This window comes from Meriones unguiculatus, chromosome 2, assembly GCF_030254825.1.
Source record: "Meriones unguiculatus strain TT.TT164.6M chromosome 2, Bangor_MerUng_6.1, whole genome shotgun sequence".
Lineage (NCBI taxonomy): Eukaryota > Metazoa > Chordata > Mammalia > Rodentia > Muridae > Meriones > Meriones unguiculatus.
In genome coordinates this window covers 96,692,163-96,835,830 of record NC_083350.1, presented here as the reverse complement: position 1 = coordinate 96,835,830, position 143,668 = coordinate 96,692,163, and the positions used below count along the sequence as shown (strand labels likewise).

The 143,668-nt window shown below is 41.9% G+C and overlaps 3 protein-coding genes and 1 pseudogene across 4 annotated transcripts; 2 read left to right on the top strand and 2 right to left on the bottom strand.

Moving 5' to 3' along the window:
* Positions 1 to 27,944: 27,944 nt before the first annotated feature.
* Positions 27,945 to 115,102, top strand: Utp20 (UTP20 small subunit processome component). 2 transcript variants are annotated; one of them, XM_021640076.2, is made up of 62 exons: positions 27,945 to 28,152; positions 29,347 to 29,427; positions 33,187 to 33,253; positions 33,381 to 33,513; positions 33,971 to 34,159; positions 36,064 to 36,145; positions 36,772 to 36,909; positions 37,403 to 37,558; positions 38,119 to 38,265; positions 38,715 to 38,849; positions 39,727 to 39,804; positions 41,463 to 41,641; positions 44,752 to 44,907; positions 45,017 to 45,105; positions 46,713 to 46,818; positions 48,405 to 48,555; positions 49,450 to 49,512; positions 51,036 to 51,194; positions 54,547 to 54,623; positions 57,078 to 57,157; positions 57,358 to 57,601; positions 62,395 to 62,580; positions 65,205 to 65,295; positions 66,064 to 66,149; positions 66,672 to 66,797; positions 69,484 to 69,650; positions 71,231 to 71,439; positions 74,543 to 74,686; positions 75,339 to 75,418; positions 82,819 to 83,042; positions 83,455 to 83,599; positions 84,628 to 84,715; positions 85,571 to 85,714; positions 86,213 to 86,263; positions 86,347 to 86,499; positions 88,060 to 88,215; positions 88,497 to 88,637; positions 89,022 to 89,159; positions 90,894 to 91,033; positions 91,252 to 91,334; positions 93,041 to 93,330; positions 94,953 to 95,092; positions 95,306 to 95,462; positions 97,006 to 97,104; positions 97,781 to 97,948; positions 99,954 to 100,120; positions 101,052 to 101,193; positions 102,008 to 102,124; positions 104,187 to 104,357; positions 104,502 to 104,633; positions 105,342 to 105,452; positions 106,608 to 106,687; positions 107,045 to 107,114; positions 107,215 to 107,397; positions 108,100 to 108,231; positions 108,618 to 108,750; positions 109,940 to 110,127; positions 110,736 to 110,807; positions 111,934 to 112,215; positions 112,927 to 113,053; positions 114,312 to 114,457; positions 114,667 to 115,102. In XM_021640076.2, the coding sequence occupies exons 1-62, from the start codon at positions 28,108 to 28,110 to the stop codon at positions 114,820 to 114,822; spliced, it is 8,370 nt and encodes a 2,789-aa protein (XP_021495751.2). In that variant the 5' UTR covers positions 27,945 to 28,107; the 3' UTR covers positions 114,823 to 115,102. The 2 variants fall into 2 exon arrangements, with proteins under 2 accessions (XP_021495751.2, XP_021495750.2); XM_021640075.2 differs by having other exon boundaries at positions 83,443 to 83,599.
* Positions 78,330 to 80,142, bottom strand: LOC110550295 (zinc finger protein 431-like; annotated as a pseudogene).
* A 2,664-nt stretch (positions 115,103 to 117,766) lies between the features above and the next one.
* Arl1 (ADP ribosylation factor like GTPase 1) lies at positions 117,767 to 136,300 on the bottom strand. The gene is made up of 6 exons (XM_021640079.2): positions 135,892 to 136,300; positions 133,310 to 133,447; positions 131,107 to 131,188; positions 129,634 to 129,745; positions 120,588 to 120,766; positions 117,767 to 118,898 (listed from the first exon to the last, which is right to left on the bottom strand). Exons 1-6 carry the CDS (start codon positions 135,893 to 135,895, stop codon positions 118,868 to 118,870), a joined length of 546 nt encoding a protein of 181 aa, XP_021495754.1. The 5' UTR covers positions 135,896 to 136,300; the 3' UTR covers positions 117,767 to 118,867.
* Positions 136,301 to 136,305: 5 nt separating this feature from the next.
* Positions 136,306 to 137,315, top strand: LOC110550291 (small ribosomal subunit protein eS12-like). Its single transcript, XM_060377878.1, has one exon. It carries the CDS (start codon positions 136,777 to 136,779, stop codon positions 137,173 to 137,175), a length of 399 nt encoding a protein of 132 aa, XP_060233861.1. The 5' UTR covers positions 136,306 to 136,776; the 3' UTR covers positions 137,176 to 137,315.
* Positions 137,316 to 143,668: the final 6,353 nt, after the last annotated feature.

The following is a 143,668-nucleotide window of genomic DNA, read 5'->3' as shown; positions in this document are numbered from 1 at the left end:
TGGACTCATTGCTCTAACTAAACAAAAACGTAAAAGTGAAAAATGCCAGGTTAGTGCCAACCTTCCTCTCTCTGCTCTCTCACTCAGTGAGAGAGCAGCCTTGCACTCCCGTGCTGTCATGTGGAAAAATCTGTCATGATGAACCATGCCCTCTCAAACTGTAAACCAGATAAGTCTTCCTGCTCTTAATTTGCTCTCTGCTAGGCCTTGCATCACAGCAAACAGAAGAGGAGTAACTGATGCAAATACTGTTAATAAAGACCTGTGTGATCTTTAGCCAACAAGGCTGGTATTACAGTAGGCCACACCCAGGTCTCATAGCCACATGGCCCTACAAAATCGAGATGTAAACAGATATATGCTCCAAGCGTACATGCATGAGTGCTTCTCACTGAGACAAAGGGTTCTGCCTCAGGCTGAAGCAGGTAGAGAGCTCTGTGTGCAAGCCCTGACTTGGGGTGCTGCTCAAGATTAGAGGAGTAGAGGAGGCTTCGTGAACCCCAGCTCCGAAGCTAAACTGAAGTATTAGTATGTAATTACTAATACTTTACATACTCCGAAGCATCTGAGTATTTCAGGACTGGAAAGGACCTGTGTAATCTGGAGGCTGAAGGTTGGGAAGAGAGTCAGACCTACAGTTCATCTCTAAGACCAACAGTTATGCAAATGAGAACTTGAGCATAGGAAAAGGAGAGAGATGACTCGGGGGTTTCCAAAGGAACCAGGTCAATTCCCAACACCCACATGATGGCGGGGAACCACCTATAATTCTAGTTTCATGTGATCTGATGCCCTCCTCTGGCCTCTTGGACGCTGCATGAACATGGTGCACAGACATACATGCAGGCAAAACATAAACACACATAAAATTTAAAAATAATTCAAAATTAAAAAAAAGAAAACTTGAGCTTATCCCCCTGGGACACTGGCCTCTATTTACTGTGATGACATGTCTAGAGGCTCTTGCTGAGAATTCTAGCTGAGTAAAGAGGACTTTATTTTCTGACTTTGGAGTTTCACCACAGCAGTCCTAACTCTGAGCTCCAAGGCTCCCTGTTTACTTCCGTACCTTGTTCCTCAGGAAGTAGGCAAAATGTTCCTGTCCTGCTGCTTCAAGGGATGGCAGAGGCAATCATTTGGCCACTTGGCTATGCATTTCAGAAGCGCATGCTATGGGCACTGGCCTGGCGGAGGGGTCATGGAACTTGGCTTGCTCCCTGAAGTGAGGCAGATGCTGCATTTCAAGTCTAAGGCCTGGACTTAATTCATTTTACCTCTGCCAAGTGGGTGTTTTTCTTCATACTGCTCCAGATTAGGGGAGGAGTGATTCTTTCCTGCCTTCTTCTGTGGTTAGATTGTTGTTTGGTCTGTGTTTTTATTATTCATTTCTTGTTTTGTTTTCTGCTATTGTGCTGTTGTGTTGTGTTGTATCATGTTGTGCTTTTTACAGTTGGGATGATTAGTTGGCCAGTTGATTAGTTTGGTGTTTCTGAGACAAGGTCTCATGAGCTATAACCCAAACTAGCCTTGAACTCCCAATTCATTTGTCTTATTCTCCTGAGTGGTGAAGTTACAAATTTGTGTTATTACACCCAGATTCTTTCTTGACTTCTTCAAAGTGTCTTAGTATTAGACTAAGACCAGATGCCATAGTCTGACAAAGATATTTCAGTTTAAGAATACTCAAATATGCACCTGGGGAAGATGGATTCTGGAGGGTGTTAGAATAGTGCAGAAGAGAGTTACACGGTGGGTTCACAAATCACCCCACATGACTGGTTCCACGTGGGACGTTTATTAGGGGAAGGGGAAGGGGTTGCAGAGACTGTCTCTGGACGAGGCAGGGGAGAAGAGAGAGAGAGAAGGAGCTTTGTTTCTCTTAAAAGGTGACCCAGAGCATGTGCAGGTAGTTTCCGGTGGTCAGTGGGTGGTCTTCTAGGTGGCCTTACAGATGCCAGATAACCAGTTCATCAGGTCCCTTGGGGCTGGCTATAGAGATGCCTGCTTACAGATCCCAACATTCCTCCCTTTTCGTTTTATTAAAAAGTGAGGAGCTAAAAAAAAAAAAAAAAAAAAGTGAGGAGCTAGGAAGGGGTGATGGTGGGGGAGGGCATAGAGGCAACTTTTGCTCTTCAAACTACTTCCTGCTGATTAGGACGTTGTCATTCTTGGGGTACAGATGGTCCCCACCATCAGAGTCATTTTCATCTGGTTCTTGTGGGCAGAGGTTGATAATCCTGTAGGAGTAACTGATTAATGGTTTGGTTAGAGAATTTTTGCATTTGTTGTTGGAGGAATGTAGAGAGGAAGTCAATTAAGCAGGGTGCAAAAAGCAAAAGCAGGAAGATGAGCAGGAGGGGTGTGACAGAGGGCAGAGTCCATTTCCATATGGGGCTCTCAAAGGCCTCCCTAGAGGCCTCAAGCTGTTCCCTTCGTTTTTTTGTAGATTTGTCTGGAGTTGTTGGATTTTGTCCTTTCCTATACCCGACAGGTTGACATAAAAACAGCATTCCTCCTGGAGGAAGAGGCAAAGGCCACCTTCTTTAGTTGTGAGAAGATCCAGTCCGCGTCGGTTTTGAAGTACTACTGCTGCCAGCGAGTCCATCTGTCCTTGAGGGTTAGTATTGTCTGAGCCACTTGCTGAAGGTCCTGGATAACCCGGGAAGAAAGCTGATAATACAAAGTTAGTGAGGTGGCTAGTCTTGCTGTTCCAGTCCCTAGAGCTGCCATGATTCCTGCAACAGCCAGGAGGAGCAGGATTTGAATTGCCCTCTTATCCTGCTGCGCAGCGTTTGAGTCCACGACTGGGATTGGTAGGGGCTCCTTTTCATTTATCACCCCCAGCTCAGGGAAGAGGAGCACCAGCGTGCAGACTCCTGACCAACAAGCAGGCAGACGATGGTAGACCTGAGTGCCACAAAAAATCGAGGTATTATTAGCAGTAGGGCATTGGGATTGAGATGAGGTATCAAGGATTATAGTTTTATTACAGGCTAAGGAATTTAGCATTCCTACAGAGTGTGTCCTGGACGCCTTGAAACAGCTTGCCACGCCAAAGAGGGTGATATGAAAAAGGTAGGGGGTTGTGGCAACATCAGAGTCAGGGCAGTCAGTAAATGGTGACATGAGCTTACTTGACATAGTCACTGTAGAAGCTGTCAGCGATACTTCTGAGTTGGTCCCAGGTGGTACACACAGCCAGCAAGCTTTAAAATGGCCTGGTTGGAGCTTATAGGCTGAGGTCAGGGTCTGAGGTAGGAGATGAAATGACAGGTATTATGATTATTGTATTATTTAGGAGAGGGGATGTTAGAGAGTTAATGACCTTGGAGGACCTTCTCTACTTCTCCCATCCCCAGGGATTGGGTAATTGGGACATATTTTCTCTCAATATGGATAGCAGTTATCAGTAAATCGGGTGTGTAACGGCGGTAGAATTTTCCAACCACACCTGCTTCCCATCTGGGATCCCATGGGTCTTGGATGTATAAGTAGAGAGTCTTTTTGTACAGGTAAAGGAGCTTCTTCTGTGCTGGTGCATGGATTTGGCAAGACCAGAATGGGCAGCCTCCATATCTGTCCGGCCATTTTTTGCAATGATCCTTTGTTTGATCAAAGAGGAAGCAAACAAAAATTCTATCAAATAAAAGAGGAGGGATAGATGTGGGGGTGATGGCTATTTCAACTGGCCCCTGACAGCCTCCCATAGAACAATTTCCCGACCCTATTTGGAGAAACTGTTTATTATCAACGATGGTTTCTTGAACCTCAAATCTCCATATGTAGGGATCATGTTGGGCAGAAATAGGCAAGAGGAAGACGAAGAAAGATACACATCCAATCCAGTAGGGTTGAACACAGCTCCTGTAGTGAGGACTCATTTCTCTGGAACTGGAGACAAGCTGGTTGATCTTGGTGTCTTCTGGAATTTTAGGGAGCCAGGTTCTGTTGGAGTTGATATGTAGGAGAGAGCATTACTTTGAGGAGAAGGGGTAAAAGGCTTAAGGTGGGATAGATGAATCCAGTGAGGGAAGCCCTCAAGCTTAGCAGCTGTGGGGGTCACAAGAATCACCTTGAAGGGCCCTGCCATTTAGGAGAAAGAGTTAAGGAACTTTGGTTTGGAAGGGAGAGAAGGACCTGGTCCCCAATGTTAATAGGAGATGGACAGGGGTTATTATATGGCCGTGGTAAACAGTAAAGACCCATAGAAGAGAATGGAGGTGACAGAGTAAGGGAGTAAGTAGGTGGTCAGGGAGAGGTGAGGATTTCGCTGAAAGACCAGGAGTTAGAACCCGCCTCCCATACATGAGATCAAAAGATGAAATAGATAGAGGTTTTTTGGGGAGAGCTCGTAGCCTGAAAAGGGCCAGGGGTAGGCTGCAGGTGAGCCCTGACAAAGTTAGACAAGGCTTGACTGTTAGGATGAAAGAGCTGGTATAGATAGGACAGAATCTGACGAGTGTCAGGAGAGGGCAGGGGAGATGTGGGTTGAAGTGTAAGGATGTTCTATGGTGAGTGGGACGAGCCTGGGCCTTTAAGGGCTGCAGCCTTAGCTGCCTTGTCAGCCTGGTTATTTTCTTTGGAAACTATGGAATTGTCCATCCGTGGGATTGGCAGTGAACTATTCCGATGGCTGTGGGAAGGTGGGAGGCTTCTAGCATGACCATAATTTGGCCTGCATTGGTTATAGATCCTCGCTTTGCTATAAGTAACCCATGCTCTCTCCAGATGGCAGCATGGGAGAGAAGAAAGGCGTATTTAGAGTCTGTGTAGATATCAAGGGATTGTCCGTGGGCCAATTGGAAGGTGTGGGTAAGAGCTATTAGTTCGGCCTGTTGATTAGTGGTATGGGCAGTGAGGGCTTGTGCCTCAACCACCTCAGTATCAGATACTATAGCATAGCCCGCTTTTTTAGCTCCCTCGTGTACAAAGGAGCTGCCATCTGTATACCAGGTATAGACGGCCTGAGGTAATGTGCCGTCTATATGTGTGAGGGGTGGGGCAATAGTTCCTCTAAAGTTTCAGTGCAAGAGTGAGATGGGGAATAGTCAGAGTTAGGTTGAGGAAGAAGGCTTGAAATATTAAGAGGTGGGCATGGTTGGAAAGTGAGGGTAGAGTCTTCTATTAGCGCCACCTGGAGGGAAAGGACCCTGGAAGGAGGTAAAGTTTGTATGCCTTTATATGTTAAAAGGTGAGACAGATTGTGAGAAGAGAAGACAGTAATAGGTGACCCAAAAGTTAGGTTTTTTGACTCTCGAATAAGGAGCTCCGCAGCCACTAGGGCACAAATGCAGGGGGCCCATCCCTGGATTGTCAGGTCTAAGTTTTTCATAGGTATGCTACAGGTGCAAAGGAGGGTCCCAATTGGTGACCCAGGGCTCCAAGGGCATATCCATCTTTTTCTATTACATAGAGGGAGAAGGGACAGATGAGGTCTGGAAGATGTAGGGCGGGGCCTCAAGAAGAGCCTGTTGGAGCCTCCAAAAGGGCTTAGAAACAGGCTTAAGAAGGGGTCATGCAAAGGGCCTAAGGCTGCCTCATATAAGGGGTGGGCAAGAAGGGAAAAGGAGGGGACCCAGGAGCATAAGAAACCAGCCATTCCCAGAAATGACAAAACTTCGTCTTTATTAGAGGGAACTGCCAGAGACCATATTAGGTCTTTTCTATCTAGAGTGATGCCCTTGTGGGTTGGCGTTATTGTTAGTCCCAGGTAAGTGACCTCAGAGGTGGATAATTGGACCCTGGAGGGTGAGACCCAGTAGCCCCTTCTGGATAGGAAATTTAGAAGAGCAGAAGTGTTAGTTTGGCTAACTTGTAGGGATGGACTGCAGAGGAGAAAGTCATTACATACTGTATAAGTTTAGACTTAGGGAGAGATAAGGAGAGTAGATCAGAGGCTAGGGCCTGGCCAAAAAGGTGTGGGCTGTCCTGGAATCCCTGGGGTAGAACAGTCTAGGTAAGCCAAGTAGAAACAAGGGTGTCAGGGTCAGTCCAGGTAAAGGCAAAGATATTTTGTGATTGGGTGTCTAAAGAAATAGAGAAAAATGCATCCTTGAGATCCAGAACTGAGAAATGGGAAGCGTCTGAGGGGATAGTGGAGAGGAGGGTATAGGGATCAGGGATCGGCTACAACAGGGTGAAGGGGGACAACTGCAGAGTTGAGAAGCTGGAGGTCTTGAACCAGGTGATAGGCTCCATTGGGCTTTTTAACCGCACGTATAGGGGTGTTAAAAGAAGAGGAAGTGGGACGAAGGAGTGTTTTTCTTAGAAGGTCAGCGATAATAGGCTCAAGTCCCCTAAGGCTCTTGAGAGGAAGTGGATATTGAGCCTGAACAATATACCAGGTGGGGTCCTGTAGGTGAATGACTACTGGGGAATTGTGTCTCACCACAGAGGGGTTTTGGACATCTCAGAATTGGGGGTCCACTTGAGAACCTGGTAAAGGAAGCGATGTGTCACAACTGGTAGGTAGGGTAGCTAGGAGGAGGAGAGAGGATGCTGGCAAGCTTGGGGTCAGGCGAATGGGTGGAGTAAAGGAGATAGAGGCTCCCACTTTGGCTAAAATGTCCATTCCCATTAAGGGAACTGGACAGGCTGGCATTACTAAAAAGGAATGAGTCAAGGGAACACCCCTGAAAATACAATTAAGTGGTGGAGTCCAGCAAGGCTGGCAAGGTTGTCCCCTTACCCTGACAATAGAGGAACTACAAGGAGAGGTTGGTCCTCAGTACTCCGTTAGGACTGAGTAAGTGGCTCCAGTGTCCACAAGAAAGGAGAAGGCCCGCCCTGATACCATGATGATTACCCATGGCTCCCTGTTAGTGATGGCAGTGGTTGGGTCGAGGGAACCTGGGCACTTTCAGTCGTCTGTAGCCAGGCCTAGGATATTGGCCAAAGGGTGATCTGGGAGAGATGCCCCCATATCATGGGAGAAACGGTGGCAGTCAACACCCCAATGTCCCTCTTGGTGGCATTTTGGACATGGCCCCAGTGGCTTGTGGGGGGTTAGGACAAGCCCGGACCCAGTGATCCTTTTTACCATATTTGAGGCAGGGACCCGGTGGTCCTCATGTAGGACAAACTCCAGCCCAATGACCTTTTAGACCACATTTGAGACAGGGACCCGGTGGTCCTCGTGCCTTAGAAGGCAAGGGAGCCTGGGTAGTGGCTGAGGCTGGTCGGATGGCCTTGGCCAACATTTGGTATTTTTGCTTGCGGGCTTTTTCATCTCTCCTGTGGTACACCTTAAAGGCCAGTGAGAGGTCCCTTCTCCAAGGATTTAAGCTTAGCCCTGATGTCAGGGTAACTTTGGGAGAAAAAAAAATAGATCATTAGGAGTTGTCTGCCCTCTGTACTCATTAGTGTGTTGTAAAAAGGCACTTGTAAGGTGCTGTAGGAACTGAGATGGGTTTTCCTTTCTGTCCTGAAAGATGTCCTGGAGCTTTTCATAATTAACTGGCTTAAGGGCTGCCTTGTGGAGACCAGCCAGGAGGCAGGTTGTGAACTGATCTCTGGCTAAAATGCCTTCCAGAGTATTATAATCCCATTTTGGATCCTGTTTGGGTACCACCTCAGCCCCAACTGTGTTGTGAAGCATTTGTTTGGTGAACCTCATCTGCATGTATTCTAGCCTGTTCCCAAATTTGCCTGCATTCCTCAGGTAATAGGTTATTAGTAAGAATCATATATATATATATATATATATATATCATGGAAGGTGAGACTATAAGATTGAGTGAGATATTGAAATATGAAAGTAGAAGAATTAGAGGTATAGGGTCCTAATCTCTTTTCTACTTGAGAAAGTTCAGTTAATGAGAAAGGAACATGCACCCTAATTAAGCCGTCTACACCAGCCACCTCCCACAAGGGAAGAATTGAGGCTGGCTTCTGCTGAGTAGAGGAAGCAGGCCTTGCTATAGAGTGAGAATGGGTAGCAGGGGGGCTAATAGTTGTTGGTGGAGTGAAAGTAGGTGCCAGAGTAAGACAATGGGGACAGCCTATTGCTGGGGAGGAGGGTGAGGATTTTGGAGAATATGAAGGGGAAGAGGAGGGGTAGAAGAGGAGGGGGAAGATGCCAGAGGTTGTGAGGATTTTGAAAAGCTGAAGAGGGAGAAGCTGGGGGTTCAGATCTGTGAGGTGGAGGTTCATCTGCAGGGTCAAAGGTAGAGAACTCCTGAGGTTGAAACTTTATAGCTAGAAGAAGTTGGGTAGGAGGACAGGAAGAGCAGAGTGAAGGTTTAGAGCAGAGAAGAGAGAAAGCTTGAACATAGGGTACTTCCTTCCATTTACCGGATCACTGACAGTGATTATGAAGATCCCATAAAAGATTATGATTTAATGTGCTGTTAATTGGCCGATTTGAACTCTTATCTAAAGAATGTGTAGACCAAGTCTTATTACAGAAGTGTATGGACTTAGAGTCCTTTAACTCAGGCTCCTGTGTAATGTTTTAAAATTCTCCAAAAGACATCCCAGTGGGGACGCTGGAGGAATGGATGTCTGGGCATTCCCCATTGGGAGGCAGAGAAGTCAGTGACCTTCCAGAGGAGTCCCAAAAGCAAAGTGTGACTCAGACAAGAGGTCCTACCTGATCCAATAGCTCATCAGCTTTTGGACAGAGACCAGGCCACAGTTGCTCAAGGGCACAGTCCACCCAGTGCTAGGATTTTCCTGTGTGAGCAAGAGGGGTGGGAGAAGGGGCTGTGCACATGTGGGAAGCTCTCCCAAGGGAAAGTGAAGCCCTAAATGGAGGTCCAGCAAAGAGGGTCAACCATAGCCAGTGAAGACCATGATTGGAGATTCCTCTGTCTTAAAGGGTATTGAGAAGTTGCCAGACTCTCAATGGTCAATCTCCCCTTACCCAGAGAAACGTTTATGCTGACCAATGGGGAGAACTCACCAATTTAGCCAGTGTTGGATGCCGAGGGGTGATCTGGTTGCCGGAAAGTGGGGGTCACACACGGATTTGGAACAAGATAGGTCTCCAGCAGCCCCGGTGGGGTGCCGCAACCACCATGTGGTGTGGCCGCTGGAGGTATCTATTCCCAGCCAATGCACCAATGTTAGAATCATGCAGAAGAGAGTTACACAGCGAGTTCACAAATCATGCCATGTGACCGGTTCCACATAGGAGGTTTATTAGGGGAAGGGGTCACAGAGACCATCTCTGGAAGAGGCAGGAGAGAAAGAGAGAGAGAGGAGGAGGAGCCTTGAGTTCTCTTATAAGGCAACCCAGAGCATGTGCAGGTAGTTTCCGGTAGTCAGCGGGTGGTCTTCTACGTGGCTTCACAGATGCCAGATAACCAGTTCATCAGGTCCCTTGGGGCTGGCCGTAGAGATGCCTGCTTATGGATCCCAACAGAAGGTCTTTGTCAATCATCACTTTTTCATCCTCTTCCACTAAAATCTACCAATTTTCAGTGGTATAAGCTTTGTCTAATATTATATAAACAAAGGAGAAAGAGATCTTTCGGACATATAACATGTACATATAGATATATACGATTCAACAACATGAAGAGCTTTCTATGTTTGAGGCAATGTGCTAGTCCCTGTGATGAACACAAACTTAAATAAAACCCTGGCTTTGGAATTGGTCTAACTTTAGGTTACACATAACTTTAGGTTACACATAACTTTAGGCAACACATAAACATTTTGGCATAACGTTAGCTCTAGGAAGCTCTCAGCCTCTGATAGGTTGTTCCTCTTCCACATTCTCATCCTTAGTGCAAAGTGAAAGAGCCCTACCATTTCTTTTTGTGTGAGTTGAACACAATCTTTGGTCCTTCAAGAAATGAACGCCATTTAGTATGAAGAAGATTGAAACATAGAAGAGTCAGAATTTCTCAAGTAAATAATTTGTAGCCTCATTACCTTAACTTTAAACTAGCTGGAAGAAATGCAGACTGGCAAAGAGTAATCCCAAGTGGGTCAACAAGGCAAGTTGCAGGAACTACATGCTCCCATACAAGGTCCTGTACTCATGTCCCATTCATTAGCACTGTGAGCATCTCTGAACATTGCAGGCTTGAAACGCACATGAGTTCAGAAAAAACTGGCATAAAAGAATCCTTACACTTCCCTTATTTATTCTTGCTAAGTGATAAAGCTCTTTGCATGTAAACCACAAAGCATGGTCTCCCTCTAGATAAAAATAACTCATAGCCCTAGTCATGACAGTTCCTGAAAAAGTTCTTCTTCTAAGGAAAGGCTACACTGGCAATTTCTAGTTTCTCAAAGCCTACACACTGGGTGACACATTTATATACTAGAGGTATTCTCTGCTGTTGAATAAAAAAGGAACTAAAAGAGTCACTCATTAAATCACCATGTCTTACTGAGATTAGATTCAGATGGAACTGCAACAGTGAACCTACATAGTTCCTATTATGTACTAGCATGTACTAAGAACTTAAAATATTATTTAAAAAATATTCCAGGTGTAGGTAGTGCATACTGTTAACCCTAGCACCTGACTATCATGGCAGGATTTCCCTAAAGATGCAATAGTGGCGTTCATATCTTGGTGGTAACCAATATTTGTCTAATTTGACTTAAGGCCTGCTCAACAGTATGAAAATCGTGCGTGGTACTGGAAACAGAGCCAACTACTCAGGGCTAGTGTGGTCAATAGTCTTAGAGGAAAACCTACTATGGCCACTTCATTAAATCAGTGTAATCTCTAACTGCATTCTAAATATTCATTTTCATACCAACAGAGAAGTGTAGCTCTCATCTCTTATCAAAAACGCTTCTCTTTTCATGGGACAACATTACAGAAAGCCACAACTGTCAAAGTACAGGGAACAACTGATTGTAGAGGGTCCGGCCCCTACTGGTATGTGCACAACATAATTCCCATACCTGAGGTTCAGAGATTATGGATGAAGGGTTGACAAGATTGTAAGAACCAACACCTGTTGCCAGATTGTATCTCCTAGAAACAACAGGAGGACTGCACCCATGAAACCTCAATAAAATAGTTGCCTAAACAAGACCTGAACAATGCCAATTACCAACAGACACAGAAGGAGGAAATATCATTGGGTCTTATCCCTAGATGAAGAATAAACAATTAATGGGTGCTGAGAAAGGTTGAATTAGTCTTCCCCCAGAATGAGTGTGCTAACTGGTTTTCCAGCACCAAGTAGTCAGCTCTAAAATAAAAATTAAGTAAAAAAGAAACAGAGGAAACATGGAAAGATAAAAGGGGGAAATTACATAACTATATTTAACTTTTAAATTGCAAAAAAATGATTTAATTGTATACTTTATAAAGTAGATACAGTTATTTCATGAGAAAATACTCCCTCCCATTGGACAGGTGAGAAAATAAAGACTTGGGCAACTCAACTGATAGGAATAACACTACCAAACTATCATCTGATATAGCTTAATCAAGCCCAGCCAGTCTTGCTAAAGGTTCAGCATTGCTAACCTTCAAGTAACACCGCTTCTCAAGAATGGTGGGAAAATCCTCACTTAAAAGTGTCCCCTTTCCAAAAACAGATACATAAACATGTGCATTGCCACATGTGTTTTTTGGCAAATATATACCTTCATCCTGTAAACTCAGTACCGTTAGAAACAGTGAACTCTTTCCTATCTAGTTAAGGCCACAGAACTAAAAGCAATAGACAGACCATTTTATTTGGATTTGGATGTAACTTCCCAGCAGAAAGTGAGTAGTGATGGATTACAAGTACACACCATTATATTAGCAACTGTTTATATAGAAATCTGTGAAAACAGTATAGCAATGACTCATAAGCAAAGACCTCCATTCCAACAAAGAATTTTCTTTGATCCTATGTCGGGAACTTGATACTACTTAAAGGATTATGTGATCCAATACCCTCTGGGGGTGTTTTCTTGTTTGTTTGTTTTGGGTTTTTTGGGTCCTGTTTACCCATTCTTATAATGCACAACAAAGAATAAATACAAAAAAAAATCACCTAGATATGTATTTGAGAAAAATGTGGATTGCTGGAGTCTCCTGCATAGGTGATGAATCAGAATTTCAAGGAGACTGAGAATCTGCACTGTAGGCATCTCCTTCTGTGATGGCTAATAACTGATTGCCAGTTTGATAGGATCCCCAATCACCAGAAAAGACAAGGCCTCTGGACATGAGTGTGAGGGATCATCTCAGTTAGGCTAACAGAGGAGAGAGGATCCACATTAAATGTGGGTAACATCATCCATGTTCTTAGGATCCTGAACCACACACAAAGAAGTCTATCTAGCATTCACCTATCTCTCCACTTCCTGACTACAGATACAAGGATATCAGCAGTCTGAGCATGCCATCCTCAATAGGATGGACTGTACCTTGGAGCTGTGAGCCAAAATAGCTGTCAAGTAGTTTATCGCAGCAATGAGAAAAGTAACTAATATGCCTTTCCTGACTCTCCACTTTTAAGTCATACTCACACTAAATTACCCATGATAGCAAGTCCCACTATACCCACAAAGCCCTTAACCTACTAGAGGTATCATCTCTCTCATTTGATTACCTGAGACATTTATTTCTAAGTCCTATGAAAGCCTGTTCTGACTGTTCTGTTGTGACTTTTTTGTAATTATTAATTACAATTTATTCATTTTGTGTCCCCCTGTAGCTCCCTCCTTCTCCCCCATCCCACTCTCCTTCCCCCTTCTTCACCCATGCCCCTCTCTCAGTCCACTGATAGGGGAAGTCTTCCTCCCCTTCCTTCTGATCCTAGTAGATCATGTCTCATCAGGAATGGCTGCATTGTCTTCCTCAGTGTCCTGGTAAGGCTGCTCCCCTCTCAGGGGAAGATGATCAAAGAGCAGGCCAATCAGTTCCTATTCCTATTCCTATGGAACCCACATGGACACTGAACTGCCATGGGCTACATCTGTGTAGGGGTTTTAGGTTATCTCCATGAATGGTCCTTGGTTGGAATTTCAGTCTCAGAAAAGATCTTGTGCTCAGATTTTTTGGTTCTGTTGTTCTCCTTGTAGAACTCCTGTCCTCTCCAGGTCTTACTATTTCTTACCTTTTTCATAAGATTCCCTGCACTCTACCCAAAGGTTGGCCATAAGTCTCAGCATCTGCTTTGATACCCTTCAGGGTAGAGCCTTTCAGAGGTGACCCTAACCAAACAAGTCAAAGACTTGTATGAAAAAAATTTCCAGTCTCTGAAGAAAGAATTAAAAGAAGATATCAGAAGATGGAAAGATCTCCCATGCTCATGGCTTGGCAGGATTAACATAGTAAAAATGGCCATCTTACCAAAAGCAACCTACAGATTCAATGCAATTCCTTCCAAATTACCATCACAATTCTTTACAGACCTTGAAAGAAAAATTCTCAATCTCATATGGAATGACAAGAAACCCAGAATTGCTAAAGCAATCCTCTACAATAAAAGATCTTCTGAAGGTATCTCCATTGCTGATCTCAAGCTGTACCATAGAGCAACAAAACTGTTCTGTTGTGACTTTAGGGAAGTGAAATATATACCTGAACTCTGAGCTTTATCCTGTTAGTCTCAGTTATGGTGTTTGCATAAGGTTTTAATTCCACATAAACCGATTTACAATTCAACCGGTTCACAAGTTCCAAGTTAATGTATGAAGGACATCTAACAAATGATCACTGGAAAAAATAAATGACCAACTCACTCTCAACATCTTACTGGTGTTGTTTTCCTTGTCTCGGCATTGTTCTTAATCTCTTCTCTTGACTCTTATCCAACTCTTTGTCTCTTGAGGGAAGTATTTGTTATTATGACTTTGGCCAAAAGAAGTTAACAGTTATCCCCAATTCCATGAAAAAAAAATCAGTTTAATGTCAATCATCATGACATCAGTAATGTTCGACACAGTTCTATCCTACTTTAGTGAAGATAATGGTTTCTGGGGCTGAGGGGATGGTTAAATATGTGCTGTGCAAGCATGAGGATCTGAGTTTGATCTCCAACAACTATGTAAGACAGTTGGCACAATTGTATAAGCCTGTAATCTCAGCACTGGGAAAATGGGAACAGGAGGATCCTAGAGCTTGATGGACAGCCAGTCTAGCTAGATGAGTCAGCTCTAGGTTCTGGGTTCTAGGAACACAGTCTAGCTTTGGATTCATTGAGAGCTCCTATCTCAAAAAGACGTGGAGAATGATTGAGGAAGATACTCAGCCTTGAGCTCTGGTCTCCATGTTCATACATGTAGAAACACATTTCTATCATAAATATTGACTTCATACTTCTAACAGCTAGTACTTCTATCAGCCAGTACATCTTTGCTGAGTAACAATCGTTCAGACATCTAAAGGGCACTCAACATGCTAAGATAGAACCTCACCCACAGCTTCCTCCTTTATTCCTATCTCAGCTGTGGGCTTCACTTGGTAGTCCGGGTGATAAAACTATAATCATGTACAGATACCATACACTTCATTTGGCTTGGCATTGTCATTGATTTCAAGTCCTTCCCCATTTTCTTCATATGCATTTTTTTAACTTTAGTTGAGTTTCTGACTATCTCTGTCCTTACTTATACTGTCTAACTCCAGACTAAGCTCTGTAAACCAAAATTCCTATAGGTATCAGGTATTATAGCTGGAGAAAATAGGCCCAGTGTGCATATTATAGTATGGTGTAAACTGTAAACACTTGTTTTCCCTAAAGCACTCAGAAATCTTTGAGCAAGATGCAATGTTGGAAAGTTAGGCTATTGGAAAGTTATATTATTCAGGAGTATAAAGATTGAAGCAGACTTAGACTAGTTAAGTGTTAGAAGTTTATGTAGTAAATGCTGAATGGATTGTCTGTATAACTGTTACAGGTTGACTGTATCGTATAAAACAGATATGCTCAGGTCCTCAGCCCTAGTTAACTGTGGGTGTGACTCCATTCATGGTTGGGTATGACTTAACCCCTAATGCAATCATGTGAAAAGGTCAGGCTTTTAGGGGAACCTTGGGCTTTGAAAGTTCTGCTGTCAAGGGTGGGAGTAAAGCATTATAAACAGGATGAAAGGGACTGCCTAGTCCCTGGAGTACTGCTTCTCCTTTTGTGACATTATGATATCATAAGAAAATGACATCTAAGCAACCAGGCATCACTTTTTCTGGTGCCACAATCTTTGATTTCCAGCCTCTAGAACATGAGAAATAAACTTCAGTTATTTATAAGCCACCTAGTGTGTGGTGCTTAGCTATAGCAGCAGAAAGCTTGTACTTAGAGTCCTTGCAAAAGTAACCACACCAAAATCAGGTCATACTGCTTAGGGAGGACGTTAATACAAAGCCTGGTGTCCTTGTTTAAAAAAAAAAAAATGGGGGTGTGTGGAAAATTTGGACAGAGAAACACAAGGGAGATAAACACAGAGGAAAATCCCAGGTTAAAAAAAAAAAAAGCTGGTGATGCCTAGCACCACAGGACACTAAAAGCTCCTCCTCTGTCATATCGTGTGAGAGCTCAAGCCAGGGGGTCGAGGTTCTAGCAATAAGCACTTCCGCCTAATTTGGGGAAGAGCGAGATTTAACTTACAAATGTGAAAGGTCCCAGTTGAGCTCAGAAGTTCTGAGATATTTGCAAAAATTAATATTTAATACCCAGTACCCTAAACGAGGAACATGTTATGTTTGGCAACAGTTCCTAATTTGTTTGTGAGACTATGGTTGAGATTCAGTTCAAAGAAAATGACGCCATCTAATTCTTTCAACTATTTAAGGCAAAGATACGGGGTCTAATTCTCTCTGGCTTGTCGCTGTCCTTAAACTAGAAGCTGCATTTCTTTGTTTTGTTCAGTCGGTTGTGGGTTGAGGTCTTTCTTTCCCAAGTTCATATGTTGCAGCCCCGACTACCTGGACCTCAGAATATGATGCGTTTTGCAGTCTGGACACTCAAAGCTGCCATCAAGTTAACCGAGGCCATGCAGGCAGGTCCTGACAGATGAGGTAACCTAGAAGCACCAGAAACGCATGGACTTTGGGGAAAGGATTGAACAAGGACACAAAGAGAACGTGCAGCTGTCAAGTCAATGAGGAAAACCTCAGAAGAAAGCAGACATACCGACACTCTGGTCTTAAAGGCCTCCAGGACCATAAGGAAATACATTCCTGTTGCTTAATATGCCTAGTCTGTAACGATTTATGAGGTCATTCTAGGTGATAAATGCCATCTATAAGTTTAAAACCGTTCTTGTTTGTGTGTTTGGGCAGTACTAGGGGTTGGACCTGGGGCCTCACACAGGCAAGGTCAGCAAAAACTTCTGCATTTTAAGAGAGAGATTAATAAAAGAGAGGACAGCTTTCTGCACAAGAATCTGTGCTCATTAACTTCAGCATCAAGAGCAGAATTGGGTTTTTAGTTAAAGCTCTAAGTTGCAAAAGTTAAATAAGGGGTACATTATTTCAATGGGGTTTTCTTGTACATTTATTTTAAATTTGCTCTGCAACTAATGACATTTCTTAGATAATTCCTTAACTCAAAAAAATGTCATATTTAAAATGGGCACAGAGATGTGTGCCTTTAATCCCAGCACTTAGAAGGCAGAATCAGGCAGATCTCTATGAATCAAGGCTAGACTGGCCTACATAGTGAGTTTCTGGACAACAAGGGCTATTTAGAGAAACCCTGTCCCAAAATAACAACAACAATGTCATTTTATAAAAAGATAGCTGAGGGGTTGGGGAGATGGCTAAGTGAGGAAGGCAGTTGCCATACAAGCCAGGGGACTGCAGTTTTGATCCCCAGGACGCAAATAAGAGCCAGAAGAGTATAGTATCCTATCTTTGAGTGTGCGTGTGTACCACATGAACACACACACACACTGTATACACATTGTACATACACAAACAAAACAACACAAAAATTTTAAACATTGAGGAAATATTTAAATGAAAATTGGATGGGCTGGATGGGGAGCTCAGTCAACAAAGTACGCCTCGCAAGCAGGAGAACTTGAGTTCAATGCCCAGGACCCCATAAAAATGCCAGGCAAGTGTATGCTTGTCATCCCAGCCCTAGAGCAGCAGACAGAAGAGGACCTCTGAAATATGCTAGACAGTCAGTCTAGCCTAACTCACGACAGCTAGGCTAATGACAGACCTTGCCTCAAAGGAAGTAGATAGCATCTAAGGAATGACATCTGAGTTTGTCCTCAGGCTAACACACAGACCTGTACACATGTATACACAAACATATATACACAAATATTCATTCAAAATGAGAGTAGGGCATGTCTCATCATGTGTGAGACTAATGAATTTTCAAAGCCTTACCTATGTCACTCTATGGCCCATGGTTATTTCTTCCCACTGTCATGAGGGACAAAGGCAGGGCAGGGGCCTTTCTAAATCCAGCCTCTGGTTGGATTCTTTATAAGGGTCACCTCACCTAATTCTACCAGCAACTCTATGAAGGAGTTGTGAATTAAAGAGCAATCATTGTCAAACAATCCCTTTAGAGTATCTTTAACAGGGAAAAGAGAGCCACCTTTCTTCCCTGTGTAACTAGGTATATACCCGAGTAAGGGCCAATGTACAAACAAGAAATGTTTGAGGGTCTTTGTATTTCACCTTTGAATTTGATTAAAAATTTCAGCTTTTAGGGGTCTGGAGAGTAGGCTCAGCAGTTGAGAGCACTTGTTAGGCTTGACGATGACCCAGGTTTGATTCCCAGCACCCATGTGATGGCTCACAGCTGCCTGTAACTCCAATCCCAGGGAATTGACACTGTCTTCTGGCCTCTGCAGATGCTAGGCATAGAGGTGGCATATATACACACTTGTAGGCAAAGCACTCATATGCATAAAACAATAAAATTAACCAATCTATAAAATAAATAATAAATAGAAATTCACACTTTGAGTCAGATGTGTTGGACAATGCGCTTTTATCCCAGCATTCAGGAGACAGAGACAGATGGAGTTCTGTAAGTGTGAGATCTTTATATTGAATTCCAGCATAGCCAGAGCTACATGGTGAGATCTTGTCTCAAAAACAAAATAAAACAAAAACTTTAGGCTTTGTCTCTATACACTATTTAACTTATAAACAAATGTCTTAGTTTGCTTTTCTGTTGCTATGATAAATGTCATGACCAAATTCAATCTGGGAAAGAATGGATTTATTTGGCTTACATGTCCATCGCTGAGGGAAGCCAGGGCATGAACTCAAGCATGGTGTCCACGGAGGAATGCTTCTTCTAGGCTTATCCTCCTTGGCTTGCATAGCTTGCTTTCCTATGCAACCCAGGATCACCTTCCCAGAAACCTTTCACATTAGTCATTAGTCCAGAAACTGCCCGAGAAGCCAGCTTTTAAGCTCTGCCCTCTGGAAGGCAGAAGCAGATGGGTCTCCGCAATTCAAGGCTAATTTGGTCTACATATCAAGTTCCAGGCCAGCCAAGACTACATGGTGAAACCCTGCCTCAAAAAAATGAAAGAGAGAGAGAGAGAGAGAGAGAGAGAGAGAGAGAGAGAAACAGAGAGAGAGAGACAGAGAAGAAAACTTCCCTACAGACTTACCTGCAGGCCAATCTGATCAGGACAATTCCTCACTCTAGATCCCTCTCTTCCCAGATTGTACCTAGAGTGTGTCAAGTTGACAAAAACTAACACAATAAAGTTTTCTTCTCCATTTACGTCTTTAAGTGAATTGACATACAGAAAGACCATCCCTGTTTAGGTTTCCTTCACATTTCTCTTGAGGGATAAGTTTAGGGTCACCAATAATAAATTTACGTACCTTAATGATTTGTCTCAGTTAGTAAGAAGTTAGAAGTTGGACAGGAAGATAAAATATGCCTGTCACATTCACCATAGCACCTGTACATTTAAAATATATTTATTTGATGATGAGAAGTGAAACATTTACTTGATGATAATGAGAATATGAGTGTCCTATAAACATGGTTCACTCCTTTAGCCAGTTCCACCTAAAAAGCTGAGGAAGAGTCCTTACAGCTGCATTGTGCTAGCATCTATGAACTGGAATGGAAAAACGGGGAAAATTTGCCCATGTTAGGGCTCCAATCCTCTATCAGGAAGATTTGAATAGAAGGTTCTGTTATTATTTCAGTGAGAAAGACATTAAGGACAAAAGACATAGCCACATAAATCAAAAGACACTCTCTCCCTCCTTAGTTCTCTATCACATTCCTCACTGAGAAATACACAGCCACGACCACCACATCCTCCATTCTCATCCAGGGGTGACATTCCATCATAACCCTATTATGATTAGCTGCTTAAGTTCCTGAAGAGTCGGTCCATTTGTTTATTTGTTGTTTGTATCAAGATGTAGGAGGCAGGTGGACGACTTCTGCCTCCCCTTCCTTCTTTCTCTAGAGTAGGAGTTAGGATCCATACAATCTCTAGCAACAATTCTCTCTTTTGCCTTTTTTTAAATTAATTAATTAATTAATTTTACATATATGTGTGTGCTATCTGTAGATCACTTGCACGTCAGAAGAGGGCAGCAGATTCCAGTGTATATGGTTGTGAGCCACCATGTGGTTGCTGGGAATTGAACTCAGAGCCCCTGGAAGAGAACACAGTGCTCTTAACCACTGAGCCATCTCTCAGCCCCCAACTCTTTTGCCTTTTTAAGTACAAAGGAACATGTTTTTCTTCTATTTTTATAAAGCCTGAAAGAAAACAAACATAGCCAGGTGTGGTGGCACACACCTGTAAACCCAGCACTGTCTCAGAGGCAGGCAGATCTCTGTGAGGTCAAGGCTAGCAGCCAGCCTGGTCTACAAAGCTACAAAGTGAGTCCAGGACAGTCAAGGCTACACAGTTTCCTTGTCTTTAAAAACTAAAAGAAAAAAGAAAACAAACATAGTTGCTTTAAGAAGAATTGGGGACATTATTGTTTCTGTCCCTTCCAGAAGCTATGTGTCCTCTCTCTATGAAGGGACACCAAAATTTAGGTGTAACTCCCTTAATGAAAATAGACAATTGCCATAGTTCACTAATAATAGAACTGATTCCTAAGATAAGGAATAATCAGTCTTGTCACAAAGAGGCTTTTTTTGAGACTTTCTGTCTTAGTCAGTGTTCTATTGCTGTGAAGAGACAACATGACCAAGGCATGTTGTGTGTGTGTGTGTGTGTGTGTGTGTGTGTGTGTGTGCATATATACATATTAAAGCATTAGGGCTGGCTTACAATTCAGAGGTTCAGTCCAATCATTATGGCAAGAAGAACTGCAGCATGCAGATAGACATGGTTCTGGAGGGGGCGGTGAGAGGGAGACTGAATCTGAGATCATCGTAACCTCTCTTGTATTCCATGCCTCAAAGAGTAAGTACACTTACATACTTACTGGACTCCAGATGCATTGTCTTTTCCTCAGCTCCTCGTGTGGCTCTCCATAGTGCAGAGTATTAGCTTCATGTCGCACACGTGGATGTGGAAATACGAAACTCAAGAAGATTATGGTCTAAACCATGTGTCCAAAGCAGAGGCAGAATGAAACCAGGTTCACCTGACTCCAGTGGCACCACCTCTGCCACTGACTAGACGGCCTCCAGCACATGGAAGGAAGCCAGCTGAGCAGCCCTGGCTTTATTTATCATCACTACCCTTGACACCCCAGTAATGGCTGCATCTAAGTGCATCTAAATCATGTTCCTTTCTTATGGCTCAGGGAAGGAGTGCCTTGTCAGGCACACAGACACCCCACTAGGCTCTTTTACTCCTTCTGAGTTAAGGCAAAAATACTCAGTTCTTAGAAACTACCAATGCCGTAGGCTGGCTTGTTGCTGGCATTTTAAGAATAAACATGGGCACTCTGGCTGCCTGTGGTAAAGGCTCTGTGTGAGAGACTGGGAAGTCCTTTCCGAATACAATACTCAGGAGAAGAGTCTCTGCCTCATATCTGGCTGACAATTGCCTATTATTGTAATAATAACCTGCAGAACATCATAGCTTTGCCTCAATTACCCTTTGTTTTCTTGTCCTTTTGCATGTTTAGCTAAGTGTTAATAAGACTTTGATTCACCATTATATCAAGGAGCTTCAGATGGTTTATTTGCAATGTCTCCTAGCAGTCACATTACTTCTGGGAAAAACACAATTGCCAGACATTGTTTTCCCATCAGGGAGATACACAATGAGGACTTATATACTGCACCTTACAAAGTAGGTTTGGCTGAGTGACAAATGGTAAGGATTGGCAAGGAGTCAACGTTACAAGAGAAGAAACCTGAGCGAATATGGATATGCTGTGACTTTGGGAGTGGAGCACAGATTTGTGAGAGATGTGGTAACAGAAGGGACGTGCCTCTGCTAACAACAGGAGCTATTTATGAAGTACTCCCAGCCAGCCAGCTGCTGGACGTGGGCTACAAATACAGCACATGCAAAGTCCTTCTTTGGGAGATAAGCACAGGTAAGTTGGTCATAGGGGGAGAGCTCTCTGAACTTTATGGGCCAGTATGAGCACTCCAGAGTATGGTTATCAATGTTGTTAATGACTCCCAGCAAGACCAGGGAACTTTTCACACAGCAAAAATTCTAATCAGGCTTCTGAAATCTTTCAAGAAGCTTCCTAAGTCCCCAAAATAGACAAACTCCTGACGATCACAAGGATAGATCCTCTTGAAAGAGCAGCATGAACTCCTTGGGGGTGGTTCTATTGGTTTCCAGATAACAGGCTGGACCCTATTGGGACCTTCATAGCTTAGGGGTGAGGAATCCTGCCACCACACCCAGCTTAGAAATATATTTTTATGTAGTCTGCTGTAATTAACATATGCACAGATAAAGAAGTAGCAGATTACCAAGTAAATAATGGATGTCTTTTACATTTAAATAATTTATCATGACTTTGGGGGCTCATTCCTTGGTTCTTTAAACCACTTTCATTTTTGGGCATGCTTTTTCCTTTCCTAATAATGTGTATTTCCAGTCTATACCAAAGTTAAAAGGCATGACTTTGTCTCCATCTCTCCCCTAGGTGGCTGCCAGAATTTTCACATAACTGGTAATATGTTTCTGTTTCTCTCTCCTCCCCTTCTGCTCCCCATATCTGTTTGATATAGGATCCCACTACGTAGACCAAGATGGCCTTGAACTCACAGAGGTCTGTCTGTCTTTGTCCCCTCAGTGTTGGGACTAAAGGCATTCACCACCACGCCCTACTCTTTTTCTTTAAAATGCTAATAAAATTGTCCTTGAACTGAGAAAAAAGAAGAAAGTTTATCCAGCACTGGGGCTATGGCTCTGTGGATAAATCACTTGCTTTGACCATATGAGCACTGGAATTTGGATCCCAGGAATAGGTGTAGAAGCTAGGTGGGCAAAGACAGAGGATCCGAGAGCAAGCTGTTTAACTAGACCAGAGAACATGTCTCAAGCCAGGCATGGTAGTGCACACCTTTAATCCCAGCCCTCTGGAGGCAGAGACAGATGGATCTCAGAGTTTGAGGTCAACTGATCTACAGAGTGTTGTATGTTGCTGTTAAAATTTACTATTAATTATCTTTTAGTAATGCTTCTGTTAATCCTAAACAACTGTATATCCAAATTACCACACAGACACTGGGATTTATTTAATTAACCTAGAACACAATGCTGGGCAATAGTTGTTTCAACCTAAACCTCCAAGCCTTCATAGTTTCCTAACATTTAGATTTCCCACATTATACTTGCTTTTAGTGCTATATTAGGTCCAGTCCATCTCTCCACGTCGTTCCAAGGTCTCTGCTCCTGCCTCTATTCTCCCAGCTCTCGTCTGCCCTTCTCTCCTCCTCCTCTGCCTCCCCCCTTCCTCTCCTCTGGCTCTTCCCTCTCTTGCTGCTTCCTTTCTATTGCTCAATGTTGTGGCTAGTTGCTTAATTTTGGCATGTTTACACAGAGTTGAGACAGGTGATGCTTAGAATAAGTATCACAATGCAATGTCCGGATTGAAACCAGAGAGTGGGGAGAGAAATCAGCATTTGGATGAACAAGGGTAAAGTGTATACATTTCAAAAGAACATTATACCAACAACAGAGCAAGTTCCAGGACAGCCAGGGCTACACAGAGAAACCCTAGTCTCTCTCTCTCTCTCTCTCTCTCTCTCTCTCTCTCTCTCTCTCTCTCTCTCTGTGTGTGTGTGTGTGTGTGTGTGTATGTGTGTGTGTGTGTGTGTGTGTGTGTGTGTGTGTGTGTGTGTTAGATGGGGAAGGAAGGGAGAGAAGGGGAGAGAGAGCCAGCCTTAATGACTGGTGGTCGAGGAAGCCACTGGATGACAATCTCTGGCCTGTGAATGAATATGCACACATATTTATATGCACCTCTACCTGCAGACACATGATAAAATTATTTTAAGATGACTATGATGGTGTCTATTTGTAAGTGCAGTACAAAGGATGTGGAGGCAGGAAGATTGTGGGTTTGAGGCTATCTTGGACCACATGTGCAGACCCTGTAAGGAAAAAAGAAAAGAAAGATGGACAAAGAAGAATCAGCAGGTAGGTATAGTTTGCGTTGAGCAGTGAGGATAGTCAAGGGTCAGAGTCCTAACATATTGTTTTTTCTGAGTTATGTGAAGCAATGTGATCTCCTGAAAAGATGCTGCTGTGTGTGTAGGTCGCTGGGCTGTGAGGGAGCAGGTTGAGCACCTAAGGAAGCTGTTTAATTCAAGTGCTCATAGAACTGATGGAAAGGCAGATTTAGGTCATCTCCACAAGTTTTCAGTTCCATTGCTTAAGAGCAGAGAGCCCTCCACTTTTGGATTTTAGTTAATTCCAGGTGTAGACAAGTAGACAAACAAGAATAGCCACCATATTGTACAAGTCTTCCTGTAATCTTAGCACTCGGGGCAGAGTAGGGGATCCACAGAGCAAGTTAGCTACTAGACTACCTGGATCAGTGAGCTACAGTTTCACCTGAGAGACATTGCTGCAACATGTAAGGTGGAAAGTGATCAAGAAGACATCCTACATCAATCTCTGGCTTCTATTCTTCCATGTACACATATGCTTGTACATCACATACATGTATACATGCAAAAATATAGCTGCCAATATAGCTGACATCTTTCCCTGGTGAGTGATGACCACCAGTGATGAGTACTATTGGGGGTTGTTCTGGTACTATGTATTCAAATGCTAAATACTGCCCCCCAAGATCTGGTTACCACCCATACTGGTGCATTCACACATACACTGATCTTTGTTGTGTAAACCTTGCTCCCCAATCAAGTTTATTGGTTAATAAAAATAGCTAGAAACCTGTAATTGAGCAGAAGAAAAATAGACAGAACTTAGGTTTCCTGGCTTGGGGTCAGATGCGGACCATGAGGCAGGGAGAGAGGAAGCTAGAGAGAAGAAAATCACCACATGGCAGTATGGATCATGAACATGTGGACATGAGGGTTGGACTGATGGAACAGAAGCAGCCCAGGCAGACACAATGTCAAGAAATTTGGGGTGTGTAGCTGGGAAATAGCAAAAAAGCTTCGAGGGTTGATATCTGGCCAGCTCTACTGCTTTAAAGTTTATTAGAAATCTAAAGGGTCTCTGTGTCTTTTATTTGGAAACTAAATGGTTTGAAGTGGAGTAGAAAACCCAAGTAGTTATTAAAAGGCAACCCCATAATTTTTTCTATAGAGTAGGGTAAAAATTAAGCAATCTAACATCCATGGTCCCAAAAGCCATGAAGTTTCTACCTTACTTGCTGAGAACATTTAATATAGAAATAATGCCTATGGTTATCAGAGCAATTAATTAATTGGGAAGAATTGATCTAGGTTGCAAGTGATAAAATTCAGAATTATACTTGAACATATTAGCTTACATTATTGAAAAGTTCATGGGCAAATGCAGAAAGAGCTAGATGTAAAAAAAAAATTGTCATCTGGATCTTGATATCTTTCTCTTTGGGCACTACATTCATCTGTAATCATTCACTCATTCTCTTGCTGGTTGTCCCTGTGAGCAACCTCAAGTTAATAACTAATTGTATTGGTCAGGAAGTAGAAAGAGCCTTGTGTCCAGATAATTCAAATAATAAGTTCTTGAACAACTTTCACTTAACTAATTGGGAACACACACACATAAACACACACACACATAGACACACAGACATACACACATACACAACAGACAAGGACACACATACATACATAGGAACACAGACACACAGATTATACACATACACACACACAAACACACACACACACACACACACACACACACACACGTACACACACACTCTGAAGTGATCACATTTTACTTTTTCTTCCTGGACAGCCAGGGCTACACAGAGAAACTCTGTCTCTAAAACAAAAACAAAAAGAAAATTGAGAACAGAGATTGTATAACCCAATACAGGCAAACTAGGGGAAAATCACACTGTATTCTTAATGAATTCAAGCTAAACTGTGAAATGATGACTGCTCAACATTGTTTCTTCCACCCCACCCAGATAAGTGGTTTAACGACCAAAATTTAATTACATCTCTCTGCCACATTACGAGGATAATAAGACCAAGTGGCTATAGACATCAAAGGAAGGGCTTGCAAAAATCCCCAGGAGGAAGAGGGTCTCTGGACTTGATCCCAAAGACTCTTGATTTCTGCCCATAAATTGTGTGAATCACAACACTTCTTTTCAAATTCTCTTGATTGGAGAGGTAGCAGAGTGCATGGATTAAGAGCACAGATTCCAAACACTTTCTGAAAACACTGGGTACTAGCTCCAACTGCTTTTGGGAGTTAGCCAGTCTTTGCCAAGTTGCCTGGTCTCCACGTCTCTTAGCTTTCCCATGGGTAAAAGAAGAGAGTACTTTTCCTGCCGTGTAGGAAGAGTAAATGAATCAACAACTTGGAACACTGCCTAGGGCATAGTAAGAACAAGGACTATACAGTGCCAACTGTTTATCATTTGGAAAGATGAGCATGGTGACAGGGCCTTTGAAGGCAGAGTAAGAAACTTTGGCATTGGCAAGCCAAAGCTCATGACCTTTACAGAATTGTTTATTTTCTCTGGGACCATTTCATTCATTCTGTACAATTTGATGCTTACTTCACAGGGCTGTCGTAAAGACCAGTGGAGGTAATGGATGCTGAATTCTTTAGAAGCTCAAAGTTTTTATAAGTCAAACTAATATTACTAGTAAGACTTTGGATTATTTTATTTGTATATAATTAGAGCAGTTTTACACCTTACACTATAACACAAAGAATCATGAGGAAAGAAGCCAGGACAGTGGTGGTGCACATCTTTAATCCTAGCACTCAGGAGGCAGAGGCGAGCAGATCTCTATGAGTTCAAGAGATCTCTAGGAGCTCAGCCTGGTCTACAGAACAAGTTCTAGGACAATCAAGGCTACACAAAAAACTCTGCCACAGAAAGAAGGAAACAAACAAACAAACAAACAAAGAAGAAAATCATGAGAAAAGAAAATCTACTTCCTCATGAAATGATGATGGATTGGCGAACCAAACCCAGTTCAAAAGTCGTGATTATTATTTCATGATTTGAGATGCCCACTATGGATTAATATTGACTACAATGGGAAGGGGACTAAATGGGGCAAGCACACCTGGATTAGAGTTCTCAGTTCTACTGTTAATTTCCTGTATCATCTTGAATGAGTCAGTTTCTTAATTTGCGCTCCCATGGTCTGTAAAATGATAATAGCATGTCCATAGCCTTCAGATTTTCTCTTCACTCACTGTATTCTATTCACAAGGGGCTTCTGGCTACTCTTAAACCAGGCTGGAACCCAGTCCTATCAAAGGACTTTGAACTTCAATATTCCTCCATCTATTTTTTTGTACAAATAGCTCCATGGCTCATTCTCTTCCTTTTTGTTAGGTTTCTGCTTGAATGTTATACATGCAACGTTTATGCAGATGCTTATAAACCCTGTGACTATGTATCTTGTGGTAGACACGCTTCTGAGCATAAAAAAAGAGGTGGTCACTGAGGTTAAATACCCATTGAATCTCTGCAAAGTCCTCTTAGACAGTTTGTTTACAAATATAGTATTTGATTAATAGAAACATCCAAAAGTGTACCTCATGCTTCACAATGTTTTCCTCTCTCTAATTTCCTCTAACCAAAAGCCCAGATCAGCTTGCACATACCCCAAGCCTACGGCAACACGTTCAACAGTCTGCTTAGAGCTTGTCTTGACTCCCTAAGATATGAATAGTTTAAACTAAATATTTCTTGTTCAACCCCCTCAGTAGACTCTCAGGAAATATTTGATCAAACAAATGTTAAAGGGAGAAAAGTTATTCAATATTTTTAAAAATGTACACGTGTATATTACAAACACACACAGACACACACACACACACAGGAGCTGTAGGATCTAGCTCAGTGGGAGAGATGGTTTTTTTTGTATGCAAGAAGCCCCAGATTTGATTCCCCTGTACAAAACTAACTAAAATCTGGACTTCAGATTTTGAGTGTGCATTATCACTTACAAACTGCACAACTTTGGTTTCCTTGTATGCCAACGGGGCTTAAAAACAAATACACTTCACATTTAGTGTTTAAAACCAGCTCGACTGTCAATTACAGGTGGGAATAACTTTTGACAACGTAGGGTATGTAGCAAGGAACAGTTGTTAGTTGATAAGGACTGTTATGCTTTATTTTGTAAAAAAACATTTTTTCCTTCTTATTAAAATTTTTCATACAATATATTTTGATCACGTTTTTCCCTCCTCCAACTCCTTCCAGATCTTCCCCCACCCACTCAATTGTATGTTCGTCTCTCTTTAAAAAAAAGAACCACAAAAATGAAAATAAGACCCAACAGGCAAGTGACCTATAAGACAAAAAAAAAAAAAAAAATCCCAAACAAAACAAAAGTCCATGAAAATGCCACTGAATACGTTTGTGTTGGGCAACTTTTCAAGAGGCGAAACCTGCGTATCCATAAACTGCACGACTAGCAACAGGAAGAGCACGCATGCTCGGTCCGCCTCTTCCGCCCACGTGATCGACACATCCCGGTTTTGCCAACATGGCGGCGTCCAGAGGCACGAGCTGCACGTGAAAAAGATCAGGCAACCGAGCACTGGAAAAATACCGTGTGTGAGCCGCTCTCTCCTCCGTCCTGTCTGCGGATCCCCTCCTGCCTTCCTGAGGCCTTCGCGGGCCGCTGCCCCGCCGCAGCCATGAAGACAAAACCGCTTTCTCACAAGACTGAGAACACTTACCGGGTGAGTGCGGGAGTTTGGGACCGGGATCTTTGGGCCCTCCTGTCTCTGCCTGACTAGCTGATTGCTTAACTCCTGGGCCTGCAGAGTCAGGGCAAAGCCGGGATCGCTCGTCCCGGGCTCGGGCGAAAGTGGGAGACTATGCTTGTATAGTAAGCATGAGTTCCTGGAGAAGTTGGGAAGCCTGAACTGCAGTGTCCGTCTTTTAGCGGCGAAATCTGGCCTGTCTGTGGAATTCCCTTCAGTCTAGGGTCAAATTTAGTGCCCTGGGAGATTGTCTGCAATCGAGTCTCCCCTTCTAACTTAAAGTCGGAACTGAGGGGCGTGGGACGGGCCGTCAAGTGGCGAATGACTTCTGCTAGCTATTGTAATGCTTTCGAATGTCTTTCCAAGTCCTGTTGTGACCGTGTTTGACTGTTTTAAAACACACTTGTTGCTGCAACTTAGCAAGATCTTTTGGTCTGGTATGAATTCTGAAAGACACAGCAGGTTTGCTTGTCAGCGTTCGCCTAGGTTCCTCATTCTGCATGGAAATTGTATTTGAAAGACCATAGTGTAAGAGGCAGACCAGTTGGTAAAGTGCTTGGTAGCGTGCAGAAAGCTCTAGGTCCCTGTCTCATCAACTCCATATACTACCCAATTATCCATCCCATAAATTTCTACCCCCAACTCAACCATCATATAACTACCTTCGATCCCTAGCACACCTACATTAAAAAACAAACAGGCAAAACAAGCAGGTGTGGTGACTAGTACCTGATACCCCAGAACTGGGGATGTACAGGCGAGATGATACGAAGTTAAATTTAAAGGTCATCCTTATCTTCATAGCCAGTTCCAGGCCAACCTGGATACATATGTTTAAGGAAAAAAAAAATATGAAGTAAATTATGAAAAAATATAGTAGTTATTATATTCAAGTAGTAACAGTGCATTTGTTTAGAGTTCTTAAGTTTACATTTAGTGTTTCATAGCTGCTTTTATTAAAGTGTTACATATTTTACGATCAATAGAAACCACATGTTTGAAATGACAAGGTAGGGTTGCAGTTATTGTGGTGACATAGAACCCTTACAGAAGCCCTAAGCATTCCACATTCAGAATTTGATGTGATTATGATATAGTGTACTCCAGCTAATATCAAAATATGATAAGTATTAAATGCCAATGTGTCTTAAATAATGTGTTTCTTTGCAGTTTCTTACATTTGCTGAAAGACTGGGGAATGTGAACATTGATATTATTCACCGTATTGATAGAACTGCAAGCTATGATGAGGTAAGAGGATGTGATATTAGCAACCCTCAGATAGTTTTTAATTTGTCCTGCTAATGTAAGTAATTTGTTTTTTAAGCCATGTTTAATGTAGATGCAGTGATTTAGACTCATGTTCTCTAATAAAGAAACCACACATAGCAAATACATTTTAAGTTCACTTTAAATTGAATTTAATTCACTGAAGTCCTCAATAGCTATATGCTAGTTGGTATCATACTAGAGTAAGAACATACTAGATGGGACATGGCCATCCTTGCCACAAGTTCAGTTGGGTGGTGCTGTGTTAAACAGTTGGCTTGATTCTCAGGTGGCTTTGTGACTGGAAACTTTTCTCATGTACATTGCAAGCAGGTCTACAGACACTCTATTTATTTATTTATTTATTTATTCAAGCTCTGATTTTAATGAAATCACTTTCTTGGGAGTTAGTTTCTTCCCCTTTAAAAGGAAAGATACTAGATCGAATGATTCCTAAACTGTCATTCTTCTATGAGGTAGTATTTTCCTTTTTGCTACACCCACCCTTATGCTTCTGCTAGCCTTTTATGGTCTTATTAATGTAGATACCCTGAACTTGGGGTTTCAAGCTCAGCTTTTCATCTGTTACTGATCAGATTCTATGCCAAGTCTTTGCATGCATTGTCTCCTATTCCTTTAGTATGTTAAATGACATCATCTAGCTCAGCATAAAATGTTTGAGAACGCACAGTAAATAGAGCCTTTCGAGAGTATCAGAAAGAACGTCAAAAGATGATCTGTATAAGATGGTACCTAAATTATGTTTTGCTGTTTGTGTAGGTTTTGGTGTGGCAAAAGGACAAGAATGGCTCTTGAGTCTGAGGGAAAAGTCTACACAGAGCAGCAGAGCTAGGAAATACATTTCACATTTAAGACACTACAAAACTGTTGAGTCTTACAGCTGTGCTTAGGGCTCCTATGTGTGTGGTTCCTGGCACAGGAGAGGAGTGTAGCTGGAGAAAGTGTAAAGATCATAAAGAGTTTCATATGCCCAATTAAGTTTGGATTTTTATCCTGAAGCTATAAGACTTGTTTCAGATTTCTAACCAGAGAAGTAAATGACAGGATCAGGCTTAAGATTTTTGGTCTATTTGTCTTTAACATGAAGGATTTAAACCAGCTATGAGAATCTGATAGCTATCTAAATGGGAAACAGTTACTGTAGTGGCAACCAAAACAGAAGTAAAGGTTCAGGGATATTAAGTTCAGGGATAGAAATTGTGACCTCCTGGATAGGAAGAGAAGAGAGGAAGGGAATGGGGTTAAGGTTTTTGGTCACAATAGCAGGATGATTAAAGATACCACTCAGCAATATAGATTTGTGAAAGGTTGTGTATGGTGGCACATACTTTTGATTCCAGGGGATGCTGAGGCAGGAAGCTGGCAAATTCTAGGCCAGCCTGGAGTATATAGCAAGACCCTGCTACTTACACGAATACTCTCTTACCAGAGATATGAAAAGCATTAAATACTAATGAAAGAGAGAGAACAATTCTTACAGGAAAATAACTAGTTGTACTTGGAACTTGTTGAATGTGATGTGTAGTATCTATGACTATGCCAATTATGGTGTCCATAGAATATTTGATTTCTCTCAATCTTAACTACTACAACACCAGGGGAGACATTAAAAGACATTTGACTAGCAAGGTGTGTTGCTCATGCCTTTAATCCCAGCACTTGGGAAGCAGAGGCAAGTGGATCTCTGAGTTGGAGGATAGGTAAACCAGAGGTAGAATTGCAGGCTTGGGTTCAGTAGTGCTGTTAGTGTAAGCTACAGGAGAGGTCAAAAGAAAGTACCAAGCAATGAAAAGTTGAGAGTGCACAAAAAACAAAGGTATACAATGAATGTATTGACATCTAATTTTTCTTATAAAATTTTTTACTAACAGTTGGGGCTTATTGGTCTCCATTCTTCTTATCCTAGGTTTCTATTATGGTGATAATGACCACGATCAAAAGCAACTTGGGGAGGAGTTTATTACAGCTCACTGTTCATAGTTCATCAAGTAGGGAACTCAGGCCAGGGACTCAAACAGGGCAGGAACCTGGAGGCAGGAGCTGAAGCAGAGGCTATGGAGGGATGCTGCTTACTGGCTTGCTCACATGGTCTTGCTCAACTTATTTTCTTATAGGAGGACCACCTGACTAGGAGTGTCATGGTCCTCAGTGGGCTGGGCCCTCTCACATCAGTCAAGAAAACTCCCTTTAGGCTTTCCTCTAAGGGCTATCTAGTGGCAGCATTGTCTCAATTAAGGTTCCCTTTTCCAAAATGACTAGCATATGTCAAGTTGACATAAAACTAACCAGGACACTCTTCATACCTCTCGTTCTCAACACAGCTAGGCTGGCCTTCCTTTCATGATTTAAAAGTAAGAGTCTTTCTAAGACAGTGAAAGTAGACCCTCATAAAGCCATTGTATGTCACTGTTCATAGTAGGGCTTACTAAATTTTGTCTACTTTTAACTTCCTTTACTCAGCAGCTCAGGTAGTAATTTTTAAAATCAAACATCTCAGTACAATACAGTCAAAAGATACTCTAATTTGAGCCAGGCGTGGCAGGCGTGGTGGTGTACACCTTTAATCCCAGCACTTAGGAGGCAGAGGTTGATGGATCTCTGAGTTCCAGGACAGTCAGGGCAACATAGCGAAACCCAGTTTTGAAACAATGAAAACAACAAAGATGCCCTAATTTAATACGTGCTGAAGAAAAGCAGTAGGAAAATGTTCTTTATTTTCTGTAATTAAACCATTTTGCTTCACTTTTCCAAAGTGCAGGATTATAATATATACTTTACTAAGCTACTATGTATAACTATTTGTAGAATTTTGTTTAAATTTTTGCTTTTAATGAAAAAATTGGATACTTTATATATATTTTATACTTTTATCACACTGGAATGTGCCATCAACATCCTACTTGATGACAACAAAATGGCTTTTGTTTGTTTGTTTGCTTTGTTGCTGGGAGTTAACTCAGGGCCTCATGCATGCTAGAAATGCTGTCGACTACAAAGCTTTATCCTCATCCCTGATTAAAAAAATTGTGGTGGGGGTTGTTGAAACATGGTTTCTTTGTGAAGTTTTGGCTGTCCTGAAACAAACTTTGTAGACCAGACTGGCCTCAAACTCAGAGATCCACCTGCCTCTGCCTGCCAAATGCTGGGATTTAAGGCATATGCCACTTCCACATCATAATATAATTTTTAATAGCTGTATAGTACACTTTAATATGTATAAGACCATAAGTTACTACAACTCTGGCCTTACTGTTAGATTTTGGGGTTCCCTCTCAGAGTAATAAAGCTGGGTGAACACGTTTCTGTGTGTAAATTTTGTAAGTAATGGCTTAAAGGTAAGCCTGCTGGGTGTTAAGGCTTGCTTACTTCTATGTCTAGGTAAAGTACAAGTTCTCCTCCCTATAGAGTTGTAGCAGTCCATATGTCTAAAAGCACAATGGAAGAACTAAAGAGTCCGCACATTTTCTGTGTGGGCAGTTTTCCCTGTGATGACATGGGCCTTAGACACTTATTTGCTACAACCAAAGCAGCAAGTGTTGTCTTTATGATTTGCCTGTTGCTGGTAAACTTCCTGTGGCTTGAGGACATTGTTTATCGCCTCTTCTCAAAACCACAAAAGCTCTTGCTCATTGTCCTGCATACTAACATGCAGCATGTGCTCTGCGGCTTGGTCAGCTGTTCTGGAGTTGCCTCACTAACTGGCTGCCTTGATCTTGGCAGGAGGTTGAGACCTACTTCTTCGAGGCCCTGCTGAAGTGGAGAGAACTGAACCTTACAGAGCATTTCGGTATTTTCATTTGTACTTTATTTTCCCTTAATTTGCACTTTTTGTGCTCCCCACAACCAGTGATGTAATGGCAAAACAGAACATAATCCTTTTTTACTTTCTTTCTTTTTTTCTTTTGTTAATCCAGGGAAATTTTACAAAGAAGTCATTGACAAATGCCAGTCTTTTAACCAGTTGGTCTATCACCAAAATGAAATAGTTCAGAGCTTGAAGACTCACCTGCAGATCAGGAACAGTTTTGCCTACCAACCTCTTTTGGAGTAAGTCACATCTCAAATGAAGGCTTGATGGTGTTTGTCTGAGTTTTAAGAAAAGCCGTGTTTCATCACTGGCCTTAAGTTATGTCACACTCGCTCTATACTCTTACAAGAGCCGTGTACTTCTCTGAAACTTGGGATGGGTGGCCCCAAGTTCTGCCACAACACTTTCTGATTCACTTTCTTTGCTCATCTGTTAAGGATTGGGGACTTTTCTATCTCTTAGGATTTGAGCTGTTAGTTGCAGCGCACTCTGTAATGCCTGTATTCAGGAGGTGAAAGCAGGTGGATCTTGTCCAGCCTGGGCTACAGAGCAAGACATGATCTTGTCTCAAAAACTAAAATAGTAACAACAGAGACTTGACTCACAAGTACTTTGGTTTAATTTATGCAATGATCATAGGTTATCTTTGTCTTTGAACAGCCTTTTTTAAAAACTGGTTGTTTATTTTTAATCCAGTTTAGTAGTACAGTTGGCACGAGATCTGCAGACTGATTTCTATCCCCACTTTGAAGACTTCTTCCTGACAATCACGGCCATCCTGGAGACGCAGGACACAGACCTGTTAGAATGGGCTTTCACCTCGCTGTCTTATCTCTACAAGTACCTGTGGAGACTAATGGTGAAGGACATGGCCAAGATATACAGGTGACCCTTTTCTTCTGCAATATGTTTTGATTTGCCTTCTTCCTTTGCCCTGAATTCTCCCTGAGTGCAGAATACCTTTCCAGTACACTGCCTAATCATATCCATATACAAAGTTGATTTACCAGTCATGGTGATCTACATTTCAGTCTGAAAATCTGAGGTGTACATCTGAAATTTGTATATACCTACTTCCTTTCTTCACCAACTCTTAAAATTATACCGATCCAAACTTGACTTGATTTCATCATATTAGCCCATGATAACTTTGAATTCTGTAACTTTGCAGTAGTCTTATTTTTGTTGTTTTTTTTTTTTATTAGATCATGCAGGCTTTCTTATTGTTCCTTGTAATATAATCCTGTCTTTTATAAACCCATGAACTGTGTAAAAACACTGTTTACAATGGTGTTTCTCCAGGAACACACACATACTGAGAGAGAGAGAGAGAGAGATGCTCAGGAAAAAAGATAGCATTTTTTAAAGATACACAGGGATTGGAACACTGTTTAAAATGGTATTTCTCCAGGAACACACACACTGTGTGTGCATGTGTGTGTGGGTACATATATACGCTCAGGAAAAGAAGATAGCATTTTTTAAAAATACATAGGGATGTGGAAGGAGAATTAATTAGTGGCTTTTTGTTTCAAGAAAAGAAAAAATTCTTACCTGTTTAAGTTAGATTAAGTGGAACTTTCCATCTGGCTTTTTAATTGTTTCTACTGGATCAAAGTCAGTCCTGTACACCCTGATAGAAGGTTTGGGTATGGAGCTGAACAGTGATGACCAGCATTCTTCCTCTCAGCTTTTTCAAGACATCTATAACCTAGTTATCCAGGATTCCAGATCCTCTACTGTCATTCTTACAGTCAGTGAACTTACAGTGACTGCTGTCTGCTTCTAAGTCACGTGAGCTACTCAGATAAAACAGATAGAAGTCTTTGTTTTGTGTTTATATTAGGATGGAAAAAAGGACAGGTCATAAAGGGTCTTGGATCACTGGAGAGTCTTCGGCTCCATTGCAGGGACTCCTAAAATATCTTCTCGGTCCACACTTTGCCATTTCTCTTTAATGCTTGCCTCTTTCATGCTGTGATGCCTGAAACTTACATTCCTTGGCTAACTGTGTAACTATAGCATTAGCCATTTTTTTCTTCCTTTATCTTGTATGTTGCTACTAGACTAATCTTACTGAAATACGATGTTAAGCCAGTGTTTATTTGTACCTGCTGTTAGTAATGAGCTGTCAGACACTGGAAACAGCAAAAATGAGATGGCTGTATTCTATGCTTCTCCGTCATTGGGCATACTAACCGAGGTTATATAATTAGTTACAGCTGTGTGGTACATGACAATGAAAAGGTTGTTTAGCCTTTTTCTCAGCTCACTATTTAAATAATGGAGGCAATAACAGTACCCAGCTCTTAGAGCTGTGCTGGTTAAGTGAAGTAATGCATAGGAAGTACTTGCCGAAATGCAAACTAGTGCCCAGATTCCTCTGCTTGGGGTTCAGAGCTACATACATATTAATCTGGGTACCTTTATCCATCGCTTCACACCCTCTCTAGCCATATCACTCTTTCTTGCCTCCTTATTATCTCCTGAGTGTGATCATTTCTTTCTACTCACCCCAGCTTTGCTCTTCTAGTGTGCTTTCCAGTTCACTCCTGAATTGTCCTGCCTTTCAGAATTCACTGGGGGCTTCACTGTTACATGAAGTTTTCTTTGAAGGCCAACACCACTTAGCCTGCGTTGTTGTCTCTGGCCTCAGCCTTCTGTTTGACATTTGGGTGTCTCTGTAATAATTCGTGCACCTAGCACTGATGACCACATTGCTAACATGTAGTTCATCTGTACCCAGCTAATGCTGTTAAGTGAACTGCCATCTGTTTCTCCTTTTACAGCATGTACAGTACCCTCTTGGCTCATAAAAAACTACACATAAGAAATTTTGCTGCTGAAAGTTTTACTTTCTTAATGAGAAAGGTTAGTGTGATATTTTATGTGCTTATTGGTAGTAAATTGCTGAGAATATGATGACTAAAACAGATTTTTTAAATGTGATTATGAAGTAATTTTTAAGACTACATAAACAAAAGCTTGTTATTATGTCAACTAAGATTTAGTCTTTGCTTGCTAATTTGGGTCATTCTGTTATTTAGGTTTTTACAGCTTTCTGTGTACATAATGTAAGGTGCCCCTAGATTTAAGTCACTGAAGGGACTTCTGTAATGATTTTTGGCAGGAGAACAATACCACAGTACCATTATGTTTGTCTAAAATTTTCCTAGTGAATTTTAGGTTTTGGTAATAAAATAAAACCCGGGTATTTAGTTTCTCTTATACCCATAAAATACAAATATGTGATTTACTTTAAAAGGCAGAATGTTGCCCTAAGCTTTTTTCTTAGCACATGCCTTCCTGTCATACCAACTAATGTATCACCTCAGGATAGTTACAAGGGCAAGGGCACTCTAGTAGCTTGAAGCCGTTACACAGCTGCTCCTTTCAAAAGTTTCTGGGGTCCATTTATAAATATATAAAATAGGAAGTATGCTTTTTCATTTAGATATACTTGTATTATAAATGCAATTTTCCATTTCTCATTTTAGGTCTCTGATAAAAATGCACTTTTCAATTTAATGTTTCTTGATCTTAAAGAACATCCAGAAAAAGTGGAAGGAGTTGGACAGTTGCTCTTTGAAATGTGTAAAGGAGTCAGAAATATGTTTCATTCCTGCACAGGCCAGGTAAAGAGTGGGAGAAATAGTTGGAATCTGTGTAGAAGGATTAAACGGAAGAGTGTAAAGTAAATGCTATGGAAGGGCAGCCTGGAATACATAGAAAGTACAAACAGAGGAGTGCAAGGTTTACTACTTTGCTTCTCCATGTAGACTGTAGGTACTTTTACTTTAAAAAATTGCTTTGGTCTTCTTAATCCTGAGCACTTGGAAGCCATGACAATTGGTTGATGGTCACTGGTAGATGGGGAGAGTCTGGTCTATGATAAATTCCCCATCCTGAGGCTAGGCAATGCGATTGTTACCCACTTGTAATCCCAGCACCCCAAAGGCTGAGAAAGATGGATTGTAAATATAAATGCAGCCTGGGCTACAGAGTTTACAGTCAGAGCTGCTGAATCCTTGATTATTCCACGCTAAATATTTAATAAAATTAGATCATAATACTTTAAAAAAATGTTATTCAAAAACATTTAAATTGCTGCCTTCTGCATTTCCACAGGCACTGAAGCTTCTTCTGCAAAAGCTAGGACCAGTTACTGAAACAGAAACTCAACTACCATGGATTTTAGTTGGGGAAACCCTAAAAAGCATGGCCAAATCCACTGTGGTGTATATCTATAAGGAACATTTTGCTGTATTTTTTGACTGTTTGCAAGTAAGTTCTGATTTTTAACAATGGATATGTAACAGATCAGCCTGCGTACTCTGTGTTGGGAATTGTATTTCCTCATCATTTCTTTTGTGGCTCTCCCTATACATTGATTATGTCAATATTCTTCCTCACCCTGTAGTATAGTGGGTTTTTTGTTTGTTTGTTTGTTTGTTTGTTTGTTTGTTGTTTGATGTGATATCTTGCAATGCATTGGAGCATAGTGGCTGAGAGAGCTACCAGATTTCCTGTTTGCTTCTTGGCTCTACCACTTACTGCTGTGTGACTCAGGAGTTATTTAGGGCATCGTATGATCAAATGGAGCTGGTGTTACCTGTGCCAAGGATATTGTGAAGGTGTTGAGTAAATACTTGCAAAGAATGCACAACTGAGTGCTCTGTGAATACTAGCTGTCACTGCCTAGTGATGCACGAGATGTGCGTCTTTCTTCTTTATAAAGCAGAAGAGTGCGAGAGGGTGAGCTGTCACAGGCTACCCCATTATTGAATGAGCAGATGGTTTTGGTGCTTTGTAGTTATTTTCTCCATTAAATTCTTGATTTGAAGGAATCACTGCTGGAGCTGCACAACAAAGTGACAGAAACAAACTGCTGTGAAAACTCTGAACAAATGAGGCGGTTGCTGGAAACATACCTGATCCTTGTGAAACATGGAAGTGGGTCAAAAATAACAAACCCTGCTGACACTTGTAGGGTGAGTTTCCAAATCTCATGTGCTTAATAGTTTGTTAAACTTTACTTAGGGAAGAGAGAAGGCTATGCAAAGACCATATTCTTGGAGTAGTTGTTAAAAGTTTCTTAACAGAGCCAGGTGCAGTGTTGCACGCCTGTGATCCCAGCACTCTGGGAGGCAGAGCAGGCAGATCTCTGTGAATTTGAGGCCAGCCTGGTCTACAAAATGAGTCCAGGACAGCCAAAGCTACACAGAGAGACTCTGTCTTGGGGGGTGGGGGTTCTTAACAGTTTGCCAGTAGAGCGCCGGGGGGATGGGGGGCGCCTGGAGAAGGTAGCCCCTGAGGTGTAGCTCCGTGTTGCATACTCGCCTAGCATGTGCAAATGACTGAGGATCCCCAGGACTGGAGTGTGGGGGCAGGTGGAGATTTGTAGGTTGCTATGTATGCCTTGTTTTTTCTTTTATTACAGGTATTGTCTCAAGCATTGCAGACAGCCCATCTTTCCGCATCTTGTCGGAAGACCCTTTTGGATGTAGTTTCTTCTTTGCTTCTGGCTGAAAATGTTTCCTTGCCAGAGACCCTCATCAAAGAAACCATAGAAAAAGTAATTGGCTTCAGCAGGTGTTACTTGTGTAGTTAATATGTGTTGAGTATTGAGTATACCTGCTGAGTGCATAGATGAAGCCTGGCAAAGGCTCTGCCCTCGAGGGGTTGATCTTGTTAGGATGATGGTAGCTGTGTGCACTCATGGAAACACGCCAGAAGAGGCACAGTAGCAGCTAAATCTTAGAGCAAACATCAGGGGCCTACAGGCCCCTGATGTTTGCAGGGGGTGTGCTACATATGCGAGGGTAGGTATGATGCCTGCCCTCAGAGTGGGGCTAAAGGAGCCCGGGAATAAGTGTGGTGAGCTTGGAGATGTCTGTTGAACCATAGTTGTTAATTCTACTGAGGAAACAGAAAGCTTTTCGATGGACATACATTTGGAGTAGTCTTTAAAAGTTTCTTAGCAGTTTGCCAATGGAGAAAAAAACACCTGGAGAAGGAACATTAATGACCAACTTGTAGTCTGGGCACAAGGGCACTTAAAGTGTGACGCTGTAAAGAACTCTTGGCTTTGAAAAGATGGGCTTTGTCCTGCAAGTAGGGAAAGCCCTGGAAGAATTCTAGTCAGGATCATCATCTGCTCTTTGCATTTTAGTGGGTTTGCAAAGTAGGTTGAAGTAGGACTGAAAATTGGAAACTGGGTTCATACAGAACCTGCTTTTCATGTTGTGACTAGCTGGCCACGAACCAAGCAGCGTTCAGGGCCTGTATTCTCTGAGATCCCTGCTCTGCACCTCAGTTCCTTCAGAGCAGATTAGGCCCTTGAGTACAATACTGATAGGTATGTGGTGTGCCTCTCCTCCTCACTGTCTTACACTGGGGGTGGGAAGACCTGCTGTGTACATTCTCAAATGCTTCTCATCTGTGCCTCACAGATATTTGAAAGCAAATTTGAGAGACGTTTGATTGTGGATTTTTCTGAAGTCATGTTTGCTATGAAACAGTTTGAGCAGGTAAGCAAGACTAATTTTAGAGTATCTTTTAAATGCTGTCATGATATAATTAAACCTGAAATTCATTGTTGGTGCATTTTGAGAGGATTAGAATCAGAGCTTGCTGTTTTAGTTAATATAATTTTAAAGAAATTATAACCAATCATAGGTTATATGTGAAACTATATGCTGAATCATTTAAAATGCTGTCTGTCACGGTTGGACCATAATCCCAGCACTTGGGAGGTGGAGGTGGGACGATGAACTCAGGATGGACCTGACAGGGTGCTTCAGGCTGGGTGGGATTCCTCAGAGCCTGTTTCCACAGCAGGAAATCCTGAAGGTGTGATGTACTTGTACTGTCAGTGCTTCAGAGGCTGAGGCAAGTGGGTTACTGTGAGTTCAAGGCCAAACTGGATTATGACGGGCCAAGCTGGCCAGGGCTGGAGTGAGACTCTGTCTTAACAAATGATAGACAGAAGCCAGTGTGTTTTTAACAGTAATTGAATTATCTAGAAAACCACTTGGTGAAATTGGAAAGTCAGCTCACAGAACTTGGATGTGAATGAAAAGCATAGAGAATAGTTTCATCCTCAGCTCCATGGCAAGTCTTACAGTAGCCTGTGCTGCTTGAGACCCCATGTCAGCTACACACACACAATGAATGGATGAATGAATGATTAAATCTGGCTTACGTGGTGCTGTATACCTGTAATCCCAACATTTGGGAAAGAGAGACAGAAGGATCAGGAGTCCAAGCTTAGTGAAGACTGCCTGAGACCTTTTATCAAACAAACAAACTACAAAAGCTCTGTGTGTGTGTGTAAGTGTTTCTCTGTCTCTGTGTGTGTATGTGTGTGTTGGTTTATACCAGTTAGACAAGCCTAAAAGACAAATTCTTTTTTTCCCCATGTTACCAGCAACAGTCATAACAAATGGTCTCTAGCTTATTTTCCCTGATATTTGCTCTGAACTCACCTGAATGTACTCTTTCCCTGATAAGCTAGCTTTGGTCTCTTCAATAAACTTCCTCCTCTGGTGCATTAATTTATGAGTTCCCTTATCCCCTCGCCTTCCCAGGATAGTTCTATCTTAGGTTTTGATCTAATTAATATTTACCACTTACGTTATATAAGCAAGAAGAGTTAAGGTTACTCGTCCTTTTTGTATGCCTTTCTATCTTAGAATTAGCAGTTGCCTCACTTCACACAAGTTGCACACTTGTCTGTGAATTTTCCTCCTGATAGAGTTCTGAATGCCCCGGCGTCACACTGGGCAACTCTCTTGCTTTCTTCTCTTCCTCCTAGAGTGCTTCCTGTCAGGGCTGTGTCATCCGACTGGACAGATGCTCCCCTAGGGTGGCTGGTCCTTGTTTCTCTTATTTCCTGGGTCTTGCACTCCTCTCTTGTTCCTACCTTACTCTGTTATCTCAGGGGCGTAGTTCCCACGGGTTCATCGGGAGGGACATGGCAGGAAAATACTCATTCCCTCCTTGCACTGCATTGATAGTAGACCAGACGTCAAATTCTAGGTTGTAGGTCAAGAGTGTTGCGACATTGTCTTCATGGAGAATTTTAGTGCTGATCCTTTGCTAGGAACTCTGTCCAAGTGTTGTCATCTCTTTTCTGGGTGTTCTGGAATCTGCTTCTGTTAACAAGTGTGATTTTTTTTTTTCCTAGCTGTTTCTACCGAGCTTTCTCTTGTACGTTGAGAATTGCTTCTTGATGGGTGACTCTGTGGTCATCAATGAAGCACTGGCCATTTTAGCCAAGCTCATTCTGAACAAAGCTGCTCCGCCCACTGCTGGCTCCATGGCCATTGAAAAATACCCTCTGGTTTTCTCACAGCAGACAGTGGGGTAAGTTCTGAATCCACCCCTGTTGTGATGATAAGATTATTCATTCCTAATTGAATGCGCAAGCATACTACTCAAAATGAAGATCTGTATATATACACATACTAGAAAGATGTCCATGATGAAGTGTTGTGGAGAAGATTCAAGTTGTGGCTGTGCACGTAGTGTGTAGTAGGATTCCAGTTTACAAAGTAAAACAAAAGCTGTGGATAAGCATGGAAAATTTGGATGGAGGCATAAACTTATTTGTTTATCCCAGAGAGTGATAAAGGAAAGAGATGATTATTAATATTTTAACCTTTTTTAGACTCGTGTGTAATATCAAGAAATAGTATAGAGAGGTTCTGTGTGTACATTTCCCACTGGTAAAACCTTGCATAATCTTGCTGCCATATTAGAACTAGAATCAACTTATCAGCCCCACGGAGAGTCCCTCAGTTTGATGTGCATTCACCTGACCGCTGTCCTTATGTAGACACCTGAGGATCTGCAGGTCAGCACTCAGCAGAGCTCTATCACCACCTGAGGCACACACGTTTATCCTTGTACTTTTTGTCCTCCAGTTTTTAAACATTCAAAACAATTGCATCATTTCTCTTCCCCCTCCTGCCTCTCTCATTCCCTCTCCCCGGCTTTCTTCAGAATTCCCTCCTACACCTTCCAGTATCTACACTCACTTGCATTCCTAGCCTCTTGTACCCACCAGTTTGCCCTCCCGTTTTATATCTAAGGATGTTATTTAAGCACTTTGCACAGTGTACCTTGTGCAGTTCCTTTAAGATTCACCCAAGTTGCTATATCAGTGAACTCACTCCTCTTTGTTTCTAAGGAGGATTTCCTGCTAAGAACATAACACTGATTTAATCATTCACATGTGGAAGCACCTTTAGGTTATTTCTGCTTCTTGATGATTACACATTAAGCTATCATGAACATTCATATTTTCAACTCTGTAAAAACCCTAACATGGAATTTTTGGGGCTTATGAGGAGTGTGAAAAATTACTACTCACTTCTTGTAAATAGGCATTATAGTGACTTGTGAAGGCATGATTTTGGAGAACTGAATACCATTTGTTATTTTGTGACAGAAACAAAAGTTCTGTCAAACACTGCAAAGTGATTTTTGATGTTTTTTTAAGACAGGATCTCACTGTGCCTTCCTCCCTCCCTCCCTCGTTCCTTCCCTCCCTCCTTTCTTCCCTTCCTTCCTTCCTTTTTCCCTCCCTCTCTCTCTCCCTCCCTCCCTCCCTCCCTTCCTCCCTCCCTTCCTTCCTTCCTTCTTTCCTTCCATTTTTCCTTCCTTCTGTGTCATATGATGTCTGAACCCATTATGCATTAGTTGTGTCAAATTTGAGATTTAGGTCAACTGGCTTTTGACTTGCTTTGGCAACGTTTGTTGAAAAGCTGTTCTCTGTGGAGCTGCCCTTGTACTTCTGTCAGAGATCACTTGGGCATGTTTGCTGGTCTACTGTTGTGTCTTTTAGTTTGTTTCATTTCTTCTGTTGTATTAAAAGTGTTTGCCTGGGTGGATGAAGGTGGATTCATGGCATGTCTGTGAGGTCAGACGATCGCTTGTGTGGTAGCTTCTTTCCTTTTACTACGTGGGCTCTGGGACTCAAGCTCCGGTCATTGGGTTTGTCAGCAAGTGCCTTTGCCTTGCTGAGCCAGCCCACTCACCCCATTTCTTTGTTTTCATACTTTATTTTGCATTTGCTGGAGTTGTTGCACCTATTTCCACTCTTATGGATTGCTTTGGGACACTAGGGTAAGCTTTGGGGTTCCCTGAGTGTATGCTAAGGTCTCAGTTTTGACCTTGGCTGCAGTCTCTTGATTGAGGTGTACTGTCCCACAGTGACACGGCATTTGCTTTGAACTAGGTGAGCTGGAGATTCTGGGGCGGGGAGGCTTGCCTCCCCAGTTCCTGCTTACATCTCTACACTGAAAGTAGTTTCTCTGTGAAATATCCGAACAAAGTCCTCTTTTCTTTAACTCAGCCCTGGCTCTTGAGGAATGCATAATGAGTCACTTCTGGAGAATCATTTCCTTCTGTCTTGACTTCACAACCCAGAGCCAGTCTCAGGCAGACACGTTCTTGCAAATGGCCAGAACTCCAGGTTCTGTGCCATGGAGTGAAGCTGCTTTGTTCTTGGCTTCTCCAAGTGATTGGTGAGGTTGCCTGTTACACCTCTCCATTCTGGAATCCTGAGAAAAGTACACAGTAAAAGAAGTAAATTTAGATCTTTTAGGTAGTGCTTCAGCTTCCAAGTCTCTGTCTCTGAGAAAATATCCTTAAGCCACCTGCCACAGAGATAGGATTTGTGTGAATGGCCACCTTTGTCTTAACTCTTCTGGTGGAAAATGTTGAGTAATAGTTTGAATTGAGTATAGAGACATGTATTTATGCACGGATACTTGCACACTCGACTAGAATCCAAGCAAGGAGGTGGCAAGAGGAATGTTGCAGTTTCAGGACAACCTGAGCAATGTTGTGATTTTGATAGTGAGACTCTGTCTCAAACACCTCACGGTTTCAGTAGCATCCCAGCTGTCAGTCTCACAGGAAGTAGGAAGAGATAATTGGTGTGAAACTGCTCATTTAAAGCCCCATTCACTGCTGTAGGCATTGGGGTATAACTATAAGTAGAGCTGCCTTTCCACCCCGCAGAAGATAATGTTTGTTGTGTAAAGAGGGCCCTCGTGAGGCAGTAAGGACATGAAGGCAAGAGGCAGGAAGATTGCCACAAGTTCAAGGCTAGCCTGGTTTATATAATCAGCTCCAGGCTGGCCAGGACTCATGGCAATACCCTGTCTCAAGTAAATACGAAAGGAGGAATAGAGGAAGTGAGTTTGTTCCAATTATGAAGAGATATGTCTAGGAGCACAGCATGCATAGTAGTGCCTAGAAGTAGGAAGGGCTTGGCTCAGGTCACAAGTCAGTCAGAATAGAGCAGGAAGTCAGGCACATGGAGTTGAAGAGACTGTCATGGCAAGTCAGTAAATGACGTTTGTTTATTCACATCATCTATCACCCCTAGTTCCCTCCTCCTTTCGAAAGGCATCCTTCCTGACTTATGCTGGTGTTAAATACCTGTTCATTGTTTTTACCTTCAGATCCTATCTAAAACAGAGGAACACTGACTCTAAAAGAAGAAAGGAACAGTTTCCAGTCTTAAACCATCTCTTATCCATAATTCAGTTACCCCCAAATAAAGACACTACTTACCTTTCACAGTCTTGGGCAGCCCTTGTGGTGTTACCTCATATTAGGTAAGAAAATGAACTTTATAGTCTTATAGATTTTTAACATTTTTTCATCCTCTGAGTAAACCATTAAATAGAAATTTGAAGAATTCTCTTCTCTGCATGTTTTGAATAGACCTCTTGAGAAAGAGAAGGCAATAACACTCGTGTCGTGCTGCATAGAGTCACTCTTCATGACTGTTGACAGAGGGAGCTTCGGAAAAGGTCAGTGGCAGTTAGCACTTGTTCTTTTCTTGGTGTTTTCTGCACACCCAAAGTAAATGTCAACGCTGTGATGCCAGAGACTAGTGCTAACACTGCATTCTGCTATGGTTCCTATATGAAGAATGTGTGTGGCTGCTGCTTGTCTCACTTGTACCCCATAATTTAGTGACCGGGTCCAAGTTGCCTGAACACAAGGAACATCAAGTATTAAGGAGATGTTAAATCATGGAATGTTGGAGTCCTTGCTATCTCCTGTGCCGTCCCTATCCCTTAGGGACACCTGTGCCAGGCCTCTTCATCTACTCATCCAGAACAAAATCTGAGATCCTTGTTATGTGTGTTCCCTCTGCCTGAGAACCTTTCTAAGTCTATTATTCAGGGCACTCTTTTCCTTCAAACACCACTCAGGCTGCTTGCTGTGGTTGCTGTGATAAAACGCCAGGCCCAAAACTTAGGAAGAAAGAGTCTTAGTGTATAATTCCAGGAAAGTACATAGTGGTGAGGGAGGCATGGCAGCCGGCAGCCAGAGAGGGAAGCCAACAGCAAGGCTCCGTATCCTAAAAGTTCCAGAACTTCCTTAGAGCAGCACCACCAGCTAGGGCTCAACTACAGGCGTCTCGGGCGCTCATTTCATCTCATGCAGACCATAGGTGCCTCACTGGGAGGGCCTTCCCACCCCTACAGGTGGGAGTAGGTTGCCCTGCTGCAAGGCCCAGTTCCTGCTCTCTGTCTCCCTGAGAACCTCACAGCTGGAAAGTTATTTTGTTCTTTCTCAGCACTGTTTCAGGCAAACACATGTGTGCTATTCACCCACATAAACAGTGTGCTATAGAACACAGAATGTATTAGATATTAAGCATACACATCAGAGTAAAGTAAGTTGTCTACAGCTCAAATACATGTATCTAGTGGCTATTGTATTAGAATGTGGCTGTTTGAGCACAAAGACTTTTGTCATTGCAGAACATTGTCTTGGATAATACCGCTCTGGAGAGGAAATTGGTGAAGGGATCTAATTTTGGCTTTTTTTAAATTTGTGTGTGTGTGTGTGTGTGTGTGTGTGTGTGTGTGTGTCAGATCTACTACTATGGAAATGTGTGTGTGTATGTGTGTCATATCTACTACTATGGAAATTTCTAGTCTGGGCGATGCTGGAGGGTGGATCATATCCCTTAAAATCCCTGGAAATTCTTGGGACAAAAAATTACTTCAGTTTTCAGGTTCCTCAGATTTTGAAATATGTATATGTATTTCACTGGTTAGGTGCCTTAATGTGAAAATCCCAGCTCTAACTTTGTGACCCTAAAGCTAAGTGCACACCACAACAGCGCTTACACATTTCAGGTTTAGAGTAGACCTCAGCTTCCTGTCTCAGTCAGTGGCATTAATTTCATTCTCTGCTTCTGAGCATGTGTTCACCCTAAGAAAGATATAGTGTCTGACTTAGACTTTTCTCTGTTGCTTTTAGTTGCATTGATACCTTTGATATAGTACTAGAAAGCACAGATTCACTTTAAATGAGCTTCCCGCAAATAATGGGTATTGGTAAATGAGGTGTTTTACAGTTGAAAAAGAAATAATGTGCTTTTCTGTGTTTCTGCCCTTAGGAACTTTATTTCTTCTTTGTCAGGCTGTAAATACTCTGCTAAGTCTGGAAGAGTCCTCTGAACTTCTTCATCTGGTTCCTGTAGAACGGGTGAAGAATTTAGTGCGGTAAGTAAACCGTGTCTCTTTGTCTTCACAGTGAACAAAGTAGAAACGCTCCTGTTTTTGTCAGTTCTTGATGTAACAGAAATCTTTCTAGTCTACTTTATACCCAGATACAGTCACAAGGGGAAATTAAATGTTTTAAGTATTTAGGTACCTTTGCAAAGAAATAGTTCATAATATGCCTAGGTTTTAAGGTTATAAAGTTAAAATGGCAGCTTTTTTTTTTTTTTTTTTTTTTTTTGAGGCAGGATCTCTACATAGCCCTGAAACTCACTCTAGATTATGCTGGCCTGCCTTTGCCTCCCAAGTACTAAGATTAAAGTTTATGTATCACCCATGCCCTGCCCAGCTGGTTCTAATATATATACATATGTACGTATATAAGTATGTGTGTTTATTTTTGTGGTGCTAAGGATGGAACCAATACGTGTACTAGGCATCTGCCGCAGTGTCAGCCTTTCTTTACCTCACACCTCTGTTGGCTTCCCCACCTCTTCCTGGTCCTGCTTCACCATGTGTGACCTGTGTTTCCGAGAGCCTCCCCTGTTGTCCTTTTGCTGGGTGGTAAAATGATCCTGTTTGGTTTTTCTGGCCCGTACATTTATTTTGACCAGCCTCTGAGTCCGGAAGTTGCGCTGGTTAATTGTTGAAAGGCCTGTTCTGGTTTCTAGTAGGTTGCGGCCACAGCTGTGGCTAAGCAGTGTACAGCACATTAGGCCCCCCAGCAGACAGTTTCTTCCCTGAATGCTGGTATTGTTGGGAAGCAGTCCTCCTGCGGAACCCCCTCCCTGGGAACAAAGTCCCCCTGCTAACTCCTGGCATGTCTCCGTGTTCATGCAGTCCCAGCTGTGCTGCTCTCTAATGTTCCTGTAGGGGATCATGTATCAGAGAGGGCCTTGGCTCCCCGCTTTACTGGGAATTCTTCCCTTCAGGCACCCTTAAGTCTACTTTCTACTTTCTTCCAGTTCTGCACTCTGTGACCACCCTGTATCAAACACTATCCACTTTACCTACTGGTCTCTGCCAGCTTCTCTTGCCTGTGTCTGTAGCCTCCTTCTGAAGGCTTCTCTCCTCAGCATTAATCACTACACTGCTGAATAGCTTTAGTGGATGGTGGCTGCCTTTTCCTAGATTGTGAATTTCAGGAACAGAAGAACTTGGTCTTTGGTTTACTTTCTATCCAGTATCTAGAAAACCTACTGTCACACGCGAGGCTCTCAGTCCATATCTGTGAATGCAGTTGGCATATAGAGGGTCGTAGCTTGGGCTGCACTTCGGCGCACCAGCTCAGGGCCTGGCATGCAGCCATCACTTCACAAATTTTGCATGTGCTCTTTTTATGCAGCTGCCGTTCACAGCTATGGATTAGGGTGGCAGCATTGAATATTCTAGTCTCACCTCTGCCTTGAGCTAGCAGGCAGTGGCTAAGCACAGTACTCACTTGGTAGGCCTCGTCTTCAGCTATAACGTGATGTTGGAAATTTCTATAAAATTTATGCGGCTGCATTTTATATTTCCCTCAGTAGCAGACATTTCTTGGTAACTTAGCAGTATGATGCAGTTTGAGTCTCGTAAATATCTTGTTGCAGAACATTTCCTGCAGAGCCATCTGTGTTGCTGTTGGCTGATCTCTATTACCAGAGGCTAGCATTATGTGGATGCAAAGGGCCACTTTCTGAGGAGGCCCTAATGGAATTATTTCCCAAGTTACAAGCAAACATTTCAACTGGTGTCTCCAAGGTAATACTGTGTTACATGTTAGCCTTGTGATCACCTATTTCCTCATCAGAGGGCACTGCTGTGGGTCACTACCAAACTGGCCACATACTGATCACAGCAAGACTGGGTAGGGTGATCAGTAAAATTACAAGTCTTTGGTTCTACCTCCAAGGACTCCAATTCAGTAAGACTAGGGTAGAAAAAGCTAGCAAAATAAAATAATTTGTCTTTACTTATGTACTCATAGGTGGTGGTTGTTTGTTGCATCTCCATCATAGCATAGTGCACATTTTATGGATGAGAAAATTGTGCTTATACTACGAGGTGAACAGCCTGTTTATGTCTTACAGCTTACGAGAAGAATATGTTCTTGGGATATATTGCTGCTGTCAGAAAGTTTTCAAACTTAGAAAAAAGAAAACTTAAACTAGGCAGAATGGTGCACACCTTTAATCCCAGCACTTGGAGGCACATCTCCATAAGTTTAACTACAGCCCACATAGTGAGTTGCAGGACAGCTAGGGCTGCATAGTAAGACCCTGTCTTGAAAAGAAAGTAAGGAAGGAAGGAGAAAAAGACGGAAGGAAAAATTTAGATGGTTCACCTACTCATTCAAGTGTGTGGAAATACCCATGTATGGAGCTACTGATTGTAGCTGAATGGTGTGTGAGCTCAGTCATGTCCTTGCACTTACTTTATAGCTAGAACAGTGAGGTAGGGTGTACTGAGCAGCCTTAGCCACTCAGTCTCATCCTATTTTTAATTTATTTACCATTTGAATTAAGTGTTGTCATTGTTGGATACTAATCAAATAGTGTTTCGTGAATGTTGTTAGATGTGGGTTTCATCAATTGCACATCAGTTTCTTCCTTCGCTTAACTTTACAATTTGAAATCTGCCCTGTATTCTCTCTAGATTCGGCTTTTGACAGTCAGGATCCTAAATCATTTTGACGTCCAGCTTCCAGTTTTAATGGAGGTATTGTAATTATTGGAGTGGATAGTTTAAAAAAAGAAAACATAGTTCATATATCTAAAAAGTTTTTTAAAGTGCTGTTTTTGCAGAAAACTAGGTAAGTGTGTATGATAAAAACTGGTATTGTTTGAGTTCATATTCTTGCCACTCACTAGCTCAAATCCTTTGGGTTCAAATCCTGTGGGTAGAAGACATGGTAAAGCCCATGTTACCATGACAGTTTTCCTTATTGATGCATCTGGTTTATCTCTTTCCTTTTGAAGTTTAAATACACCCCACAGTTTAAAAGAGTACTGATCCTCTATTGATGGGAGGTGAAGTGGTGTTTTAGTTACCATTTTCCAGTAGCTTACTTGGCACTGCAGTGAGCTCCCTTAGATGATATTTGCATGTATAGTGCTGTTTCCATGATGTAAATACTAGAGGTAGAATTGCACAGTGAGAATACACACACAAACACAAACACACTTTATGTATGTGTGTACTTTTTTCTTTGTTTTAGTAGATGCGGTTACTCTTTTGGAATCTTTTGACAATTTCCTTTTTACACTGTTTGCTGTGTTATGCGTATGTATTTGTGTGTACATGTGTGTGCACACACATTTAGTATGCATAAATGAAGAGGCCAGAGGTCGACATTCGGTGTCTTCTGGTCTCTACCTTATTTTTTAATTTAAAATATAATTACATCACTTACCCCTCCAACCTCTCCCATGCCCTACCTTTACTTCCTTTTGTTATATTTAAATGTGAATAGGGGTTGGGGATTTAGCTCAGTGGTAGAGAGCTTGCCTAGCAAGCGCAAGGCCCTGGGTTTGGTCCTCAGCTCTGGAAAAAAAAAAAAAGACAAAATAAATGTGAATAAATATATAAGTATGACTTGCTAAGTCCATTTACTGTGCCTTGTATGTATATGTGTTTAGAGCTAATCATTATTTAATTTTTTTTAATTGTTGTATTTTATTTTATGTGCATGGATGTTTTGCCTGCATGTATATCTGTGCACTGTGTACATGCCTGGTGCTCAAGGAGGCCGGAAGAAGGCATCGGATCTCCTGGACCTATAATTAAAGATGGATTATGAGCCACCATGTGGGTGCTGGGAATTGAACCTGGGTCTTCTGGAAGAGCAGCCAGTGTTCTTAACTGCTGTGCAGAGCAATCTCTCCAGCCCTGATCATTATTTTGAGACAAGGTTTCCCTCCGAACCAGCTAGATTGGCTGACCCTTGAGCTCCAGGGACCCACCTGTCTCTAACATATTCTAGTTTGGACTTTTTGTGTATTTTTTTTTTAACTTTTAAGCTGAGAATATGGTGCACACATTTATTTAATCCTAGCACTTGGAAGACAAGAAGCAGGCAGACCTCTGTAAGTTTGAGGTTATGATGGCTCACAGAGTGAGTTCCATAGTGAGCCGAGTCTTCATAGTAAGACCCTTTCTCAAAACCAGAGTCCTTCAGTCGTGCCTCACGTCCCTTTTGGGATCAAGGTTCTGACCTGCCTTGGTTTTGTCTGGCTGTTCAGGATGATGGGCTCTCGGAGCGGCAGTCAGCCTTCGCTGTATTACGCCAGGCAGAACTCGTGCCAGCAACTGTGAGTGATTACAGAGAGAAGCTTCTCCACCTGAGGAAGCTGAGGCATGATGTGGTGCAGAGTGCAGTCCCTCAGGGACCACTGCAGGAGGTAACAGTGTGGTCTTTCTCTCTCTTTCTTTCATACCGCGTAGTTATCAACAATAAAATGAAATGAAAATGTTCTCATCACAAAGGAAGGCAAACCTTGCCTTTCCTCCGTGCTGTGAGTTAAGTCTCTCTTCAGCCTTCTAAGTAACATTGAGTCCTTTTGAGTCTGTGAAAGTGTGACACGGTGACTGCCCCTCTGTTTTATTTTGTCTAGAAGGGAGGCCTTGGCCGTGGCAGCAGCTTGTTTCTCTTGTTCTCTACAGAGTTATGGCACCTGAGCATTTTAAAATGTAACACTTCACTTTCAGCAGGTGTTGGGCTTCATCAGCCTTGCCAGAGAGAGAGGCAGGGAGGAAGGAGGCGAGGGATGGAGGAAGGGAGAGGGAGAGGGAAGGAAACCAGTTTTGTTGACAGAACAGTTCTACAGTGTGGGTGCCAACCTTTAAAAGAAGCTGTACAGGCTGGAGTATGACTGGTGGATATGGGGCAGGTTGCAGAAGTGTGTCACATGAGAAGCAGAGCTGACTGCTGGCCCCTGATATCCCAACAGCAGTTAAGTAGACTCATATAATTACATCACTTACCCCTCCAACCTCTCCCATGCCCTACCTTCACTTCCTTTTGTTATATTTAAATGTGAATAAATATATAACCCAGGGAAAGGGTTGGCACCACCAGATCCTTGTTTGTGAATTAGGAAAACAATAGTTTGTAGTCCACTGTTGCTATAGTACTTCCAGTATGTAAATCTAAAATCCGAGTACAAAATATGCTACTGTCTAAGCATGTTATGGTAGTTCTGATGGTTAACAGTAATGTTTCATCAAGCATTATGTTGGCCAGCAGTGACTGGGTGCTGGTGATAAACATCACAGCAAAAGCCTAGCCTCTGCCTTCAGTGAGACAGTGTCAAAGGCAAGGACTAGGGAACCTTCCATCTGCAGTGACGCGTGTCCTCTGGTACTTGCTCAGGAATCCAGAACTTCTAGGATTTCTAGAAGGGTAAGCTTGGTTTGGCTGCATCTTGAAGGAGGCAATAATGTCCCATTCCAGAGGCTCTTGGAAAGGAAGCAGGGTTTAAGAGCACACAGGTTATTGAGGGAAACTGGAGATGGTTATGGTCCCCAGGCCCCAGAGAATGCTGATACATGCTCCGCCTGTGATGTCACACATATGCTCTCCCTTCTCCCCAGCCACCGGGCCATCTGACGGATGACCAAGCTGCTCCTTGACTGTCTGTAGATTACAATGCTTGTCTCTTCCCTCTGGAAGGAACTCCCTAGAGAATGCATTCTTTGGGGAATTTGGGTCTTTTATTCATCATCTGAGCCTAGTGCACTGTTCCACAGAGTAGGTTTTCCGTGAATGTGTATTTATAAGAGTTTTCTGATGATCCCTACTGGGGACATAATCTTATAATTTCTTTTTGTTTTGGTTTGTTTTTTGAGACAGGTTATAATTTTTTATTAGTTTTTTAAATATAAGCAATTCTGTATATATTACAACAATATGACTGAAAACATGGGAAAGTTTTGTTTTGTTTTTATTCTCATCACCATCCAAAAAAGGCAAATGCCTGTTAAACCCATTGAAAGTAAACTAAGAAAACATGATTCTTCCATATCAAGATCATTTCATGTTATAATGGTCTCTGTGGCCACTGCTTCTCAAAAACTGGTTGTGGTGTCTAGGTTTTAGGATCCAGAGAATGGTCATGAAACAGGTAGCTGTCGGAACAACCACATTGCACAGCCTATAAAATACACAAAGAAAATTGTAAAAATAAAATCATTACCAATGTTTATCCTCATTTCTATCCTTGCCATTTCAAAAAAGAACAAGTCACCTGCTGCTCTCTGGAAATCTCTTCTTTGAGAAAGAACATTTTAAAGGCCAAGCATTGTTTCTCATTGGATTTAGGCATGTGCAGAAGCATAGGGAATGGGAAGCAGAGTTTGATACTTTACAGAGAAGAAAACCGAGGCACAGTCAGCCTCAGTTTTGCTCAAGATCATGTAGCTCCTAGCCGGAGGAACTAGGACTCAGCCAAGGTATTCTGGATCACTGTTGATGCTCTCCACTGCTGTGCACAAACGGCCTCATTCAATGACAGCTTAAGTAGTTCCATTCAGAACCATAAAAGCAAACTCCCATTAATTAACAGTATATTCACAAACCCAGTCAGCTAGAAAAGAACAACTTTGTACTTAGTAATTCACAAAATACCTTTCCATTCATAATCTTTCCCATCATAATCTCATTCAGTTCTTACAGCAAAGTGTGGACATTAGTCCCTTTTTACAAATGAAAAAGCCAGACGCATTGACTCGGGGAGGACATCATGTCAGAATTAAAGGCAGTGTTCTTTGCTACATTTATTCATGGCTGCAGGATATTGCCTTTGTCTGTGGGAAATCAATCATGGACTCGTTAGGTGCAAAGCCAAGGAAGGCATTTCTCTTTCATTTGGTTTTGTTCTTCGTTGTTTTAAATGTTAGTATCCTCTAATATTTCATCTGTAGCGAGGATCATAGTTGGAACCTGTTCCAGCACCCAACCCCCCTCAAAAAAGTCTGCCACTCTCTGTTATGTCTACCTGGAAAATCACGTTGGTAACAATGAATGTCATCTAAAGTTGACTGAGAAAGCCCTAAGCCCCCTGAACTAGAGTCTCTGAAAGTGCAGTTTCAAAAAATCAGACATCAGCCTTTAATCCCAGCGTTTGGGAGGCAGAGGCAGGCAGGTGTCTGAATTCAAGACAAGTCTGATCTCCAGAGTGAGTTCCAGGACACACAGGACTATAAAAAGAGACACACACCCCAAGAGAAAGGAAGGGAGGGAGGGAGGGAGGGAGAGAGAGAGAGAGAGAGAGAGAGAGAGAGAAAGAAAGAAAGAAAGAAAGAAAGAAAGAAAGAAAGAAAGAAAGAAAGAAAAAGAACCTAGGCATTAGCAGGTACAGGAGGCTTTAGCCACCATTCCTGCAGGTTAGGGTTTTGGTTTTGTTTTTTTTTTTTTTTTTTTTGTTATTGTTTTTGTTCTTCAGTGTCTATACTTTACTAATGCTTGGTGCTTCAGGTCATGATAGTGTTTGTTAGGATGGACTTAGACTTCGTGAGTGAACATCTGGGATGAGCCTGAATCAGCTGTGTTCTAATGAATATGAGTAAGAGTTGGAGCTGGGGAAGTATTATAACACACCGAGTTCTGGCTTAATTCTGAGAACCTTTGCTTGTAAGTGCGAGCTTCTTCCCAAACCTCAACTTTCACCAAGGGCTATGTGCATTTGAGACCTTCTCTTCTGCCCTTCTACTTCAGCCTGCCATACTTACTCAACCAATGTCTTGGACTTGCAGGTGCCACTCCGTTATCTGTTAGGCATGCTGTATGTCAACTTCAGTGCCCTCTGGGACCCTGTTATTGAGCTCATAAGGTAAGCATGAAAAAGTGGATGTAGCTAGTCACTTTAACTAATGTAGAATGATGGGCCCAGGACCAGGGCTGTGTCCCATGTAGGTATGGTTTAACTGCATGAGTATCTGAGTATTTGTGAAAGAACGTGAAGAAAAATAGGCTTTCTTTCCAATGTTTGTTTTTCAGTAGTCTAGGTATACAAATACTTCTGTGCATTTAAATGGCTGGAGGGTTTTCTTTTTACCTTATGATGGTGTTTGTATAATGAAAAGATAAAATAATTATATACTTTTATTTTTGCATATTAAGTCACTGAGCCATACTTTAAAAATAAGGACTTTTCAGAATCTGAGCTGTCTAGCACGCACACACACACACACACACACACGCGCGCAAATTCCTTTAACTCTAACAAGTAATTTTAGTAGTCAGAAAAATAGCATATGCTGTGGCTGAGATTTAGAAATCTGTCCTTTTACAGATGTATGTCCTTGATGCTTTACTCTGGTTTGTGTCAGACCAGAAAATATGTCATGTGTCATGTATTTTCTGGTGTTATTAGTTCTTACTTGACAGAAGCAGAATAAATAAATTCCTTTCCAATTTTGAACCAATTTGTCTGCTTTTTACTTCCTTTTAGAGCCATCAAACACATGTAGTGAAAATAAATGGCTTTTGACTTCAGTCTGGTATTTTGTTTTGTGTTGTTTTGATTTTTGGGGTCTTCAGAAGATAGGAAGTGACATATGTGTAATCAGTGGTCCATTATCAGAAATGTTGGCTCCTAAATCACTGAATGCTTTTAATGTCTCTCCATAGTGGCTAGGCTATTTTACTCTTGGGGTCTCTATTCCATGTATAATATAGACCATCTGTAGTTGTCATATCTAGTAAAGTTTATGTATATTAGAACGTTAATGGGAAGCCAGGTGTGATGCTGCACACTTGTAATCTCAGGATTCAGGAGATTAAGGCAGGGAAGATTACATATGTGAAGTTAGTTTGGGCTACATAGTTATATGTCTCATGAAAGATGAGGACGAAGGAGAAGGCAATTAGGAGAAAGATTAGGACAGGAGGAGAAAAGAAAGGAAAATTAATGACTAATAGTAGAGCAAACTTAAGACTGTTGTTGTAGGGGCTTCAAACTGAAAACAAACAACAGACAAAAATAACCCTATATGATTCATTTCATTAAGTTCTGAAAAGTCTTTGAAACAGATTCTAACTGTATAGTCGTGGCTGGCCTGGAGCAGGCTAGCCTCAAACTAACATGGATCCTCTTGCCTCTGCCTCCCAAGTGATGGGAGGTATGCCACACATCCAGCTGAAAAGTGTATCTCAAATATGTTAGTGGATGTTATTTGAATTAAGGTGCAAGGAAATAAGTATTTTTAAGTGACTTTGAATGCTATGGTTGTTTTCTGTCCAGTAACTTCCTTTTCTTAATGGGCCGTACCTCACATACTGTCTTACTTAGCTTTGTCAACTTGACCAAGCACTGAATCACCTGAAGAGAGAGTCATTGACTAATTTTCTTTATTGGGTTTGTCTGAGGACTTGTCTTGATTGATCATTAATGTGAGAGGTCCCAGCCTACTGTGGGAAGCATAGTCCCTAGGTAGGTGAACTTGAGCTGGATTTAAGCCAGGGGTTAAGGCAGCAAGTGCTCCTCCATGCTTCCTGCGTCTAGGTTCCTCCTTGGGTTCCTGCCCTGACTCCCATCAGTGAATTGTGACCAGGAAGTGTAAGTTAAGTAAACATTTTCCTCCCTAAGTTGCTGTGGTGTCACACCAACAGACAAGAAAAAGTAGGGGATATAACTTGCTCCATCTTCGTTATTGTGTCTTTAACATAAGTCTGCCCAACTGGATATGGTAATTCATGCCTGTATCCCAGCACTCAGTGGTAGGGCCAGTGGAGGTGAGTTTGGGGCTTCGTAATGGGTTCTAGGCCAGCTTAGGCGTCATAGCCAGCTTAGGCGTCATAGAAAGGCTGACTCAGCCTCATCAACAACAAAACTAAATAGTTTTACATGTATCTGCTTATAATTTATAAATAAAATTCTGTAGTCTTTTATGACTATAAAAAACGTTCCATGGGCTCGCAGAGTGGTTCAGCAGGTAAAAGTTCTTGCTACACAAGGTCAATGACCTGAGTTCAATCCTTGGATCCCACAGTAGAAGGAGAAAACCCAATTCCCCAAATTATCTGACTCCTCTAGCCTCTACACACACTGGCACATGTATGCCCACACTCATTCCTATGTATATCATGCACACAATGGTGTAATGATAAAATAGTTTGTGCAGTGTAGGCCGTGTGTAAACAACAGAAAAGTGTGAAGTGTGCTTTAACCTCGTGTTGAAGGCTAATTGAATTAACATTGAGTTAATTCTCATTCATTTTTCTAGTGGGATATCTCACTAAAGACAATACTATGTCATGTGAATTTTTGATTGTTTTCTCTTAGTTCTCATGCCTATGGAATGGAAAACAAGCAATTCTGGAATGTCTGCTATGAACATCTAGAAAAAGCAGCTACACATGCTGGTATGAGCAGGAGTCTCGGGTTGGGGCCGCCAGTGTTTATTTAATTGCTTAAGTTTTATTGTGTTTTATGCATGAACCTGGGACTCTCTGATAAAGCTCTGAGATGGGTTGCTGCCTTCTTTGTGTTACTAGAAAACAAATTTCCTCCCTTAAGGAAAAGGCATTAGGGTGACTTTTTTTTTTTTTTTTTTCTCTTGCAGAGAAAGAACTGCAGAAGGATGTGAGAGATGAGGAGCAGGCCACTGGAGATGAAGGCTGGGAGCAAACCCAGGAAGGAGATGTTGGTGCTCTTTACCAGCAGCAGTTAGCACTGAAAACCGACTGTCGGGAACGACTAGACCATACCAACTTCCGATTCTTGCTTTGGCGAGCTCTAGCCAAATTTCCGGAGAGAGTGGAGCCAAGGTCCAGGGAACTCTCCCCACTTTTCTTGAGATTTATCAAGTAAGTACCTAGGACTATGCCCCTGGCACTGTGTGAGAGTAGGGGGATCAGCCTCCCCTACTGCTGAGTGAGGACTTTGCATTTCTGTTATGTTTCAAATCACTGTCATGTCTACAAGGCACTTCATCCCACAGGTAAACATTAAACTAGTTTTGCTCACCATTTAGTTTTATATGAATCAACATACAAATGGTGCTAATAAAAATAGGTCAGGTTACCACAGAAGAGGGGTCATGTTGAGTTTGATCAGTATACAAAGGCCTTATTATTTCTTGCCCTGTTCATTGTTTTAATACTTGTCTGGAAGTGAAAGGTTTTTCTTTTTCTTTTTTTTGTCCAGTGACATAACCATGTCTACTGTTTTAGCGTCTTGATGCTGAGGGTTGTGCTCTTGAAGAAGAATAAGAGCTTTCTGAGGCCTTGTTTTGTTTTGAGTGTGTGAGTATGAGAGTCGTGATAGCTTTGAAATTCAAACAAGGATGTGTTGTGCCGAGTAGAACTGAACAATAAGTGTATGTTCTGGTGTGCTTCATTACCTGGGAAGAAGGTACAGGGTTAGGTTGAGCAAGACATAGGCCACAGCATGTTTAGCGTGCTCAGAGGACAGTAGGGAGGTTCAGGTGACCGCTGTAGCATGGTCAAGGAAAAAGTGGCTGGAAATAAGAGCAGGACGTCAGCACTGTAGGCTTGTGATAGGAGTTTGCCTCTGCTGTTGGAGAACAGGGGTGCTGATACAGAAGCAGGTGCTGTTTGAGAATGGAATTGAGAATACCAGTGGTGAGGGGAGAGAGGTCAGTCAGAGGAGATCACAGGTGTGAGCAAGGTTAGCAGGTTGCCTGCCCAAAGTTGTAGTGCTAAAGATGGATCTTTAAAAAGAATTCCAATTTTGGAGAAAAAAAATCTGAACAGATTCTAACCAGCTCAGCTTGTATGATTTGGAGGAACAGAAAGGAATGAAAATGAAAAACAGAAAGGAATGAAAAATCTGTCTCTCTCTCTCTCTCTCTCTCTCTCTCTCTCTCTCTCTCTCTCTCTCAATTTAGCCTGAGCAGCTAGGAAAGGCAGGTCACTGCCTATTGGGGTAAGGGAACACACAAGCTGCTGGTTTGTTTATTTGAATTTGTGTTAGGTTTCTTTGCTTAATCTGGATAGAAGTCTGGTCAAATGAGCTCTAGGGAAAGTGCAGAAGGAAAATGGAATCTTGAGTTCCTGTAGTAAGATGTAGACTATTGTAGGATATTTGATCCCATTGTGAACCCTGAGATTATGAACTGTAAAAACCTGTTTCTAGTTCTGGAGTGGCTCAGCCCTAGCACACACCTTTAATCCAAGAGCTAAATAAAGTCAACCCTCGGTCAAGAGGTGGAGCAAAAAACCAGCTGGCAGGGATTAAACAGAAAGGAGGGACATTGAGAGAAGATGTTAAGACATTTTGGACAAGAAGAAAGAGCTTTAAGCTTTTTGCGTTTGAGCTTTTGGCCTTTTCCTCCTTGGGCTGTCAGCTGAGGTAGCAAGCTTTTGGCTTTGGGCTTTTGGGTTTGTTTTTTTTTTGTGTGTGTTTTTTGTTTTTTGGTTTTTTTTTTTTTTTTTTTGGCTTTTTCCTTCTGGATATGAGCTGAGTAGGAAGGTCAGCTGGGTGCTTTCTCTGCCTTTCTGAGCTGGCAGGTTTTCACTCCATCATGTGGATCCTGAATTTTCACTAGTAAAATTGAAGAATTTGGGATTTTCTTTCCTTTTAACAACAGGATTGAGGGGGACTGTAGGCAGAGAGGGCACTTCTGTTGATGGTTTTGTTATTCAGAATTGAAACAGCATATACATAAATACTGTTGTTACAAAAGATCAAGGAAGGCAGAGAAGCTAGGTGTCATGGTGCACATCTTTAATCACAGCACCCGGAGGCAAAAGTAAGTGGATTTCTGTGAGTTGGAGGCCAGCCTGGTCTACATAGCAGATTCCGGGTCAATCAAGCTTCCTTAATGAGAGCCTTTTTTAAACAAACAAACAAATGAAAGAGTGCAGGGAGGAGGAGAAATAGGTGCTAGGAAAGGTTAAAGCAGACAAGACATGCACCAAGTCAGTGGTGGAAAAATATAAGGTCTGTCTTAGTTAGGGTTTCTATTGCTGCAACAAAACACTGTGACCAAAAAGTGAGTTGGGGAGAAAAGGGTTTGTTTGGCATATACTTCTATATTGCTGTTCATTGTAATCGGTCAGGACAGCGACTCAAACAGGGCAAGATCCTGTAGGCAGGGCCTGGTGCAGAGCCCTGGAGGATGCTGCTTACAGTTGTTGGCTCCAGTAAAATAAAAAATAACCCAAACAGTCTTCCTTTAAAATAAGAAAATCAGGTCACAGTCAAATCAAATCAAAGTAAAATCAAATTCCAACTGTCCAGTGTCTGGGATCCACTTACGATCTTATGGGATCCTTCAAAGGACTTAGGTCACTCCTCCAGCTCTCATCTCTATAGCACACACAGCTTGTCTTCTGGGCTCCAGCTGGCTCCCCTCCACTGCTGCTGTCCTTGGTAGTTGTCTCCTGGTGCGGCATGTCTGTACTACCAGGGTCTTCTGTTGCTGGCCTTCACTTTCACCAGAAGCCTTTCAGGCTCTCTTCATGGTGCCAAGCCTCAGCTTCTTTGCATGACCCCTGCAGTTTTGACTTTCACTGAAGGCTGTACCTTTACCAGTGGCCTCTCCTGGCCTCTCATACAGCCAAGCCTCAGCTCCTCTCCATGACCCCTTCAAGCCTTCAAAACCATTATTACCTGAGTGACTTATGCATTACCGAGTTTGGCTATCAGCATGAGGTACAACCTTGGCTACCTCTGGAACACAACTTCTCTGTGTTCCCAGGAAACACTTTCTAGAAGACTTCACCCCGGTGATGCTGGTCTCTTAATCATGGCTAATTTCTTAGCTCCCCCTAACCAGCATCAATTGTTCCAGTAACATAAATGTTTCACTTAAGTAGTAGCTGCTCAATTGTTAATTGTGTCTGACTCTTCAGCTTCAGCTAACTAGAACCACAAAATCTCAATTCAAAATAGCAAATGGCCCTGATAGTCTTTAAATTTCCCTCTGAAACTTCACAAGTCAAGCTTCCATCTTCCAAACTGTTCTCAACATTCTTATTTTTCAAGCTCTTCAAGAACTTTTCATTGACCTCTCAACACTCAATGGCTTTTCTATGTATTTATTTACTTATTTTCTTTTTTTCTTTTTTTGAGATAGGATTTCTCTGGGTAGCGTTGGCTGTCCAGGACTCGCTTTGTAGCCCAGACTGCCCTTGAACTCACAGAGATCCACCTGTCTCTGCCTCCCTGAGTACTGGGATTACAGGAATGCACCCAGCTCCACTGAGTTACTTTTCTAGCCCGAACTTCCCAAATCCTTCCATAATCCTCCCCAAAACATGGTCAGGTCTGTCTCAGCAAGACCCCAGCAATACCATACTTCTTGTACCAGCTCCTGTCTTACTGACACAAAGCTACCCCATAATTCTGTGTGGGGGGTGAAGATTGTTTATTGTTTTCTCTTACACTGTGTTGGAGGCCTTAAAGAAGCGTCAGCTGTTTTGCAAGGTAGCTAGGGCTGTGCCCAGGAAAGTTGAGTTTGTGTTAGTAGACTATGAATGCCCCACTATATTAACTTAAGATAAATAATATGTAATACCACCCTTTCATTTTAGGATAAAGACCTTTCTGTAAAGATACTGTGGAGTGTAAGAACAGAAACAGAAGTGGGTCAACCACGTTAGAGAAAGACTTATGGGCTGCAACAGAACCTAATACTAATGTTTGGGTATAAATAGGTGGCACTGTTTGTTTTATGTGCTTTTGGGTAAAATCTTTGCCCATTTGACTGAAATGAAGCATCTTTTTCCTTTTTCTTTCCCTAGTAGTTTTATAGTTTAGGAGTCTTTAATCCACTTGTCTGTTGAGTCCTGTAAGTGATGAGAGACAATCTAGTTACATTCTTCTGCACATGTCTATCCATTGGCTCCTGTGTCACTTACCAAAAAGGTTGCCCTTTCTCCAGAGTTTTCAGGGTGTTAGTTATTGAAAGGCCGGTGGCTGGCTGTGGGTCTCTTGTTATGCTGTGCTGTTTTTCGTTTGTTGGGAAATTAGGTAATGTTTCTGACTTTACTACCTTTTGCTTGCGATTGCCTTGACTATTTAAGATTGTAGTACTGTATTTTTGAAAGGACATTGGCAAAGTAGGAAAGAAATACGGTCCTAATATCTTCTAACGATCTTTTGTTATAGTCCACTTCTGAGCAACTGTGCTTCCAGAGACAAGGAGAGCGATTTTACTTCAGTCCAGAGTAGACATTTCAAATCTTTTCAATGATGTAGTAATGAAACAGACTGTCTTCTACAATTAGTGCTTAGCTTGTCAGTGAGAAAGACTAAAGGAAAGAGACCAGCGTAGGGTCTGGAGAGAAGGGTCAGTGTTTAAAAGAGCACTGGCTGCTGTTCCACAGGTCCAGGCCTCAGTTTCCAGCACCCACATGGTGCCTCACAGCCATCTGTAGCTTCAGCCCAGGGGAAGCAACACCCTCCTGATCACCGTGGGTACTAGTACATGTGTGCTGCACAGACACGCATGTAGTCAAAGCACCCATCACACAGAATATAATAATTTAGGAACACTAGTATAGAAGTAGCTTGGCTAAGGAGCCACATGTGAGCATGTGTGTGCATGTGTGTGTGTTCCCATTTACCAAGGATGCCTTTCTGGTGACACACTCTCCTCACTTGTGTTGCTACCACGTGCTTCCTCCTACAGCAATGAGTATTATCCAGCAGATCTGCAGGTTGCTCCTACTCAGGATCTGCGCAGAAAAGGCCGAGGAGCAGTGGCCGATGAAGTAGAAGAGGAACATGCTGCTGGAGAAGATGAAGAATTGGAGGAAGAGATTATGCCCACAGATGAAGCACCCCAGAAGAAAAAGACAAGAAGGGCTGCAGCAAAGTGAGTTCCCCGTCATCACTGATCATGGAGCTGAGCTTCTGAGGACAGTGTTGCGGTCTCCTCTTTCCACCTGGGAAAGAGCTTCATGAAAGACGGACTTCTCAGATAATTATTGACATACAGTGGGGCATTTTCCTGAGATTTTTCTGAGAATTTCGTCACTGTTTAGACATTCCTACTCTGAAACATGCTGGTGCCAGGCATTGAGAAACTGGCTGTAGTTTCTGTGACACCAAAGATAAAGGCAGACTGAATTATACAAGTGACATTTATTGAGGATCTCCTGGCATTGGTGCTGCCCAGGACCATACATCTGTCAGTATGTCCCAGTCAATTGCAAGTTGCAATCCTGGATCTCTCTGCCTCTTTTTTTAGTCCCTTGGGCACCATGAGGACTATGGTTTTAGAGCAATTACTAGCTAGTTTTTCTTGTTTCACCACAGACTCTTAGGATTTGAGGATTCTTGGTATGGTTCCTTTTTGTCATGGTTCCTTTTGAAGATGAGAGAGAGCATTGCAGGCGAGAGTGCTGAGGTACCCTAGGTGTTTGTGTGCCAGGGTAGCAGGCATCAGAATCTCCTGTCAGCACTTCCCTTTCCCTTTGCCTTAGCCCCTTCTAGTTACTTTTTTCTTGTGCTACAGTATCTTCCAGCTCTCATGGTTATTCATTTACCTACATTGTTCTAAGCTGTGAAAAAGAAAAGAAAAAAAAAGAAGCCTGTTTTCAGAGGCTCTTTGAGTTTACCTGAAGATTGTTTACACTGAGAGTCTGATCCCCAGGCTAGTACTATTTTGAAACTTTTCAGCCTTACATGTTGTATGTTTCAATGATAGCCATTTGAAAATTTATCTATGTGGTAACCAGCCAGTGCCCTTTGCTAAGTGCATGATTGCAAAGATGAATTGCAAACATCTGCAGTCTAAGAGTGTCAAATGGCTGGTCAAACATTTTTATAGGGTTTATGGGAGCACTATAAAGAATTATTTCCTTCTACCTCAAAGACTGAGGCAGAGACTCAGAGGAGACCTTCTACAGAGGAAAGGATACCTCTGCTGCCGAGAGATGAAAGCTCACCAGCCTTGGAGAGGGAAGGACCTAGCAACCAATGGAGATAGTGTGTAAAGCACAGGCCCAGGAAAAGTCATGGCCAAGCTGTATGTAACTGTAGTTCCTTGTTGTTCTCTCCTCTGTTTCCATTAGCATAATCCCTAGCAAAAGATTAGTTCTAGGAATGTGTTTGCTGAACAAATGAATAAGCCATTTCTCTAGTTACACCTTGTCCTTTCTCACCCCTGGACCTGCACACATGTTCCTGCTTCTTTCCAAGTGCCCTGGCCTCATTTCTACACACTGAGAGAATCTTCTCATACTTGAAGATGAAATTCTAGTTCTTCACTGAAGTTTTTCTGTTATCTTAAGTGATTTCAGATTCTCATAACCAATCAGAATTTGTATCCTGGAATCCCCACTTGCTTTGGATTTCAGCTCTTTACAGCTTTTATGAATACCGTAAGGGGCTTTCATAATCCCTAGGGTCTACAAGTAGTAGTCTCATTAATAACTGCCTTCTTCCCTGTCCTTTGAAGTGTTCTGAAGAAACGTGTCTAAAGAAATGAAGAGGTGCTAGGCATGTAGCTCAGTTGGAAGAGTGCTTACCTAGCATGCAAGTGGCCCTGGGCTCAGGTGGCACTTCATGAGCCAGGCATGGTAGTGCACACTTACAACCTCAACTTGGGAGGTGGACATAGGAGGGTCAGAAGTTGAAAGTTGACCTCAGCTATCTATACAAGGGCAGTCCTTTTGGAATAAATAGATAAGCAGAAAAAATGAAATTCTGTGAGGATTAAGCCTGTGTGTTAATTCATCTACTGCCTGTACCCAAACGTAGAATATTGCTTCCAGACACCGTTATTGAGGGTATGAATTAACTGTGCTGGCTGTGTAGCACTTGCACATACCTTTAATCTCAGCACAACCTGTATACCAAGATCGTGAGACCCTGGATGGGGTTGGGGGTAGTGAATGAATTGATAATGAGACCCTCAGCCCTGTCTCAGTCTACGCATTGCTTCCTAGAGCCCATGTATTAGGACATGAGGTGGACACACCTTCTCGGTCTGCTCTAGTAGATGATGTGCTTTGTTCTAGACAGGACTGTCATCCTCTTAACTTACAGTCACAGAGCTTTGCTGTTTGTTCTGTCCTTTGTGTAAGCAGAAACCATTGTCACATAAACTTGGTTGCATGCCATCACTGTTCTGTGTCCTGTGAGTAAGGGTGAATTCTGCCACGTCCTTGCCTGCCTAGCAAAAGAATAAGTCCCCAAGTCACCTGTGCTAACCCTCTGGGGGCACATTGTTCTAGCCACCTTCTTCCCAGTTTTGGTTTAGGTCTATGCACAACCTGAAGATTTTCAAGGGTGCAAAGCCTGGATTGCAGGGAGAGGCCTGCCTGAGATTTGAAGTTTCCAGAAATAATTTTTTAGTCGTTAAAATGGGCTTAGATAATTAACAGCAGACTTATGGGTGGAATATTCAGAGTATTTGTTAGAGAGTAAAATTGCGGCAACATTATTTAAAGGTGATCTCTTTTTATTAGTACAGTAACTTCTTGTTTTGTTTAGGCAGCTAATTGCTCATTTGCAAGTCTTCTCCAAGTTTTCTAACCCACGGGCCTTATATTTAGAATCCAAATTGTACGAGTTATATCTTCAGGTAAGCCAAATAACTTCTGAGTACTTTAATTCTTGCAAACTTTTCTCACCTTTTCTTTACCAGTTTTTGTTGGTTGTGGATAGGGCCCATGTCTACATTTCAAGTACTGTTTTGTTTCTTTTTTGTTAATGGGCACACACTTAAAAAAAAATCATCTTGATGTACAATTTTACCTTGCACTAATTTAGTTGACTTTGAAGTTAACCTCAGTATGGAATGACTAATGCTGAGCAGCTGCATTAGAAGTAACAACAGTCAAGTCATAAGTTATATCATAGGAAAGGATTGCTGGCTGCCTGTCCTTTGAGTTAATTCAGCCATGGTGGGAACCCCTGCTTCTCAATCAGTTAGATGGAATGAGAATGGCCAAGTGAAATGGTTGTTGGCTGTAATTATAATGTACATCCCCCAACTCCAGAAAATATGGGAAAAGTGCAGTGCTACACACAGAGCAAGGACTAGGTGGTCATTGTAAGCCCACTGGGGAAATGGAATTTTCTTATGTGGATGGTGTTTTGGAGGAGCTTACTCTGCTCAACAGACTGTTCATGCTCTGCACATGAACAAAGGTTCACACAGAGAATTCAGGTCAAAGTGTCATTTTCCATTTTCTCTTTCTTTCTTTCTTTCTTTCTTTCTTTCTTTCTTTCTTTCTTTCTTTCTTTCTTTCTTTCTTGCTATACAGTCTTACTATTTGGTTAAACAAATTTTCTTGTGGTTTGTTTGTATATTACTTCATTAACTTATTCTGTAACATATCCTTTTCAGTTATTGCTACACCAAGATCAAACTGTGCAAAAAATAACCTTGGATTGCATAATGACCTATAGGCACCCTCATATCCTCCCTTACAGGTGAGCTATGTAAGCTAGAGGAGCATTACTTTCTTTTATCTGGATTCTCTTCTAAAATAATGTCTTAAAGGCCTGAGAATTTCCCCTCTTCCAAAGTAATCGTAACCATTTCCAGGCAAGAAATGAAAGCCAGAAGTATATTTCCTGAATTATCTTCTGTAGATAGCGAAGTAGAAAAGAGATTATTAATTTAAAAATAGTCTTGGAAAGTGGTAACACTTATCTATCCTTGTTAGCATAATTCCATAAAACCTTTGTGCTTACCTAGGAAATGGTACCCCCTAAGAAGTAAAGCTTTTGTGTCAGACACTCCTAAGCAGTGCAGTTATGGACCAACTAGTCCTTTCTGATCCATTTACCTCTTGAAATTTGAAGACATTCCTGTGAGGGTTGTCCTTCTGGATGTGAGCCTCAATATGAACTACTTAAAATATCATTTCAGTTGTGCTTGCAAACGTTGCTCTTCTGGTCTTTGGAAAATGCCCTGGTCTGAGTGACAATTTGTGCTGTGTCTGTTTAAAGGGAAAACTTACAAAGGCTGCTGGATGACAGAAGCTTTAAGGAAGAGATCGTGCATTTCAACATTTCAGAAGATAACACCATCGTGAAAACAGCCCACCGGGCAGATTTGTTTCCAATTCTGATGAGGTATTTATGCTATGTAAAAATGTGGATCAAAATACAGTGCAAATCCAGTTATGTGTTCCCCCCCCCCAGCAGGGACTATTTCATTTTGTTTTTTGTTTTCTTTAAATGGGATATCCTGTAGCCCAGGCTGGCCTCAAACGTTCTGTGTGGCTGGGCATGACCTTGAGCTATTGTTGGAATTTCAGGCATGCGTCACCATGCTTAGTTCTGTGCAGTACTGGGGATCAAACTCAAGGCTTTGTGCATCCTGAACAAGCACTCCACCTGCTGAGCCTTAGCTCCAGCCTCTTTTTCTTTTCTTTAATTGAATCTTTTGGACATTGACACTCAACTACACTAGTTCTTCCTGGGCACGTAATTGGAGAACAAAGTGAAAACAAAATATCCTTAGTTTCTGTCAGTGTCCTTTGACTCTTGGTTTTTTATGGATTGTTTTACTGTTGTGAGTGGTGAGGTAGGAAGCGTGTAGGAGACACGTCTCTTGCACTCATTGTGTCTCAGGAAGAGATGTTTATGTGAGTTTCTGCCCCTTTTTTTCCATGCAACTCAATTTTTATTTGAAAGCTTAGATAATGAAGTATCATTCTTTCTATATTTGGATATTTCACAGGATATTTCCTAAACATGAATGCAGTGAGTTTGGCAATTCAAAAAACAACAAAACAAATGACAAAACTTGTTTCAAATTACTAAATTGTAACAATCAAATGAATATTAGGGTTTTGGAAAGCTTCCGTTCCCGTGAACTTAAACCATCCCAGTAACTTGAAAATGCGTTAATTAGCAGGCCTCTTCTTTACCTTTCCAGTGCGATGTGCCAGCCTTTGACATTTCTTCATGGCTTGTTCAGCCACTGTTTTCCAAGTAACGGATGCACGCTAGAGAATCAGTGTGAGCAATTTTAGTGAAACAAAGCTTACAGAGTTTGTTGATAGTTTCATATTCCATATTGCAGACAAGTACCATTTGTTGAGATTTTTGTGCAGCATCAAAATGAAGTAGCCACAATTTTTTGGGAACTTTCTTTCTTCCTGCCTCCTCTAACACGGATGGGTTTTCTCTGTTCCAGGGGACTGGACGAATACATGTTGTGTGCATCTGGGCGTCTTGTATGATGCCAGTCAAAAATAAAACAGTGCCTCTGGTCTCACTAGACTAGAGATAGGATTATTTTTTATTAAAATAGTATTTATATTAACATGTGGTAGAAATGTTTTGCATCAATGAATTCATAAAACAGTATTTTTAAAATTGCTCAGTGTTAATTTCTAAAAATAGTATCTACCACAGGTGAACTCACACAGAAGTTCTTTAGGCCTCTTAATAGTTTAAAGGTGTCTTAATGTAAATTGTTTTGAACCATATATTCAAGTTTTACGCGTTGTCAGGAAATTTTCTTACTAAAATTGGCTGCTGGCTGGGTTGCCTGCCTTTTATCCCAGTGCCCAGGAAAGCAAAGACATGCTTATATCTGAGTTTAGGGTCAGCCCGGTCTACATAGCAAGTCTCAGGCCACAGAGCTACAAAGTAAGACCCTGTCTCAAACAAAGTAGTACATTCCTGGGATAATGCTTCCTTGATCTGAAAGCATCCTTTGAGACTATGCTTAGAAATGTGACTTGAAGGCTCAGTGGGTAAGAGCACTTGGCGCTCTTACAGAGGACCCTGCAATTACCAGCTGTTCACGACTGCTAGATGGTCACAGCGGTCTGTAACTTTTGACCTCTGTGGCCACCAGGCACACACATGCAAGCAAAGCGCACACATGAAATAAATTAAAAATAATCTTCTAAAAATAAAAGAGAAATGTATTTTGAGCCTAGTGTGATACTACATGCATGTATCTTAGGAGTGAGGTTTAAGACCAGTGTAGACAGTACACTTAAGGAAGAAATGCTGTGCTTTATGTTTATCGCTGAGTCTACTGTATAGTTTTATTGGAGGGAAGGGAATGGAAAATGATGTTTCATGTTTATAAGCAACATTAGCGTTGATTTTTTTTTTCACTCATTAACTCAGCCATGTGTTACTTTTACCACCTTCCATAAAGAAAAAACAAAACAAAAACTATTTTCCTTAAAAGTTTAGACAACCTGCATGTGATTTTTGTTCTGTTTATTGTTTGTTTGGTTTGAGACGGGGTCTTATTGTACAGCTCTGGCTAGCTGTGAACTCACTACATAGATTAGGCTGGCCTTGAACTCACAGAGATCTGACTGCCTCTTCCGTGTGTGTGTGTGTGTGTGTCTGTGTGTCTGTGTGTCTGTGTGTCTGTGTGTCTGTGCGTCTGTGCGCGCGCGCGTACACGTAAATTTAATACCTTTTGCTGGTTTAGTTTCCTTTTTCCCAGATTTTAACTAACATCTTCTGGTTTCCTTTTTCTTTCACTTTTAATTTCACTTCCTTTCAATGTCTATATTATTTTCATTTTTCCTTGATTTACTTTACTGTTGACTCACCTGCTTTATTGCTTTTTTTTCTCTCATACAGTGAATTACCTTCTAACCTTTTTCTGTTTTCTGCTTCCTGCTAACCTTGTTTCACTATTTTTCAAAATACCTGTTTTCCTTTTCTCTTAACTCTACAATATATCCATTGAACTCTTTGGCTTTGCTCATTAGAGCCTTGTAGAAAGACAAGCAGCTTTGTTTAACAGCATATGGATAATGCTCTTTTGACTTTGCAGAATTTTGTATGGGCGGATGAAGAATAAGACAGGGAATAAAACCCAGGGGAAATCTGCCTCAGGAACCCGCATGGCCATTGTTTTGCGGTTCCTTGCTGGGACCCAACCTGAAGAGATCCAGTTATTCTTAGACCTGCTGTCTGAACCTGTGAAACACTTCAAGAATGGTAGTTACCCACTGCCTCCCTCACCAAGTGCACACCCTTTGTTGTGAAAGTCTGACGTTTCTGGACAGAAGTCTTTCTAACGGGGCTGTTTCTTCCCACCTTAGGGTTGTCTACACCTTGTGTTAGAAGACTGGGATTAGAAAATGTGTATTTTATTGTGCATCTCTATGAATGCAGTATGGTAAAACTTACCAATATATGAAGAATGTGCTGGACTAGTCTATGTAGTGAGTTAGTTCCATGTCAGCCAGGATATACAAGACCCTATTTTAAAGTAGAGAGAAAGATAGCATGCACAAGCAAGCAAGCACCAACCCCTGAGCAATTAAGAACAAATTGTAAACATTAACTGTACTTCTTTGGCGGTTTAGTTATTTATTTCTTCAGAGTTGCTTGCCTGGTGAGCCTATGAGCTCACCATATCCGCTGGTCCCAGATGCTCATGGGGCTCAGCTGAAGAGCAGTGGAGAAGTGTGTGTATAATAGTGCAGACAAAGCTCTGGTGTGTCTTCTGTCATCATGTGTGCTCTTTGCCATGACTAGAAGTGTTGAGCGATTACTTTGAACATAACGTTATCAAAAGCCCTTTGCAAACACCACTTCATGTTAAAACAAACATAGGAATTCTCATGTAACTGTCCCCATTTTACAAATGAGAAAACTGGTAGAGGTAGAATTTGAACTCAGACCTTTCTGACTCTAAGATCCTTTGCTCCAGTTCCAGAATTGATTGACTTTAGCCTAACATAAATATTTATTTGATAATATAATTTGTTTTGGTTCATAGATTTCCAGTCAGTACAATATCACCCTCTACAGGAAAATGACTGTAAGAGTACAAAGATTTTACTGGGTGGGTGGCCTCCAGGATAGGAGAGTGGATACAGATGACACAGGAAGTCTGGTGAAGGGTATACATCCCTCAGGCCATCGCCTTATCTCAGATGCTAATACAAAGCTTAAGCAAAATCAGTTCAGATCTTTTTAGCAAAATCTGCAATCAGTGTGGTAGTGCTTGTTTACACAGTACTGTTTTCATTTATTGGAATTATATGAGAAGAAAAGACATTTTATTTCAGTCTTCTAGGAATTTCATGCCTCTGCCAAACACAGCATAGCTCAGTAAGTCCAGTGTTCAGGAATAGCAATTTTTAAAAGTGGGTTAGCCAGGTGTGGTTATACACACTTTGAATTCCAACACTTGGGAGGCAGAAGCAGGTGGATCTCTGTGAGTTCGCAGACAGCCTGGTGTACATAGTGAATACCAGGAAAGACATATGAGACTCTGTCTCAAAAAAAATAGTAAGACAGGGTAAGATTTACACTCAGCACCAGCTCTCCAACTACTTTCTTAGCTTCATTTATTCCCTCAGTTTCCCTATCTGAAATGTGAACAGTAAAACCCAACTTATTCAGCTCACTGAGCATTTGTAAGACTTGAGAGATAAGATCTGAGGGAAGCATGTTGGCGCCTATCATCTTGCTAGAGAAGCCATGTTATTTAGGGAGCAGCAGATGACGCCCTCTGCTTCCTGCTAACCTTCATCAACAGCAGATGACGCCCTCTGCTCTGTCACTAGGGGAGTGCCATGCTGCAGTCATTCGAGCCGTGGAGGATCTGGATTTGTCTAAGGTTCTTCCGGTGGGGCGGCAGCATGGCGTCTTAAATAGCCTGGAGGTTGTATTGAAGAACATCAGTCATCTGATCAGCTCGTACCTTCCAAAGATCCTGCAGATCCTGCTGTGCATGACGGCAACCATCTCCCATATCCTCGACCAGCGAGAAAAGGTGAGAGGCGCCGACGCCATGCTTGCTGGGAGCGCTTGCTTCTCGCTGAAAGTCTATGTTTCTCTGGGGAGCTGGGTTGGAATCTGATCACTAATGCCTATCAAGGTTCAGTTTCCCTCTGTAACTCCTGTTGTGTGGAGAGAGCCGCCTAGAAGTAAGCGCGGAAGCCAGTGCCGCGTTTGAGTAGGTCCGAGGCATGATGAGCAGCTAGTTAGCTGACCGACAGCCGAGCAGTGAGTGCTCTTAAGTTTTTGTTTCCAGACCCGTTCTGTTGAAATAGGAGCACAGCTGTGAACTTTTGAGAACGTGGAGAAGCGGTTGTATATTACGATGCACTCAAGGCCTCTCGGAGCAGTTGGCATTTGAAGTAATGCTCAGCCTTAGATTTTGCCTTTTGACTCTGCCTGTTATTAACAGATGGGCATAAAATTTTAGTTTGTCAAAAATTCGTCTCTGTTGATTCACAGTCTGTTAGTCTACCTAGTGAACTGCCTTTTAAACGCTGTCTTAAGTAGAAATTGGCTGACAACATTTTAAGCTGCTGTTTGGATAGACATGATTACCCTTGATAATGAAATGTGTCACCGGAACGGACCCCCTCAGGCAGCACACTTACATGCGTTCTAAGAAGAGGTGGGCAGAGGTGTATACAACACAGTGAGTGGAAAGCACCCAGTCAGTGAGGCTGGTGATACGGCCTGCATTTATGTGCAAGTATGGCGTGGAGGGTAATAAAGGTACTGTTTTAGGCCAGTTGTGGTTGGGCATGCCAGTGGGATTTCCTTTAAGGAGGTGAAGGTGGGAGGATCAAGAGTTCTCGGCTAGTCTAGCTACACATTAAAAAAACAAAAAGAGTTACTATTTTATTCAGGTGTGCTGGCACACACCATTAGTCTCAGCACCCTGGAAGCAGAGACAGGTGAATCTCTTGAGTTGGGGGACAGCCTGGTCTACATGGTCAGTTTTATTACAGCAAGGTCTATATTTGAGACCCTGTCTCAAAAAAAAAAAAAAAAATACGCTGGTGCTTTGTGGGAAAGAGGCTTAGCTTAGAGAAGCCAAGAGTGACACCAAAAAGAGGCCATGGAAAATTCTCTATTTTTGCAAGTTTAGAGGAGAACATAAGAATTTCCATTTGTTCTTTAGAGCAACAGAAGTGACTGTGCACATGTTAAATCATGAAGGGTGACAAGTTTCATAGATGCGACTTTTGGACTTTTGATTAACTTAAAAGTTACTCAGTAATAGGCTTTGCTCCCAAGCCAACATTTCGTAACTCAGAGGATCATTTATGTAATTTCATGGTTCATTAGGTAGTGAGGTGTTAAGCTTGTCCACGGATGTGGAACTTCTTGCTTTTTTAACAAGTCCAAGGAGCTCCTTTGAGAGGCATAATGAATCATCTCATGGTGGTTTTGTCGAGTGTGTGTTGGAGTTACACTCTCTCTCTTTATGACTTTGATAGTCTTTGGGTGTTGGCTGACATGACGTGTGTGTATCATTAAAGTTGTAAATGTTTTTGTGGTGTTTGTACATTGAAGCAGTAGCCCATATAAAAATGTACATAAAGTGTACAACTGCCTATTTTCCGGGTTTTCCTCTGGCTTAATCAACAATTATGGAGTAAACTGGACAGTTGGAAATATAGTTCTGGAAATGGATAGAATGAGCCTGTCCTGCCCTGGGGAGAAGCAGGATTGGAGCAGAGTAGGAAGTCTATTTGAGGTCTTGTTTGCTAACACTGGTATGTTATTGGCTCCAAGTGTATGAGTGATAGCTTTTGTCTTCTCTCAAACTTTTTCAAATGCCATCACAGTGTGAGAGTGGGTGAGAGTGACTTGTAACCGTGTCACCTTCTTGTGTTTGTCTCATTTCCTCTGTAGCTTGAATAGTGAGGTGATCAGATAAAAGCAGAAGGTGTGTGAGGTTTCATGATTCTTGGGCTTATGTAGCAAAGGAAGAGTATCCTTGTTCATAGTCACTTGAATTTAAAATGAGTTGTTGCATATTTAGATGTCTCTGTTGATCATTGTTGGCTTTTTGTGGCAAATAACTTCCCTCCTAGTGTCATGGTGTCTTAGACATAAACTTACATTCACTTGTGGTGGCACACGCCTCTAATCACAGTGCTCAGGAGGCAGAGGCCAGGGTCTCTCTTGAGTTTGAGGTCAGCCTGGTCTACAAAGCAAGTCCAGAACAGCAAAAGCTACACAGAGAGACCCTGTCTCAAAAGAAAAAAGAAAAAAAAAAAAGACATTCACTACGTAAGAGGATATTTTGTCTTCCTAAGTTTCAAGATGATTCTTACATAAAGCTGAAAGTAAATAAGGTCATATAAAAATACTGTAGTTTAAATACCTAACAGCCACATTATATCGACCAGGTAGAAAGGTGATCAGGGTTGAGTCTTGTCTCATGTGTCAGGCTTTGGACATCGTTTGTGTGGAAAGCATCACTCGGATGCCCTGGTCTCTCCTCTCTGTCTAAACCCTTCATTAATTAAAAATCCAGTGGAAATTCTGCCTTTAGCATGTTTGTCCTTGCCAGGCTTGTAAAATTACTCATCTATAGAACTTTTCAGAATTCTCAGTCTTTCATATAAATATGGATCATGACTATAATGCTGGAGACTCAGTAAATAATTCTCCTTTGAGGCTGCATCGTGTTTTCACACCACACAGGGAAGGAGATGTGGGGAATGGTTAATGCCTGATGTGACTCGTGCTTCTCCACAGCTGTATCTGTTTATTATTGCTGCTTTATGCACAAGAGTGTTTTGGCCGTGTATATGTGCACCATGTGCATGCAGTGCCCTTGGAGGCCAGGAAGTGGCATCAGAGCCTCTGGAGCTGGAGTGAGACGGTCGTGAGCTGCCACGTGGGTGCTGGGGCACGAGCCTGGGTCCTCTGCAACATCAGCCCATGCTGTTAAACACTGAGCATCTCTCCAGCCCGAGTCTCCTCTGCCTGCTACATGAACAAGAGTGCCTCATTAAGGAATCAGTGTGTGTGTGTGTGTGTGCGTGTGTGCGTGCGCGCGTGCGCGCGCGCAGCGTTTGTTTGTATGTGAGGTATGGATGTTTGAAAAAGATCTTTGTTTGCAGATACAGCTGAGGTTTATTAACCCACTGAAAAATTTAAGACGCCTGGGAATCAAGATGGTCACCGACATCTTCCTGGATTGGGAATCCTATCAGTTCCGAGCAGAACAGATTGACGCTGTGTTTCATGGTGCAGTTTGGCCCCAGGTAAACCTTGACTTCCATGTTCTTTCTGGCTCCTTCTACTCCTTTTATTTTTTAATTCAGCATAGTCTGCCACCCAGACATGAATAATGCCTGCTTTTTTTTCTTACTGAAAGACTTATTTCTTATTTCTACAGGTTGTTAGAACACTTTGTTAGCCCCAAAGATTCAGAGTCAATTTTTAAATGTCATGGTGTTTATACTGAGGGTTTACTTGAATCTGGTTGTGTGCCTTAAGGAAAAGTGACCTAACTGTCATAGCTCCTTATGCTGACAAGCACAGGGGAAGGTACATGTGTTTGTCCTGCATTTTTTTTTTCCTGATTTCTCTGCTTGTGGCCAGTTGTCATGGTAACTGGTGTAGTTAGCTAGCTAAGAAGAAATATGGGAGAAACTTGATTTTGAGAACAGTTCCAGTAATTTGTGACCATTTGAAATCCCAGATTGCTGGTTCTAGCATCTAGGCCCTCCATGTGCCATTGCTGCCATTTTTCTGTTAACATTATTTTGTTGTTCTTTTCCCCTCCCTCTGTTCTTCATGATTGCTCTCTGCCCTGGCCTGTTTATTCCTCCACTGTGCTGTTCATCCTGCTTACTGGTTGTTTATATTTCTTTGTAAGTCTGGGTTTTATATAGCTTTTATTTGGTATCCTAGATCTGCAGGCTTGGATCTGAGAGCCAGTATTCGCCTACTCCCCTGTTGAAACTAATTAGTATCTGGAGCAGAAATGCAAGGTAAGACTTTTTCCTTCCTTTAAACGGAACAATGTTTTAGATCAGTGTAGTCAAAGCTGTTTTAAGGGCCATCTGCTATACAGTGCGTTACTTTCAAGTGCAGTCACAGCAGATAACTCAGTTGAATTAAAACATGAAAGATCTCAAGATACATTTTAAGAAAACTGATGGACTTAAAAAATATGTATGATGTATTGTGAGACAAATACTTACATATGTATTTGTCTGTGACTATGAAAAAAACAAATATCTAGGGTGCTGAGAAGCTTTATATTTATGAGGTGCATTGCAGTACACAGATACATCGTATAATATAAAGATTAGGATGAACACATGCACTTAAATAGTTTTTCTTTCTAGTAAAAACACTCAGTACCCTTTCTTCCGGCCTTTTAGAAAATATCCAGTACATTTAGCCTTGTCTGCTGTCACCCTGCAGGGTAGAGAATCCCAAAGCCCAGTGGCGCCCTGCTGCCCAGTGTTTCTCTGTCCCTTCTTCCATCCTGCCCTTCCCAGCCTCTAGTGACCACAATTTACTCTCAGCCTCTACATCAGGAGCTTTTCTAGAGTCCTGGGGAGCATGATGAAAGAAACCTAACTAACTGGGGCTTGAGTGGTCCAGAGCCGGGAAAGGAGGCTCATGTTCTCTGGAATATTTGAATAATTCACAATAAAAATGTTAAAATGGATAAAATTACATCCTGTAATGTGTGAGATAAATGAACATTGGGGTATATAAAGGCCAAAGCAGATGCCTAGGTATGGCAAGTGATCAGCACATTCCTCCAGTGTGTGGTAATTGCTTCAGTCATTTGATCTGACCTGGCCAGGGAAGAAGTCAAATAACAGATCCTACAAGGAATGGCATCACATAAATTTACTATGTTTTGGCGTGCTTTCCTAAAACTCAATGCTCATTTGTTCATTGATAGTTGATTGCATCTTTTTCTCACTTGAAATGGAGAATCCAGAAAGATCCTGTGAGCACCCTAGACTTTTTAGATCATTGTGTCCTTGTAAACTCCTAAGTATGCATGTAGCTCTTGTGTCAGGTAAATCTTTGATATTGATCTGGCAGCATTATTTAACATCCTGGCATTGGTTTTCACAGAACTGGTACCATACTGTATAACTAGTTTTGTTTTTTTTTTTAAATGATAAAAACAAATTTAAAAACTTTATTTTCTTGAAAATGAATATATTTATTATGTCCAAAATCAACAAATCTTTTACACACATAGGGCTTCTCTTTCCTATGAATTCTTTTCTACTTCTTGACATTAAGATGATATATAATGGGTTTAAGATTGATGGATTTACAGTAGTAAAGACATGGCTGTGCAGTTAAGACAAATTCATTCCCAGGACCTAGGTGTGGTTTTTGACAACTTCCTATAATTCCTGGTACAAGAAGATCCAATTGTCTGTTCTTCATGGAAACAAGAATGGACAGGCACATGAACATTCAAAGACACACTGAGATCACATACTGGAAATTAAGACAGGTTCTTAAACAAATATGTTTACTCATGAATGTTTTACTTGTGTAAGCATTCATTCCTGTGTAGGTATTGAGGCAACCACAGGCTTATCTACAGTTTTTCTTCATCATGAATTCCTTCATATAGCAGAAATCAAACATGTAGGTTTGAAGTCAGAGAGATGAATCCTTCTCAGTTGGTGGAATCATTTGGGAATGTTTAGGAAATGTAACCCTGCTGGAGGAAGTATGTTACTTGGAGTGGGCTTGATAGTTTTTCACCTGCATACCATTTGTAGTTCCCACTTTGCTTCATGCTGCAGGTTGAGGATGTCAGTTCCAAGCTTCCTACTTTAGCTGCCATGTGTGGCACCTGTGATACCCATTTGTAGTGACCCCATATCGCTCTGGAACCATAAGGCAAATTAAAGGCATTTGGAAGTTGCCTTAGACATTGTGGTTTGTCAAAGAAAAGGCACTAATACACACCCATAAATTTTACAACTGGATGATTTATTTCATGCAATTGAAGAGAATTTTGAAATCTAAAAGGGTTACTTTATGGTTTAAATTCATAGGTCTTTTGTCCATATGAGCTTTCAATTGGAAACAAAATAAGGATGGATGTCATAATGCATGAATACATTGTTGACACGTGTTAGAATTCCCCCCTCCCCCAAATACTCTTGTGTAACTGAATGCAAGTTGGTTGGTCAAAGATCTTAACAAATCTTTTATCCTAATAGATTTCCTTCAGAATGAGTCCTTTCAGGTTCTCAAAGACGACTGTGATCTACAAAGGCTTTAACTGGTTGCTCACAAGCTTTTACTCTTCTATAATGGTACCATGATGAACAAAACTTTACCATTCTGACTACTTTCATGGGGTTTCACTGCAGCCTGATTTCTCATAATTTGAAAGACTACTGCTACATGAAAAGGCTTTACCACATTGCTCATTCATAGGGTTTCACTGCAGTATGTGTTCTTTTATGTATTTGGAGATAACTGTGTTAAGAAAAGGCTTTATCACAGTGATTACATGTGTAAGGTTTCTCTCTACTATCTGTTCTTTTATATATTTGAAGATGACTGTAATATGCCAAACATGCAAAATTTGCATGTGGGATCATGCCAAAGAAATTTGTCCGAAGTATTACCTTTTAGATATCAGTGTCCATTTTATCATAAGGTGAATCTGAGTTTAAGTCCATAGTCCCCAAGAAAGCTGCAGACTTCCCAATTGCTAACCAGCTTTCATTATTCATCTTTTGTAGCCCAAAACTTGACGGTTCCATACCATGGCTTCTGTTTTCCTAATATAATGACTGCCCCAAACAATAGCTTCTCTTCCCTAAAACATAATACTTTTCCTAATGACAAAGGAACAAATGGATATGATTTGTTGGACTGTAAAAACTATATTTTGCATCAGCTGACATCATCAATGACATAAACAATTCCCATATCCCTAACCTGTTTGATAGAAAAAAAATCCATTGTAAGATGGCACAGATGTTTACAATTTTCAAGCTCAGAACCTCTGTAACTTTCTGGTTCAGTGGATGGGTAGGTGTCACAGTTCAGGTCCCAAGAATGTTATGTGGCCCTCATCAACCAGTAGTGCCTGAATGACAATAAATTTTTGCCATTTTCATTGACCTAGTGTTTGAGTTGTTTGGATTCAGTGGACTGAAAAACACAAAGGCCTTACCACATTCCTTATATTCACAGAATTTCTCTCCCGTATGAAACTTTTATGATGATGAAGAATACAGATATGTGCAAAGGCCACACATTTTAACACATTCATAAGGTTTCTCTCCAGTACAAATTCGTTCATGACGTTGAAGATTATACAAATGTGGAATAGCTTCACCATGCTAATACACTCATAGTCTTTCTGTCCAGTATGAATTCTTTCATGACTTTGAAGATGGTTTTTAAGAGCAAAAGTTTTACAACGTAAGGTTTCTCTCTGGTATGTGTTCTTTATGTCTTAGGAGATTACTATTACATGCAAAAGCTTTCCCACATTGGTTACATTCGTGTTTCTCTCCAGTGTGTATTCTTTTATGTATTTGTAGATTATCATGACATACAAAGGCTTTGCCACATTGATTATCTTCACAGGGTTTCATTTCAGTATGTGCTCTTCTCTTAGGAGATGACTGTTACTTAAAAAGCCTTTATAACATTGGTTATATTCTTAAGGATTTTCTCCAGGATGCATTTTTTTATATATTAAAAGATGACTGTGTTGTACACACTGATTACATTTAAGGTTTTTCTCTAGTGTGTGCTCTTTATGTTTCAGAGATTATTCTGAAATACATAGAATTCATCACAGTGGGTACATTCATAAGGTTTCTCTCCAGTATGTGTTCTTTCGTGTATTACCAGATGACTGTTATGTGCAAAGACTTTACCACACTGGTTACATTTATAAGGTTTCTCTCCAGTGTGAGTTCTTTCATGTATTAGGAGGTTATTGTTACATGCAAAGGCTTTACCACATTGGTGACATTCATAAGGTTTCTCTCCACTGTGAGTTCTTTTATGTATTAGGAGTTGACTTACATACAAAGGCTTTACTACGTTGGCTATTCATAAGGTTTCTCTCCTGTGTGAGTTCTTTTATGTCTTAGGAGCTGAGTATTATATGCAAAGGTTTTACCACTTTGGCTGCATTCGTAAGGCTTCTCTCCAGTGTGTTTTCTTTTATGGATTTGGACAGTACTCATATATGCAAAGGCTTTATCACATTCATAAGGTTTCTCTCTAGTGTGTGTTCTTTTATGTATTAGGAGACAACTGTTGTTTGCAAAAGCTTTAGCACATTGATTATATTTGTGGGTTTTATTCCAACATGAATTCTTTCATACATTTGAAATTCACTATTATAAGAATGGGCTTTACCATGTTGGTAACATTCATAGAACTCCGCACCAGTATGCGTTCTTTTATATGTGTGGGGACTACTGTGGTGTGCAAAGACTTTACCATATTGAATATCCTCAGAGGGTTTCTCTCCAGTATGACCGTTTTCATACCTTGCATGTCTTCTAGAACTTTGACAATACTCTTCAATAGTATTATCTTCCCAAGTGCAACCTACAGCAGTGAGGTTCCTGTAAGTCTCCAGCATCACATCCTTGTAGAGACTGTTCTGGGAAGGATCCAGCAAAGCCTACTCTTCTTGAGTAAAGTTCACATGCACATCATTGTAGGTCAATACATTCATGTTGCGACTTTGGAACTCACCTGAAATCCCCTCACAGCACGCAGCAGCTGCATTTAGACCAGAGCACACCAACCATTCAACCCTGTTCAGCTATATAGTAAACATGGAGCATGATCTATAACCAGTTTTTCTTTTTATTTATTTATTTTTTATTTTTTGCTTTTCATCATTTATGACTATGGTGTGAATATTTTCTTATTACTAAGTAGACTTCCCCTAAAACCCAAAAACATCATTTTCTTCATCTGTTTTTCACTAGTAGGAGAACCTGTTTGTTACTAGGAAAACACCTCACTTTACTTATTTCCCCATTTGATAAGGTGATTTTTATCTTACTTCTGAGCACTCATAATGGTGTTTTATAGTCATATTTGAGAAAGGTTTTATAGGGATATGCATAAACAAGCCACTAAGGGCTTTAGTCCAGGAAGATGCTACAGTACAGCTTGGCCTTTCTGTTTGGTCTCTTATTCAAGGTGCACATCCACGTTAGACATCATTTCATTCTGAAATTTCTTTCTTTCTTTTTTTAATGAGCACTTGCTGTTCCTCCAAAGGACTAAAGTTTGGTTGTCAGAACCCTTATGCTGTGCTTACCCTTGTCCAGCTGTTTCCCTTTCACATGTAGTACTCGCCTGAGAAATATCTCCAGGGAGCTGAAAGCCTTTATTAAAATCCTGACACACATATATCTAGTTGTATGTGAAAGAATTAATGAATAAATATGTCAAAAAAACTAATTCATAAGAATGCTACTCCTGCTGGCCAGTGGTGGCACATGCCTTTAATCCCAGCACTTGGGAGACAGAAACAGGTAGATCTCTGAGTTTGAGGCCAGTCTGGTCTACAGAGTAGATTCCAAAGAGTGTTGCTCTTTTCAAAAGCAAAATAACTAATGTTAACATAAACCTAGTGCCAGTGCTAGTTCGTCAGGTAAAGACACTGGCCACCAAGTCTGAGGACCTGTGTTATCCCTTAGATCCACACGGATGGTGGCAGGGTGAAGTGAGTCTAACAAGTTGCCCTCTGGCCTTCTACATGTACGACTCCGTAGCGTACTCACACACATGCACACACAAAAATAAATCAATGTGATAAAAACTGAAAAGAAAGCTACCACTTACATAGTTTTGATCAGATGTTAAAATTGGTTTTCCACCTATAGAAAAGTTTAGCGGTTTGTTTTTGTATTAATACAGTTAGAGCTGAACTGTATCTACTGTCTTTAATCTTACAAAGGGTAAATTGTCTCAGAAATTCAGAGGACTCGAGTTAGCTAAAACTTTCTCACTACCTAGTTATTCAAACTGAAACATTACTGAGGATGGAGACATGCAGTTGAAAATCATCATCTATGACCTGGGAGCTTTGGCACTGACTTAGCTGCTCTGGTTCTAATCACAGCACACACACACCATGTTCTTTGTCTCTTTCTTGCTTTGAGCCTTTTCAATCCCATAAGTCATTTTCTCACACCTGAATTTTACTCTCCCTCTTTAATTATCTGCCTAAAATTGTCAAAGAGCCGAGACCATTTCTCATTGGTTGGTACAGCTCCCTCCACAGAGTTCCTGCTCTTACCACAGACTTCTTTGGTACTTGCTGTGTGTCCAGCAGATAGTTGAAGTTTCTGATTAAGCATGGGGCATGTCCATTGTGTTGTGGGGTGTCTGAATCTCTGTATTTTCCCCTGTAAGATAGAAATAACAGAGCCTAGGGCTGGGAGATGGCTCAGGCAGTAAGACTCTTGCCCAGTAAGGTGAAAACCCAAGTAAAGGCAAACAGATGGGTGGCAGGGACAGACAGATCTATGGACACTTGCTGGCCAGCTGGCCCAGCTCACTTGGCAAAGTTCCATGCCAATGAAAAAACCTGTTTCAAAACAAAAAGTGGAAGATACCTGAGGATCAAACATCCATTGCTGTCCTCTGACCTCCACATGCTCCCACACATGTGAACAGACACAGAAATAACAGATGGACCTCTCTGTTCTGTCAAATATTTTTTGGACCAAAAGACATAGAAACAGTTCTCGGTTCATTTGCTGGTGCCAAGTATGTTAAAATACTCAAACTCTTTTCAGTGATAAATAATTGATCACATTAATTTACCCATTTTTTTCTAAAATTTATTTAATCTGTTTCTATGTGGAGGAGTATTGTAATTTTTCCTCTGAGTGCTTCATTATTAAGGATGGCTTTGTCATCTCCCAGTGACTGTGTTCTCTGAGCTGTATATGCCCACATATATGCAGCCATTGTCTCATGTTATAGTGCATGGATCTCTGTATGAGTTTGTAGACATTCCGGAAATCTTATCACTGAAAAGCTGAACGTTCATACTGTTTGGAAAAAGGCTCGAGACCAGAAGTGCAGCTGAGACTTAGTCTCAGTCCCGCTGCTTCCAGTTTGGTGGCTTCAGCAGGTCTGCCCTTTCCCTGTGATGTCAGATAGTGGCACCTCAGAGAGAAGTCATGAAGATTAAGTAAATGTATACAAATCTAAGTAATATAATGTTTATAGAGTGGTTAGCTTTAGCCATCGTGTTGTAGATTTTAAAGTAATTTCTCTTCATATTCACAAAGACATGTTAACATCAATGTAGAAACTCGTATGGAGTGTTTTAGACATAATACTGAGAAATAAGATGATTAATACAGTGTCTTTCTCCTTGCAGGTATTTCCCTCTTCTGGCTAAGCAGAAACCTGGACACCCAGAATGTGACATCCTGACCAATGTCTTTGCAGTTCTCTCAGCAAAGAATCTGTCCAGTGCCACAGCTAGCATCATAATGGATATAGTCGATGATCTTCTCAACCTTCCAGATTTTGAGCCCACAGAAACAGTGCCTAGCTTGCCGGTTACTGGCTGTGTGTACACTGACGTCGCGGAAAACACAGGTGTGTGCACTGCACAAAGCCTGTGATTCATAGACTTTGTGGGTAGCTGCTACTCGCAGGAAAGAGTCAGGAACACTTGACTTTCTTAACAGCAGAAAGGTTTCTTTTTCAGAATGTGTAGTCTGAAATTCTTTGCACATGTAGGAGTATGGATTACCTCCTGCCCAGAAGTCTCTTCTCCAGGGCACTGGGAAATGTTTCCACTGTTACAGCTGAATTCTTCCTGTTGCAATAGCCCAGTAGTCTCGGCACATACTCAATTTGTAATGTAGCCACTGATGTATCTCCTTTAAGTAAGAAAATGTCATTTAATGATTGGAGTTGAAGTGTGAATGCTCATGAATAGTTGAATGCTTTCCCTATCTGTCATCCAGAAAATAGTATGTAATGATTGAAACAGTCTCTGTTTCAGAGCCTGTCACTGTGGGAGGGAGGCTGATTCTGCCTCATGTGCCTGCAATTCTTCAGTACCTCAGCAAAACCACAATAAGTACAGAGAAGGTGAAAAAGAAGAAGAATAGGGCGCAAGTCAGTAAGGAACTGGGCATACTTTCAAAGTAAGTGCTACAGCTGCCCTTCAGTGTAAGGGTAGCATGCACGGGTCTAAGGCTTTTCAAGCTCTTATCTTGTTTTTCAGTTAACTTTCGAACAATAATATTGGGGGGGAGGGGTCTTTAATAGCATGTGCAAGGCGCTGGGTTTAATGTCCAGCCCTAAATGTCAAACAAAAGCGAGGAAGGGCGTGGAGGGGGAGGGAGCGATGCTGAGCCTTCCAGGCCCTCAAATTAAAGATTTGCTTGTTCCATCTTTGCATATCTGCTTATTCAAAGCCTCAGGTTTTGTTAGATCCCTAAAAACACTTGAAAGAACAAATTGTTTGAAGAGTCCAGCCTGTTTTTTTGTTGGTTTTTTTTTTTTTAAAGACTTTATAATAATACATAATCAGTTTCTGAAAAGGCAAATTAGTAAGAAATGGTTTTATCCTAAATTTTTTTAACTTTTATTAATTACACTTTATTCATTTGTAGCTCCCCATAAACCCCATCCTCCTCCCCTTATCCTAAATTTTAATGTGAGAGTTACTAAATTTATGGAAAACTTTTTATATTACTTTCAACAACATAAAAATAATGATAAATAGCATCTAGAACGTTTTATTCATGTTCCTAAGTTTATCTAAGTGTTTTATCCTGTTGATGTCGTTGTGGAAATACAATGAGCCATTAGGCTCCAGAAGGCCAGAGTGACCAACGCCTGATGCTTCCCAGCCATGCTACAGCTGATCTTCTGGGTCTCTGTTTTTCTTTAAGCAAAATGTGGCTAAATAATTCCTCTGTCACAGTACTGTTAAGGGAATTACACCAAAATATTGTGGTGGTCTTAAGAACATTTTCTTGCAAAATAAGAAAGCATGAATTGCCAGATTACAGCACTGACATCCGAACCCACCTACCCGGGGATCCCTTGAGAATGATAAAGCAATAGCCAGAGTGAGAGTGCCCAAGGCACAACTGCTGGCTTCCTGCAGTGTAGCTTGTTGGGTTCTTCCCCGCATCTTCCTAATGTGTCCATTTGTCTTCTTTAGGATAAGCAAGTTTATGAAAGACAAAGAACAGTGTTCTCTCCTCATCACACTTCTCCTTCCATTCCTCCTGCAGGGCAGTGTTGCTCAGGTACAGTTCAAAGGACAATTACTTTGTGTTCAGAGGATGCTATCTTTAATTCTGTGAGATACTTGTTCCAGAAAAGTGAAAGCTGGATAGTAGACATTTAAAAATAGAGGTGGGAATTGGGCTGGAATAGACATGGGAGAGACATGATCATCTGCCACTTCAATAAAATTGTTCCCCTCATTTAGCTTCTCATCCAGTTCAGCATTTCCCCCTCTTTTGAACAACAAGTAGAACCCAAGAAGTACATTGTGGAGTCTCAAATATAGATCACATTGGCACAACTGAGTGAAAAATCTCTCTCTTAATATTCAGACAAGAGTTTCTGACCCAATTCTAAAACTCTAAATGACTCCAGTAAAAAATTCTTCCAGTGGCTCATTTATCAGGTATCAGGAGTGAGCCAAACCTCTTCGACCAAATAGTCATGCACATAGACGCCCACAGATCTCTTAAGACAGCCAGAAGGGCTCGTTTTCCTCAGCATACTCATGCTGTAAGCAACAATGGGATTAGACAACCAAAGAGACTGTTTAAAAATCACATTAGGATTGAAAGAAGAAACTGTAACACTATATAGAGTCTGTGTTAAGTTAAAAAGCTTTTTTTAAATTACTATGAAATATTTTTTCCAGTTTTTATGCTGTTCTAAAATATAAACTAAACTGGGTGTGGTTGTGCACACCTGTTCCCCGCACTTAGGAGAGAGACACAGGAAGGATTGCTGCAAGTATCAAAACCTGATCTCAAGATGTCAGCGTGTTCATGCGTGCATGCCTGTGCATGCGTGTTCATGCGTGTGTGTAAGTGATTACATAAAGTTTTATGGCTATTGAAATGCAGTGTCTTGATTCTCAGGACACAGAACTTGACATCCTAGTGACGGTGCAGAACTTGCTGCAGCATTGTCTCAACCCCACACGCTTCCTCAGACCTCTGGCCAAACTCCTTTCAGTCATTAAGAACAAGCTGTCAAGACAGCTGCTCTGTACTGTTTTCCAGGTATGTGATTCGAATGTTTTTAAATCCCGATTTGCACTTTCCTTCTATCACATAAAAGATTGGCACGGCCTGGAGAGATGGTTCAGTGGTTAAGAGCACTGGCTGCTCTTCTAGAGGTCCTGAGTTCAATTCCCAGTAACCATATTGTGATCACAACCATCTGTAATATGATCTGATGCCCGCTTCTGTCATGAATATATAAAATAAATACAAAAATCTTTAAAAAAATAAATAAATAAAAGAGTGGAGCGAGCCACCTTTGGTCCAGTGTAATGTTATATGAAGTTGAGTGACATTAGGGAAGGAAGGAAAGGCGAGCAGAAAAATTACAGTGTTATCCATTAATAACTATACTGCTCATAGCCAGAAACAGACTTGCAACCCCAGTAATTGGGAGGTGGGAGGCAGGAGGATGATGACTATAAGGCCATCCTAGACCACACAGTGAGAAACTTCCTCAGAAAACTCAAAAATAAACATATTGCCCTTTTCTTTCAGAGTCTGTCTGAGTTTGAAAGTGGACTAACATATATTACAGATATTGTAAAGGTAAGAAATATATATATATATTGGCTTTAAAGGTATTGGTTTATTAACTTCTATTCATGTGGTTTAACTGTCATTTCTTGTAGCTTAATGCCTTTGATAAAAGGCATCTCGATGACATCAACTTTGATGTTCGGTTCTCAGCATTCCAATCCATCACCTCTAAAATAAAGGAAATGCAGACGGTGGACGCTGACTACCTCATCGCTGTGATGCATAACTGTTTCTACAATATGGAGGTGGGTGTTCACGGCAAACACTCAGACTGTTTTGATAGTATACCACTAAATATAGAGATTTAATTCCTAACTTTATTTTTAGAAAGAGGACAAGCATTTTTAAGGTAGAATTTCTTTTAAATGCAGCCTTTTTTGATTTGTGAACCAGTTAGTGTTAATCTCATGATTTGGAAGCCACAGAGGTTTGGCTCACTCCTGTTAGTAAAAGCGTGGAAGCACTTGGAGTAATTGATCCACTGTCGGTGTGTGCCACACTTCTGTACTCTTGTCCGTGGAGAGGCAGGGCAGAAGGATTGTAGGTTTCATGCCAGCTTGATCTACAGAGTAAGCTCCTGGTTTTTTGCTTTTGTGAATGTGTGTTTATAGACAGGGTCTCACTATGGAATCCTGCCTGAGCTGGAACTCTTAATGTAGATCAGGCTGACCTCAAATTCATCAATCCTCCTGTCTCCACCTCTTCTGTGTATCCTGCTGTCATGTGACACCATAACTGGCCCTGTCTTAAAGAAAAGCTGAATGTTTACTAAGAGCTGTAGTGAGGGGAAAACAGTGATGAGAATCTTTAGAAAGTAGGTGTCTTGGGTTTTTATTGCTTTGAAGAGACAGCATGACCAAGGCAACTGTTATAAAGGTGAACATTTAATTGGGGCTGGCTTACAGTTTCAGAAGTTGAGTCCATTGTCATCATTGTGGGAAGCATGGCAGCTTGCAGGCAGACATGGTGCTGGAGAAGCTGAGAGTTCTAAGCCGAGAGTTCTACATCTTGTTCAGAAGGCAGCCAGGAGGAGACCTCAAAGTCCACCCCCACAGTGACACACCTCCACCAATAAGGCCATACCCTCTAATAGTGTCACTGCCTGTGGCTCAGCATTCAAGCACATGAATCTGTGGGCCAACCCTATTCAAACCACCACAGTAGATATGCTTGATGGTTGCACAGCAAACCCACTGAGGGCCAGCACAGTGGCTCAGTGGGTAAAGGCACTTGCCAGTCAAGACTAACCTGAGTTCAGTCCCCAGAAGAGATGTAAAAAGCGGTGGCACACATCTGTAATTCCAGCAAGATAGGAGTTGGAGACTGAAGAATCCTCAAAGTTTGAAAGCTAGCTAACCTGAAGTCCTCACAGCAACAGGAATGCTGCCTTACCAACTCACCAAGTTTGTAAACTAAGGACTTTAGGGCCTTTCATCCAAATTACACTAGGCAAATGTCTCTCTTTCTGCCATTTTCCATGATGACCTGGTAATAAAAAACTGACTTTAGTGAACCTTTTATTCTGCTTGCTCTGGGATATAAAACTGCTCTAAGAGTATGCTTGACAGTACTTTCTTGACTGAAATGACACCTCTCAGTAAGTGTATTCCAGAATCCCATGCGGTGTTCTTCACTTCCCTCCGGCATCTGCCCCTTTCTAAAGCACATGGCATTTATGGGCATTTCTAAGTAGGGTTTTACACAATAGCTTGGACAGTGTTTCGCTTTCTTGGGGAATGGTATTTTGTGTTGTATTAATAGATGAAAGTTAATAATAGAATGACTTGGGGTTTTCTTATTTTCAGTTAGGAGACATGTCTTTAAGTGACAATGCCAGCATCTGCTTGACAAGTATCATCAAAAGGCTAGCTGCTTTGAATGTCACAGAGAAAGAATATAAGGAAATCATTCAGCGTACACTCCTGGAGAGACTGAGGAAGGGGTTGAGGAGCCAGACAGAGGTATTGTAACTTTCGTTTAGTTACTACTGTCTGCAAGTGTTTTCCCATGTCTGCTGTTGAAACGCAATCAGGCTTAGTATAAAGAACTGAAAAGGCACCAAGCTTTTTGAGGAGGAGGTAGATGGGGTGGTAGTGGTGTGACTTGTGTTTTTATTTTATGGGTTTTTTTTCTTTTTACAGTGGGAAAAACGATTACCTAAAACATGAATGGCTTTTTCATCTTCCTTATATTGTCAAGGAAATGGATAAAAATACTTTTTTTCTTGATTTGATGTTTGCAGAGTATTCAACATGATTATACCCTGATCCTTTCCTGTTTGATTCAAACTTTTCCAAATCAACTGGAATTTAAGGACTTGGTGCAGCTCACTCATTATCATGATCCAGAGATGGACTTCTTTGAGAACATGAAGCACATTCAGGTAGATGCTTCCTCCTGCCTTCAGAATAGCACAGTTCACACAAGTCTGCCTCATTGGAAAGATAGACCTTCACATTCCAGGGTTTCAAGGTTCCTTTCCCTGGTCTGAATGACAGATTTGCATATAAGATGATCAGCTCCTGGGCATCTCATTTCTTGGTGGCATCACTAAACACATATCATAATAGTGTCAACTTTGTTCAGTTTTCCCTAAGAGTGTTCAGGTCCATTGTTAGGTGCTATGGGACCTGGGTGCTTGCTCACCTAGGACATGGCCAGGGTTTCCCCGCCTTTAAACTTTTCATGGGAAAAGCGCTTGGGTCTGAGGCAGGGGTGGTTTGGGAGAGTGAGCAGTAACCACTGCATATTTTATCTAATTTTCTAGATCCATAGACGAGCAAGAGCCTTGAAGAAACTGTCCAAACAGCTCCTAGAAGGGCAGGTTGTGCTGTCTTCTAAATCTCTTCAGAATTATATCATGCCTTATGCCATGGCTCCAATTTTTGATGAGAAAATGGTCAAGGTAAGCTACTAGGTGTGGGAAGGATGAACACCAGCAAGCATAATAATCTTATCATCATAGGTACCAATGACGAGGTCAGATCCCTTAAAACCACTCCTGGCGCATGGTAAACACTGTGTAAAATGTGAATATATTTTGTATTTTTATTGTTATTTGCCCTGGTGGGCCAACTACCAAAATAAAAACAAAATTCCCCTTCCTAGGGATGTCCAGATTTCTAAAATGACTTCTGGTTTTTTGAGAAAGGATCTCACTGTGTGGTCCAAGTTGACCTTGAACTCTCAGTTCTCGTGTCTCAGGTTCCCAGTTGCTGGCCTTATGGGTGTGTGCTGTTCATTCATTGGGTTTCTTGCTTGCTGGCTTGTTTGTAGAGGAGTCTCGCTGTATCTCAGGCTGCCCTATAGACCTCACTGTGTATGTAGTACAGGCTGGTCTCAGACTCAGTGATCCTACTGCTTCAGACTGCCAAGTACTAGGACTGCAGGCACAAACCACCAAGCCTGGCAAGATCCTTCCTTATCTCCTTACTCTTGAGGGTGGGTGTGGTCTATTGTGTCACCCAGTGAGCCGTGACGTTACAACCCTCCTCTCTCTCCCTAGTAGCAGAACTGTGGTCATGTACCACTCAACCCAGTCTTAAAGGGTTGCTTCTTAAATTCCAGTCTTAAAAGCAAGCACAACAATCCAGAGTCTAAAGGCACTGAGATACAAATGAAGCACAGCTGGAGAGACTCTCCCTAGGTTTCTTCAGTTCGGCCATAGAATCTTCTTAACCTTCCTCTCTGAACCCACTTGTGACGTATAGGTGGTATTTCCCAGAGTGTTGCTGTATGTCCAGTCTGACGGTCCTGGGAGCTGGTTTAGACAATTTGCACTTGAAATCTTTAGTAATAAGGTTTGGTTGAGATCATCAGTTGTCTTCTAAAAAGGTCAAATAAGGGAACGCTTATTTGCTTACATGCTTATAATTGCTGTTGTTCTTCATTCCACTGTGTCCATTCGCATTTTATGCCGTGATGCTGTGTCTCTCTGACTTAACGGCATAAATGTCCCCATCCTTAACTGCGCTTTGATGACTGGTTCCCTTCCTCAGGAATACTGATGAGTGTCTGTTTAAATCAGAAGCCTTTCCTCAGGCAGCTCTCCCCTCCATGGCATTCCACCCTGTGGACTGCAGCTACCGTGCACAGCCTCTGTCTCTTACTCGGAGACGATTCGCCTCTTTGGGGCTTCTTTTCCTGTACTGGAACCCCACAGTTCTCTACATACAGTACATTCAGGTCATGGCAGCACTCACTGTTCTTCCTCTTGAGGAACACTGTCCGGTCTTGCTGTGTTCACATCAAGAGTCTTGACATCCAGGTTAACATTTTTGTCCACTTTCCTAGTTTAAGGTCTGAAGGAGCTGAGCCACTGTGTAGTGTGTGTTTTTTTGCATTGTTCACCCATCTGGAAGATCTGGGGAGCAAAGAGCTCAGAGTACGTTAACATTCTTTAAATTGATACCATCCTTTTCTGGATTAGGGTGGGAAAAGGAGTAAGGACAATTTGACAAACATACACAATGTTCAAATCAGTATTTTGTAACAGTGGTTGGTAAACTTAATTTGTGAAAGAACAGGTAGTATTAGAATTCCTTTTGTAATTGAGGATGGCCAGCTGTCCTGTAGAGTAGAGCAAGTTAACCTTGGCTTTTACTAGCAGTTACTTCGATGCTCTTGGTTTATTTTACAGCATGAAAACATAACCATTGCTGCTACAGAGGTTATCGGAGCTATCTGCAGACACCTGTCTTGGCCAGCCTATGTCTATTACTTGAAACATTTCATCCATGTCTTGCAGGCAGGGCAGATCAACCAGAAACTGGCTGTCAGGTATAGTCATTTTCTTTTGTCTTTAAAGTGTAACCTAAACCCTGCCTCTTGACTGGGTCTTTCTAAGGTCTCCCCTTAAACTCACTGTGTGAATGTGGTTACAGGAATGCTCATTCAGGTCACAACAAACAGAGTTGTACTGTTGCTGTCCTCAAGTTCCCTCTCCCCTTCATAGATGATGTTGCTAAGCAATGGCATTTTTATATCTTTTTTGACAGTTTGTTGGTGATAGTGTTGGAAGCGTTCCATTTTGACTACAAAACTCTTGAAAAACAAATGGGAAATGTTGAGAATGAAGAGAGTAAGTTTTAAAACTTTCTTAAACTGATTCTCATTTTAATCCTGGATAATTTATGATAATTAAAGATGGCAAAATGCACTGTTTTTCCTTCACTTTGTAGTAAGGACTACTTACTGAGTCAGGAAGAAACTGAAGTGAATGGTTTATTCCAATAAAATTTTATTTACCTATACAGAAGGCACATCTAAAGTGTATAACGTAAATATCTGAACTGGGGGCTGGAGATATGGCTCAGAGGTTAAGAGCACTGGTTGCTCTTCCAGAGGTTGTGAGCTCAATTCCCAGCAACCACATGATGGTTCACAACCATCTATAATGAGATTTGGTGCCTTCTTCTGGTGTGCAGGTGTACATGCAGATAGAACATTGTATACATAATAAATAAATAAATCTTTTTAAAAAAAATATGAGCTGTTGGTTCTTTCCCTGGAAGTCTGTCTCCCTAATGTATGGCAGTCTGTCTGTGAGTAACAGCAGTAAGCTCCTGGGCCTGGACAGACAGAACATTACTTCTTCACCTCAGGGCTAATCATCCACTTACTAGCATCAGGCCCACACACAACAGCTCTTGTCCCTTCTGCTTCCTCCCCAGCAGCCTGCTCTGCACTGTCATAACAGATTGTAACAGAGCAGCGACAAAGAATGCCCATCACATTGAGACACAGCCAAAACCCCTGACCTCGTAGATATTATCTCCCCAGAGAAGCCTGAATCAGCACTGGACCAACCCTCCTCCTCCTCTTCACAGTCCAGGATGAGGATGAAGAGCATCTTTGGTTTATAGTCCTTTGTGATGCCAAGCCAAGAGTTTTCATTTTCTTTTTCTTAATTCCATGTGTTGGTTAACTTTAACAACAGTGAAATGGTAAATGGAGGCAGTGTTTTGAGCAGAGGGGCAGGGGCAGTACCTTCTCATCGTAACAGGCACCTTCCAAGAATCACATTGGTTACCCGGATTTTCCTGGGTATAAGAAAGTGGGCTGCAGCAGCACAGGATACCAAAGTTTTGCAGCCGTAAATGACAAAAGAAAGGGCTTCCTAGCCACTTTTTTTTTTTTTAATAGTTGGTGGAATGGCAAGCACGTTTTAGGCAGTTACGGAGTTCACTTCATTTCATTCTCACAGTAATTTCACAGGGCGGGTCTCCCTCACTGGTAAAGAGGCCAGAGCCCTCTGGGAGACAGGTAGTTTGCTAAGACAGTTTAACAGGGTCAAGCCTGGACTTGCCTCACAGTACTTCACTGTCTTGTCTTATTAAGCTGTAGCCTAGTGGCACCCACGCTGTTCTCAAGTGCCCCTGGCCTGGCCACATACTTCTACAGTTGCCCGTTTCCTTGTCTCTCTCCCTTATTAGACTCTCAGCTATGAGGACATAAAACCCTCTCTCTCCCTGCTGCTTCCTCAGCCATTATTTTACCTGCCTGTAATTGGTAGTCAGTACTATCTATTGGATAATAGGTATTGATAGAAAAGGCAGCTTATCACAGCTCTACAACTTTACCTTCATCATCCTCTCCTGTTCCTCCTCCTTTTCCTCTTCCTTCCTATTTTGAGACATGATCTGGCTATGTAGCTCAGGCTAGCCTCAAACTTTTCAATTCTCCTTTCTCGGCCTCTTGAGTGCTACTATTCAGGTTAAGATTACAGGTTCAAAACCCCACACCCAGCTGTGACAGTTCTTTAATAAACAGTGATGTTTGTTACAGATGCAGTTGAAATGGCTGAGTTACTGGAGCATGATGCCATGGAATTGGAGCACATGGATGAGGAAGAGAAGGAAGAAGCCTGTAAGAGTTTGACAGACAACCTGGAGTCACTGGAGGCCCCCGAGGCAGCTGATTCTGAGGGGACACAGGCTAAGGGACAAGACTGCATCGCCAAGTGTGTCACTTTCCTTCCTCGGAATAAGGAGGAGTTGGAAAGAACAATTAAAACCATCCAAGGAGCCATAACGGGGGACATCCTCCCCAGGCTGCATAAGTGCCTCGCATCTGCGGTAAGGATTAGGGCCAGCAGGTTTCTGAGCCCAGGTGCTGATGGGCCCATCACATTGGGATGGTTCCTCCCTCAGGGCTACTGAGTGACATAACCTCGTATGTTTCCTTCCATCTCAACTTTTAACTGTTTAACCTGAGGCGTTGTGTGCCATAGCCAGACAGCAGTGGCCCGTCATTACACGTTTGGTATGATGGATGTTGGCTGTTGGCTTTTTCTATCTCCAAGACAGATGATGAGTTTTCCGAAGAAGAGCTAATTAAAAATTAGGCTACTCTGTACTTCTTAAATATCATCTTAGATCCCCAGTGGAGATGCTATATTCCTTTAATCCCAGCACTCAGGAGGCAGAGGCAGGGGCTTCACTGAGCTCGAGGCCAGCCTGGTCTACAAAGCATGTCCAGGACAGCCAAGGCTACATAGAGAAACCCTGTCTCAAAAAAAAAAAAAAAAAAACAGAAAAAGAAGAAAGAAGAGTTCGACGTGCTCCCAGGCGCCTTTGGCCCTCTTCCACACTGGCACTCCCACATCAATAGCCCATACCTTTCCTCACTGAGATACCATGGTACAAATGTGGAAGAGGAGGGAGAAGAGCCAGAGCCCTCTTCAGGAGCTCCTAAAGAACACTTGCGAGATGTTCAGGCCACTAACAAGCTTGTGGCTATGTTTGACCCTTTAAGATTTCTGCTTCCTTAAGTGTCTGCTCACAAAACTTGTTAAGCCCTGCGTCTCCAAGCCAGACACCAGCAGCACATGGAAGTATTGGGACAAACTCTTGGTCTTGTTGTCTGGCCTTAGCTAAAAAATAAAAAAATAAATTAAATATCACCTTAGGCAAACCTGGTGGTCCAACACAGAGGTCCATCTTTCTTCTGGTTGACAGGGATAGCATTTAACAGTGCATTTTCATATACTGAGAGCCTACAAACTGTGACCCATAAGTTGTAGCTAGGGAGACATATATATGTAAACATATATATATATATGTATATATATATACATACATACACACACACATATATGTAAACATGGGTGTGTGTGTGTGTACACATGTATATGTAAAGTTTTATTAGAACACTCAGCCATTATATTACATAATAGCAGCAGAGTTAACTAGCTTTAACAGAGACAAGCCAAGTAAGAGCATTTGCTGTGCAAGCATGAAGTCCTGAGTTCAGTTCCCCCTAGCATGCACATAAAAACCTGGGGATGGCTGTGCCACATGTCTGTAACACAAGTGTTGAGAGGAGGGAGGGTATGGGCAGATAGAGGAAGGTGGCTAAGAATTGATCGCTGGCTGTCAGCCCAGCTCTGAGTGCAATGTTCAAAGGAACAAGGCAGAGTAATGTAGCAGGACATCTGGCTTCCACTTCTGCCCCCCCGACACCCATTGTGTACACACACACATCAGGCTTCCACCTCTGGGCTCATTTTGTACACACAAAAGTCAAGCATTGTCTTTCTAATGTGATGTTAGGGTTCTAACTTCAGTGTAACAAGTCCTATGACCTGGGGTTTAGTCACTGGTCAGGATCACGTGAGGGGAAAAGGAAATGATCAAATCCAGGGAACAATGTCTTTTTGGTCCTTATTTTTCCAGTTTCCCTTAAACTCTTCTTATAGACTAAAAGAGAAGAAGAGCACAAGTTGGTCAAGTCAAAGATCGTGAATGATGAGGAAGTGGTCCGAGTCCCCCTGGCTTTTGCCATGGTTAAGCTGATGCGGTCCCTTCCGCAGGAGGTTATGGAGGCAAATCTGCCCAGGTAAGAGAAGTTCAGAAAAGCCCAGAATTTGCTCCTTTTCCTTCTGACTTTTATATTTCTTCTGTCAGTAAGAGAAGTGCTGCTGTGGTTTGCTAGAGTTCCAAATCGTAACTGGGAATTAGGGTTATGAATACTTAAGAGACAAATGGACGGGTCTATTTTTATTTGTTTCTCTGACGTGGCTAGTTATTTTTCAACTTTGCATTTTTCTAGTATTTTGCTGAAAGTGTGTGTCCTCCTCAAGAACAGAGCGCAGGAAATCAGAGACATTGCACGCACCACCCTCTCTAAAATAATCGAAGATCTGGGTGTGCACTTTCTGCAGTATGTCCTCAAAGAATTACAGACGACCCTCGTCCGTGGGTATCAGGTAAGTGCAGTTTGATTGCATGTGTGTGCAGCTAAGACACCACAAGTCAGGGTGCTTTGGCTCTGTCTTCAGTAAAGCTAACAAGAGCACTCACGTTTCTAGTCACAACCAGTCTTGCTGACTGACGTCTGTAATCCCAGCATCGGGAGGCTAAACAAGAGCATCAGGAAGTCAAAGGCAGTCTGGGCTATGTGAGACCCTGTCTCAAACTAACAGCAACAACAAAAGGTTTCTAATCTGAATCCTTCAGTTCAAAAGATCTTGGGTCTTTGTGGTTCCTTGTCAGCTTGAGATTACATGGCTTTTTTCTTTCACATTGTTTAACATTGTTTCATCCTCTCTAGATCTTAATAAAATTTTATTGTCATGTTTATTTAAGGGTATTGCCAACTGAGTGAATAAGAAGAAGATAGGTGTTTATGTGGGTAAGGTTTTAAACTTGGCATAAGTTGTAAAATTAGTAAGGCCAACAGGCACTGTGAAACATTGAGCAGTTGCATTGTGGCCTAACCTGGCACAGCTCTCGGTGTGGGTCTGGACAACAGCACGCAGAAAGCATTAGAAAGGTGCAGACTGAGGCCCACCTGCACTTGCCTGCGATTGTTAGGATCCTCAGGTCAAGTTCAGGAAGCTTTACAGTTTGTTCAGGTATCATCCAAGCATTCCATAGTTAACAGGCCTTGCGTGTAAGGAACTGTTCTAACTATTCTAACCCAAATCCCAGTATTCTTTATTGATGTGCCTTTTTTTCTTCCGCTGATCTAGAAATCCACGTATGTCTATACCTGTGTTTTAACAACGTATAGAGGATCAGTATCTTAGCACTGCAAGTGGGATGTAGAAACTCACCACCATGTAGGTCTTTCCCCCCCTGCTGTATTACAGTGGCTTCTGTCTTTGAGGATTGGGAACAGGAGACTGTGGGAACTTTGCTTTTAATATCAAATACATGTGGAGAAAGTCAAAGAGGGAAAGTGGTCCCACTTTAGATAGTCACCATTGCCTCTGTCTCCTTCACCTCTGAACCGCCAGCTGTGCCTGCTAATACTCCCTTCAATCTGAAGTGTTAGCAGTGGTGTAGAGCGTGGGCCTGGGGCCGTAGGGTCTCCCTTCCTTTCTTCTGGGAGGGCTTCCTCAAAAGGGTATAATTGCTGAATATGCAAGTCTCCCTTGACAAGTATTTGGTTGAAAAGCACTGTACACCCTTTTTGGTGAGCTACTCAGTTTGTTCCCCTTCAAAGTAATGTGGAATCCCTGGCTACTTTAAGCACTTGATCTGTTCCTCAGCAGTTCATGTGTCTGTGTCTGCCTGCCTTTTCTTCATAAATCACTGTAGTACCTGAGCAAGCTGTTGTGTTTCTGAGCACATGGTATTTTGTACGAAGCCATCCTGTCACAGGGCCCTAGATGGTGACATGTGAAAACATGTCTCTAAGCTGCTCTGAGCAGTAACTAACATGAACTTTGGATAGCACTCCATAGGTCCGGCCCCTCAGCCCTGGACTCGTAGTTATGTGGATTCTGACTATGCATCTCATCTTAGGTCCACGTGCTCACTTTCACTGTTTACACATTGCTGCAAAGCCTCACCAGCAAGCTGCAAGTTGGGGATTTAGACTCTTGTCTACATATAATGACTGAGGTAAGATTTACAGAATGCAATTCTGCTCTGCCTAAGTAGGCAATGGCCATTTTAGATAAAATAAAATAAAAATATAAAAATGAAAAAAGTGTAGGGTCTCACTCAGTGGTGGTGGGCACTTAGTATGTAAAAGACCTTCCCTGGATTTAGACCCCAGCACATGTACACAGCACATGCACAAACACACACATGCACACACACACATACACATACACACACATACACACAAGGAATTTGCTGTCTCTATGATTTAAATTAGTAGAAGTTGGAAAACCTACAGCTTCATTACAGTGGGCTTTCTGTCATTGCTAAAATTAGATAATTTAAATGACTTGGGAGGTAGGATTAGGAATAGAATGAATGAGCTTGACACATAACCTTTTCACTTATTTTTAGAATGTGGATTCTAATTTTGGAGTCTGGATTTCAAAATTTATGTTCATTTCAATAGTTAAGTTGCAGATATGAAGACTTATAGATCTTAGCATGTTGCTCTGTGTTTTGGTTTTTGGCATTTCTGGACTGGTTTCTAAAGTGCATTGAGAATGTGTGGAAATCTGTCAGAAGTTCCCCTCATCAATTCAGTCCAGTCTGACTTACTTTAATTCCTGTCACAGACTTCCCTTGGCACACCTTGCTTATTGCTCATCTCTGCTATTTGTCCTTTCTTTCAAAGATTTTTAACCATGAATTGTTTGGTGCACTTGCTGAAGAAAAGGAAGTAAAGCAGATTCTGTCCAAAGTTATGGAGGCACGAAGGAGCAAGAGTTACGATTCTTATGAAATCCTCGGCAAGTTTGTTGGAAAAGCGCAGGTTACAAAACTTATTCTTCCATTAAAAGAGGTAAGGACTTGTGTGAGATTCAGGAGTACCCAACATTCCAGTAACTCTCAGTGCCTGAAAGAGTCTCACAGGGTGAATGCTGTCCATGGTCAACCGTGGTTGCCTTTTGTGCTAAAGGAACAGACAAGTACCTTATGGATGCTAGCTGCAGTCTTCACTTGGGCGCTATGATGAGGGAATCCTGGTCTCTGATACAGACAAGATGTGACATAAAAGGCAGTAAGAGTTGGAGTGTGAATGACATTTACCTCTGCTTCTTTAGACTTAGCTCCCATATTGCCAGGCAGAAGAATGAACTAGGGGCTAGGTAGATGCTCAGTGGTTAAGGGCACTGGTTGCTCTTCCAGAGGACCCAGGTTCAATTCCCAGCACCCATGTGGCATCTCACACCCTCTACAACTCTACTTCCAAGGTATCTGACACCATTTATGGCCTCTTGAGGAACATACAAGCATGCACACAGGCAAAAGACTCACACACATAAAATAAAGATAAGTAAAAATGTTGTAAACATTGTTACAGGTAGAAAGTTGAGGCTTTCAGGGGGCTAGAAAGGAACATTAAAGACACTCTGGATTTGGTTCTAAACCACTCTGATCGAAAGCTGACATACTTTCTGCTGTTTATTTTGCCCAGAGAGAACAGTGACTCTAATTTACCCACGCTGTCTTACTGTTTTCCGTGTCCATTTAAGTGATAACTGTTTAATTTATTACAGCTTTATGTTCTAAAACTAGAGCCAAAAGTGCTTTCTAGTGTAACAAGTTACTCTTATTTCCAGATGTCTTAGTGGTAAGTAAACCTGTACCCTAGAGCACACATAGTTTCATCAGTGCTGACCTAAGAATGTTGGATGTATTTTGAGTTGGGAAGGGTCTCATATAATGAAGTGCTGAATATTTTGCTGAGGTTAATGGGTTAATGATGATCCCAAGTTCCTTTTGTGTTCTTTTGAGTTTGTCCTAAAGCCAGTCCTTTTCACATGGTTTCTTTCTTCTTCCCCTCCCCTGCAAGACAAGGTATCTTTGTGTAGCCTGTCCTGGACTCACTTTGTAGACCAGGTGGGCCTCAAACTCACAGAGGTCTGCCTATCTCTGCTAGGATTACAGGTGTGCACCACCAAGCCTGGTTCATGTGGTATTTTTTAAATAGCAGCTGTGTATTTTATTGATTGGTGTGTGTTTGTTTATGTGGGTAGTATGTGCTCATGTGTGTGTGCACGCACACATGAGCATATGCATATGTGTGCCTACCAGCCACCCCCATCAGTGCACTTTGCAGATGAAGGCAGGCATAGGAACAGAGGAACCCTGAACCACAGAAACTGCTAGCCGTGATTGCCTCTAACATTGAGGCTGCTGAAAAACATCGAAGCTCTCTACTCAGAGGGAATATGAGATTTTATACTCGTTATTATTCTGAAGCCAAATATGAATGACTATAACATGAATTCATGCTGCCCTAAATACCATGTTTCAAAGTGGCAACAAAGAAATGAAGTTTTTATAGTAGCCGAAGAAACAAAGTCATACAAGGCGTTTTTAAAACACTGGGTAGGTCGGTTACAGTAAAGCAGAGAGTATCTGTTGTAGTCCCACGATGTTATCTGAAGACATTCTTAGCCTTTGGCTTGCTGGAAGCTGGAGGTCTGTTTGAAAGGTTTCTGAGATAGCTACAGGATGTTAGGTCAGACACGGGTGTGCGGTGAATGGCCACTTACGGGGCTAATGATAACCTGAGATGATTTGGGTCTGGACCTGGCACATTCCAGCTGTCCACAGTCACTGGGGACTTAGTCAGCCTTGTAGACTGTTTCTTCTGGGAACTTCGGTTCTCAGGTTCACAGTAACTTTTACTTTATATGTCACGTCCATCTAAAGATGTAGTACTACACATTTTTTAATTAGAAAAAAGCACACTAGCTAGCAAATATGCGGGAGAGACATATAGCAAATGAAAGCATGGCCCTGTCCACCAGCATGCTGTTCTGTGTTTGCCAATTTAGATACTACAAAACACCACGAGTTTAAAGCTTGCCCGGAAAGTCCACGAAACCTTACGCCGAATTATAGCAGGGTTGATTGTGAATCCAGACATGACGGCAGACTCTATTCTACTGCTCAGTTACGGCTTGGTCAGTGAGAATCTGCCACTGCTAACGGAAAAGGAAAAGTAAGTTCTGGGGGAACCTTAGGGTAAACCATCTTGCAAGCTGCCCTTTCTGGAGAGCCCTTCAGTTGTCATCTCTTAAGTGTGTTAATTTAATAACCTGATGCAGTGCAACACAAAATGAGGCTGAGCACCTCAGCGGATGTCTGTAATCCCAGTGCTCAGGAGGCAGAGGCAGGAGAATTGTGAGTTTGCTGCCAGCCTAGGTTACAGAGCAAAATCCTTCTTAGCTTTGTGCAGTTTGGGCTGTGAACTCTCCTAGTGCTCATTTTAATATAAGATTGATTTCTTTTTCCTGTGTAATGGTGCATCCCTTTAGTACCAGCACTTGAGAAGCAGAGGCAGGGGATTTCTGTGAATTCAAGTCCAGCCTGGGCTACATCCAATGACTTCCAAGACAGCCAAGCTACACAGTGGGACTCTTTCTCAGAAAATAAAAAATAAAATAATTTAGAAAGACTGTTTTTCTCATCATGAGGTGGCTATGAATGACAGCAGCCAGTTCTTTTTATACCATTCTCTGGTGCTGGTTTTAAATATTTACTGAATGGAAGGGTAGATCTGAGATACATTCCTATTGTTTCGATAAAAGCAGGTGTGTAGGACTTAAGTCATCCGAAAAATACCTCATGCACATTCTTTGGATTTTGCTCTGTGCTCTGAAAAGAGGCGTGTTGGCAGTTATTTTCAGATTGCAGCCCCAGGGAGCACCCTCTTGCTTTCCGTCTTCATTCAGATGCATGCCCTAGTGTTACCTCTGGTACTAGGACTTGCCATGACCCAGGTCAGCGGCACCATCATCTGCAGGGAGTGGGGAGACAAAGGAGCCGCTGAGCCTGATCATCAGGGCTGCTCATACCACCATGAGGCCACAGAAGCATCTCCAAAGTGATGACAGTGCTCTTTCTTTTTCTCCATTGTAAATGATTGACAGGAAGCCAGCAGCCCCTGAGCCTGATGCTCGACTGCCACCCCAGAGCTGCCTTCTGCTCCCTGCAACTCCGGTTCGAGGTGGGCCAAAAGCTGTCACGAGCAAGAAGACCAACATGCACATATTCATTGAATCTGGGCTTCGGGTAAGAATTTTTCTTATGACTTGTTTTCTGTTCCGCCATCTGCAGAATCTCGGGTGTCACTCACCTTCTGTGCAAATGTTGTACCACAAGTTACTTACTAGTGGTACAACTTAATTGCTTAAGGGTGCATTTGTTAAGTTAATATTTGCCTTTACCAATGCTTCCCATACTACGCACCCCTGGCTGGCCTGAATCTCTGTGTAGACCAGGCTGGCCTCAGATTTGTAACAATTCACTTTCCTCTGCTTTTTGGGTGCTGGAATTACAAGCTGGCACCACCACTCTTGGCCTCTTCTTTGATGATATAGTTGTCTCAGAGTTACTGTTTTGACCTAATATTTATTAGAATTTCACTGTATTTTTCTTTTAAGGTGATGAGAGTTTCAAAAATCTGGTCATTTTTAGTTCTTGTGTCTTTTTTTTTTTCCTGGTCTTTTTGCACCACAAGGCTCCAGGCTCCTACATACATTGCAGAGAGCCTAGCTTCCTTCAGCTCTACAGTCACTCTCTGAGTCTGTCTCTAGCTAAGAGCCCTCAGTATAGGTACCAGGTCTGTCTAATCATTGCTATGCACTGTTCATGGAGCCAGTGCCTGAAATCCCAGTAGATTTTGGTGAATACCATCTCAGCCTCAGGCCAAGTTCCCACAAACTTGGCTTTCTGAGAGTCAAGTCTTAGATTTTTTCATTTTCTTTTATTGTTTTGAATAGAAGCATTTTGAAATATCATACTCATCTCTACAAGTCACCTCCTTTACCTCACTCACCGGTTATTATGGAGAAGTGATATAAAATATCTTCTTCAACCCTTTTAGCTGCTGCACCTGAGTCTGAAGACCTCCAAGATCAAGTCTTCTAGTGAGCATGTGCTGGAAATGCTGGACCCTTTTGTGTCTCTCCTCATTAACTGCCTGGGAGCCAGGGATGTGAAGGTGAGTATTGGTCCATGTTGGATATTTCATTACTTCACGAAGGCTACACTGTGTGGAATACTGAAACTTACCTCAGGAACTTATTTTTGTTCCTTTGTGAAGGAGGGATTCTGACACAAACCATCATTGTCCACTTCTTTGAAAATAACTTGGAGGGGCTTGGGGAGGTGGGAGTGTGGTACGGGGAGGGGCCACCGGGGAGAAGGCTCAGCAAAAAAGTTCATACTGGGGGCTGGAGAGATGGTTCAGCAGTTAAGAGCACTGACTGCTCTTTCAGAGGTCCTGAGTTCAATTCCCAGCAACCACATGGTGGCTCATGACCATCTGTAATGGAATCTGATTTCCCCTTCTGGTGTGTGTGAAAACAGCATTCATATACATAAAATAAATAAATCTTTAAAAAAAAAAAAAAAGTTCATACTGTGTGATCATCAGGACTGGAGTTTGGATCCCAGCATGCGCGCAAAAGCCAGCACCACACAAAAGACCCATTTGTTTAGATGATCCTTAACATCCATGAAAGTCCTAGTATGTTACCTAATTTCATTCTCAGAAACACCTTCAGTGATGTCGCCAGTCATCATGGTCCCCATTGTCATCATCCTAATGACTTCATCTCCAACCCTGCAAGCTCCTGAGGCAGATTTTTCTTCCTACAGACTTATTTTATTTTTTTATGTGTATATGTGTCTGCACATGTGCATCTCTGTGCCCAGGGAAGCCATAAGAGGGCATTGGGTCCCCTGAAATCCTGGAGTTACAGGCATTTGTGAGCTGTTTGATATGGGTTCAAGTATATAAACGTGGGTTCTCTGGAGGAGCAGCAAGCTCTCCTGCCCCAGATGTTTTTTTAAATGAACCTAGGACTCAGCACACACTAGACAAGTGCTGTGCCACTGAGCTATGTCCAGCCCAAGGCAGGTTTTCATGAGGGAGCTAGGACTGGCCCTCAACTGGGTGGTGAGCCTCTCAGACCCGAGAACTGCCATCTCCTACGTCACATGTTACCTGCTTCACGGATGAAGGTGCTGGAAGCTGGGTACAGCTCCAGGCACGGGCCATTCCTTAGAAAGCTCAGACTTGAGCCAGGTCTGTCAGATGACCAGGCTCTTTATATTTCCTTATAATCCAGCCCTATGGGGATGCAACTGTGCTTGAGGGAGTGGGGTGGGGCCTGCAGAACTGTCTGGCCCTGTGAACTTGGACTCTGTGTAATCTGTGTATCAGCACAGTTTCACTGTCCTTGCACACAGTACATGACTACAGGAAATGCTACTTTTCTTAGGCCTAATTTTGAGCTACTTGTCTCTTCTTGACACAGAAGTTACATGCATATTTATTTTTGGGTTTTTGAAACAGACTCTTATCTTTGTAGCCCAGGCTGGCCTCAAACTCAAGAGTTCCGTGCCTTGGCCTCCCTACTGCTGGGATGACAGGCATGAGCCACTGTGCCTGGCTGTCTTTGTATTTATAATGCCCAGTGATTTATTAGGAATGTAGATCAGTGGCAAAACGTAGATCTAGCATGTGAAGGGCCCTGGATTTGATCCTAGGACTTCAGAAAAAGTGGTGGTGGTGGCAGTGGCAGCCGTGCTAGTGATACCCAGTAGAGTGCTTTGTATATAGAATACAAACTAAGATCCCAGAGATCCACCTTAGTAATGATCAGCTACATTGAAATGCCATTCCAAAAATTTAAAAGTGATTTTAAATTAACTGTTAAAAAAAAAAAGTTCCGAAATTGTCCAGTCTATCAAATCCTTAAGAACATGATCCATGAGCACCTTTTGTTTTGACTTGTGATCTGCCTTCATGTGCTGTGATAGGGAGCCATTTCTCCTATAGCAAGAAATCAGTGTGGCTCAGCTGTAACTCCCCTCCTCACTTAGACATATAAAATAATCTAAGGAACTTTTTTTTTTTTTTTTTTTTTTTTTAAGAAATGAAAAACTTATACTTGAGTAGTTCTCCCGAAGTAGGCTGGACATAGTCTGTTAGCTATTCATCCCAACCACTTGCCTGCCTACATCCTGAGTCATAGTTTTGCATTCTGTCTTCTCAGGTGATCACGGGTGCTTTGCAATGCCTGATCTGGGTCTTGCGGTTCCCCCTGCCTTCCATAGGAACCAAAGCACAACAGCTGACCAAACAGCTTTTCCTTCTGCTGAAGAACTATGCAAGAATGGGGGCTGCCCGGGGCCAGAACTTCCACCTGGTGGTGAATTGTTTCAAGGTGAGAAAGAAACAGTTCCACTTAGACAGAGCCAAGATGATCTTGGGGTTAGAGTGGTCTCCTAGGTTGTTGTTAAGGCCGTTTCAGTTCTTTAGAGCCTTGCTTTGGGGTAGCTGCTGCTAATGTCGCTGTTACGACTTACAGTGCGTGACCATCGTTGTAAAGAAAGTCAAGTCTCACCAGATAACTGAGAAACAGCTTCAGGTTCTTCTGGCTTACGCTGAGGAAGACATTTATGATACTTCAAGACAAGCCACTGCGTTTGGTCTTTTGAAGGTATGATGTTGCCGGATGTTGGGTTTGGATGTTTGCGCACGCACATTAGATCCTTAGAACAATTGGAGCATCTACTTTAACTTCTGAAATTAAATAAATGATGAAGGCTAACATGATTTTTGTAGTCAGATATGCTAATGCAGTATTTTTTAAAGAATTATTTGTTTATGTGTATGGGTATTTTGTCTGCACACTAGAAGAGAACATTGGATCCCATGGGACCACAGTTATAAATGGTTGTGAGCCACCATTGAACTTTATTAACCTCAGAACCATCTCTCCAGCCCCTATTACAAGATTTAAACATGAGGTCTGTAGTAACTTTCCCAGAGGGCTGGGGGGATTGATCGTGATGTTAAAACTCTAGGGTGTCAAAGGCCCTGGGTTCAACTGCTAGCATTGTGTATGTGTACATACATAGATACATGCATACATACATACATATGTACGTACATACCTCCCCAAGCCCAAGGAGCTCCGGTCAAATTTAGGTGCTCTACCTTACCATATTGAAGGGTCTTTTGTTGTTCTTAATTTGATGATCTATTACATAATACAAAGTTTTCCGTTTTAATCCTTTTTAAGGTTGTACTTTCTCTTTTGGTTGTTTTCATTGTGCTTGAACACTGCCTGTGACCACTTTAACACCATGCCTACTTATTTCCATCTGGGCATGAAATTTGTATGTCTTTTTTCTTTATATTTTAGGCTATTTTATCAAGAAAATTATTGGTCCCAGAAATTGATGATATCATGCGGAAAGTATCCAAATTGGCAATTTCTGCACAAAATGAACCAGCCAGGGTCCAGTGCAGACAGGTGCGTGGAGAGAACCTGTTTCTGTAGTAAATGCCGGGGCTTTTGTAGTTAGAGAGGTGCCCTCTGGCTCAGTCCTGAAGACTGCTTTGTGTATGGAGTTGCTGTGTTCTGAGACTCGGGCTCCTAGGGCAGGAGGACAGGAAGGCCTTCCTGAGAATTGACAACAAAGATGAAATCTGAAGAAGCCTAAGGCATGACCCTTCCGGTCAGCATGTTATTTGTTCAGCTCGGTCACTGTACCACCCACACAGTCTCATGTAGGCAGCCAGCATCTCTGGTTTAGCAGTAGGAAAAAAGCAGCCTCTGGAAGTTTAAGGCTTCATTCTCACTGTGTATTAACTAAGGCTGAATACTAGAGATTAAAAATGAAACCTAGCAGACTGGATGCCTCAGCATGAAAAGCGTTTGCTGCCGGCCCTGATGATCTGAATTTGATCCCTGGGACCCATGTGGTAGGAGGAAAGAGCTCCCACAAGTTGTCTTCCTGTCTCCATGCATATGCAGACACACATACACATAATAAATAGGAGCCAGGTGGTGGCGGCACACACCTTTAATCACAGCACTGGGAGGCAGAAGAAGGTGGGTCTCTGTGAGTTCAAGGCCAGCCTGGTCTACAAAGTGAGTCCAGGATAGCCAGGGCTACAGAGAAACCCTTTCTCAAAAACAACAACAACAAAAAGCACTAAGCAAGGGTTACCGGTGCTGGGTATGCAGGTGGTATTTATTAAGTGCAGTATTTTTTGCTGTAGTGTTAATTGATTCTATCCAAGGGAAGAGAGAAGGTGGAACCAGCCTAGTCTCCATGCCACCTGTCAGAGAAGCTGTGGAATGCAGGCTTACGTTTGGAGCTTCAACCTTGTAGTGATTGGCAGGACCTGCCTTGGAGCCAGACCTTGATAAGTGACTTGGCGACAGTAAGGGGCTTAAATCTAGGCTTAGTAGACTGGTTAATCTGGGTTTGGCTAGAAAACCTGACTTCAGTTTATCCCTCCTGTGAGTCCCAGACAGCATCTTAGTGGAGGGCCTTCTGGAGAAGTAGCTCAGTGAGACTAGCAAGCCCGGAGCCCTGCCTCATGAGGAAGCAAGAAGGGAGGCACGGTTTCCTGCATGGACAGACAGAGCCACGTACTCACCTTTGTGCTTTGTTCTTAGGTTTTCCTGAAATACATCCTTGACTATCCCCTCGGTGAGAAATTGAGACCAAACTTGGAATTCATGCTCGCTCAGCTGAAGTAAGCACAACCGTGAAGGATGTGGGGGCAGGGGGCCAGTTTCTTCCTTGATCTTGTGGTGACTGCCTTGAAAGGGCAGCCTGAGCATGGTGTGGCTACTGCGCTGTTGCTCTTGGCTTCCCTGGTGCCTCTGTAAGTTGCTTTTCACCCAGTCTGATCAGAGTCTACTTAGGAGAATGTTAGAAGCCCAACAGGATTACATCCAAAACTTCATGGCAGCTGGATGGATACATGCAATCATTGATATTATGGGAGTGGACTAGTTTCCGGTCTTTGAAGAAATAGGTTGACTAACTGATACATTTTAATTTTATAATAATCGCAAGCTACTGAGACTACCTAATGTTCTTGCCCTAGTTATGAACATGAAACTGGAAGAGAATCCACCCTGGAAATGATCGCCTATCTTTTTGACGCCTTCCCTCAGGTACTGTTTGGCCATGGGCGCTGAGAGCCCTGCCTCTGCGTTGTCACTCGTCTGTAGCGGTTCCATTGTGGGTCTTCTCACTGGGGCCTGTTTTCCATAGGGACTCCTCCATGACCATTGCGGGCTGTTCTTCATCCCTCTTTGCCTGATGATGGCCAACGATGACTCTGCCATGTGCAAAAGGATGGCATCCATGGCAATCAAATCCTTACTTAGCAAGGTCAGCCTTGAGAAGAGAGACTGGCTGTTTGGTGTGGTTACCTCCTGGTTTGAAGCAAAGAAGGTTAGTGTTGCTTTTGGTTATAGATGTGTTTTAGCTTTGGTGCATAATTTATATCAGTGCATACTAGACATACTGTTGAAACAGCATATCCCAGATAGCCTCATTGGTATGTGATTATGCAAATGATATGTTCTTAAAGTTGCAGAGTATGAAAGCTATAGAAAGTCAAGTATTTGCACATGTAGTAATGTTAACAGAACTCTACTATGTGAAGGCCTGACATTTCTGCTTCTAGTTTTGTCCTTCAGTTTCTGGAGTGTAGTTTTCCTTATTCTTCCCACTTAATGCTGTCACCTTCACCGCTGGTCCATCTTTTATTGAGTTCAGCTAGGACTTTATTTCTTTTCTATTTTGAAAATTAAAGTTTCATCCATACTTGGTTTGGCTGACTCTCCAGCCCCTGTGACCCCACCTGACTTGATTCTTTCTATCCCATAGCTCTCCCTTTTGCTCTTAGGTTTATTATCTTCCTGACCCTCTCCCTTCACCTCTTTTTTCCTCTCTCATGGTCCCTTTTCTAGTTTCCTGTCACCCATCCATCCCCACTCTCGAGTAAATCCACAGAGTGTAGAGCTAGGATACTCAGAAGGGGTTAACCTGTGGTGTTTATCCTTTTTATTTCTGGGGCCGACAGTACCTACCTTCTTTCTGTAATCCTACCGTGTTGTGATTTTCTTTTCTTTCTTTATTTATTTTTGGTAGCGATTAAACAGGCAGCTAGCTGCCCTGACCTGTGGCTTGTTTGTGGAAAGTGAAGGAGTTGATTTTGAAAGAAGACTTGGAACTCTTCTTCCTGTGATCGAAAAGGAAATTGATCCTGAAAACTTTAAAGATGTAAGTAATTTGCTAGGTACTAAAACTTGGGGGGAAACACTCAGGTTGAGTTGGTAGATATTGAAACATGCCACTTTTATTAGTGAAAGCAAGAATGCAGTACAGCTGAAGCTTTTTTAATGGGGCCTTATGGTGAAGGGAGTATTTCAGTGACAGTGCTTACCCAGAGTGCCCAAGCCCCGCCACTCCCCAGCACCACCAAAACAAGCAAGGGGCAGCCTGTCCCGGTGATGCACAACCATAATCCCAAGCACTTGGGAGCCTGAAGCAGGGGAGTTTGGTGACAGCTTGGTATGTAGTGAGGCACTGACTCAGAAAGTAAATGGGGGAGAGAGTAAGCTGTCTTCCAGGGTATGTTAACTGGTGTGTGTTTGCCATGTGTTCAGATCATAGAGGAAATGGAAGAAAAGGCTGCAGATCGCCTGCTATTTGGTTTTCTCACACTGATAAGTAAACTCATCAAGGAATGTAATTTTATTCACTTTACCAAGCCCTCGGAGACTTTGGATAAAATCTGGAGTAAGTATTTAATTGAACAGCATAGTAAGTTGTGATAGAATTATTGAAATTACTTGAAATTTGTACTTTTGAAAAAAGTACTACAGAAAGTAAATTTATTTATAAGTTCATAAGGAAAAAACGTAAAGGACTCTGTCAGGTTACATTGAAGCGTTTGGGGGGGGGACTGTATTTCTTTTTTGAAAAGGGAAACGTTGCGGAAGTGTGCTGCTGTGTGATGATGTCCTTCACACACCCGCCAGCTCTTCCTCCTCCTTCCCTTTCCTTCATGTCTCCCCAGCTTTGCTACAGTGCGACCTACACTGAAGAACTGTGTTTGGGGGACTTGTTGATAAAAAGGAGAGGGAGGGAGAAGGGGGGCTGAAATAAAAATAACTAATGAAAACTTTTTAGAAAAGAGTTATCTCCTGTATTTACGGTTTCCAGCGCGCTTTGAGATGTACACACACAGACTGTATTTCCGTCAGTCTTCTTAGGGAGTGGGTGTCTTAAACAGGGGCTCATTTCCCCAGGAACGTTGCTGTCCTGCTCTGCTCAGCCAGCACTTGACTACAGCTCAGTAGATGCTCTTGTCAGTAGTCACGTAAGCTCACCCACATTTACTCCCTTTCCACCCGAGGACATTAAATTACTTTATTTACTATATATAACTCTTAAGTTTAGCTTAGTTGTCACATGGATAATACATAGAATGCTGTGGTTAAATAATTGTCACATTAGACTTGGCACTTTACTTGCCAAGTGCCGTGATGCACTTGTGTCCATCCTGTGGCTGAAACACTGTAAGCACTGGATGAGCTCAGCCTGGGGTGTTTCTTTCCTCATCTGTAAGATGACACTGTAGCTCTGCTTCACAATTGTGATTGTAAAGGTCATTGCCGTGGCACAATGTCCTGTTAACAGAATCTTTTCTCCCGATTCTGAAACTAGCTCATGTAGCACCAGCTCATAGGGAACTATGGGGCTTTAATGTATTTCGTCAGCATCGTTTGCCAGACAGTCAGTTACATAACTGCTTCCTCTCTACCTCTTCTCCCTGGCTTCTGTGGCCTGGAAAGCAGGGACAGTTGTCTTTCTTTGGTTCTTCAGTACAAGCCCACAAGAGAAGCTCTGTAGATACCTACCCTCATGTTGACCTCCAGAGAATAAGCAAAGTGTGAGGTGTCTGAGGATGCGGTTACTCTTTCAGGTCACGTGCACTCTCACCTCAGACACCCTCACAGCTGGGTGTGGCTCACGGCAGCCCAGATTGTTGGGCTGCTCTTCGCCTCTTGCCAACCGGAAGAGCTCGTTCAGAAATGGAAAGGCAAAAAGACCAAAAAGAAGCCCTCGGACCCTGTCGCAGTCAGATTCCTCACAAGTGCCCTTGACCAGAAGGTACCATTTTTCTTTTGTTTTTTAAGGACAGATATATATACTCAATATATACCCTGGGCTAGCCTAAAATCAAGCTGACCTGAAACTTGCTGTGTTCCTTCTGCCTCAGCCTCCCTAGCCCTAAGAGTTGTGTTTTTCCATGCTTGACTTGGGTTTTGTTGTTACTGCTTGTATGTTTTTAAGCTACAGTTTCTCTAAAACCTTTTTCTTCCCTTCTGAACTGAGTGAAATGTTTACTCTCATCTATGTGGTTGCCTTGGGGCTGGGCCCTGGGTTGGAAAAACTAGCCAATGACTTGCTGCACATGTAATCACTAGGAGCTTTGCTTTGCTTTGCTTTGCTTTGTGTGTGGGGGGTGTTGGTTTGATTTGGTTTTGAGACATGAACTCATTATGTAATGTGGAACTCACCATGTGTCAGAGCAGACATGAATTCACAGGGCCTCTCTGGCTTCAGCCTCCTAATGTGCTCAGATTTCAGATATGTGCCACCATACCCAGCTGTTACTCATGACTGGAGTTTTTTCTGTTTGTTTTTGGGGTGGGGGTTGTTATTTTAACACCCAACAAATGTGCTGCCTGTCTGCTAATGTCCATTTCTTTTCACAGATGAAGAGTATCTCCCTAGCTTCGTGCCATCAGTTGCATTCCAAATTCTTAGATGAGTCTCTAGGAGAACAGGTAAGAAGAGCGTATGTGGTCTTTCCAGTAGAAGAGAAGCAAGCTGCTGTTCTACCAGCAGACTAAGAACAGGCTAACATTTTTAACTCGCGGTCTTTTAACTAGCTTGTATTCGGAATATGTGATAAAATGGAAACTCCTGCTCCAGGACGTATTCAGGTAGACGTGCATGTCTAGCTGACCCTAGGGTCGATACTGGAATAGCCCTTGGCTTCTTCCCGAGAAAGGTGATGGGGTAGGGAAATTGTTCACCTTTTCATCTTTAGCCTTAAATACCAATTCTACTTTGTGTCTAAAGCTTTAAAGGGCTTAGTTGATGAGTGTTTAAGTGTTCTATTAAAACCTTACTATGTCCCTAGAAGTTAAAGAGAAAGAATGTCATTCATGGTCTGACCTAAAAATTGGCTGTCCTTAAAAGCAGATACATTATTCTATTATTAAAATAGTTTGTGTACTTCTATAAGAAGAAGTATAACTATAGCCAGTGTAGTAGCCTGCGCCTGTAATCTCAACACTTGGGAGGCTGAGGTGGGAGGCTTACCATCAGTTGGAGGCCAGCCTGGGCTACAGGTGTCAACTCTGTCTATAAGAAGTAAGTGGTACCACACTTTATCCTACGGCAGGGTCAGGGAAGGAGTGGATGGCAGAGTTCAGCACTTGACATTGAATTCTGAAGACTTGAATCCTGCTTGGCCACCAGGGGCATTTTATATTGGTGTAACTTAAAATAACCCTGTTTTTATTTCCTCCTGGTTATAATACCTCAGAGAGGGCTTTAGAGTTGAATCAGAACATGGGTAGAAAGCAGCTAGTCAGTATTATTTCTACATAGTTAGGTTCAAAGAAGTTAGTGCAAAGTAAAATAAAAATGGTTATTCCATAGGGAAATGTTTGACTTTTTCTGTGACTTTAAAGACCGAACTGAGCCAGGTGGGTAGCAGTTGCATGAGAATGAATTTGGATACACTCTGTGGAAGAACTTAAGACTTTACAGGGCACAGCCAGTCAGTGTAACATTACAATCAGCATAATGGGGCTGCACCCACTGTTTGATCAACTGCACAGTGTTAGTTAGGCTCGAACAAGCCATGCTTGCTTCTAACCTCACCTCTCACCCCCTTTTAAGGTTGTTAAGAACTTACTGTTCGTAGCGAAAGTCTTATTTTTACTGGAACCTGATTCTGGGAACAAACAAGGAGAGTTGAAAGAGTTGGAAGAACAGGACACTTTGGGAGATGCTCTGTCCCGAGAGGCGGCAGAAGACGAGGCTGCTGCAGATGGAAAGACAGAGTCTGACAGAGAAGAGAAGGAAGGGCCCAGCAAGCCAGCCACATTGCTCTGGCTGATTCAGAAGCTGTCCCGGATGGCTAAACTGGAAGCGGCTTATTCGCCTAGAAACCCTTTAAAGGTGCGACAGGGCAACTGAGAGTCTTTTTTCGCTCACTTGTTTTTCTCTGAGACAGGGACTCAGCTCACTATGCGCAGGCTGGCTGGAGCTCACAGAGATCTGTCTGCCTCTGCCTCCCAAATCCTGGCATCAGAGGTATATGCTTCCATTGCCTGGCTCTCATTTGTTCACACAGGTTCTGTTTTTTCTTTTGGTTTGGTTTTGATTTTGATTTTTGGAGAGAGGATTTCTCTGTGTAGCTCTGACTGTACTGCAACTCATTATCTAGACCAGGCTGGCCTTGAACTTAGATTTGCCTGCCTCTGCCTCCTGAGTGCTGGGATTAAAAGCATGCCCAGCTTGACACAGGTTCTAACTCATTTGCTGGTACTTGCTTTATACCCTAGGCTGGTCTGAACCCTGTACTTGCGGAAATCCTGCCTCAGCCTACCACTTGCTCGATTTAGAGGCATCAGTTACAAAGCCTGATGTTTTGTTTGGGAATTGATTTGGAGTGTTTGTTTTGGGGATTGGGTTTAATTTTTTTTTTTTTTCCTGAACATTTTAATGTTATTGGTGAGATCTTCAGGTCCTTGGGATTTTGTATTCTGTACCTAAAACTGCAACAGTATCTGTCTCAAAATGAGTGAACTCTGCTTTTCAAAAGAAGACTGCTTGCATGACTAAAAGTTGAGCAGAGATGTGTCAAGTGAAAATAGTCTCTCCTTTCAGAGAACCTGCATCTTTAAGTTCCTTGGTGCGGTGGCCATGGATCTTGGAGTAGACAGGGTAAAGCCCTACCTCCCAGTGATCATTGCTCCCCTGTTTCGAGAACTCAACAGCACCTATTCGGAGCAAGGTAACTCTGCCCTTTCTGCCCTCCTGAATGTTTGCATATTGGGACCCCTTCTCTCCTGGATGCTGGATGACCCCTTCCTGTCTCCTTCTCTGCTAGAGTTTAAGGAAGCAGTTAATTGGCAAACATTTGCCATTATATTCAACGAGCTCTTGTGCATGCTTCCAATCATGTCAAAAAGTAAATGGTGTTGGGTGTGACTCATGAGCCAGGTGGATCTTAATAAATTCAAGGCTAGCCAGGACTAAACAGTGAAATGCAGTGTCATTTTTTTTTTTTTTTTAACTTGTATGAATTGATGGTTTGGAGTATTCCTAAACCTCCTAGTGATCTGGACAGGTGGTACACACCTGTAACTTCAGCACTCTAGAGGCACTGGCAGGGAAATTGCGGGTTTGGGGTTTGCCTGAGCCATATGGGTAAAGTACCTCAAAAAGGGTCTAAAAGTTTTAAACATTTTAACAAGAAGACAAATGAAGCAGATTTGGTGTTAGAGCCCAGGTTTTCATATTTTGCTTATTCACAAATACCTCATGATGTTTGTTTGTTTTTTTTATTGTGTAGCCTAAATAACCAATAGAAAGAAAATAGGAATTACCGTATGATTTCATTGAGATCTTAGCAATTGGCCTTAAGGTTGATACACCTAATGCTGTTCTAAGTCACACATTTAGAGGGTGCTGTTTTTAACTCTTCAGCTCCATTCATCTTTTGCTCCCTGCACCTCTTGTTGAAGTGATATTTTTTAGTGCCTAGCATATTTGGAGCATTCTGTGCATTAGGCACTTGGTATACATCTTAATTCCTGTGGTATTTTTGAAATATGTAAAACTGTGGCTGATTTGCATTTTCTAAAGTGAGGGAGACAGGGAGTGTGGGAGAGAGCGCACAACTTCTCAGTCTGTCATCACTGAAAACATTCTTGTGGGCACAGCCAGACTGCATGATCTGTGCCCTAGAGGCTGGAGAAAAGAGTCCTACCTCTTCCACATCTACAGAACTGAGCAGGCTCCCAGAAGTAACCCAGAACTCTTGGGTAACATTCAGGCCTTCATGGCCAGGTTTCGCTGGGGGATGGGCCTCCTGGAGTCTGGTCTCTTGTTACATTGTGGCAAAGGTGGTAGCTACAAGGCCACATCCTCCCTCAGGAGCTCAGGAGGCCAGTTTTAGATTTATGTCAAGTAGGTAGTTACGATGCCACCAGAGTTTACATGTTACTTTGACGTGTGGCTGCCTCTGATCTTCCTTTCTGTGTGACTAGATCCTTTGCTGAAGAATCTATCCCAGGAAATCGTAGAATTACTCAAAAAGCTGGTGGGGCTGGAGAGCTTCTCGTTAGCCTTCGCCTCTGTACAGAAACAGGCCAGTGAAAAGAGGGCACTGCGGAAGAAGAGGAAGGCCCTGGAGGTGAGTTTGCGGTTGTGAACGTGGCTAGTCCACTGTTAACATGTGCTTTCAACTGGGAGTGTGCTGTGTGCATGTGTGCCACTGTTGCCCAGGAAAGGGATGAGGGCTTGGGACAAATGTTTTCCCTAATGACACATCTTCTGCATTTGGTTTGGATTCTTTCAACATGTACTTTAAAAGTAATGAAAGATTTCTGTTTTCTCTTCAAGTTTGTAACCAATCCTGATATTGCTGCCAAGAAGAAGTTGAAGAAACATAAAAATAAAAGTGAAGCAAAGAAGAGAAAGATAGAGTTCCTACGTCCAGGCTATAAGGCCAAGAGACAAAAATCGCAGAGCCTGAGAGATTTAGCAATGGTGGAGTGAGGTCTCCCTGTATCGTTATCAGTAACTCACTGTCTCAACTAGGTTGAGAACCTGAACTTCCTGCTTCCTTCAACTGGGCTGACTACCCAGCAGATTTTGTCAAACTTTGGAAAGACAGCTTACCACTTAGAAGGCTGAGGCAGGGGGATGGCTACAAGTTTCAGGGCTAATGAGACCAGGTCTCAACCAAAAGAAACGAAGTTAAAACTTTGGCATAGATTTGTAATATATATTTTTGTGTAATCATGCTTGTATTTTTTAATTAAAATGTTTAATATGCTTCTCCTGTATCTTCATTGTCTAAAAAGGACGATACTAAATGACAGGATTTAACGGTCATTTGAAATGGGGGTGACTCTGGTGTGGTGGAGCATGTAAGACAAGACAAAGAAGCGACAAAGCAGGTGCTTTCAGGAAAGGGTGCATCTTGAATGTGTCAAAGACAAAGTGTAGGCAGTAGCGGAACAGGAATCACCCGCTTTCCTTCTGGGTAGCTCAGTGTCTAGCAGCATTTACTGCTCTTCCCAAAGATTTGAGTTCAGTTCCCAGCAACATAGCTGTCTGTACCTCCAGCTCCAGGGCTTATGATGCCCTCTTCTGGTCCCTAAGGACTCCTGCGCTAACATGGCATACTCTCACATACATAAAAATAAAAAGAAGTATTTTTAATGGTGCTTCTCCTAAAGAGGTCCACACTAGGATGTGGCATGTTCCATATGCCACTGTTAACGGTTTTGTTTCCAGACTGTGAGTTATCCAGGAGTCAGCTGACGATCCTGTAGAAGTGACAAAAGAAATAGGTATGCACAAGAGAAGCAGAAACGATCCTTTAACATTAACTGAGCTGAGAATGGCTTTATCAGTTTCCTTAGAATGCTCATGCTGGTTGGTTAAGTAGTCACTGCCTTTAGCCTCACCACCGCGTGCCCCTTGGGTATGAGTTCCTACAGTTACTCCTCGTAGGATTATTTCCTAGCAGAACCAGTTGGAGAAATTTCCATTATAAACCTGTCTCTGATAAGGCTGACCATACCAAGAGTTAGGAACCTAGTAGGGCAACAGAAGTCTTAGAAAGCATGCTGCAAAACAACTCAGCATTAACTGTGAACCTGAGGCGCTTCCAGCCTAGTAGTCCACTGCTGAGAGAAACTTAGAACCGTGGGACCACAGACACTAGTTACAAGGAATCCCAATGTCCTTCCACAAGAGAATAGAATCGTGGTATATATGTCTATATATATGTATATCCCCACACATATTTGTAAGTTAAATGGAGCAAACAACCAACCAGAAGCAGAATTTCAGAAACACCGAAACCTTCCCAGTTTCTAAGGTTTAATGCACCCAAGTGTGTAGTGGCTCACACATTCAGAGGGACCAGTTGTTAGTTCAGCCACAGCATCTGCTCACTGCACTCAGTGTTGACGTGAGGTGACAGTCTTCAGTGCCCAGTGTATCTGGAAAATAGAAAACCTACCCTGTGTGCTAGGCACTTGGCATACATCTTATAGATCTAATACTATCCGTGTCAATCAAAATTGTTCCTATTTTAGAGAAAAGAAAGACTCAGTAAGACATGGAATGTAGGTAATATATTCAAAAAACACTCTCATTACCAAGCTACACACACACACTAGTATTCAGATTTATTTTCTTAACATCAGCATTGAAACTTGGGATTTATCTAGCCTGCATGTGATCAATTCGAGATGGCAGGGGCTATGTGCCAGGCAGCATGTGCCTACCAGACTTTTTCCCAGTGAACCGGAATCAACCGGGAGTATTCAGCACCTTGAGAATTAGCCTAGTAATCACAGTAAATAAATTACTCTTCTACCATTTTCCAGCTATGTGCCATTGATCAGAAGGAAGCTAAAGTATAAATTGCAATGCCACTTGCCTGTGTTAGGAACTGTGGACGATACTGCACACTGCACCTAAGCGTGTGGTGGATTACTGGGTTGGGGAAGTTCCTCTGAAAACAATCTTTCAGCCTACAGTATGCTTAAGTTTTAAATATTTATCCTATTTCAACTTTATTTTTTGCATGGCATATTACTAGGGTATAAGGAGTGCACTTGTCTGTGGAGATTTGGAGGTCAGAGGTTGACTGGAGTTTCATCTAGCGCTCTCCATCTTACTTGGTTTGAGGTAAGGGTTTCAATTGGACCTTGCCTTTCAGGAAGCTCCAGCCCCAGCACTGAGGCTGAAGACATGTCTGGCCTTTTATGTAAGCGCTGGGTATCAGGCATTGACCCTCACCCTTGCAAAGCAGCAATCCACTGAGCTACCTCCTGGCCTCAATTATGAACATACTCCAGTGGAATGGAACGTCCACATATATGGATACGAGTATTCACGTGGAAGCCAAAGTCGTTGCCCATTTACTCGTTTTGTTTTGATTAGTTGTATTGGGAATAATTGCCTGGAGGAAGAGGGTTCCTAAAAAGACTTCAAAGAAATCAAACAATAGAGGCAAGGAAAGGCTGACTCCTAAGCTGGCCATGCTGGTGCACAGCCCCAACTCCAGCACTACAGGAGCCAGACATGAGGATCACCGGGTTTAGAGCCAGTTGGGACAAGCTCCAAAAAATTAAAGTCCAACAGGAGTAAAGTGCATCCATTCACGTGCCCCAACAAAATGACCATATATACCGAAGGGAAGGCCTCCTTTCCAAATGCCAGTTGTCCAACGTATTTGAAAGAACTGTGTTAGGAACTGTGGACGATACTGCACACTGCACCTAAGCGTGTGGTGGATTACTGGGTTGGGGAGGTTCCTCTGAAAACAATCTTTCAGCCTACAGTATGCTTAAGTTTTAAAACTAGGAATATTTAATTTCTGCTATAGAACCATTAAGATTTTTTAACCAATTTCATAACAATAAAGGTAAATGAATGAAAGACAGTAAAGACATTAATGAAAGACAGTAAAGACATCTCATTAATACTTATTAAAATTACTTTTTATTTCCTTTCATGTGAAGTTTTTTGTTATTGTGAACTCATCAAACAGCCATTTTTGGGATCCTTCTGACTGTATCACCATTTTACTAGCATAGACAAGAGTTTATATAAACATTTCTTTGAATGTCCGTAACTATTTTAGCATAATTTTTTTAGTTGGCTGGGTTAGTTTTTGTTTTGTTTTGTGTTGAGACAGTTTCAAGCAACACTGGCTAGCGTCAGGCTCACCACTTAGTTGGAGCTAGCCTTGAACTCTTGGTCCTCCTGCTTTTGTCTCCTGAGTACTAGGATTACAGATGTGAACCACTACACCATAGGTATCTGTGTTCCCAGAGTTGGCATTTCCAGATACAGTGTGATCTAGGACACAAGTTTCTGACCCAAAAGCCCCACTCTGAACCCTACCCTACCTCACTGTATAAGGCCTGGCAAAGGAACAAAGCAAAATCGAGCCTTTCTCACAGGGTTCCTGTACAAAGTTCAGGTCAACATAAGTAAAAGTCTTTTGACAGCTATAAAGTAATGTAACGTAATGTTTTTAAGTCAGTAAACTGAGTGAACAAAATAATACTCATGCCTATAACCAAAATCTCAAGTGAAATACACTATAAACTAGTCAGTTAGGCAAATGAAGATTATATTATACACTCTATATTTCTAACCTACTTTGCTAAGACTAATCTTTGGAAAGTCTTAATTCATTTTAAGGGGGAAATGTCTGAACTAAATCTTAGTGTTCATACAAACAAGATGCAACCGCTAATTTAAAAATAGGAGGGTTCCCCCAAGTGCATACATTCTTTAATAGAACTGTATTTGAGTAAGAATTCTATACAAATAGAATATATACCTTAACACAAGAGAGCAAGGAAGAAATATTTTACATTACATAAACGATTTGGGTAATTCAATCAAGCTAACCCTCTCGCCAAATACTTGTTTTTCATATTTATTACAAACATTGAAGTCAGTTCTGTGTACACCAGAATCACACAGTTCCAAGTGCCAGGAAGCACATCTGCCTGCTTCTGACGAGTGTGCTGCAGCCTCTGGTTCACAGGCACTCATGGGAAGGGATTCACTGTCTGCTTTTCAGTGTTTCAACTAACCTGGAGAGAGAAAATGCAAGGGTTTCACAAAACTAACTTCCAGGTATAAAGCGTGAACATTTGCAATATAAATTTCACAGTGAAGGTGGATTCAAAGCACTTTAGATTACAAAGATTAACAGAGAGAAGAAGAAGAAAAAGACCCGAGTATCTATTCATTTTTATTTATTCTGCTTCTTTTCTTTCATTTTTTTAAAATGAAATAGCGTTTCTCTATATCAGAGTCCTGGCTGTCCTGGATTCTCTTTGTAGACCAGGCTGGCCTCAAACTCACCTGCCTCTGCCTCCTGAGTGCTGGGATTAAAGGCATGTGCCACCACACCTGGCTTCTCTCACTCTCACACTCACACACACACACTCTCACCATTTAGCCAAAAGTGGCCTTAAAATTCCTGACCCCCTTGACTGCCTCTAAAGTGTTGAGATTATAGCCAGGCACTGTCAAACTGAGTGTCAGGTATCTATATTCTGCTATTACTGCTGGGTTACATAGGCACAGTTTAGAGGTAAAAACTGATCTCTATTCTCAAACAGAGTCTGAACACCTACTGAAGAATTATAAAATAATGTGACAAACACTCTATCACTGGCCACTGGGAGGGAGGGGGTTGCAGCAGTCTTCACTATGAAGCCTTAGCTGACCTGGATCTTACTAAGTAGACCAGACTGGCCTCAACTTCACAGTGATCCTCCTGCATGTGCTGGTATTAAAAGTGCCTGTCAGGCATCTTGACAAGAGGAGGCAGCCTGCAGGGCCCCTGGAACATCCAGACAAGAGTCTACTATAACTGTCTTCTGAGAGGCTTCATCCAGCAGGTGATGGGAACAGATGTGGAGAACCACAGCCAAACAATAAAGTCTTGGAGAAGGGTGAAAAGAAGGATTTAGGGAGCTGGAGGGGTCAAGGACACCACAAAAAGACCTACAAAGTCAACTAACCTGGTCCCATGGGGGCTCACAGAAACTGAACCACCAACCAAAGAGCATGCATGGACTGGACCCTACACATATGTAACAGATGTGCAGCTTGGTCATCATGTGGGTCTGCTAACAATGGGAGTAGGAGCTGTCTCTGACTATGCTGCCTGCCTTTGGATCCCCTCTCCCTAGCTGAGCTGTCTTGCATGACCTCAGTGGGAGAGGATGCGCTTAGTCCTGCTGCTATTTGATTTACCAAAGCGGGCTGGTACCCATGGGGGGCCTCCCCTTCTCAGAGAAGGGGAGGGAGGAATGGGAGGAGGTGTTGTGAGGGTGAGACTAGGAGGAGAGGAGGGAGAGGGCTTCAATCAGACCATAAAGTGATTAAAAATTTAATTAATGGAAAAAAATAAGAATCTTGACAAGAAGCAAGCCCTAGGCTAAATTCTGGGGGACTCAGAACTGGAGAGGGAAATAAAGCAGAGAACCAACCTACCTAATAACTGCAGTCATGTAAATGTGGCTGGAAGACAATGGGAGAAAAGGCTGGAAGAGATGCCAATTAGCTGCTGCCCAAAATCATCCTCAAGAAAATAAACTTTGCATCATAGGCCAGGTGTGGAAATGTACATTGGTAATCCCTGCACTTGGGCTGAAGTAGGATCTATCCTGGGCTACATACCAAGACAACTTTGCCTGGGAAAAAGACAACTATCCTATAGTAAGCTTCCCATATGCATGCACAGATGCCTTCAAACACAAGATACTTGCCATTCCATTGCCTCATCAAGGCCAGTGCCTTTGGTTGCTGAGGTTTTAAATATCTGCCACTTCCGGTCCTTCAGGGCAGGTAACCCAAGTGCATTTGCCATTTCTGAAGGTGTCATGGCCTGCTCCATGTCCTGCTTATTTGCAAACACCACTAAAATGGCTTTTCGCAGCTCTTCTTCCTAAGGAAAATGAAAAACAATTTCATTTCCTTTAATCAATTTGCACCCCTGAATTTGTAAAAACAACAACAACAAAAAAAAAGCAAAACCAAACTGTGTTGAAGAATGTGTATTCTTGTGTATCCATATTCCTGTAAACAACTCTAATGAAATTCACTGGGTCATTAAAAAAAAAAAAAAAAAGTAGAAGGGAGGCTAACTGGGAAGAAGGGGTTTTAAATATCTGCCACTTCCGGTCCTTCAGGGCAGGTAACCCAAGTGCATTTGCCATTTCTGAAGGTGTCATGGCCTGCTCCATGTCCTGCTTATTTGCAAACACCACTAAAATGGCTTTTCGCAGCTCTTCTTCCTAAGGAAAATGAAAAACAATTTCATTTCCTTTAATCAATTTGCACCCCTGAATTTGTAAAAACAACAACAACAAAAAAAAAGCAAAACCAAACTGTGTTGAAGAATGTGTATTCTTGTGTATCCATATTCCTGTAAACAACTCTAATGAAATTCACTGGGTCATTAAAAAAAAAAAAAAAAAAGTAGAAGGGAGGCTAACTGGGAAGAAGGGGAGATTACGGGATAGAAAAGGGGAAAAAGAGAAGAGGAAAGGGGAGTGCATATAAGCAAAATATTATTAGTGCATTAAATAATACTTTATGTACACACAAGAAAAACATCAAGGAAACCCACTGTGTACAGTTAACATATGCTAAATGAGACAGAAACATTCTAAACTTAGAGTAAGAAATAGCACCAATTTTGTACTCGGAAGATAGGGCAAATGGATCAAATCTGAGGCTAGCCCAGACTTGGCAAGCAAGTTCAGGCCAGTAGAGGCTAAAGCAAGACCCTATTCTCAAGAAAAAAAAACAAATCCTTCCTCACTGCTTTCTGGTTGGTCCTGATGTCCTTTTATTTGTTGATATTTAGCATGTCTGAATGAAGGTTTGATTACAATTAAATCTATCTTTTCTTTTGGAACTCCTTCCCATTGTTTCGGGAAGGCTTTCCCAATCTAGAATTCAAGCATGTTTACCTAAACATTCTGGCTAACCTCAATTTTTACACATTAGTTATTTCATTTAGATGTTCTCTATGTATACCAAGAAGGTAAAACCTAAACTGCTTTTGTTTGTTTTAAATGTTACCGGTACAAACCGGCACTAGACCCACACTAGACCCACACTTTACATAACAGTGTCTGGTGAATGAAACAGGGCTACCTAACAACGTGACTCCCAGGTCTGCTCGGTGAAGTGTTGTGTGCTCCAGGGTGAGGGATCACAAGCTATGCGAACACTGCTGAGCTAGCCCCCACCTTGGTTTTGAATAAGACTTCGAACTGTGTAGTCCAGGACGGCCTCATCTCATCATCCTCCTGCCTCTGCTTCCCAAGTACCAGAATTAGAAACATGTACTTCTAACACAGCCCACCTCTGTAATATTTTATAATCAAATCCTCATGTTGCAAAATGACTTCATAACAATCTTATACAACTCGAGAACTATAAATTATTAAAGCTAATAATAATAGTAAGGCTAGCATGGGCTACACAGTAAAGCCTTGTCTCAAAAATCAAAGAAAAAAAAATCCTTATACTGTAGTTTGATCTAAGAAGCTTATAACTATGATGCTACATTATGAAAAAATTAAACACAGGTTTAAAACTATTAACTCTATGACTTACAACTTGGAAACCATTACAAAGTTGGTAGCCCAAGAAATTACAAATCCAGTCCTTGGCATTTAATGCCTTCATCCTACCATTACAGACTCTAACCTGGCCCCTGGGACCACAGCCTCAGTGAACTTTCTGTAAACTGCCTTAGTAATTGTGATATAGCACGGCAATAGAAGAGTAACTAATATACCTTGGTGCCAAGTAGCCTGGAACTGTATTTAAGCATTAAATAACTGGGTAAGATGGAACTGTAGAAAAAGGATACATCCAGTTAAGTTTCCCAAACGAATACTATTTGCCTGTTATTAAATAAATCAAAGCATACTTACTTTTAGCCTTTTATTTAATGAGTGCTCTAAATTTGATTAGCCAGGCAATAAATTATAAATGATTTCAGTAAATAAAATGTATTGTTTTGTGCTAGAGATACAGCTCAGTGGTAGAGCTCTTGCTAAGCATGTACAAGGCTCTGGGCTCAAACCTCAATACCATTAAAAGAAATTGCAGGACGTAATAGCCTTTAATCTCAGCACTTGAACAGAAGCAGGTGGATTTCCGTGAATGCAAAGGCAACCAGGACTATGTAATTAGACCTTTTCTCAAATACATCACCAAAACTGGCCAGCTGGGGGTGGTAGTACACACCTTTAATCCCAGCACTTCAGAGGCAGAGGCAGTCAAAGTTCCAGGGCAGCCAGGGATCCACAGAGAAAACCTGTCTTGAAAAACCAATCAGCCAACCAAATAAACTGATAGCAAAACAAGATCCTGTCTCAGAAGAGAAGGTAACAACTGTGAATAAAGCAAGCTCAAAGGGTTCAGAGAAATTTGAGTTCAGCTAAAGGACTGCAAATAAGTGAAAAGTAAAAATTTGATAAAAGCCAGGGCAGAACTGTGCCAGAAACCCAGAAATATGCATTTCTTAGCATACCAATGTTTCTAAAACATCCAAAAGTAAGAAATTTTAAAAGGCAGAACTGAAGACATGGCTCGGTGCGTAAGAGCACTTGCTCTTCTTCCAGAGAATCAGTTTGGTTCTCAGCACCCATACCAGGTGGCTCCCAGCGGTCTGGAACTCCAGCCCTATGGTATCTGACACCCTCTTCTGGCCTCTGAGGGGACCAACACACATGCACATACAGACACAAATGAAGAGACATAAAGATAAATCTTTTAAAAGTCATATATTTGGGGCAGTAAGATAGCTCAGCAGGTAAAAGCTGCCTCAAAAGCCTGACAATCCAAGATACATCTTTAGAACCTACATAAAGGTAGAAGAGGGTCAACACTACTCTGCTGTGCTCTGACTCCATGTCCAAATGTGTACACATGCAAACACACACAAACACAAGCTAATAATTTTTTTAACTTGAATAGCTTAAATTAAGAGCTTTCAATTTGCAAGAACTCATGAAATGATGACAGGAAGCTATAGGTTGGACTTTTATTTCACCTATCTTTCCAACTGTATTTCTGCAATAGGAAGTAATGTTCACCTTTTTAAAAGAATAGAAAGTGGGGAGCAGAGATAGACAGAAGTAATGTTTACCTTTTTAAAAGAATAGAAAGGGGGGGCAGAGATAGACAGACAGAGCTATAGGGATAGCTCTGGTTAAGTGCACTTGTTGCTTACGCAGGAGACCCACGTTTGATTCTCAGACTGACATGGTAGATTGGAACCATCAATAATTCCAGTTCCAGGAACACCTTCTTCCAACCTAAGGCACACAGGTGGTGGAACCACATATGCAGCCAAAGACTCACACACACAAAATAAAAATAAATAAATCTTTAAGGAAGCGTTAGCCCAGTGGTTAACTCTACATTGTTGCTCATGCAGAGGACCGGGTTTGATTCCTAGTGGCTCATAATCATTTATACCTCCATTCCCAGGGGAACTGATGTCTTTTCTGACCTCCATAGACACCAGGCATGCACATGGAACATGCACATAACGCAAACATTCATACAAATAAAAAAAAGTGTGTGTTTTTAATGTGCTTACTTTTATTTGTGAGTGTGTGTGTTTTTAATGTGCTTACTTTTATTTGTGAGTGTGTGTGTGTTTTTAATGTGCTTAGTTTTATTTGAGTGTGTGTGTTTTTAATGTGCTTACTTTTATTTGTGAGTGTGTGTGTGTTTTTAATGTGCTTACTTTTATTTGTGAGTGTGTTTTTAATGTGCTTACTTTTATTTGTGAGTGTGTGTGTGTTTTTAATGTGCTTACTTTTATTTGTCAGTGTGTGTGTGTTTTTTTAAGGTGCTTACTTTTATTTGTGAGTGTGTGTGTGTTTTTAATGTGCTTACTTTTATTTGTGAGTGTGTGTTTAATGTGCTTACTTTTATTTGTGAGTGTGTGTGTGTTTTTAAGGTGCTTACTTTTATTTGTGAGTGTGTTTTTAATGTGCTTACTTTTATTTGTGAGTGTGTGTGTGTGTTTTTAAGGTGCTTACTTTTATTTGTGAGTGTGTGTGTGTGTTTAATGTGCTTACTTTTATTTGTGAGTGTGTGTGTGTGTTTTTAAGGTGCTTACTTTTATTTGTGAGTGTGTGTGTGTGTTTTTAAGGTGCTTACTTTTATTTGTGAGTGTGTGTGTGTGTTTAATGTGCTTACTTTTATTTGTGAGTGTGTGTGTTTTTAAGGTGCTTACTTTTATTTGTGAGTGTGTGTGTGTGTTTTTAAGGTGCTTACTTTTATTTGTGAGTGTGTGTGTGTGTTTTTAAGGTGCTTACTTTTATTTGTGAGTGTGTGTGTGTGTTTAATGTGCTTACTTTTATTTGTGAGTGTGTGTGTGTGTTTAAGGTGCTTACTTTTGTGAGTGTGTGTGTTTAAGGTGCTCACTTTTATTTGTGAGTGTGTGTGTGTGTTTAATGTGCTTACTTTTATTTGTGAGTGTGTTTTTAAGGTGCTTACTTTTATTTGTGAGTGTGTGTGTGTGTTTAAGGTGCTCACTTTTATTTGTGAGTGTGTGTGTGTTTAATGTGCTTACTTTTATTTGTGAGTGTGTGTGTGTTTAAGGTGCTCACTTTTATTTGTGAGTGTGTGTGTTTTTAAGGTGCTTACTTTTATTTGTGAGTGTGTGTGTGTGTTTAAGGTGCTTACTTTTATTTGTGAGTGTGTGTGTGTGTGTTTAAGGTGCTTACTTTTATTTGTGAGTGTGTGTGTGTGTTTTTAAGGTGCTTACTTTTATTTGTGAGTGTGTGTGTGTGTTTAAGGTGCTCACTTTTATTTGTGAGTGTGTGTGTGTTTAATGTGCTCACTTTTATTTGTGAGTGTGTGTGTGTTTAAGGTGCTCACTTTTATTTGTGAGTGTGTGTGTTTTTAAGGTGCTTACTTTTATTTGTGAGTGTGTGTGTGTGTTTAAGGTGCTTACTTTTATTTGTGAGTGTGTGTGTGTGTGTTTAAGGTGCTTACTTTTATTTGTGAGTGTGTGTGTGTGTTTTTAAGGTGCTTACTTTTATTTGTGAGTGTGTGTGTGTGTTTTTAAGGTGCTCACTTTTATTTGTGAGTGTGTGTGTGTTTAAGGTGCTCACTTTTATTTGTGAGTGTGTGTGTGTTTAAGGTGCTTACTTTTATTTGTGAGTGTGTGTGTGTGTTTAAGGTGCTCACTTTTGTGAGTGTGTGTGTGTGTGTTTTTAAGGTGCTTACTTTTATTTGTGAGTGTGTGTGTTTTTAAGGTGCTCACTTTTATTTGTGAGTATGTGTGTGTGTTTAATGTGCTTACTTTTATTTGTGAGTGTGTGTGTGTGTTTAAGGTGCTCACTTTTATTTGTGAGTGTGTGTGTGTGTTTTTAAGGTGCTCACTTTTATTTGTGAGTGTGTGTTTTTAAGGTGCTCACTTTTATTTGTGAGTGTGTGTGTGTGTGTTTTTAAGGTGCTCACTTTTATTTGTGAGTGTGTGTGTGTTTTTAAGGTGCTTACTTTTATTTGTGAGTGTGTGTGTGTTTTTAAGGTGCTCACTTTTATTTGTGAGTGGGTGTGTGTGTTTTTAAGGTGCTCACTTTTATTTGTGAGTGTGTGTGTGTGTTTAAGGTGCTTACTTTTATTTGTGAGTGTGTGTGTGTGTTTTTAAGGTGCTCACTTTTATTTGTGAGTGTGTGTGTGTGTTTAAGGTGCTCACTTTTATTTGTGAGTGTGTGTGTGTGTGTGTTTTTAAGGTGCTTACTTTTATTTGTGAGTGTGTGTGTGTGTGTTTTAAGGTGCTTACTTTTATTTGTGTGTGTGTGTTTTTAAGGTGCTCACTTTTATTTGTGAGTGTGTGTGTGTTTTTAAGGTGCTCACTTTTATTTGTGAGTGTGTGTGTGTGTTTAAGGTGCTCACTTTTATTTGTGAGTGTGTGTGTGTGTGTTTTTAAGGTGCTCACTTTTATTTGTGAGTGTGTGTGTGTGTTTTTAAGGTGATCACTTTTATTTGAGTGTGTGTGTGTTTAAGGTGCTCACTTTTATTTGTGAGTGTGTGTGTGTGTTTAAGGTGCTCACTTTTATTTTTGAGTGTGTGTGTGTGTTTAAGGTGCTTACTTTTATTTGTGAGTGTGTGTGTGTGTTTAATGTGCTTACTTTTATTTGTGAGTGTGTGTGTGTGTTTAATGTGCTTACTTTTATTTGTGAGTGTGTGTGTGTTTAAGGTGATCACTTTTATTTGAGTGTGTGTGTGTTTAAGGTGCTCACTTTTATTTGTGAGTGTGTGTGTGTGTGTTTTTAAGGTGCTCACTTTTATTTGTGAGTGTGTGTGTGTTTTTAATGTGCTTACTTTTATTTGTGAGTGTGTGTGTCTGTTTTTAATGTGCTTACTTTTATTTGTGAGTGTGTGTGTGTGTGTTTAAGGTTCTTACTTTTATTTGTGAGTGTGTGTGTTTAAGGTGCTCACTTTTATTTGTGAGTGTGTGTGTGTGTGTGTTTAAGGTGCTTACTTTTATTTGTGAGTGTGTGTGTGTGTTTTTAAGGTGCTCACTTTTTTTTGTGAGTGTGTGTGTGTGTTTAAGGTGCTCACTTTTATTTGTGAGTGTGTGTGTGTGTGTTTAAGGTGCTCACTTTTATTTGTGAGTGTGTGTGTGTTTTAAGGTGCTTACTTTTATTTGTGTGTGTGTGTTTTTAAGGTGCTCACTTTTATTTGTGAGTGTGTGTGTGTTTTTAAGGTGCTCACTTTTATTTGTGAGTGTGTGTGTGTGTTTAAGGTGCTTACTTTTATTTGTGAGTGTGTGTGTTTAATGTGCTTACTTTTATTTGTGAGTGTGTGTGTGTTTAATGTGCTTACTTTTATTTGTGAGTGTGTGTGTGTTTAAGGTGCTCACTTTTATTTGTGAGTGTGTGTGTTTTTAAGGTGCTTACTTTTATTTGTGAGTGTGTGTGTGTGTTTAAGGTGCTCACTTTTATTTTTGAGTGTGTGTGTGTGTTTAAGGTGCTTACTTTTATTTGTGAGTGTGTGTGTGTGTTTAATGTGCTTACTTTTATTTGTGAGTGTGTGTGTGTGTTTAATGTGCTTACTTTTATTTGTGAGTGTGTGTGTGTTTAAGGTGATCACTTTTATTTGAGTGTGTGTGTGTTTAAGGTGCTCACTTTTATTTGTGAGTGTGTGTGTGTGTGTTTTTAAGGTGCTCACTTTTATTTGTGAGTGTGTGTGTGTTTTTAATGTGCTTACTTTTATTTGTGTGTGTGTGTTTTTAAGGTGCTTACTTTTATTTGTGAGTGTGTGTGTGTGTTTAAGGTGCTTACTTTTATTTGTGAGTGTGTGTGTGTTTAAGGTGCTCACTTTTATTTGTGAGTGTGTGTGTGTTTAATGTGCTTACTTTTATTTGTGAGTGTGTGTGTGTTTAAGGTGCTCACTTTTATTTGTGAGTGTGTGTGTGCGTTTAAGGTGCTTACTTTTATTTGTGAGTGTGTGTGTGTGTTTAAGGTGCTTACTTTTATTTGTGAGTGTGTGTGTGTGTTTAAGGTGCTCACTTTTATTTGTGAGTGTGTGTTTGTGTGTGTTTAATGTGCTTACTTTTATTTGTGAGTGTGTGTGTTTTTAAGGTGCTTACTTTTATTTGTGAGTGTGTGTGTGTGTTTAAGGTGCTCACTTTTATTTGTGAGTGTGTGTGTGTGTTTAAGGTGCTTACTTTTATTTGTGAGTGTGTGTGTGTGTTTAAGGTGCTTACTTTTATTTGTGAGTGTGTGTTTTTAAGGTGCTCACTTTTATTTGTGAGTGTGTGTGTGTTTTTAAGGTGCTTACTTTTATTTGTGAGTGTGTGTGTGTGTGTTTTTAAGGTGCTTACTTTTATTTGTGAGTGTGTGTGTGTGTTTAAGGTGCTCACTTTTATTTGTGAGTGTGTGTGTGTGTTTTTAAGGTGCTTACTTTTATTTGTGAGTGTGTGTGTGTTTAATGTGCTTACTTTTATTTGTGTGTGTGTGTGTTTAAGGTGCTTACTTTTGTGAGTGTGTGTGTTTAAGGTGCTTACTTTTATTTGTGAGTGTGTGTGTGTGTTTAAGGTGCTCACTTTTATTTGTGAGTGTGTGTGTGTGTTTAAGGTGCTTACTTTTATTTGTGAGTGTGTGTGTGTGTGTTTAAGGTGCTTACTTTTATTTGTGAGTGTGTGTGTTTTTAAGGTGCTCACTTTTATTTGTGAGTGTGTGTGTGTGTGTTTTTAAGGTGCTTACTTTTATTTGTGAGTGTGTGTGTGTGTGTGTGTGTGTGTTTTTAAGGTGCTTACTTTTATTTGTGAGTGTGTGTGTGTGTTTAAGGTGCTCACTTTTATTTGTGAGTGTGTGTGTGTTTAAGGTGCTTACTTTTATTTGTGAGTGTGTGTGTGTGTTTTTAAGGTGCTTACTTTTATTTGTGAGTGTGTGTGTTTTTAAGGTGCTTACTTTTATTTGTGAGTGTGTGTGTGTGTGTGTTCTGTACACCATGTGTTTATGGATCCACTGGAACTGGAGTAACCGGTCAGTTGTAAGCTGCATGCTGCCAGCTGCATAAAGGTGCTGGGAACTGAACCCAGGTGCTCTGAGAGAGCAACCAACCAGTGCTCTTTCTCAATGACTAAGCCATCTCTCCAGCCCCCAAGAAAAAGCTTTAAAAAAAAAAAAAAAGGAAAAGAATGGAGGAAAACTATTCCTGAATGTTTTTAATTATTATTGCACGTGATAACATACAAACACACAAAGGAAGCAAATGTAAATATCCCTCTAGTTCCTCCATGCTTAAATGTTTGCTTACCTCCAACATGGCAACTAACTCTGACTTGGAAATGCCAATTCGGTCTCTGTCACAGCTGTCAACTACATAGATGACTGCATCTGTGTTTGAATAGTAACATCGCCAGTATGGTCTAAAGAAAATTCAAAAGTTGAAAACATGTTATCTCTTGCAAATTCACACGCTGGACTTGGTCAATGATGGGGAGACAGCAGCCACATGGCAGCCATGCTCCACTCATGTTCAGAATACTGCTCAATGAGTTACTGTTTCTGACAGAATCACATCTTGCATCACACTCGGTATGACTGGGTTGAAAGACGATAAATATTAAAATATAGTTTCAAAGTTTGAACTTCAAGATAAGATGATACAAATATAATCTACAAAAACCACAAAATATACTGAGATAAGAAAGTTGTACACAGATCTGATCATTGTAATTTACAAGTCTTTAACCAGGAATCCTTACAAGAAAAGGATGAGTTTTTGTTGTTGTTCCCCCCACCCAAGAGAAGGTTTCTCTGTATAGCCCTCTATAATGGTTGACTCTATCAACCAGTCTGGCTTCAAACTCAGAGATCCTCCTGCCTCTGCTTCCGCAGTGCTGGGATTAAAGGCATGTACCACCACTACCTGGAAATTTTAATGTGACTTTTTATGTCTTTAATCACTGATGACAACCAGAAGTGGAACTGGCTACAATTAGAAATGCTCTCAAGAAGGGCAGTGGTGGTGCGGGCCTTTAATCCCAGTATTTGGAAGAAAGAGGCAGACAGATCTCTATGAGTTCAAGGCCAGTCTGGTCTACAAAGTGAGTTCCTGAATAGCCAGGGCTATTTAGAGAAACCCTGTCTCAAAAACAAAAAACAAATAATAATCATCTTAAAAGTTACCAAATAAAACAAGTCGCCCATAGGCAGATTATCAGTGAATGTATTACTGACCAATCAATCTCTCCTCTCTTTATTCTGTCTTTTATGGGACCGTCTCACCCTGACTGGCCTGGAACCAGATATGTAGACCAAACAGGCCTCTAACTCAGACATCCTCCTGCCTCTGCCTCCCAGTGTTAGGATTAAATGCATGCACAACCACACTGAACTACCAATCTTTTTAACACCCTAAACTGATCCCCTTGCCACTGATGGTCACAAGCATTTGCCAAGCATCACCCTGCATGGTGGTGAATGAATGCCAAACAGTCTCTCAGAACGGGAAATGACAAAACCCAAGCAAGGGGCTAGTTTCTGAGCCCTTTCAGTTCTCATGAGAGGATGTTCATTTAAGAGATTATCTGAAAATTTGAGTTCCCCAGATTTTACTCACTGGATGATATAAGAAAAATATACAGTTTCAAATTCTACCTCATTTAAATCAATGTGACCCCTATCTAATTTCCAACAGGAGATATATTTTGGTTTAGTGTTGTCAGTGATGAAAAGAAACAGTAAATGTTAAATATCAACAAATGATCTGGTGTTTATACCATACCTGATACTTGTCTGTCCCCCTAAGTCCCAAACTTGGAATTTGAGGTTTTTGTATGTTACCGTCTCTACATTAAATCCAATAGCTGAAAGAGAAATCAAATCAATATTACATGTAGATTAATCCACTCCACCTTTACCAGGTGTTCAACTTCACTGAGTTCTAGCCACTGATGGTGACTTTCAGTCTCACTTGGGCTGGGTTATTATAACATTTAAGACAATATACTGTTTCTCTCTGTGTGTCTGTTTGTCTGTCTGTCTCTCTCTCTCTCTCTCACACACACACACCACAAACTAATAAGGTCATCACCATCTTCAAGTTACAAAAAAATCTCCTAAGCACTGCACATTTTAACACACGCCTATCTTTTGTTTGTCTGTTTGTCTGTTTGTGAGACAGTGTCTCTTGAAGCCAAGCAGAGTAGGCTGGCTGCCCATCCTGCCCAGGCCGCTGCTAGTCTGCCTCCCCACTGCTGGGATCGTCACTGTCCAGCACCGCATCCAGCTTGTTGTTACATAGGCTCTAGAAACTGCATTCATGAACTCAGCGCTCACCTGAGCAATTTACCCAACCCTACAAATCTGTTAAACTCCCCGGAGTTCTGGTAAACAAGTGCTCAAAAGCTTTATTTGAAAAGTATGGTTAGGGCTGCAGAGATGGTTCAGTGGTTAAAAGTCTGTTCTTCCAGAGGTCCTAGTTCAAGTCCCAGCAACCTTACGGTTGGCTCTCAACCATCTACACTGGAATCTGATACCCTCTTCTGTCATGCATGTGTACCTGCAAATAAGCACTCATAGATGTAAAATAAATAAATCTTTTTTTTTTTTAATGTACGGTTTTAGATTCAAAGCTGAAGCTCTGGTAGATGGTAAATAACCAAAATTAACATGAGACTAGGCTCTAAACTCAATAAGGACACAGCAATGATTATGAAAGCCACATTCTCTGCGGGTAGCAGATCTTTGTGTATTTGAGACCAACATGTTCTACAGAGCAAGTTCTAGGACAGCCAGGGTTATCCAGAGAAACCCTGTGTCAAAAAACAAACAAAAGGAGTGAAAAATGACTTACAGTTACCACTAATTTTTGTTTCCTAGCTTTTAATGTCCTATTGGTAAGGATGTATTTGGCAGGTAGGTATGCTGATTGCAACTGAAAAACAAAACTGGCAAATGTTGCAAACCAAAAAGCAAGCTCCCATTCTCTCCCAGAAGTAAACAAGTGCAGTTCTATGTGCATCACCATCAAGGGCACTGTTTATGTACTACACACAGGCATGAAAACAGCCCACACTGCAACCCAGCCATTGTGTAGCACTGTGCCCTGCAGAGGCCACAAACAAGATACACATGGAGAAGAGATATACTGAGAAGTGAGAATCAGTGGAAATGAAATGGGCAGAAAACTGTAAAAAGAAATAAAAGATGCTACAAAATCCAAACATTCCTCCTTAAAAGCAAAACAAAAACACCCTGGAAGCTTTAATAGGGACAAAATGGGGATATCCTGACAGTGTTTAAAAATGCACAATTTAAAATCTTGAGCAAATCATATGGACACTTGAATCTAATTAAAAGGTATTAGTCTTGCTCTAAACTTTTAGTTCAACAAATTAAACAGTATAACCCTCAAGAGCATCCCCACGTGGTACAATAGAACTATCTGCAAATAATTTTCTAAGACAGCAAGAATAATAAGGCCAGGAGTAGAGTTAAAGTTCAGGTGTTTCTTCTCTTAGTTTTCAGATACCAGGTCAGTTCACTCTGCCTCTACCATTCCCATCTTTTAAAATGATCTACAAAACTACTTAGGAGAAACTGCACTGTGGTTCAAGTAACAAAAAATACAAAGGTGCTTTGTATGCAACAAGGCCAACTTAACATCCACAAACTTCATTACCCCAGTTAGCAAAGAACTTTGTACACTTGAATTATTTACTCCTCAAAGCCAGTGGATACTTAGTGTCTTCATTAAGCAGTAAAGATTTAGTGACTTAAGTCAGCTCTAAACAGAGAAACCTGTTTATGTGCCTGTAGAGGGAACCTTAAATTATACCAAGTTAAAAAAAAACATTGTCAACATCATTTTCGTACAAAAAGTTTACAAGCCCCTACCATTGTATCCTATGACTCATTTACTCAGAAAGTTTGATTACATGGAAACCATTAAAGTTTCATAATGAGTTTATCAAAGCAATACTCACTGGGAATAGTAGTAACAACTTCTCCAACCTGTAATCTGTACAAAATTGTGGTTTTTCCAGCACCATCCAATCCTAAAATTAAAATCCTCATTTCCCTGGTTCCAAAGAGACTGGAAAAAATACTTGAGAAAAAGCCACCTACAAGATTTAAAAAAAAAAAAAAAATAGTACTTAATGTCATCTTATAAATTAGGTGCACAAAACATTTAACCTTGCCTTTTGAAAGCTGTATGTCTAAAAGAGCAAAATACTTCTTGGATGCACAGGTACTCTTTCTTCCAATGCAGTGCATTATTCACCAGCAAGCAGTAGTAAGTGATCTTACCAGGTCCTGAGTAACGTCAGGCATGCAGAAGCTACACTAAGTCATCAGACATGTAAACACTGCCTTCAAGAGCCCAGTCCATTTTCTAGTCAGCAGAGTAAGGACACGATACCTTAGACAGGCTCCTCCTTAATGTAAACACCAAAGCACCAGTCCAAAGAGCAGTGGCGCAATGGAGTCCTCTGATGGGCAGACCAGTTATTGTACAGAGGCAGTACCAACATAAGCCTTTACTATGCTCCCCACAACAAACTCTAAATGCCACACAAAACCAAATAACTATTTTGATGTTGTTATCTAACAATAGCTATTTTTGAAAAGTCATCTCATTATTTTGGGGGTGAGTATTTTTTGAGACTAGGTCTCACTTTGTAGTCCTGGCTGGCCTGGAAATCAGTATGTAGACCAGAATGGCTTCAAGTTCACAGAGAGCTGCCTGCCTCTGTTTCCCAAGTACATTATTTTAAGGTCTAGAGAGGTGGTTCAGCTGTTCAGAGCACTAGCTGCTCTTCAGAGGATCCAAGTTCAATTCCTAACACCCACGTGGCAACTCACAACTGCCTATAATTCCCATTCCAGGGGATCTGACATTTTCACACAGATATACACAAAGGCAAAGCATAGATGCACATAAAGTGAAAATAAATTTAAAAAATTAAAAATTCATGTAGAGCTGGTTGTTGTGGTGCATGCCTTTAATCCCAGCTCTTGAGAGGCAGAAGCAGGTAGATCTCTGAATTTGAGGCTAGCCTGAAAGTGAGTTCCAGAACACCTAGGGCTACACAGAGAAACCCTGTCTGGAAAAACCAATCAATCAATCAAACAAACAAACAAAAACCCTCATTTTAGACAGTAAGACTACATCCACTATTTTATGAAATATTTCCAGGAACCTTTATGTACCCAAGACAGCCTGCAAAGTAAAAATATTTGTGACTCAAACTTTTTGCCTTCAAAAACCACTAAAAGAAAAAAGAAAAGATTTAAATATAAAGTGAGAAAAAGGAAAAGGGGGGTAATGAAGAATATGCTCAACATGCAATATATATATCATTATATAATATGTCTATGTGTATAAGTTATATATTTTAAGATTATATATATATTTTAAGATTATATACATATACATATACATATATATACACAAGATTATATATACATATATATGTACAAATGTATAATCTTAATATATATAATCATACATATGTATATATGTATAATCAAGTATGTGTATATATACACACATATATAATCTTAAAAATAAAAGGCAAGGCCTTTTAGTTAATGGTCCAAGCCTGCAATATCAGCTACTCAGGAGGCTAAAGCAAGAACACTTTGAGTCTGAGGCCAATTTTGACTACAGAGTGAGTTGAGTTCAAGGCTAGGCAACTTAGTGAGATCCTATCTCAAAGTTTTAAAGGGCCTCAGCAGCAGGGCGTTGCCCAGCATGCTCAAGCTCAGAAAGAAAAGGAAAGTAGTAGAGGGGAAGAAAGAAAAACAGATGTCACACTTGGCTACTTGGAAAAAACATGGCACAATTAAAGCTGTCCAGTCTAGAAAAACAAACACAGCACAAGCTGTATGTAGAAAGAATGGGTGTGACTTGACAAAGTCTTTTAGACCGTTCACGCGTATAAGTGAGGTAGAAAAACCCCGAAGGGTGACAGAGAGCCAAACAGATTCTCAGGGTCTATACACTTTTGAGAAAGCTGAGGAAGGATTAAAAACAAACCCACGGGAGAATCTGCAACCCCTAGAGGCTCCAGCTGTAACGGGGGCGTCGCCGTAGGGTGCTCAGACAACTCCGTAGTTTCCTCACCTGGGAAACCGCCATCTGCCAATCCGGACTCAAATCCCACTCGCTGGCCCGCCGAACCCTCCCCCTCGGCGGGCCAAGGGGACCTTACTCAACCACCGGCTCAAACAGCTCCCGCGGGAGCGCAGACCCAGCAGGGCCAGGGCGACCCCGCTGCCCTCAGGTTTCTCAGAGTGACGCAGCCCCACGCCCACGAGAGCCATCAGGCTTCCACGGAGGACCGGACACCTCGGTGGCCCCGCCAGGCACCCGAAGCCCCGCTGCAACCGAGACGGGGACGCGGGGCGAGGGGTGGGGACGCCGGGCTGGGGCCAGTGGCGACCCCGCGGGTGAGCGGGGACCGAGCCGCGGGTGGGGCAGCTCCCTGGAGGTGAGGCGCCACGGCAGCGGCTGCCCCGCGGCCCGGCCGGTGCCCTCGGCGCGGCCCTTCCCACTGCTCACCCATGGCGAACGGCAGCCGCGTCCTCGCCGACGCTCGGAGACAGGCCGGGACTCGGCAGCCAGACTAGCTGAGCCCGGGCGCCGCCACCCCAGCTGCTCCCGGCCACTCCGAGGCCGACTCCTCCGAGCCTGCTCGGCCAGCAACTTCCACGTCGTCCACCCAGCGGGGGCGGGAGCTGGAGCGAGAGGCCACTGCGACTGCGCTCCGGGCGCGGCGGGCTGGGCGTCCGCGTCGGCGCTTTCGACGCAAAGCCCGGGGCGCTGCACGGGGCGACGCCGCAACGACGACCAGACAAAACAAAATCAGAGACCAGACTGTCCCCTGGCTCCACTTCTGCTAGCAGGAGGGCCTTCTCGAGTACTGAAATCGTAATTTTCTCATGTTGAATCCTGACACCAAGTAGTGGCGAATCGGCTAGGGAGAAGGAAGCGTCGGCGCTCGCGGAGCGTGGGCACAGGGTGCTGGCGCAGGTCGCCGCCGCGCGCGGCCTGCCTATCCCGGCGTGCCGATCCCGGCCGTCCGCGGAGGCGGCCCGCTCTCCCCGATGCCCTCCCGCAGGAGGAGCCCGCTTTACGCAACAATAACGGGAAAGCTCGCCCGCAGCCCGTGCGCGCCAGCCATACTCGCTGCGTGCGCCCGCACAGCTGCCTCGCGCCTGAGGTGTCTTAATTTTTTTGTCCTCTGGGTGGCCGACTGACCACCTTTCCGCCTTCACAGGACTGGGAACTAGTTACCTCCTGCGACTTGGGCTGGAAGTTACGGTAGTTTTCGATAGCGAAAGGGTTGGATGTTTCTTAAAATTCCTCGAAAAACGCTTCTTGCTTCTGCGCGGCCGCTCGGAGGCTGAAGTGCGTTCCAGGTCGGATCCCCCCGTAACCCGCGCCATGGCTACGGAAGGCACTGCTGCTGGAGTGATGATGGACGTCAATACTGCTTTGCAAGAGGTGCTGAAGACCGCCCTGGTCCACAACGGCCTAGCACGAGGAATTCATGAAGCTGCCAAAGCGCTAGGCAAGCACCAAGCCCATCTCTGTGTGCTCGCGTCCAATTGTGATAAACCTACGTACATCAAGTTGGTGGAAACCCTTTGTGCTGAGCACCGAATCAACCTAATTAAGGTTGATGACAACAAGAAACTAGGAGAATGGGTAGGCCTCTGTAAAATCGATCGGAAGGGGAAACCCCGCAAAGTGATAGGTTGCAGCTGCGTGGTGGTTAAGGACTATGGCGAAGAATCTCAAGCTAAAGATGTTATTGAAGAGTACTTCAAATGCAAGAAATGAACAACAAAATTGGCTTATTTTCTTTTTAAGTTCCTAGAAACGTAGAAAAGGAGAATTATCTCAAACTCCTGAGTTATCGCCGGAAATAACAGCACTTCTTAGGTTTTCTTCCAAACATAAACTTTGCATTTATTTATTTATATTTTATTTATTTATTTATTTATGTTGTTTTTTTTGTTTTTCCGAGACAGGGTTTCTCTATGTATCCTTGGCTGTCCTGGACTCCATTTGTAGACCAGGCTGGCCTCGAACTTGGAGATCCACCTGCCTCTGCCTCCCCGAGTGCTGGGATTTAGGCTGCACCACCGCTCCTGGCATTATGTTCTTACGTATAATGTAAGGTTTCACCTTTTTGGAAGGTTACAAACTTCATAAAATTTAGCTTAACATTGTTAAGGTTTAATTGACAATATGTATACTTCACAGCGTGATGCTTTAATATGAATATATATTTATGAGAAATGGTTATTATAAACATAGCCAAAGCCTCACATATTTCCTTTTCCTGTATGCTGAGAGCACTGAAGATTATTTTCAAGTAGGCAGTGCATTGCTAACTAGTCATCATGCTGTCACTATAAATCTGTTCCCCTTTGCCCATGTATCAGCAGCCCTGCTCCCATCCCCTGACAATCACTGCTCTGCCCCCTGCACCACCTATGAAATGTGTGATTTTGTACTGAGCTTATTCATTTAGCAGAATGGCTTCTAAGTTTATTCATGTTGCCATGAATGAAATGGCTTCCTTTTTAAGGCTGAGCACATGAATATGTACACTCACATATCTTCCATAATAAGACATTTACTCAGGTTGGTTTTGTTTTTTGTTGTTTTTTGGGTTTTTTTTTTTTTTTTGTTTTTTGTTTTAGATTTACTTTTATAAGTCTTTAGGTCTTTAGTGAGCTGTGTGCCCATGGCATGCATGTAATATGCACACGAGGACGGGTGCCATCAGGCCAGCTGGAGTTGTAGGTGCTGGGATCCAAATTAGAGTCCTCTGCACAAACAGTAATTACGAACCAATGAGCCATCTCTTCAGCCCCCACTGATTTTTCTATATTGGCAGTCATGACTAATACTGCAATGAACACAGGACTGCAGCTATCTCTTTGACATATTGATCCCATTTTCTTTGGATAAATATCACAATGTAAATGCTTCAGTATTTATTTTATTTTATTGAAGGGTCTCCATACTGTTTTCCATAGTGACTATAATAGTTTACATTCCTACCAAGAGTGTCTATTTTGTTTTTTACTTAAATTTGATATATAGATGTTGAATTAAATCTCCCAACACCCTCATCTGCATCCAAAGCCCATTCTCAGAAACATTCCTTGCAGAGAAAAGTTGTTCGAGAAAGTGAATTTCTACCTAAACACCTGTGAGGTCTGGAGAGACATCTCTCTAGAATGAGCCACAAATGAGTTTGTTAAGTATACAATAAGCAAAAGTAAAATGTCAAAAAGCCAATAGGAGACAGAAGCAAAAAATAACAAAACGTCAATTCAGATGCTCACAGTACCCAGCAGAGACATCTGGGGTGGCCCAGTGAGAGCAGACAAGGGTAGCATCAAGTCAGGGACTTTTAAACATCTAGCAGAAGTCAGCAAAATCGTCACTGAGTTGACAAACTGGAGTCCCTGATCAGAGTGTCCCCTTCTGTTGAAGTTTCCATGTAAAAGAACAAATAAAAGCAGATAGAAACATTGAGCCAGGTTCTTACCATCACCCAGCAGAAACTGGGGAAAGAGTCCCTGAAAGCAATGGGAGAATTCTAAGAGCACAGCATTTGTTCCACTGATGACTTTAGCTTCCCATGGCTAAATTTCTGGCTTTCTGTTTCCATCCTTTGCATTTTTATTTCATGGGGTAAACACCAGTGACTCTTGTTGGGAATGCTCTGCCTTCTAGCTGTTCTCAAAGACATGAGGATTCTCTTTTTTTTTTTTTTTTTTTTTTCTTTTCTTTTTTTTCTTTCTGGTTTTCAGAGCCAGGAACCAGCCTGATTCAGCACAAGGGAGTTTTAGGCCACTTGGGCTTGGAGTAAGCCAGCCAGCCCTGCCTTCAGCTTCTCAGCTTAAAGAACACAAGATAAGTTACCAGCCATTGACAACACCTGGGCCTTTTTAAGGTTATTTGTAAAAACTGCCTTGTCTTTACATGCTGTACACATAAAGCATGCTCATGATTCTAAAGACTGTCTCACCCATTCTCTCCCCACCTCCTCTCCAACAGGACTTGTTACACCTGGCAGGTCTTGGTCTACTTCAAACTTAGGCTCTTATAGATTGATCTTTGAGTACAATTGCATAAATACCTGAGAGTATGTACTCTTTTTAAAAGAGGGGCAAAGGAAAAATATGCAGAATTTATAAGGCCGGGCAGCACACACCATTAATCCCACCATTTGGGAGGCAGAAGCAGGTGGATCTCTGTGAGTCTGAGGCCAGCTTGATCTACATCGGGATAAACCAGGACTACATAGAGAGATCCTGTCTCAAGGGGAGGGAGAATGAAAAAAGTAAAGAAAAATATACCGCCATAAAACGACTGAAAATAAGTCCTCATAGGCAAATTTTGGAACTCTATTTTTAAAATTTCCACAGTAAAGAGTAATCTCTGCGGCTGAAGAAATGGCTTAGCAGTTAGGATCTTACTGCTCTTGCAGAAGACCCAGGTTCAGTTCCCAGTACCCACCTGGTGGCTCCCAACTGTAACTCTAATTCCAGGGTATATTAGTGTTATATAGAGTAACAACTTATAGAGTGGGTGTATATGGAATTTGTGTGTGTGTGTGAGAGAGAGAACTTATTGGACTGACTGACAGGTTGCAGTCCAGCTAAAACAACAATGGCTGGCTGTGAATGGAAGGGCCAGGAATCCAGTAATTGCCAGTCCGTGAGGCTATATGTCTTCAGTATACACCAAAATCTTCAAGAAATAAGCTCCAATTCTAGTGAAGAAATGGATGTGCTAGCAAGTCAAGGTCAAGCAGGCAAAGAGCAAAAGCTCCTTTCTTCATCGTTCTTATAGAGACTTCCAGCAAAAGGTGTGGCTTAGGTTAAAGGTGTGTCTTCCCACCTCGAGATCTGAGTTGAAGATGTGTGTCTTTTGCCTCAAAGGTCCATACTAGAAGTGGATTCACCAAAGCAAAAATAATCTCTCACAGGTGAGCCCTGTATTTCTGGACTGTAGTTCTTTCCAGATTGTTGTCAAGTTGACAACCAAGAAAAGCAATCACAGAAGGATTCAATTGCTCTTCTGATTTCTGTGGGCTCCTACATGTACATTCAGGCAAACACATAAAATTAAATATATTTTATAGAGTGATCTTTGAGGAAGTACAACCTTAAAGCCATGCTAACAATGCTATGTTGGAAGCTTTGAGTTTTCGTTCTGAGACAATCACATAGAATTGACTTGTTTAACAAGTTCACTCAGTGTTATATTGAAAATTGGAACATACCTCAGTTTCCATTGCTCTAATTTTTAGGACAAATTCTTTCCCAAAAAATCCCTCTAATTTTCTCACTGTGACTCCTGTCTTATGCTTATTGTCCAGTCCCAAGTGGCCACTAGGTGGAGGTGCTGCTGTAAGCTGGTAGCTATTAGACTCCTGACAACTAGTCAGTTTATAAGAATCAATGAACAATTTGCCATCTTTTTTTTTTTTTTTTTTTTTTTTTGAGACAGGGTTTCTCTGTGTAGTCTTGGCTGTCCTGGACTCACTTTGTAGACCAGGATGGCCTCAACTCAGAGACCTACCTGCATCAGCCTAAGTGCTGGGATTATAGCCGTGTGCTGGGCCAGTCTTGCTGTGTAACCCTAGCTGGCACTGCATTTGTAATCCTCCTGCCTCAGCTTTGTAATTGCTAGGATTGGATATATGAGCTAGCATGGCAGCTCTAGCTTTAGAGTAAATAGGTTTAATCTTTCACATTTATGTTCTTTCTTTTTGTTTGTTTGTTTGTTTGTTTTTGTTTGTTTTGTTTTGTTTTTCAGAGTCTAACTCTGTAGCCCAGACTAGCCTCTAACTCACAGAGATCCTGCTACCTCAGCTTCCTAAACTGCTGGGATAATAAACTAAAGCCACCACACCCAGCCCCTTTAATCTTTTTCAGACGGTATAATCCAGTAATTACTTACTAAAATTTTAAATTAGATTATTTTCACCAATATCTTTTTCCCCATTTACATTCACACTTCATTCTGGGGTAGAGAAAGGAGCCAGCAGTTAGAACATTTTGAGAGGCTGTGGTTCCTTGGAGAGAAAGCAGTTGGGTTCTGATTGTTTCACTGAGGATCTTGACATTGGTGGCTGCCAGAGGCTGAGGTCTCCTGGGACAGTGGCAGGAAGCAGGAGTGGGCCTGCGTGGTGGGCTCATATTGCTGAGCTTGGCTGCTCACCCAGGAACCAGAAGATCGTCACTGAAGATCTCTGGTGAGGGGACACACTGCAACTCTTCCAGGGGACTGAACACAGCGAGAGGCCGAAGGTACACAGGGGTCAACAGCGCCCTCACTCACAGGATATTGGAGGTCATTGTCTTTGGCCCCCACACATACCCCAGTTCCTCGCCAAAGGGTAAAACAAATGGGGTTAGCTCCTTATTCCAGAACAGATCCCAGAAGCTCATCAGCACAGAGAGACGGATTTTCCCACTCTTCTTCACACCTCTGCTAGAGATGCTGGGGAAACAGCATCTAGCCATAACTTTTCTTCTCTTGGAGGCTTACTTTCTGTTCCTGCAGAAAGGCTCAGATTGCAAAACCACTGGTCTAAACAAAGGACCTGGAGGGGTTCCTGATTTTTTATTTTTATTTTTTTCTCTCTCTTAGTACCTGGGAAAGTTTCAAACTTCCAGTTTGATGTGCAGCTCCTTCATCTCCACTCCTGAGCAGCTGAGAACTGCATCAACTCTGTTGTAACACACCCGGCAGAGTTGGGGCTGCAGAGGGGAGAATTTTGCTTCCTCCCCTGGGTTTCTGGCTGTTTCTGCACCAGCATCATTCTTGAAAGTTGTGCAACTTTCCAAAGACTTGAAATTCAGCCCTCCTCAATTATTTTTCCCCAGCTGAGAACCCTGTTAGCCCAGAATGGCCTTGAGTGCACAGAAATATTTCTGCTCCAGGTCCCCTAGTACTGGGATTGTAGCTTGTACCGGCATGCAGCTTCTTCCTGAGTGCTCAACCAAAGCTCTCACGGACACACCACTGACTTCTCATTCTGCCAGATGGCAAAGCTTGGGATGGAAGAAGTCTTATTTTCTAATTCTTTCTGTCCTTGACCAGCTGTTTGCTTAGAGAGCCAACCATTCACTCCTTTTATACCTTCTTATACTTAGTTCTCAGAAGCCAAATGATACTTTCAAAATCCCACCCGGAAATCCTCCAGCCCACTCTGAAAATTCATTAGCTATGTGACATAAAGTTCATGTTGCTGAGGCCAGGTTTTTTGTGCCCCTTTCACAGCTGTCTGTCACCGCTTACTCTGTCAAGCCTCCAATGACAATGATGTTTGTCCCTAGCCTGGTGGCCCTTCACTAATATTTCTTCCTCCATCTCTTAACAACCCCTCTGTTTTTCCAGCTCTCAACAACTATGTTCAAACCCCAAAGTCACATTTAAATTTTCATGTACTTTGGCTGGAGAGATGGCTCAGTGGTTAAGAGCACTGTCTGTTCTTCCAAAGGACCTGGTTCAACTCCCAGCTCACAACTGTCTGAAAATCCAGTTCCAGATGGTCTGACACCCTCACACTGATGCACATAAAACAAAATTAAATAAATTATATTTAACAAAATCCATGTACCTGTGTCAGATAGTTATTACTGTATAGCAAATGACTTCAGCAATGAGGAGCCCTGGCCAAGGCATGCTGGTGTGCGCAGTCCCAGCTCTTGAGATGTCTCTTGCAGAAAGGCAAGTTTCAGGCCAGCTCATTTCACATTGTGAGTTCCCTCGCCAAACCAGGCTACATAGTGATATCATCTCCTACAAAACAAAAACCACGACAAGGAGCACAGTTTAGTGATAAACTGCTTCACCAGCATGCATGAAGCCTCAGGCTCCATCCCCAGTACTATACATTCACACACAAAAATTCAGAGCAAATGATGTGGATTGGTTGAAGAGTTCCTTTTCTACTCTCGTGTGGAGTGATTTGTGCAGCTGTACTCAGCTGGATTGGTGGCTGGAGACGGGCTGACCTCTTTGTTCATGTGGCCTTCCAACTCCCCAAAAGGCTAACCTGGTCGTGTCATACCCCTAGGCATATGCCAATAGATGCATGTGTGTGCACCAAGAGGCCTGTGCAGGGATGCTTATTTAAACAGTGTTATTCACAGACTCAAAGACCAAACAACCCCAGTGTCTGTCCATGTATTACACTTACTACCTTTAGCAAATGACTTTGGGGACCACACTCTGTGAGTAGGACTGAGAAGGAGGAATTATTCCTCAAGCCACAGCAGTGGTCCTACCTGTTACT

Excerpts from the sequence above, each read along its gene's own strand:
- Utp20 (XM_021640075.2), top strand. The coding sequence starts at position 28,108 with ATGAAGACAAAACCGCTTTCTCACAAGACTGAGAACACTTACCGG. Across the intron at positions 33,514-33,970 it reads GCCTACCAACCTCTTTTGGA|TTTAGTAGTACAGTTGGCAC; the intron begins GTAAGTCACATC and ends TTTTTAATCCAG. Across the intron at positions 106,688-107,044 it reads TTCATGCTCGCTCAGCTGAA|TTATGAACATGAAACTGGAA; the intron begins GTAAGCACAACC and ends TTCTTGCCCTAG.
- Arl1 (XM_021640079.2), bottom strand. Across the intron at positions 129,746-131,106 it reads GGGGGACAGACAAGTATCAG|ACCATACTGGCGATGTTACT; the intron begins GTATGGTATAAA and ends AATTTTCTTTAG. Across the intron at positions 118,899-120,587 it reads CTTGATGAGGCAATGGAATG|GTTAGTTGAAACACTGAAAA; the intron begins GCAAGTATCTTG and ends TTCTCTCTCCAG.
- LOC110550291 (XM_060377878.1), top strand. The coding sequence starts at position 136,777 with ATGGCTACGGAAGGCACTGCTGCTGGAGTGATGATGGACGTCAATACT.